Source organism: Anthonomus grandis, chromosome 22, assembly GCF_022605725.1.
Source record: "Anthonomus grandis grandis chromosome 22, icAntGran1.3, whole genome shotgun sequence".
NCBI lineage: Eukaryota > Metazoa > Arthropoda > Insecta > Coleoptera > Curculionidae > Anthonomus > Anthonomus grandis.
Window position 1 is genome coordinate 36,038,268 of NC_065567.1, and position 144,179 is coordinate 36,182,446.

The 144,179-nt window shown below is 33.3% G+C and overlaps 5 protein-coding genes across 11 annotated transcripts; 4 read left to right on the forward strand and 1 right to left on the reverse strand.

Annotated features, from left to right (window-relative positions):
* The first annotated feature begins 10,930 nt into the window (after positions 1-10,930).
* On the forward strand, positions 10,931-11,787 carry LOC126748304 (uncharacterized). Of its 2 annotated transcripts, none has more exons than XR_007664690.1 (2): positions 10,931-11,403; positions 11,472-11,787. XR_007664690.1 is itself a non-coding variant. In XM_050457439.1 (2 exons), the coding sequence occupies exons 1-2, from the start codon at positions 11,071-11,073 to the stop codon at positions 11,707-11,709; spliced, it is 585 nt and encodes a 194-aa protein (XP_050313396.1). In that variant the 5' UTR covers positions 10,943-11,070; the 3' UTR covers positions 11,710-11,787. The 2 variants fall into 2 exon arrangements, 1 of the variants encoding a protein (XP_050313396.1); XM_050457439.1 differs by having other exon boundaries at positions 10,943-11,417.
* Positions 11,788-12,871: 1,084 nt separating this feature from the next.
* LOC126748298 (protein no-on-transient A-like) lies at positions 12,872-72,940 on the reverse strand. Of its 5 annotated transcripts, none has more exons than XR_007664689.1 (7): positions 72,552-72,940; positions 71,951-72,112; positions 59,171-60,425; positions 59,008-59,027; positions 18,331-18,377; positions 16,264-16,383; positions 12,872-13,944 (listed from the first exon to the last, which is right to left on the reverse strand). XR_007664689.1 is itself a non-coding variant. In XM_050457428.1 (5 exons), the coding sequence occupies exons 1-5, from the start codon at positions 72,699-72,701 to the stop codon at positions 55,060-55,062; spliced, it is 1,749 nt and encodes a 582-aa protein (XP_050313385.1). In that variant the 5' UTR covers positions 72,702-72,940; the 3' UTR covers positions 54,477-55,059. The 5 variants fall into 5 exon arrangements, 3 of the variants coding, with proteins under 3 accessions (XP_050313385.1, XP_050313384.1, XP_050313386.1); XR_007664688.1 differs by having other exon boundaries at positions 59,156-60,425; positions 72,552-72,939; XM_050457428.1 differs by lacking the exons at positions 12,872-13,944; positions 16,264-16,383; positions 18,331-18,377 and adding an exon at positions 54,477-55,221.
* Positions 72,941-88,107: 15,167 nt separating this feature from the next.
* LOC126748294 (FHIP family protein AGAP011705) lies at positions 88,108-117,053 on the forward strand. The gene is made up of 9 exons (XM_050457420.1): positions 88,108-88,485; positions 103,828-104,015; positions 104,296-104,547; positions 104,609-104,820; positions 105,887-106,335; positions 110,718-111,000; positions 111,402-111,760; positions 111,817-111,941; positions 116,418-117,053. Exons 1-9 carry the CDS (start codon positions 88,345-88,347, stop codon positions 116,734-116,736), a joined length of 2,328 nt encoding a protein of 775 aa, XP_050313377.1. The 5' UTR covers positions 88,108-88,344; the 3' UTR covers positions 116,737-117,053.
* LOC126748303 (brachyurin-like) lies at positions 101,475-102,449 on the forward strand. The gene has a single exon (XM_050457438.1). The coding sequence runs from the start codon at positions 101,527-101,529 to the stop codon at positions 102,349-102,351; it is 825 nt and encodes a 274-aa protein (XP_050313395.1). The 5' UTR covers positions 101,475-101,526; the 3' UTR covers positions 102,352-102,449.
* A 15,087-nt stretch (positions 117,054-132,140) lies between the features above and the next one.
* On the forward strand, positions 132,141-138,636 carry LOC126748302 (tol-Pal system protein TolA-like). 2 transcript variants are annotated; one of them, XM_050457437.1, is made up of 5 exons: positions 132,141-136,930; positions 136,991-137,039; positions 137,218-137,492; positions 137,570-138,110; positions 138,408-138,636. In XM_050457437.1, the coding sequence occupies exons 2-5, from the start codon at positions 137,003-137,005 to the stop codon at positions 138,461-138,463; spliced, it is 909 nt and encodes a 302-aa protein (XP_050313394.1). In that variant the 5' UTR covers positions 132,141-136,930; positions 136,991-137,002; the 3' UTR covers positions 138,464-138,636. The 2 variants fall into 2 exon arrangements, with proteins under 2 accessions (XP_050313394.1, XP_050313392.1); XM_050457435.1 differs by having other exon boundaries at positions 132,142-136,930; positions 137,570-138,636.
* Positions 138,637-144,179: the final 5,543 nt, after the last annotated feature.

Here is a 144,179-nt window from a genome sequence, read left to right on the forward strand (position 1 = left end):
GGGTATTGGTTACGCTAATGGGTCTAGGAGAGCCACAAAGAAGACACAGAACACTTGATTTTTAACCTGCAACGCAAAAAATTGTAGTTGTACTGTCAAATAACCATCTAATTTTATATAACTTTATATAAATTAGTAATAAAATCCGTGTGTTGTTTTGAACTCCTTGTTATAATTATTTTACGTTTTACATTCTGTTACATGCTGTTTTGAGAGGTTTGGCATCCGCATCTACATCTATCATTAGTAACAATCTCGAGAATAAGTAAAGTTATACACAAATATTATTCATTTCATATGGAATATCGTTATTGTTAAATAAAAAAAATTACATCTGTTAAATTCTTTGCGATTATTAAGAAAAAATCTCAAAATCCATATGATCATCTAAAACACAATAATAACGTCTAATTAATAATGGACCTTGGGACACGCGCCAAAATATAAAAGTAAAAAGAATGTCTGTAGCGTTCACGGCAAAACTTTCTCCGGTGGATCCGGCGGTAGAAATGATACCAAAGTGGGTCACCACTTGACATTGAATAGAATACCCAGAAATAAAAGCACCAACACCGAGTGCGCGGGACTAATGAAATGACTAATTAAGTGGGCATTGTATGTATATTATTCGTTTGCAAGATGTCCTCAAATATAAGTATGTACCATTTAACTTATAATAAATATCCGCGTGTGAAAAAATCTCATTTGGTGGTGCCATTAACATACTATATTTATTATGGAAAAGAACATGTGAGTGTCGTTTACAAGCCAACTCTTCTGCATTTTTCACTCTATTGAAAAAAAATCATTTATATTGCTATGAAAGTAACATTGGCAACCCATTAAACAACATTATTAGATCGATTAATTAAATTTTTTAAAATTAATAATATCTTATAGGAACGCCAATTCGGGTGGCCTTAGTAGGGAAGCAAGGGGTAACTGCGAACACTAAAGGAAAAAAAAATTGTTACTTCAAAAGTATTCATGTTAGAGACATGTTATTTAATGTGAACAACCAAGAAACATATTAGAAAGAATACTATAGGAACGAAGGCATTAAAGGGTAAAAAAATAAGTCAAAATATCTTATCGAAAATATAATGCAAATTGGACATTACCCGAACATTGGGGGTAATACCGTACACATATGGAGTAATACAGAAACCTAAATTATCAAAAAATAGTTTAGTTTGAACAAAAGTCGCAAATATAGTTATTTGCTGTTTCTACACCACTGCAAAGCTTGTGAACTCGACCTCCACAACCAATACAGCGATACCAAACTTCTGATTTTTCAACATCTCCTCATATAAGACACTCTTCACCTTCATTTTGCTCAGTTCCCATAATTTCCATATCCATTTCGTCATCGTCGCATAGGTTTTTTGCGCTAACAGTATCTTCGTCTTCACTGTACGAGTCAAACACCTTTCTGATGATCGATTTTTTTGTGGCAGATTTAATTTTTTCTTCTCTTTTTCTTCTTTTATATTTTTTTTCTCAATTTTTCTTCCAATACTGGTTTTAAGGGGGGTGGACGTGAGAATCTCTGACTTTTGTTTTCGGCATCGTTTTGATTGTTTTGCATTTTTGGGGGCCGCCTTTTTTGGCAAAGGTATAATGTCAATAAATGAGCTCTTATGATTGTCGTCAGTTTCTTTATTATCTTTAGAAGTACTATCAATGGGTCCCACAGGATCGACATCAGGATCCTTTGAACAACCTGGCCTTGGTTCAAAGGAGCCTGAAAATATTTTGGATAGCATATTGTCATTTATTACAGTTGTAGTCGCCACTATCGATTCTTGGATTATTAGTGTAGCTTAATTTGAAACGTAAAATTCCTTCCTATTGAAAACACCTGGGTTTATAGGAAAGATTCCCTTTTATTGCTTTTTCTGCATTAGTGACTGCAATATGGGATTTGATGAATATACCGTTGACATCGGTCATCAAAATACGTTCATATGGTCTTGATTTTAGAAACAAGTCACACTCGTTATCATAGGCTTTTTTTAAGCGAAGAAAAAAAGATCCAATGGCTGAATAAAAAAATCCAATGGTGTATGTGGAGGAATTGACAACATATGAATTGCATTGCTCCTACAAAATTCATAGATTGGTAAAGATATGTGACTTGTATGATTGTCAAGCATCAAAAGAACGGGATCGTCAGTTGTTGCGTTATTTGTTTTAGAAAAATGTTTCAACCAAATCAGAAACACATCTTCTGTCATCCAACCGCTCTTAGTACATGTATAAATAGAACCCGAGGGATCATTTCGTTCCAATGCTGGTGCCATCCTAATCCTAGGATAAATAAATAAAGGGGGTGTAAATGAACCACTTGCGCTCATACAGCAGCACTGATATTTTTCCCCTTTCTCCACAAGTTATAGCACCGATTTGTTTTTGCCCTTTTTTGGCTATTATTCGAGGCTTAACTGTTAACTGTAGTTATTCCCGTTTCCTCAACATTAAAGATGCGAGTTGGAGAAAATTGAAATTGTTCTATTAAGTCCTGCAAATTCCTAAAAAATCTGTTAATTTCTCCTTCGTTGAAGGCTTTGATTCTGTTTATACTTGTCGCTTCTGGCTTTCTAAAGCTGAGTTCAGGATGTCTTCTCATAAATCCATATATCCAATCTTTTCCTGCCTCTTCTTTATCCCTATTAAATTTGTGAGGGATAGATACACTTTCAGCATACGAAAAAACAGCACTTCTGAACTGAATTGGTGTAAGACTATAAAACATCTGCGACAATCGCAACAAGTGATTAGAAATGTCCTGGTCTTGTTCTTCAGAAAATATTCTACGAACTCTCATTCTTGGTTTGTAATATACCCCCTTCTTCACTCTTTCATGAAGAGCTGTCACAGGTACCCCAAAACGTCGTGCAGAAGCTCTAAGCCCATTTCCATTTTGAACAGCCCTTATTGCAGACAGCATATTCTCTTCGGTCCAAGAGCATTTTTCAATTGTTCTTTTATATTTTCTCGGCATCTAAAACAATTTACCTAATTATGCAATGATTAGATAAATATATTAAATATTTATCTACATTAGAACGCTTTTATACAGCAAGAAAATACAGGTGGGGTGCCAAATACTATTTTTCAGGTGGAATAACGCCGAACACCTGTTCGCCATTACCCGAAATGCATCTTGGATTTGTTTAAATTGTAGTTTTAATAAAAAACCCAATATTTGTAAAAATTGCTACGTAAATAATTCTTAGACAATCATATTGGTTGCAAAAATCTTTAAAATAATTAATTTTAGTAATATATATTTACCTTAATTTTAAAGCACCAAAAACAATAACACAGCACATGAAAACCTAACTGTCGCCATAACTTTTGCAAATAGCCTCCCTGATTGATGTTCGGTTAATCTTTCAACTTCAAATACAGATTCGTAACATACTCCGTTATTCTTGTGAATAGATAGATGGCAGCATAAGCCATAATCGCCATTATCCGCTGTTCGCGATTACTCCCCGCTCCCCTATTATGGATGCAGTGTGATTTGTGTGAACAAATTACACATAAGTTAGATTATAGCAAAAAGGGTCTGCTGTCTTTTTGGATCTGGCTAGGGCATTTGACACAGTGCCTATGGAATTAGGGGTAGGACGCTACAAGTCTTTGCAGATTACCTTGATAACAGAGCACAGTCAGTTAAATTGGACCACACAATTGGCAACTCTCTTCAAATTATGAGTGGCATTCTTCAAGGCATTGTTCTAGGGCCAATTCTTATCATTGCCTATATACTGAGTCTGTAACTTGGAATAAATTCGATAATAAATATATGGAAGCGTGTTTGGAAAAATGCTCGGACACGTCAATTTAGATTGTAAGTTGCGCATTTTTTACAATAAATTTTTTTATACAGGGTATGCTATGGTGGCAGGGCCAATACTAACTTTCTTGTTTTAAATGGGACACCCTATATGTTATTATATTTTTGGATTCTGCACAAAATTCCAAACATTTTGATGTATCACATGCCATACCTTTATTCACCTATTTTTAAGTTTTGATTTTAAAAATGTTTTAAATTAAAAAATATGTGTTTTAGTAAACAGTTTTTCGTAATGTATTTTATGAATGTCCTATAAAAATGTGGCATTTTTATAATTTTGACATTGCTACAAGACGTGCCTTTACTTTTGGATAATCAGATTTAAGTTTCTTTTAATTTTTTTACGAAATGGGCTATTTAAGTAAAAAGTACAAGATTGGAATCTTGATGATTGAGTACGGAGATAGAACAAGAACTCAAAATGAAGTTTTATATTTATTCAGACAGAAGTATCCTGATTTACCACCCATATCTCAAAGTACTATAAGCAAGATTGAAAAACAGTTTCAGGAAAATGGTCAAGTAAGAACAATAACTAGTTCTCGTCGAAGGAAAATTCTCTCTGCGCTTAAGGAAAATTAATGTGTTATTAGCCTTTAAAGAAAATCCTAATATTCTCACTAGACAGGTAGCGCGCGAATTGGAAGTGAGCCAGTCTTCAGTAGTAAGGGTTTTTAAAGCAGAAAAATTTCATCCCTATAAACTAACAATTCTCCAGGAACTCAATAAGGAGGATGCAGATAGAAGAATTGAATTTTGTGAACAATTTATGGAATTAATGCAGAATAATAATCTTATTACAGAAAACATTATCTTTTCAGATGAGTCAACATCAATGCTGAACGGAGAAGTAAATCGTCAAAATTGCCGTTATTGGGCACAAGAAAATCCATGTTGGATGAGGCAAGGCTACACTCAACACCCAGAAAAAGTAAATGTTTGGGCAGGAATTCTAGGTCAGCAAGTTATAGGCCCAATTTTCTTTAAAGAAAATTTAAATGGAGCAAGGTACTTACAGTTTTTACAAGAAGAACTAATTCCAAATCTAGCTGTTCTATTCCCTGATCCAATAGAAGCTGATATGCCGAATAGAAACATCTCGTTTCAGCAAGATGGGGAGTCGCCTCCCCACCAAGATCGCCCGTTTTGACTCCGCTGGATTTTTTCCTATGGGGATATTTGAAATCCAAAGTTTATGTGACCAAGCCGCTAAATATTGAGGAGTTGAAAACTAGAATAAGGAAAGAGTTTTGAAACATTTCTCCAGAATGCATAAGAAACGTTCAAAATGATTTTGTAGTACGTTTAGGGCATTGCCAAATAGTAAATGGTTCACATTTTAAATACTTGAACCCTCTTTAAGTTTATGAAATACGTTTTCTTTAACGCCCTGTATCTTTAAAACAATTGAATAAAGGTATGGCATGTGATTTGCACGGTATGCATTGTGAAATTGGAATTTTGTGGACAATCCAAAAATATAATAACATAAAGGTCCCATTTAAAATAAGAAAGTTGGTATTAGCTTCGCCTACATGGTATAAATGGTACCCTGTATAAAGACTTTTGATTGTAAAAAATGCGCAACTTATAATCCCAATTAACGTGTCCAAGCGTTTTTCCGAACACGCTTCTTTATTTATTATCGAATTTATTCCAAGTTACAGACTCGCACTGTATTAATTCTCTCACAAATATCTCATCTCCAAATGACGCAGTAATCTCTAATACCTCCGATGACACAGTTTAAGGGTCAACTAAATTCCAACCTTTTTAAAACTTTTTTTTCTTTTAATGCCAACGTTCCTGCCTATATTAGGCGTTCTTCAGGACGAACAGAAAAATCAAAGCTTTTCGTTAGATTGTAAAAAGTGGAACATAGCTGTATTCTTTTAATGATTCCATTTTGTTATTTTTGTTGCTTACACACCAGCAGTTTGATATCCTCAAAAACGAGTAAACCACTGGGTCACTAAAACAACACACAGAAAAAGCAGTTATTTTTTTCTGAAGAAACTGGGAATAAGTAAAATAAAACACTGGTTGGACTTTCATTGAATGTCTCAAAATCCAATTATATTTAATAATAATTTATAAGCAAAACAAAAAGATTTCCTACTGGTCTGCTTTATTCTAGGCAGGTTTTTGATGTGCGTTCACTGTACTGTTTGTTTGCCTGCATACATGTTCACAAATCTAAAAAAATTAAGAAGTTTATCAGCCATAGCTATACGCCAAACTAGAATTAAATGTTGACAAACAACTTGAGTCGTAAGCTGTTTTCACAACATTAAGATCAATTTCATACCTGGATCCATAATTGTATCACTTGCTACCATCTCATATAAGACAATTAAAGAACTTGGTGTGTTTGTAGAACCTGTACAGGGTGTTGCACCGCCAGGCGGGACATAAGAAATCCCATGTCTTGTTTGTCTTTTCTGTGGCCCAGTAGTTACAGCTATCACTCAAGGTGAGGAAGTTAGCTAAGGGTAAACTGCCAAGTGAAGTTATCTATTAAATTATTATTGAAAAATCGTACAATCGTACACTTGCATACAAATTATTATAATATAAACCACGAAATATTTTTAAAAAACTTGTAAAGACTTTGTTACATTCCATCGAAATCAAATTTTTTAACTCTTTGAGATTTTGATAATTCTTATCCGTGTCAATTTTATTTTTTAAATGGCCCCACAGAAAATTATCCATCAGGAGACCATGGTGCCCATTTTATTACGTGTCGCAGGCCAATAACAGTCCCACTGAAAGCATTATTTAGATATAACCGAACAGCAAGCGTAGTAAGCGCCGGGCAACCATCCATTTGATACCAAACCTCTTGATTTTCCCTGGTAAGATCATTTAAACCCGGCAAAATGTATTCCGCAAGTAGTTCTAAATAATAAGTTGCATTTAAATTTCGATTGAGAAAGAATGGTTCTAAAACGTGGCGTCCCAGAATCCCCGCCCAAACATTAACTTTCTGTGGATACTGAGTTCGTGTTGTTACATATCTATACTGATTTTCTTTATCCCAATACCGATGATTTTGACCGTTATGTTCATTGTTTAAAGTAAAAGTGCATTCATCTGTGAAGCAAATATTTCTTATAAAATCCCTATCCATGTTTGCCCTTTCCATCATATCCAAACAGAACTCCTGCCGCCGTAATTCATCCCCATCTCTAAGCTCCTCATGTCTTCCATATTCGTAAGAGAAATATCTCTGTTTTTTTTAAAGCCCCAAGCTCAAATTTTGTAACAGTTCTATTAACTGTTGATTTTCCTGGTATCGGCCTATTTGGAAAAGAAGCTGCAACAAAGCCTTTCTCATAAAATGTGGTATGATTCTGATAATTGAAGGGACAAATCATTTGAATAGAGCAGGAACAATAATAATAGCCTCAAAACTGAACCCTGAGGTTTAACCTCTAAGAAATCAGATTTTTCACCATTGTTTTCAATTTTGTTGATAATTAAGTCAAGTTGATACCTTTTAGAAATATAAGCCTGTATAATTTGGTATGCATTTCCTCTTATTCCATATAGGAATCATATTTGCAGCAGAATATCATGACAGAGATATTCGAATCCCTTTGAGAGGTCACAGGTCACAGAGATCACATTCCTTATTCCTTTTAAGAATGCAAGTGCAATCATTTGGGATAGAACCTGAACAACTAATATTGGACTATACATAATTACATTTTAAAAAATTTTCTCGTTTTTTAAATATTGTATAAATCTTTGAAGTTTTGAGGGAAAATCACCTCTGGCAAAACAAGAATTGATAAGGATACTGCAGGTACCAAACCATGTCTTATTGTTTTTATGAATTTATTACTTTTGGCGAAATATATATATTTTACTGTTTGATACACTAGGTTAATCAACTAAAGAAGCAAAGGAAATAGACGAACAGCATTTTGTTTTTTGTGAAGCCATTTCTACAGCTTCTTTTTTATCAAAACTGTATGTCGAGAAACCCGCTTGCCATAAAATTAAAACAAAGGCAAAGAAGACTTTGAAGAAATACCTATTTTTACCCTCAAAACTGAGGAAATGGAAGAGTTCCAAAACCAAGACTCAAATCTGAACAATCTGGAGCAAAGGGAGCATTAAAGAACCGAACCTTAGACACTTTCGACCTGAAAAATTGAAGAACAAGTAACAGAAGTACACGTGAGCTTGAAATTAGCCAACAAAGCCATAGCCAATAGTAACGACACGTACATGTAAACTAGAGGATTCCTTAATTTTTAGAATAAAGGAATAATTTCCTCTGATGTAACAAATGTATAGAAATAGGATAAGTTAAAATAATAATAGGCAAAAATAACTCGAAATATATATTAACAATTAATAAACTACAATAATGACAGACCGCCTTGCCCGTATACGTCTGCAGACCTAGACAAGACGGTCTAAGACCATCCCTACTTTTAGAGTACGAATATATAATATATTCGTTGCGAAGGACATTTCTTCCCCTGCTTCCAGTGTACGGAAATAACGTCATAGGAAAGGTCCTAAGAGAAAAAATAAATAATTGGTTGATAATAAAACAAACCGTAAAATCATACTCACAGCGGTGAGACATGAGAAACGTGAAGATTACGCAAATTACTTCCTCTTGAAAAAGTGATGGTCTAGAATAGAGCTGCAGATATGACTGATAATGGTAGACCGTAGTATGGGCCAGTTCTGGATTATCCCACCTCTTCCTGATTTGGTAATAGATGGCGGATTTGATAACCATGTTGGTTAACTGATAACTTGACTGGATTTGAAACCTGTATTTCTAACCAGAAATTGCTTGTAGTTTTATTTGATTGTTTATGATTACACGGCTTCGTTCGTGCAAATGTTTATTCAATACTGGCAATGCAAATACGATGTAACGTACAAGTTATAATTTTGTTGACAATATTATTTACTCATAATCGGAATAGTACGATATATATGTTAATATAAATTATAAAGATACCCACATATAAGAAATTGATAAATAAAAAAATTCAGACATGTAAAAAAATTTATATTTATTTAAAAATCTTATTATAAAAAATAAAATTTTACAATTACGTCTGAATTTATAATGAGTGGGTTTACGTAAACTTCCATCATTGCATCAGAGTCCACATTCGCTGCTCTTCTCCAAGAACCTGACCTATTGCCCTTTTCCAATTTTAATAATAATAATAATAATAATAATAAATATTTTTTATTTGCAAACTCAACATAACTACATAAAAATAAGAGAAAGAAATACACATTTATTATTTTATGCAAATAAAAGGCCGACAAATTCAGAATTCTGCCAAGGCAGATTCTGGTCTTTAACATTGTGGCCAAAACTTAAAAAAACTAACTAGAAAAAAAAATGTAGAAACGCTTGTAACAGACTAAGTTTAATTATACACACCTACCAAAAAAATTTAGAACATTAACATTAACATAGTACCTCTCACAAAAAAAAAGAAAAACACGCACATTAGTTACCCACACTAAACACAAATTTCAGTCTCCACCCATATCCAAACTAACAATATTGACCCTTCAGTATTTTACGCAGACATCTGCTGACTCATCAGACGTACCATCATTCCCCTGCCGAAAAGTCTGAACAGACACCAAACCCAACTCAAAATGTATGCCCAAAGAGTTCATCTGATATGCAAAATTATAGGAAAAGGACCTTTTAAATAATTGAGTCTTATGTCTTGGAATATGAATTGTGTTTCTTCTTAAGCCCAAATGGTGAACATTATTTCTAAAAATAATCTTAAGGTATAGGTAAGGTTGCCTACGGTATTTAAGAATTTTATTAAAAAAAAGTAAGTGAATGAGCAACCCTACGATTTTGCATATTTAACCACCCCAGCTCAGAAAGTCAGAATACATGAGTTCTGAAGCTTTTGCAATCGGCACCTGTCATTATAGTCTAGGCACCAACCGTAAACAACATCGCAATAATTGCATTGTGACAGCACTAAAGTGTCACACAACATTTTTTTAATATCTGTAACATTATATTCAATAGTAACATTATATTTTAAAGCTTCGTCAAAGAGGGGTCTAAGGTCAGAAAATTTAAATGTAGTATTTTTTCTTGCGACTTAATTTTTTATCTGAAGTCATATCATCTCTATCGGATTAAGCTTGCAATGGTGAGGAGGAAGTCTTAAAATAGTCCGACCAGTGGATTTTGCAACTTCATCAACCACATACTTGTCCTGAGCACGATTAACTAAATTTAAAAGTTCGGCTTTTACCATATCCTGTTCGTACCGAAGATATTCTTTTATCTAACCAACTTTGCTTCTTGGTTGCATTCGTGGGAATTTTTTCAAGCTTTCTGTTATACTATAAGACATTATCTAAAACTATTATGCAATTTTTTTTGAAGAATTTTTCGTAACCATTCTTCAAAGGCTCTGCATTCATCTTCCTGATGGTAGTCGTCAGTTTTTCGAATACCAGTAAACCTTGCTAAACAAAACTCTTGTCGGATATGGAGGGCTATGAGGCGTTTTCCTTTTCCTATTATCAAGCCAGTAGATAATCCTTTAACAAAGGCTTCTCTTAAAGTAGTTACGGTCGTATCTTTCCACACTTTCTTGACCATATGACCTGCATTGATCCATGTTTCGTCCAAATAATAGATCGACTTTTTTTCTTTTCCCACTTTTTAATAGATCTCAGATAACGTCGTGTCCAAGAAATTATTTAATTTTCTCTTTTAGCATAGAATTCCGACTCCTGTTTGTAAAACTGAAATAAAAAAAATATACTGAGAGCTCTTTTAATTTACATTATACTATATGCGTAATTAAAAAAAATTAATGAACCTAAATCCTCATAGTTGCAACTGCAAAATTATAAACTGAAATAATAACCGATACCACAGATTTAACTAGCTAACGCAAGATTGCGTTATTTGCGTATGCAACATTGCGTTAGCTAGTTTAATCTGTGCCGATACCGTTTGACTAAATATATAATGATCCCAGGCCAAAATATCGGCCCCTTCCATATAAAGCAGTCGTAAACACTCCCGCTGTTCGGCGCCACGACTATAATAATTCAATTAAGTAACTCTTTTCTATTTTTAGTGATAAATGTTGACTCCTGGCCGAGTCTTATTAATTGTTATTCCCTACCCAAGTATACAATTGAAGAGTCATTTATAAATGAAGAGACTCTGTGATGAATGCTTGTGCTACTCCAGGCTGCGTGATAAGAATTTGCATCACATCCAAGGTTACACTATACGTTTTTATTTTTGCAGGTTGTTTTGCAGCATCATCCGAGAAGTATGGAGAGCTGATGATTGCCATTACACCACCCGGGAAGAAGACGTGGGCCGCAATGGTATCCCGGTCGCAGAAATCTGGGATTGTTGCCAAGAGGTAGTTCGATTACTTTACCAGTGGTTATACCCAGTCCAGACTCGACGTTTATTGGAGTTCCATGGTTCTTGGATCAGAGCGAGGTCGAATTTGGTTTCATCGAACATTCTTGCGGTACTTTATTATTTGTAATACTTTAAAACGTGGTGCAGTTTTTTTTTTTAATTTTGTTTTTATTTAAGGAATCGGTTCACCCCACTGCCACCTGGCTTGAGCCCTTTAGGTCCGCCCCCTCTGGGCGGTGAACGTGGTGGTTACTTTAGAAGGCGGCTGTTATCGCATATCCTCAGCTTTTTGCTCTTGGGACGCCTTAGTCTTCTCGGACGAAACCGCACCTTACGGAAGTCAAAGAACAGTTTGAAGTTCATTGACCTCAGCGTCTCCATAGATGCCTCGTCGACAGAAAAGACCGGGGTTTGAACCGGTCCCGAACACTCACGATGTAGTACGATCCGATATGTATCCGATCGATCCTAATGAATTGGATATTGATATTGTATTCCAGCAAGATGGAGCTCCACCACACTACTCCAGAATAAATAACAATTTCCCCGGTCGTTGGATTGGCCGAGGACCTGTGGAATGGCCAGTTCGCTCGCTAAATTTGACACCTCTAGACTTTTTTTTATAGGGCTATTTGAAGCAAAATATGTACGAAACTGAACCTGCTTCAGTATTGGATTTACGACGACAACGAATATTTGTAGAAATATTGATGTTAGTGTATTTGAAAATGTTCGGGGTAAAATTTCGGACCGACTGTTCTTGTGTCAAGAAGTTCAAGGCAACCATTTCCAGCATCTTCTCAATTGAACTCAATGTATTTATTCGATATATCAAGTTAAATGTTAATGTATTTAGATAATTATTAAATGTACCACCATTTTGTAGTAGGTAAAGATATTGAATTTATAATCTAGGGTTATAAAGTACTCGTCAGAAGCTTCAAAATGATGTGCCACAAGACCACCCTTTCCATTTAATTTCTTTCCCAACCCAACAGCCATCTTGAAATTTTCATCTGTCAATTTTGCTTTAAAACAATATCACATAGTATTATTATAATTATTGTTTTTCATGTAGCTATCACAGATATGTAATGTTAGAGTCTGATGATGATGAGTGAACTCGTCGAAATGCATAACTCTTGACAAAAAGATTGGCATTTTCATTTGTGGAGAAAAGTCTTCCCGCCCTTCCCAACCTTTATTTTCGCCATGTTCAAATTAAAATAAATGCATATACAATGACTTGAAGAATTCCGGTTCAGTTTGTGATATTTCTAAAAAATTGCCATTTTTTAAACATAATTTTAGGATATTCTTTTTAGTCATTCAAAATCTTTAATACTCCGAAGGGGCATCAAAAATGAGATGTTAATATGCAACTATAATATCAGTAATATTCGTTGTGCAAGATGTTTCCCTATTCAGTGGTCATTAGAGGTATGATCAGCTAAGCCGTCATAATAGGCGCGTTGTTTTCAATTTCGCCTATTATGGGGATCGCCTATTTGGGGCTTATCAACTTTGTTAATTTTATGGTATTAATTCATCTTATATGTTGGTAATAAAAAATACAATAATTTTATAAATACTTTATTATGAACGGGAATCAATTTTATATAAAATTATTAAACGAGTTTAATAAAATAAAATTATTTTATTAGCGTGGGCCCTTTTTGAGCTTATACACGACATACAGGGTGGCTAAACAAAAACGAAAGGGCAGCCATGTCGGGCTCGTAAAGATTTTAAGAAGAAAAGGCTCGGACAGGTCATTTTAGATTACCAGGGAGAAATATTTTCAGAGTATAATACCACCCCCATCAATCATCCCTTAGCCAGGGTGGAACCAATCTCAAAAATTTTGAATTAATAATTGTTTGACAAAGAATTGCGATTATTTTCCAAAAAACTATTAAATATTAAAATAGTCAATATTTTGAGAACCACTGAAGTAAAATCCTTTAAACTAGGTATAGGCAAAAAGAAAATCGAAAGACCTTTCAAACAAGGTATAACTCGACCCACTTATTCCATTAAAAATGATTAGGGATGACAGATGGGGGTGATATTCCGAAAAATTTTCCCCCTGATAATCTAAATTGACGTGACCGAGCGTTTTCTTTTTAAAATCTTTACGAGCCCGACATTTCGTTTAGCCACTATGTATAAATGCTTATAAGATCAAGTTTAACAATAGTACAGTTTTTTAATAATGTTATACAACGTGCTATATAATAATTTTAAGCATATTTGTATTGCGTGTTGAATGACAAGAATTCAGATGGCTTGCTATGTTGCAAATGAGCCCTTTAGAATTATTTTGAATATGAGTGATTTGTAATTCAAATTAAAATTGTTGTTTACTGAAGTCACTCATAACTTGATAAACCCATTTTTAAAAAATAATACGATTTTTTCCCATCATGCACGTCGGCTTTTGATATGCCACGCCCAGGTGCCTCTTCCGCCGTATTCTCCAGAATTCGCTCGGTGTAACTTATTTTTGGTTCCAAACTTACAAGTCACTTCCCCCCCGGGATCAAAGTCGAATGAGGAGGCTCGAAGGCCGCCACAAAGGCCGACTTGTAGACCTCCAAAAAACGTATTTTCCATTTGGGTTAATGACGTTGGAGCATCGCTGGGTCAACTGTATCAGGCAAAAATAAGACAGTGTTGAGAAATAAATTGACAAATTTCTAAGAAATTGTTTAGAAATAAATCTTTTTCTTTTGTAGTCTAAGTACTTATCGAACCGCCGAACTAAGAAAGGCAGAACATTGCAAAATCAATTGAAATAAAATTAAATATAATTTATATTGATGCTGATTAGTTATACTGGAATATTGGTGTGAGTATGAGTCTCTTAAGGTAACTACCATTAGCGATTATGGACGAGTTAAAAAATGGTACAAATGGTCTATGTAGAATTATACCAAACTTTTAAAATGGTAAGGGATACGAGATTATAGTACATGACTTATGATTTAAACTTATTGTATGGGTTAGATAACATACAAGCTGTCAATTTTAAAACTTTTAATGCAAATATCTCTGAAACTATAAAAAAGTTAGAAAAGCGCATTTTGGTACAAATGTTATACAACTATCATATTTTGGTTATAAGGTGAGTCACCCCTTGAGCCCGAGGCACCCTAACCCCAAATTTTGAAATGGCACCCCTTTTGTGTTACCTTAAATTAAAGGCCTTTTGGGGTAGTATTCACGTGCACCAGAATTTTTCCTACATTTTACAGGCTCAAAAAAACGTATAAGTTAAATAAAATAAACTCTCTTTTTGCGAAGTGTTATTGTATTCATCTTATTTTGGGCTAAACAGAAGTATCATCTATTTTCAAACTCATTTCTCACAATTTGAAATACTTCTCTTGGGATAAATGCACATTCTGTAATAATCTGTTGCCGAAGATCATCGTGTAAAGCTGATTGCGTTTTCACCGGCCATTCCGTAGGACCTCTTCTCCCAATCTACTGATCTAGAAACGCATCATATAAAAATTTGCCCACAGGAAGAACATAATGGGATGGCTGGTTCCACCTTGTTGAAAATGGAATAAATCTTCGTTTAGATTCATACCACCATGAATATCCAACTGATTTTCTATTTCTTTAACAATTTTAGGTTGAATGGAGGTTTCCAACATTTCCAAGTAAGTTTCGCCATTAAAGTTACCATTAATAAATAGAAGTCCGACATTTCTATCACCCAATATTCCCGCCCACGCATTGATTTTTTCTGAATACTGTGTGTGTTCTCTGAAAGTAAGCGGATTTTCATTACTCCAGTATCTACACAGTTTTTTTACAAAGTGTTTATTTACAGAACCATTAAAAAAAAAACGTGCATTCGTCGCTAAAGCAATAAAATATTTTTTAGCAACTAAGGAGTAATACATAATTTTTCCTTCCAAAATTCTATTCTTCGGTCAGGGTCGTCTTCACGCAATTGCTGAAGAATTTGCATTTTGTATAGATGGAAATGACTTTATTTGAGTACCTGACGTATAGATTCATGAGCTTAACGTAGGGACAATGTAGGATTCATAGCAAAATGTCCTAATCCTTCTACTTTTGCCGCTTCATCAAGTATTCCACGCTGAACTCTTTTTTTGTTTTCCACCGATCTTGTTTCTTCAAATTTAAGAATTAGTTACCTCACGTAAATATGACTTGGATTTCTATCGTTAAATAATGCAGCAGTCCTTAAAGCACAAAGATTTTAAGAACCATACATGTATATCATTTTAATTCTTTAAGCCACACTTCCCATAAACCATTGTGTGAAGTATTTGGGCGAGTCGGTGAAAACTCACAAGACGATATACAATGTAAAATATTTTTTTAAACTAGGTCTAAACATCTACTTTCTTGTACGACCTAAAACCTGCATTCCAACTTAGTAAACAAACTTTTTTATCGGATTAAAAAAATTATTGTTACTCTTTACTTTTTTGACTGTGAAGTATAACCTGACACACTCGACAAATTGGGCAATGATCAGTAGCAAACAAGAAAAAACAGTTCACCGTAGAGTACTTGATAAGGTATCACGAAAGGGTTGGCACCAAAAATTTTGGGGTTGGGGTGCATCGGTTCCAAGGGGTGACTCATCCTATAATCAAACTATGGTGATTGTAGTTCCCTCTACCTGTATAAGATTTGCACCAAATTGCGCCTTTCTAACTTTTTGAGTTTCAGAGATATTTGCATTAAAAGTTGATTGACTTTCATTAAGTTTTACAAAATTTTACACAATAGGAAAATTGACCAACTAGTTTGATTCGATCTTAACATTTAATTTAGGAGAGGGTCTCAAATATATTGTAGTGACGGATTTCACATGTAATACATGGGTTTACCAAAAACCCATACCATCCATATGCTCCGTTATACACTCTATATAATTTACATTTAAAAATAGTGCAGGGATTAAAATTAATATACTTACAAGGATAGACGCGGAAACCCAAAGACAGTTAATTCGTTCAAGCTCAACCAGCTATCAACTCTTTCCGGTAGGATTCACTTCTACACATTTTGCTGTCCCAAATGTAATATATCCAATATCCTGAAATGAGAACAAATAATTATTAAGGTTATACTAGTAACTAGAGATATTTATTACAATATCTACCATTAATACGAAAAATGTTTGAAATTACACTACAGTTCATACATCAGTAACCAAAGAAATTCAATGATTTCGAATAAAAAATCACTAAAATATATATAAAGGAGAAAGTTGGTTGGTGAAGAAAATACAATAAAACGTGTAGGCATACTTGTGATTCACCCGAAGCATTATTCAGATAAAGAGGTGTTATCGACATTAGAAAACGATTTAAAAGAACAGAAAATACATATTGTAAATACAGAAGATTTTGCCGATATTAAAAAAGGCGATTATATTATATTTTCACAACTTTTATACCGTATACTTTTCACATCGTACCTACTTTATAATCGGTGTCTGCAAATTTTTACTTAGTATATGCACTCCAACAAGTAAGAAAAGTTTATGGGAGTTCATGGACACAATATATGCCAGCTAAATGTACAGGGTGTCCCAAATTCGAGCGTGATTATTGGAATCTCGGAAACCGTAAGAGTTACAGGATCGGTTAAATGGCGGCAAAGTTGCGCAATTTGGAGCTTAAAAAATGACGTTTAAATTTTTTTTTTAATTCCGGAGTTATCCGAATAAAATCGAAAATTGTCAAAATCGTTTTTACCTTCTACCGACTTTATTTAGGGGACTAAATAAAGTCGGACTTTATTTACTAGGGACATCGGAGAACTAAAAACAGTTTTTCATTTCCACTTTTTATGTCCTATAACAAGACGCAAAAAAAAATTAATCCGACGTTTCGTTTTCATTCGATCATCATCAACTTTATTTTTTCTTATGGGCGCCATATTGGATTTTCTCATTTTTAAAAAGTATTTTTAATTGTCTTAAAAATGAGGTATCGCACTTACATGTCCGATTATTCCTTCTAGTATTTCCCATAAGAACTCTATGAGTGCAAGAGAGAAAGATATATCAATGATATTTCCAAATAAATTGATTTTATATAAATTGAAGCTATAAAATGCTCTGTATTTGATATATTTTTTTTTTTAAACCAATTCAATGAAAATGTATCCTAGTAAGTTTGATACCTCATTTTAAAGGCAATTAAAAATACTTCTTTAAAATGAGAAAATCAATATGGCGCCCATAAGAAAAAATAAAGTTGATGATGGTCGAAAAAAACGAAACGGCGGAATTTTTTTTTGCGTCATGTTGTAGGACATAAAAAAAGGCAATGAAAAACTGTTTTCAACTGTTCTTAGTTTTCCGATGTCTCTTTAAATAAAGTCGGTAGAAGGTAAAAACGATTTTGACAATTTTCGATTTTTTTCGGATAACTCCGGAAGTATCCGGAATATTAAATTTTTTCAAGCGTCATTTTGTTAAGCTCGAAATTGCGCAACTTTGCCTCTATTTAACCGACCCTGTAACTCTTACGGTTTCCGAGATTCCAATGGTCACCCTCGAATTTGGGACACCCTGTACAAATTAATTTATATTTCTAATGCATATCAAAAGCAATTTTTTAAAAAGGAAAGCTAGTGATATTATCAAGGGCTATTTTTAATTTATTCATTTCCCACTGTGCAAAAAACTGAATTTATTGTACGAATTTAAACATTGTCGAACATAAAAGGCTTTTACATCCCTAACCATTTCCCTGTCTTCATTTTTAACAAAACCTACTAGACAAAGATGGTTAAAATTAGACGTTAGTATTATTCAAACAAATATTCATTTTATAATTAGACAAAACTATAAAAGTCTGTAGTGTTAAAGCAAACGCTCTTTACAATTTATGAATAATTAAAAGAGAAAACATCAGAAACTACTGCATAGTTTGAACCTTGAAAATTTCTGGTATTTCGAGAAATGAGGCTTTGAACAGCCAGCTTCAAAAAGCGATACAACCTAAACAAAATACGTATAGTATGTACTTACCAGGTTAAAGTACGCTGATCACATTAGTACGCCAAAACAACCATTACCTGGGAAATTAAAATAAAATTTAATACAAACGAATAATATGTTCAGTCAAATATTCAGTCAAAGATACTATAACTTTAGTTTAAAATTATGCAAGAAATCATTTAATAAAAAAATATGTATGTATATTTTGCATTAGAAAATATATTGCAGGTTCAAAAATAGTTAATATTTTGATCTTCTTACAGAAAAGGAGAATTACAGGGCAAGAGCCTAACTAAATAATTTCTTTAAAATTAAACTAAAGTTTCATTATATTATTTCTAATTCTTTTGCTTTTTTGATAGTTTTTTGCATTCAAACTGAAAAGACGTGCCTATTAAATTCCAAATTTAGGATTCCTTATTATTCTACTAAAATTTCAAATTCCGACATACCGTTTTCGAGTTAAAATTCAGATGTAGTGATTAGTTGTTTCACATTAATCTGATAATGCCATACATTTTTTGTGTTATTACATCTTGTGAACATTCAAATTATTGTACATTGATAATTTAAGCAATAATCGAGTATTTTTTAGTGTTTTTGTGGTAGATAGATCTGCTTTTCTATATATACTTATAATTAGGACCGGATTTCTAAAAATTATGGCATAAGGGATATTTACTATGTACTCCCTAGTGACTATATATACATTCATTTGGAATATTATTAACATATACTCTAAATATTCTAATACTTTTAATCTCATATGACTTATATTTTGTCCTATAAATATTCGTACCTGTAAATTTAAATGCCAAATAATGATATTAATTTCCGACCCATAACTCGTATCGCAGTATCAAATCAAAATTTAATTATTTGCTTGGCTAAAACTACTTTTTAAGGATTTTAAAACGAATTTAAACCGTTATATGCATGTCTCGATTTCTTGTTAAAAATTAAGAAAACTAAGATTACATAAACTTTCAATAACGATACTAAATTATACATTTTAAGATATTCCAATTTCATGTTGCCAACGTAAGACTAATATTATTGTTTATACTATTTGGTTTTTATTTGAACAAAAGATTGCGTGCTTCTGTAAAAGCTTATTTTAGTAAGTACTATCAAAATGTCCGATTTTACATGATACTACTTTATCATTATATGAAAATCGATTATTTATTAATTTGATATAATATCATGATTTGATGAATATCATGTATTCCTCAATAGCACCAAGCCATTGGTAACAGTATTTGTCCATATTTTATAAGCTGAACGTAGTTGTTGTAAAAATATATGTAATTAAAGCATCAAAGAAGCTATGCAAACTATATTATGAAATAACGATCTCAATATAAAATGCTATTAAGAGTTTTCATAAGAATACGACGCGCTTAGTATATTCAATAAAACTCTCCATTGTTCCTTGGACTAAAATAGTTCAATCTAAGACTTCTTAGTTCTATTAAGTCCTCGAACGAATAAGAAAAAGTTCGGAACGGAGGGAGTCACAAAATCGGAAGTTGTATATGTAAGACTTTGAGATCTAACGCATGCGTACTGGAGTGTTTAAAAAAATTTTCCCCTAATTTATGTGAAAATATTTATCCCACCCCTAAGGCAACTCTATTTATTTGTTTAACGTAAATTAGCAATCATTAGACTTGAACAAAAAAAAAACTACTACCATGAAGTCGAACGCACTATACCATTAGACTACAAGACACAACATTCACTACAGCATTAAAACATACTTTGATAGATGGCGTTTGATCTCAAAGCCCCTTAAGGTCGAAAAACCTTAATTAACTTTTCAAGTTTTACCTGAAGTTCGTCACTTGAGATTATTAATAACTATGATATTTTAAAAGCATAGAAGAGGTTAGTGTAAATATAAGACTGTAAAACAAAAAGGGATATTACTAGAGTTCTCAATTTTCTGTTTTCCGTTTCAGCATTTTCATGAACGACCGCTTTATGTAGCAAGATTCCATCCGGTTACATCCACTACAGTACATATGGATGAAGAACTGGATCAGCTTCCACATCTAGTCTGCCAGTCGTGGCGACTGACAGTCAATGAACATACATGCAAAGAAATTTGGTATGGTCCTCGACAGAGATTCACCTAAATCCATAAGGTTCTTGGACCTCACGCTCAATTCTTCCAGCTCCACCCTCCAACAGGACTCCGTACTTAGGATTTTCTGTAAATACATCCAACTCACTGCCACCTCCCACTTAGGCTACCCCCGCCACTGCAAAAGACGGCAAACCACCAAGAACAAGGCTCTCTACATTTCCAGAGTTCATTGGAAATGCCCTCATCCAGAATATCCTGCAGGTCTAATTAAATTCCTCTGCAAGACTAGTGACATATCGAGAAAGCCCTTGCCCTTAACCACGTCAACTCACTAATCAATAAATGTTACTAAATAATTACTGCATTATTTCTGAGATTTTTTTTCTAAAAAAATAATTCTGTAAAAAAAAACGAAGAGTTTCAATAATAAACTTCCACCGTAAGCATAGTCAACCACGTCTTGTAACAACATGAAAATATGTACTAATCGGACCATTTTCCATAATTTAGCTACACTTGCGTCTTACAAGTTTAGACGTTTTAATATATTTATGTAATATGTTGGATCTAAACTGTTTATAATTATTCTAATAATAATCTGCAAACTACCTTTATTGTACCGTTTCACACATAAATGTTGAAAATTTTTGTAAGAAAGTGAATGTTTTCTCCAACTGGTACTCTCTCTTGCTAATATTGGCTGCTTGAATGAAATACTATTAAGGGAAGCGGCTGGTCCACTTGTATGCGTCATTGAATACATTAAGACTCCTTTCATTGGAATGGGCTGCTCCGGTTGCATTAATATTTCAATGAAAACTCCGATATAACAATCAAAACGTCGACTCCAATAGAAATTAATGTTTTCCTATAACTTCAAAAACTGAAAACAAATTATGGTTATAAATAAGAGTTTAAATTAAATTCAATTGATGCTTAATGCCAAGTCGAATTGCGTATAACAACAAAATCTTGACAATAATTTTTCACACAACAATGAAAGGTCAACACTACTGTGACAGACAACAAAAATGGTGCCGCGAAATTTTAACAATAATCTACTAAACATTATAATAATTTTTTTTCAAAAACTGAACAATTTATACCATGATCATTCGTGTTAGGGTTATTACCGCTAAAATAATTCGCTTGAGAACAATAAAGTTCCTTTTCCTATCAAGAAGTAAAGAACAAACTACGCCACCACCAAGTCCCGCAATAAATTATACTATTGAAAAAAATTTGATTTGTACATCTGAAAAATAAACCCAAGGGCCTTGGCGGAATGATGTATAGTGCTCAAAGCCATATCAAAATGTCAGGCGCCAAGTTGTTAAAAGAAGGAAGGGCCGAATGCAATGGAGGAATGGTGAGCGGTGCCGGTGGTCAAATCAATATCAAGATAGAAGAGACAAGAAAGTGCTGAATGAGATGGCGGAGTGGTGAGCGCCAGTGTTTAAATCCAGGCCAATAATATGTTGAAGTTGCAGGCCGAAATGTTAAAAGGAGTGCTGAATCCGACGACGGAATGCTGAGAAGTATATAAAAGCAGGTGAGAATGTTACCATCCATGTGACAGATGATGTCTAAGGTATTTGATCTATGAGGTTATTGGGTAGAAATGACTAACACAATTAGTTTATTATCAAGTAACTATATGAAAGAGAAAAACTTATTTTGTCTATGCCGACCCGGCCAATGAAGGGCAGTTATATATAGTATCAACTTGAAATGACAAGTCAAAAGTTAAAAAGATAACGAAAGCGTTTCTCCTACTCCTCCGAACCAAATTGAACGTAGATTGCATATTTCCACACTCAGTGGTAAGCGTAACTGGAGAATTCATAAAGCATTCGATGTCGTCTCTCTTTAATATTAATGAGTCGGTATTTTGGCATCCAAGAAACAAATTTGCTGGACCAATATATAGTACTATCCCTAATCCAACCAAGGTATATACCTGCTCCTCACTTAATAATAAAACACCTCTCAACCTTATAATATTATTCAATAGCCGTATTTTCTATAGTGCTATTCGCCTTTAAATTATTTTAATGTGCTTACCAGATGAAGCAAGGATTATCTTGAAACTAATTACCAAGGCGTTACGGATCTGAAAACACTTGTCGATTATAGTCATTTTTGTTAACTTTCTGCATTTATACATTTTGAAGGTTTCTTAACACAAACTCAGGATAGATTCAACACATTGGGCTGGAGGAAGGATGCACTGTTACATAAGTTACTGTATCATAAACGTGATACTATGGAAAATGAATGAGATTGCTTAATTTAGTGCCAATCTTTCATGATGTACTCAACCTATTACTAGTACAATGATAACTTCTAAAGAAAAAGAAGACATAAGATGTAATAAATCCTGCATAAAAATACAACATACCAAGTGACATGATGCTAAGAGCGCATTTTATGCAAGTTAGTAGCCTATGTGAAAAAATAAGGCCATAAAATGTAGCAACAATGCTGCACTAGCCTCTCGTAGTACATTAGCAAACGCCGTCGATACATATTGCTGATTGTTTTATATATATTGAAATACAATATTCTTGGTTCAGCACCTACTTTTTAACACAATTCACTTTAAATATATACATATTGCACTATTCCAACAAATTAGATTAAGGGCGACAAATATGGAACAGTTGTAAACCAGAAAAAGTAGCAAGCGCCTTCTATTAATTGCACGTTGAAAGTGTCGAAGTGCATTCATCTAAGGTTTTTTTTTTTGGATCGGTCCGTCTCTAGTTTGTTTTGTTGGCTCACCATGGACAGTCGTTCTTTTTGCGGCATCATAAAAGTTTTGCAGATGTTTTGCAGATGCTGTTTCCGTGTGTTATTTATGTGTTTGTGTTATAAAATACTTATTTTTTATTCAAACTGTTGTGCATTTGGGACAGTTCAAACATCATAGTTTACAATAGTTTTTAGGTAAGTTTGTTTTTTAACATAGAAATATTTTTTTAGAATATTATAAGATTAGGTTATGAGGGTCACTAATATGGAATTTTTTGAGCCACAAATATGGAATAGTATTCCATATTAGTATCCCATTAAGAATACTAAAATAGTGATATTTTGTTGCTATAAAAGCATTTCTAAATTTGCTTTTATACTAAATAATATATCAATAACAATTATTGTAACTAAAAAAGCAAATAAAAGTCATAATCAGAAGAGAGGCCATTGTAAACCTATTAAATCTTGTGCTTGTACTCTGCGTTAGAAACCTCAATTTTTATATGATGAAATAGAACTATGTGATTTTTTTTATTTCAGTATGGCTTCAAAAGGTAGTCGAAAAAGAAAATGTTACAAAAAAAATGATATGATACAAGCAATTCGTGCTGTTAAGGAACAGAAAATGGGCTACCTGCAGGCAGCCAAAACTTACAATGTTCCCAGAACAACCCTTTTTAGACACTGTCAGAAAAACGAAGATCCAGATATCTCTCCTGAAACAAAACTAGGTCGACCAACAGTGCTTACAAAACAACTAGAAGATGAACTTGTAAGGCACTTACTTCATATGGAAAGTAAGTATTTTGGTTTAACCAGAAACGACATAAGGAATATGGCATATCAGCTTGCTGTTAAAAATAATCTGCCAAATCCATTTGGCAAAGAAACAGCTGGAAAAGGCTGGCTTAGGCTGTTTATGAGACGGCACTCAGATACATTGTCATTTAGAAGACCTACAGGCATCTTTTGCTAGAGCCAAGGGCTTTTCCAGAGAAAACGTTCAGTAATTTTTTACTATCTTAAAGAATGAATATGAAAAACATAACTATTCAGCAGACCGCGTTTTTAACGGTAAACGACACATTGGTAGCATGACTTCCGCAGAACGAGGCTCACTAATTACAGTAGAATTTTTTTGTATGAGTGCATACAAAAGGCAATTTTGTTCCACCCTTAGTTATATTCCCCAGAAAAAACTTAAGCCCGCAGCTTACAAAGGGGGCTCCACCTGGGACAAAGTTCGAATGTCATCCATTAGATGGGTAGATACAAAATAACATTTTTACAAAATGGTTTGAACACTTTGTAGCGACAGTAAAGCCTACACCTGAATCTCCAGTTATGCTCGTATTAGACGGTCATAACTCGCATACTCGCAATATTGATGTCATTAATATGGCCAGAGAAAATAATGTTACGATTGTGTGCTTACTGCCACATTCAACACATAAACTTCAGCCCCTTGACAAATCTTTTATGAGACCATTCAAAGTTCATTACAGTGAGGAGATAAGAACGTGGGTATGACAAAATGCCAGACCAGTAACTGCATTTGATGTGATGGAAAATTTCGGCAAGGCCTATTTAAGAGTTCAGCGTGGTGAGATTGCTGTTAATGGTTTTAAATCCATCGGAATTTTTCCCCTTAATCCAAATGTCTTTCGTGAATCTGACTTTCTTGCCTTCGAATCTATCGAAAAAGATGAAGTTGATGCTGTTGTCCCTCTTCCAGTACCTCAAGATACTGAAAATCCGACGCCACCAACAAATATTGTAACTCCTGAGATGGTCTCGCCTGTCCCAATCATTTGTAAAAAAACCAGCAACCAAGGACGAAAAGCAGGGAAAGCTGCCGTAATAACTGCGTCACCTTACAAAACAGAATTGGAATCATCCGCAAAAGCATCTGTTTCAACTACATCAAAACTTCAAGTTAAAAAACAAGTTGGGCAGAGTAAAACAAGATTGACTGATTCCGATACTCCCAGCACGTCAACAGCCATCTCATCAAGAAATCAAGCTAAGCGTAAGACAAAAAATTTGAGATACAGTTCAGAAAAATCAAGTAGCTCTTCTGAAGAAGACTTTGTGGCAGATGATGACTCAGATGATTCATTATGTACTGGCAAAAATGATGAAAAAGTTCCGGATGTTTCTGATAATCCAGAGTGCTTGTTTTGTGGTGGAAAGTTTTTGGAAAGCAAAAAATCCGAGAAACAGTGGATACAGTGCAAATCCTGCAACTCATGGTGTCATTTGCAATGTACCTCATATGTATCTGGCATTTATATTTGCGATTTCTGCCCATATATTTAGTATTTAGTTTAGTTTTGTAAGTATTCCATATTTGTGACCCTATTTTTATATACCCTTACTCTATATTCTTCGTAAAACGTATTTATACTAGTTTTATTTGTAAGTTCGTGCTTAATTATTTGGTTTCCTTCCCAATAATTTTGTGATAGTGCTAATATACGTTCGGGAATAGTATATCTTTTAGAAACGTATTTATTTTAAGGTTAAGTTATAAGCATATATGTTCATCTAACCCATTAAATCTTTTTTAAAGTATTAACGATGAGAAATGCTTTTACTTATTACTTTTAGACAATTACTAGTCCTTTTCGTACATTCTTAGAAGATCTTTTCTCGCTTTAGTATTTGTCTCTCGCGACATAGAGTATTTTGCAATACTTCCATGTTTTTGAGAGTATTTTGAATAATCTACTTTAGACCCTTTTATTCCTTTTTGGTCCAAGCTTCCAAACTTTTTATACTTCTGACGTTAATCTGTTCACTTTTGTTCTTACGTTTTTTTCCTACCTCATTGATTATTGTTGACATAGGAGAAATCTAAGAGAGAACTTAACACTTTTGAATTTTTCTGTCACACTAAATAAATATAATTATTTTGATATGATAAAAGTGGTCGACAATGCTGGTTCCAGCTGCTGGAAAGTTCCAGTTGTAGTTTGCTTTAACATTTTCTCTCAAATCGAGTTTCCATTATTTTAAAGTAGTTTTCATCAAAACTTATCTAGTCTTGGGTTTGAAACTATGTCAGCCAATTTCACAAGCTTCGACATTATTACCTGAAACTAATAAAAATCAATTCCTGTTATAAATGAAATGTTAAAACTGTTACAAATGAAAGTATGAATTTGTCATCAATTAAGTGTAGTAAAGAAATATAGCGTGTCTCTCCACGATATTCTAATATTTTAGGTTTTGATTTTCTTGGGTATTTCATCAATTCCTTCAGATTGTAGTCGGAAACTGAAGAACTTTGTCGTGCAGGCTGAAGCTGTTGCTAATCCAAATATACTCCGCGATTCTCCATCATCTGCAGTGAAGGACATTCTCATTTGACACCAAACTTCAGGAAATAGTTGAGGTATTTCTGACATAATATCCCAATTATTCTACATACTACTATATGAATATAAACAGCTTCAGTTTCCGACTATGTTCTACGAGTAGCAGTGGGCCTTTAAAAGGAATCCCCTCATTTCTAGAGCAAAAAAATTGGAAGATAATTAATACTAACTATAAAAGCATCATTATAAGCAATAATGATGCTACGAAACAACATGATTTTTCTGGGAATTCTATATACACTACTCAAAACGATTATCGCATATTTTGGAAAACCCTGTATAAAGCCTTTTAATCTCAAAATTGTGAAATGATGTTTCAGTACTCAATATTATCCTTTTTTTTTAATTAAACAGACCTGGTATATGAAAAATGCTCTGCATGCTCTTATTAGCGTTTACAGATTTTTTCTTTTTCACTGCAAAATGTTATACATTCTAAGACGGTATAGACCAGACGTGTCCAGATCAAGGCCGTCCAAGGAAAACAGCGGCCCAGGATCGATTTTTGTACTTGCAAACTTTGAGAAATCGTGCAACGACGGCTAGAAAGTTACAAGATCAGCTGACATGAGCTCATCTAATCAATTTAAGACCAAGAAGAGCAGAAACTGGTCCATGGCCACACCAGGCAATACTGTGCTGCCAGATATCATTTGCCAGAAAACATATCGGCTGCACCGTTGATGACTGGAAGGCTGTATTATTCTCTGACGAGTCAAGATTTACTCTATCGGCTAATGATAGTATATAGAAAACCTGGAAGCAGATTCAAACAAATTAATATTCGTCAATTAGATGCTTTTGGTGAAGGAGGAGTTATGGTTTGGGAAGAAATGAACTTGGTGCTCGTATTGACCTCCATGTCTTGCAACAAGGTACTTGAAATGCTGAAAGGTATATTACAGACATTTTGCAAAAGTATGTTATCGCTTTTGTCCCATTTGTATATTAATGCATAATGATGAACCACACAACCCGCATAGTAAGGAACTTGTAAGATACGGATATTGATGTAGTGGATTGGCCAACTAGGTCGCCAGACCTTAATCCACTAGAACACATGGGGATCCTGCACTCAGAAGGACAGAGTAAATACACCAGAAACCCTGGAACAGCGCTACAGAAGAATTAAATGGTATTTCTGTATGTTTAGAATCTAATTATCAGTACGCTAAGACGTTGCAGAGAAGTTATAAGAGCAAGAGATGAAAATTCTAAATATTAACTTATTTTTTAGTAAATTTAGTTTTTCAAAATAATGTTTATTTTTTCTCACAAATTATAGGACAAAGAATTCAAATTAAAATTTGTTTTTTATGCAAACAAAAATATACGATAATTCTTTTGAGTAGTGTAATTTCAAATACAAAATTTTGAAATACAAAAATTTTGTTCAAAACAAATTATTTTCTTTTCAATTTCAAAACAATACTGCCCTGCTAAGGCAAGTTATCCTAACTACAAAGAAATCGTTTTTAAAATTAAGACAATTTTGCACGTAAATGATGACATTATTTCTTTTATGCTTTTCTTTTGGCCAAGAGATGTGATTTGGTTGAACAATTATTGTTCCATCCAAAATAAAAATTGATCTAAAATCTGTTTTTATATACGTTATTAATTGTGAAAAACTAGAGTTAAAATATTTCGAACCGAGTCATAAGTTCATATGAGCAGAATCATTTGATCACCAAGTTGAATCATGCTTTAAGAAAAAGAAAAAAGTTTATGATTTTATTGATTTTAAATACCGCGTTTAAAATACACAGTTAAATTTTTCATTTAACGGCCTCAATGACTGTATTTATTTAAAAAATATAGTTCAAATAAATTTTGAGAAAGTTTGTAATTTTTTTATTATAAATAAAATTTTCTTTTATGAACCTAAGCAGTTGGACAATATATTTTCGGCTAAGTTTAGTACACTAGCCTAAGGGGATTAATTTAATACGAAAAAAAAACAATTTAACCAGTAAATTAAAGGATCATATACCACAAATATGCTTTTATTTTGGTAAAATCTACCGATTTCAATTGATGATTCTGATGACATAACTGAAAATGAATAGTTTTTAAAATTACAGGATGTTTGGTGCATCGTTTGCCAAATTGAATTGGCCAAAAGAAGAGTTAGCAAATGGTCCCTGCTTTCCAACCAATTAATGTACCAAACTCCCCGTATCTTGTCATTTATTAACACGCTTTTATTAGCTCGGGTTGTATACAGGGTGTTTCGGGAGGAAAGGGAAATATTTTAAAAACATGTTCAGAAGGTCAAAATAAGATAAATTAACCCATATGTTTTAATCAGATTCTCAACCGTTTCTGAAATAATCGGTTCTGAAGTTTTTTTGTAAGATTTTTATTTTAAAAGCAACACAAACAAATACTAGTAAGAAAAACAAAATTCCACTAATTTAAAATGTTTTCGAAAATACCACCACCAACTTCAAGGCAAGCTGCAGCACGTTTAATTGGATATGGATTGTTTTTAATAATATTTGAAGCATTCAAAATTTGATTGTGGAGTCCTTCTACGGTTTCTACTGGTGTTTCGTACACGAGAGCTTTCATCCACCCCCAGAGGCCAGTGGATTTAAGTCTGGTGACCTCGGTGGCCAAACTTGAGGTCCTCCTCTGCCAATCCAACAATCAGGAAAACGATTGTCTAAGAAATTACGCACTCTGCAACTAAAATGAGGCAGGGCTCCATCGTATTGAAAATACATTCGGTGTCGAACAATTAGCGGAACATCATCCAACATGTGTATTAAATGGTCTTCCAAAAAGTGTAAATATCCTTCTCCAGTAAGACGCTCATCTAATGCAAACGGACCAAACAACTGGTCGTTCAGCATTCCACACCACACGTTAACACTGAATCGATGTTGAAAGTTTCGTTCAAACGTGGCATGATTTTCATCTGACCACCGATGTTCATTGTGTCGGTTATTAATTCCATTGCCAGTAAAATGAGCTTCATTGCTAAATAAAATGTATATATGTCGGCATCGATTTTGTTGGATCTATTCCCAAAATTGAACCTTTAAGCCATAATCGCCCTCTTGAAGATGTTGAACCGGTTGAATATGGAAAGGCTTAAAACCGTTTTTCCTAAGTGTCTTTCAAACGTCCAAATGTGATGCTAATCGAAGCTTCAGAACATTTTCTTCATTTTCCACCTTTAGTCCCGCCTCTCGTTCAGAATTAATTCCAAGCGTGAGACTTGGAAACATTCCTGTTTCCTGAGCATTTGCAGAAACTGTCTGAAAAACTTTTCGATTTGGAAAACGACGTGGGTACTCATCAACAGCACGTAATGCGCTATACCATTACAGAAACCATACACGAATATCATGTCAGCAGGGAGTATGGGTGAATTTGTGAGGCATTACGTAATGGAAACTTTGCTCTTTTCAAATTAAAACGCTCAGAATTAATCAAACTGACAACCATGCTTATCATAACTACCAGTCAATTAAAATAAGTATTAACAAAAAATGATGAAATACCTGCAACGTGAGTTAGAAATACAGAGAACGTAATTATTACAAAAATTTACAAAAAAAAACTTTAGAGCCGATCATTTCAGAAACGGTTAAGAATCGGATTAAAACGTATGGGTTAATTTTAGTTCGATTAGCAATAAAAGCGTGTTCTTTTAGTTTTTTTAAACTATTATTTATTTTTAGTTCAAGATCTTTTAAGATTCTAAAGGTGCTATTATTTGTTTTTCACTTGAGATATTTGAGCTTCTAAAATTAATCTATTTTTTTATGTTTATGTTAAACTACAAATAATAATTGGAGAATAAAAAGAGTTAATAAACATGACTATAATTGACGTATACTGTTAATTTTTCCATGTATTTCAGCAAACAATTGTTTTCGCATTAAATTAGAAAAAAACAGTCTCGAATGAATTTCTCAAAACCACTATTTAGCAGTTAGGATAACTTGCCTTAGCAGGGCAGAATAGTCGTTCTACTTTAAGAACAATGTCTCAAAGGCACACACAAGAGAAACACTCTTCCGGCAAGATGTATTTATGTTATTAAGTCATACAAACTCTCGAAGTCAATGTTCACCGACCAAACATTTTTTTAAACAAATTTAAAATATTGACAGTAAATAAATCTTATTTATTCAAAAAATTGCCAATGTTTCGGCCCTATAGGTCTCTCTCGGGTCAGTTTTCTAAACCTCTGCTGGCGTTATTTCCCTATAAGATTGTTTTTTGTTTGTCGTTTTATTGTAAGTGTATAACTGTACAAAAAAAACTCAGTCCAAAGTCCAAAACCTCGCCCAATATTTGAGTAAAGCAGATTTATTTACTGTCCTACGCCTTACAATCTGCATAATTTTAAAGTAAGGGCGTTAAGATCTAAAAACTATAGTAATGATAAACCTTACCTTATCGTTTTGTCCTTGCTGGTTTTTATTATAAGCATGGTGTGAAAATACATGTTAATCTAGATATAAAACCTGATAATTAAGACCAATGGTTTAAGGAAAGTGCGGATTGAAACAATTAAAGCAAACAGCGCAACAATGTTGTTAATTTCTTTAAATAGGAATTTCTGATTTCATAGATGTAAGTTTAAAGAAGTTTGGTTTTTTGAATTAAGAGATTTGATATTGAAGCATCTACAAATTATATAATGAACAGCTATATATTGACAAAATGGGTAGATTTTTTAAGCTATTAGCCAGCTTAATTCTAAATAACAAACTACATATTAGAAAATCATTCAATATATCAATAGATCAAACGAAGTATTTTTCACTAAAATGAGATATACTAATAAGGTTTCATGCATTGATCAAACACCACCCAGTATAAACACCAATATCTTATTTTGCATGCATATAATTTTATATGAATGTTATGCATGCTCCACACGAATTTGAAGTATTATTCCTTTTATTAATCGCAAATTTTAGCTTCTAACCAAAAATGTACAAAACCTTCATGAACTTTTGAACGAAATTACAACTAATCTATGTGGGAACAAATTAATTTTCATGTGAGACTATTGAATATAAAGGGTGATTCATTAAGAATGGGCAAACTCTGAACTGGAGATACTACACACCAAAATATGGGGATTAAGCTTAACATGTCTTATACAAATGTTGCAGGTTTACGAGATACAGGGTATTTAAAGTTGGAATTTTAATTTGAAATTTCTTAATAATTTTGTGATTTTAAGCAGTATCGTCTTGAAAATTGGCGACTTTATGTGTTTTAACATGAAAATTACGAATTTTGTGGTGAATTTCGCATTATTTATACAGGGCGTCAATTACACCTTGTTACTTAGGTAAATTACAACATATCTTTTTTGTCTACTACTACTCTTTTTTGCCATAACTGATATGGCTAAAACGACTAGAAAATCTTTAAGTTATAAGATTTTAAGTTTTTAGGTTAAGTTTTTAAGTTAATTTCATTTTAAATAGTCAGCGTAAAGAATCCTAAGCCACCGTTATTACATTGACTTTTTTTCAGTTTTTCGTGTATAGAAATTATATGACAATTTTACTGTCACTAAGTGTATTATTTAGAGTAAGAGTGTATTATTTGAAGTAAAAATTCTAAAATAAGAAAATGCCACGTCATAATGAATATTCCAGCAGTGAAATGCGTGATATGAATTGCGTTTTTGCTCAGTAAAATGATAAATAAATAAATAAATAAATAAATATGTCTTTATTTGGTTTCAAATGCACATTACATTACATTTGCCCAAAAAGGCGAAGATTAGCTAAAGCTACTTTTATCTCTTAACCCTAATAATAATAATTACAAATGTTTTGACAAACAAGCAGTAATAGTGATATAAAAATTAACTAAAGAACAAATTGAGAGAAAAAAAATTAATTAAATACATTTGTAAATCCGCAGAGAACAAAATTAATTGTGCAATTGTTCCTCCAAGAACAAAGTTTTATAATAATTTTTAAAGCGAGATATTGGAATTGAAAAATTAGGTCTAAATCGATTATAAATTGTTACGGCAATGTAAGTATAACTACGTGAGAAAAGAGCTGTGCTATTGGTGTGGCAATGTCAGAATATTATGCCTTATATCTCTGTCACGAATCGCATTTCTTGGAATTAATTTAAAGATACTTTGTAAAATAGATATTTCGTGTGTGATAGTGATAAACAGATATTTTGGCTTTTAGTTTTTATAGAGCCGATACATAAATGATCAAATTTTCAAAATTTTAACAACACAATCAAATTTTCTTAAATTACACACAAATCGACAACACGTATTTTGTACACGTTGCAGTTTCTGCTGGGTTATTTTATCAAGACAGGGATAGTAAACGACAAAACTGAGATATATGATACTGAGAGTTGTCTTAAAATTTAAAATATGTTTGTTACCATAGAGCAAACGCATACGCAAATAGCACCTCTGCAAGACAGCACGAATATGTCGTCCTTGGAATCTTAAAGAAGAATCAATAATTAAACCTAGAATATTGACGCTCTTAGCAAGGTGTTATTATCATATTGAATGTATATATTTTTTTCAACGTTAGCACGACGATTTTTGTTAGCAAAAAGTAAAACGTTAGTCTTATTGGCATTAATATTAAGATTGTGTTCTTTCGAGTAGCGCAAGATTAAGCTTAGGTCTCTATTTATACTTTCAGAAGCTCGTTCTATGTTATCTGGATCGAAATAATGAATTAACTGAGTATCGTCAGCGTACTGGTACACCTCAGAGCTCTTTACGACTAAAGGAAGATGCGAAGTATATAGCAAGAATAAAAGAGGTCCTAGAATCGATCCTTGAGGAACTCCAGAAATTATGTATTTCGAATCGGAGTAATTGTTATTGACACGTACTCGTTGAGTACGATTCCAGAGATAGGACTTAAAAAAAGAAAGAACAACTTCATTGCAACCGTAAAATTTTAACTTGGCGACTAACAAGTCGAAAAGCTTGAATCAAAAGCTTGAAATTACGATTACGAAGCTCGATTTAAATTAAAGTGGACTTGGTGCAGCCAGAAGATATTTAGAATTATACCCAAATCTAAGACAACCCAACCACAAACTGTTCAGACGTATTTATACCCGCCTAGGCGAAACAGGGTGTTTTCGTCCTAAAACCTTAAATGGTGCTTCATGATATTTTTATATTAATGTCAATGATGAAAAAGAGGTTTTAGCTCGTATTTTGGAAAATTCAGATATCAGTACTCGTTGGTTAAGTACGGCAACAGGAATAAGCCAATCGTCTATCTGGAGAATTTAAGAAAAAGAGAATCTCCGTCCATATCACTATACTCCCTTCCAAAATCTGCAAGATTTACCAGTTCGCCTACAGTTTGCTCAATTTATGCTAAATAAACAATCCGAAAACCAGGAATTTCTTAATGAGCCTCTTTTCACCGATGAGGCGACGTTTACTAGACGAGGTGTTTTTAATTGGAAAAACAATAATTTGTGGTCCACATGCTCTAAAGAAACGACATTTTCAGCATGTATTCAAGGTAAATATTTGATGTGGTGTGATATCTGGTTTTTTTTATTGGTCCTTTTGAACTTCCTCCTAAACTGTACGGGCCTCTCTATTTAAACTTCCTTGAACCACAGTTAAACCCACTCCTAGAAGATGTACCACTAGCCATAAGGCGGAACATGTGGTTTATGCAAGACGGGGCGCCGCCACATTTTTCTCTGCCAGTACGGCGATACCTGAATGAACATTTTCCTCATCGGTGGATAAGGCGTGGCATTTTCTAGTCGTTTTAGCCATAACTGATTAGGCAAAAAAGATGTGTTGTAATTTACCTAAGTAACAGGGTGTATGTATGTATGTGCTCGGTATAAATAATGCTAAATTCAACGCAAAATTCGAAATTTTCATATCAAAACATCTAAAGTCGCCAATTTTCAAGACGATACTGCTTAAAATCACAAAATTATTAAGAAATTTCAAATTAAAATTCCAACTTGAAATACCCCGTATCTCGTAAACCTGCAACATTTGTATAAGACATGTGAAGCTCAATCGCCATATTTTGGTGTGTAGTATCTCCAGTTCAGAGATTGCCCATTCTTAATGAATCATCCTGTATAGTGTATAGGAACTAATGAACTATAAACTACGAAGAAACTGACAAAAGAAAAATGTAGAAAAAAAGAGTTCTCTATATTACCAAGAAAATAAACTTATATTATACTTATAAGTGAGAAATTAAATTCAACTTCTACTATGGTTATAAGAAAATCTTATTTGGTAACATATACCGGCCCGGACAATGAAGGTCTTGAGTGCGGAAATCAATACCCGATTTCCAGCGTGGAATGATTGCTGGTTGGTATTTACCAATTCGTTTCTGTTTTTAGCCAATGTAGGGGAAAACGTGACGTCACGAATCAGCTGTTTGGTATTTACCCATTGTTAGTCTGCTTTGGACTTGGGTTACCTTTTGGTTATACAGTCGAAGAAGGTTATGTTTAAATTGTTAAAAAGTTATTGAGGATTGCGGTATGATGTGCGCTTTTTATAAATTCAGAACACCAATTAGCTTTAAAATATCAAGAAGACGTGGTAGTTGAGGAGCTGGAAGCGGCAAGCACTTTGTTTGACAGTACCACAGCCGACTTTACTCAAGTCACGAAATAACAGTTGGCAACGTCGCACTACGTGGGAGATTCGGATCTGTTTGCGCTTTGAAAGCGCGGCTCTGCCGAGATGGACGTTCAATTTTGATTTTGCTTTATTTACAAATGAGAATATTTTATTTAGGTGATTGATTTATTGTTTTAAATATGCATAGGCGCCGTTAATAATTATATAAATGCATTATTAGACTTTTTCCCCTATAGTCTAGTCTTTTAGTTATATATATTTCATCAATTAACAACTTTCTCAGTCGGTGCTAAAGAAGTGCATACAATGTTTAAATAATTAGTGATGTTATCATTATCAATAGTTTTATTTAAGTCAGAATTTGGTGACACATTAAAGCTAGAAGATACTATAGGTAACTCTTGGTGGGTAGATTAAAATAATCTCTAAGCAATTCATATGCGCAAGGGGATATAATATATAACATAAAACACATTACTATAGTTGATGGGCAATAACGTTTTTGCTTTAAAATAAGTAAAATTATTTGGTCTATTAAAAGTATTACTCGATTACAAATGTCACTATCTTTTTCATCTTCTAAGTATGTGAATCAAAACTTTCCAATAAATTTAACGCCTGTTTTAAGAAATCTGAACTTTGGTTAATAAAGTTATGAAACTTCTCTAGAGATGAAGAGTATGGTTTATTAAGCTTACAATAATCAGAAGACTTATACCTAGTTAAAAGATTTTCGAGCTGAAACCACCTACTTAATTTCAATTCGAAAGGTAAAATCCATTATTTGGGACAACTTATTGTTTTTTAAAAAGACTTTAACATGTAGGTCGCTATCTATTGATATTTGATTAATAATATTTATACAAGCATCATTCAAGTTTAAAGTATAGAAATATAGTTTTGTATCCCTAACAACTTTTACATTCCACAGGTCAGATATTAGAATTTTTTGGGAATAATTAATTACCCATAAGATCTTGAAAATTTGTTATGAAATCAAGTTGCTCAAAGGCTTCATTGGCAAGTTCATTACGTTTTTGTTGTTCTCTATTTCACTCGTCTGGACTTTTTATAGGAAGAGGCACTGCTTTTGTTAAATATGCAGGTAAATTTGGAAAAATTTGGGGCACTGCTGAGCAAACTAATCTTGCTTTAACTCTAATCTTAGTGAGTGTGCCAACAGGTAAAAGACAATCATCTTCATGGATAATATCATTTGGGCCAAAATGTTTGGCATAAACCACAGAATATTAAGTAGGAGCCCAATTATCTCTAGGTATGGTTTTTAGCCATTTAATTTTAAGTTGTTCATCTTTGGGGAAACCAAAAACAGAAATACTTGCCTCCCTTGCTCTTAAACTACTTTTGTAAATAGATTTATATCAGGGAACACAGGGACTTGGGCATGTTTCAAAAGGCAAAAAAAATCTTCAATGAATTCCTATATTATACAAATAAAGCTAATAGATTTACCTATACTTACTAATACTATGGGTATTCCTTACCAGATTTCCTCCAAATATGTTTATAAATAAAACAAAACCTACATTTTTTGATGTGAATAAAGCATTAACCTTGGCTCTTAGGCATAAGTTTCTAGTTTTAGTGGAATACAAGATATTCACAAAAAATCCCAAATGACACAGATACGAGCACAAGACAAAAATCTTAAAATTGATATGTAAAATAAACTTGAAAATCAATAAATAGCACAATGATCCACTTAAGAAGCCGGCCGGCTCCGCCTGTTCCTGTTTACAAAGTGTTTGTCTTTATAAAAAATTATCACTGTTTTCATAGTATATAACACACCGACACTGGCTGGGAGATGTTACTAAGACTTAGTAAGTTCTTAATAATAACTACATTCACTTTCCTTTCCGAAATTTCACTTAAAACCTCAAATTTAAAAGAGGAATTCAAACGATCTCCATTAAATCCCGTGAAAATTGAAATGAAAACGGATCTGAAAGCCATGTTGCCGATGTTATCATTTCGCGGCTTGTGTAAAGTCGGCTGTGACAGTACCTATGTTAGAAAATTTTATATGGTGTTATATTTGATACACATACATATTTTATTATACGCTTTTCAATTATTGCAAGGTACGTTACTTCAATTGATTTCAGCCACTGTTTGTTTAGATAATTTTTAAGTGGTGGGAGAACAAATCGTCGCACTTATCTGTCAAAGTTGACAACCAATTCCAACTCCACGCTGAAAATCGGATAATGTATTAACTTGCAATGACAATTGACGAAAACAAAAAAACACAGTCACGGTCTCACAACGTATAATAAATACACGTGTTTCGTTCTAACTAGAGCATCATCGGGCTCGTCGTTTTCTTTCCTTACCGGCTAGGATGATAAAATATTTTATTTGAGCATTGTAGATGTATAGACTCGGAAATGATAAAATACTCTCAGCAGTGAAAGATTCGTTATATTTATCTCAGCAGTGATTCTTTGTCGACGCGGAATCAATGAAAAATTATATTTTCTTTTCTCGGCTTAGAATTAATAGCTTTGTTCGCGGTGACAGTTCTGAACGCATGCCGGATCAGTAAGGATCTCTTCATCCTTTAAGAATATGCGCATGCGTGATTCATAACCGGTTCGGAATTTATATCAGCCGCGAACCATCCACGGACTGTCAATATCTAAATTTGTTCGAGTTAGTATAGCTTATATTTGTGTTTTGTGTAGTATACGTTATGTTTTTCAATTGTTTTGTTTAGGAAGAAGTTTTTTTTTCTTTAAACAAGAGTCTTCTTTCTGTTTTTTATAACATGGGGATGCAGCAATACGATCTGCCAGTTCATCAGTCAGTGCTGAGCCCATTCCAAAATGTTGAAAATACAGGTTATCATCAAATTGTAGGACAATGTTTTTCAAATATCCAACATTTTTGGGAACTTTGGTAACTTTATCATGGACAACTAACCTAGAACAAAATCAATTTAAGGTAAAATGAAAATCCTTCAGTCTCCCTCCACTTATTTATTAAAAATTTAGTTAACTTAAAATTCCCTACATGTTTCATCATCAGGAGGTAAAAGGTTTAAAATTGGTATCAGGCACACGCCCCAGGGTTCGATTACATATCAAAAACCCTCTATGTATTATTATAATACATACATTATGGGCCTGATACTAGAAGCCTGATACCAATTTTAAACCTTTTACCCCCTGATGATGGACACCACTGTGTCAGAAACATATAGGGAATTTTAAGTTAACTAAATGTTTAATAAATAAGTGGAGGGAGATTGAAGGATTTTTATTTTACCTTAACCTACGACTCCACTGCAAGTATGGACTATTTCTTCACTAAAATCAATTTAATTAAAGCAGGAATTGCTACTTAAGCAACAAACTATCCGTAAAACTGTTTAATTATTATTTGTGACAGAAACTATTATTGGTTTTAAATTTAAAATTGAAATAAAATAAGCACCACTTATCAGAAAACACAAAAAGAATAAATAGTCGCCATACATCAGATATGTCATTAAAAATCTACTGCCGAAGTCTAGAACTCAAATTTCTAATAAGAGTCCAAAGATCGATTGAACTAGTTACAGATCGATCCGCATGAGAAGTAACTCTGAACTTGTCCAGGACTCTCACCGCGAACAAAGCTAATATATCGACCTGGAACTAGTAAAACAATGTTTTTCCTTTCCAGTTTAGAAATCATAACATATTTATCTCAGCAGCGAAGTTTTGCTGAAATCAGGACAAAAAAATGTTTTCTTTATGGTTTTAAAATGATGAAATAAATAAGCAGTGATTTTAAAGGTTTGACGTCCTGTAAGCGGTTAAAAAAATACTGCTCATCCTTATCAGCTTGAAAATTATAAAATGTTTATCTTAACAATGATTTTTAAACCGTTATCAACTTGTCACGGGTGGAAAATGACCGATAAATGAGAATAATTATCTCAGCAGTGATTGTTAATTTTTTTCTTATAGAGCTCGGAAATAATAAAATAAGCATCTTGGACATCGAAAGGATGGAATATTCTAGCAGTGATTGTAGACCTCGATCCGATAACATACTTATCTCAACAGTGATTTTTTTTAGGTTTATTATTCCAGTTTTATTTGGTATCAATTCATTAGTTTTTTCAGTTATCCAGCCTAATGGCACCCTTGATGATTTTTCGCTCTACAATCTTTTTTTCTACCTGTATGTGAAGTAAATCTTGAACTTTCCTAGCTCTCCAGATTTTGTATTATTCCATTCATTGATAAGTTATTTACAATATGTAAAGCCAGGTATAATGCAAAAAACCGGCATATGTTCGTGTTAATAAGAATAGGTATATGACACATACCGGGTTACTCAAAAGTCCGGCATAAAGTGCATATTTCTTTAACGGTTTTATTTTGTGCAAAATGGTGAAACACGGTAAATACAGGGTACAGCACTGGATGGTGATACATTTTAATGCGTCACTGCCTGTGAGTTTTACAGTGGATATTTAAAATCCATGATTTTCAAAAAATAATTAACTATTGAAAACAGATTTTTACTTCTTTTTACAGCAAAATTTCTAATCACCACAGTGTATCGAAAAACGTCAAATTCCACTGCGGTACCCTGTAATTTTAAAGTTTTCCGACCTTGTAAGTCTATTTTGGACCTTGCTGCTTCAACCCCTTGAGCTGTGTGAAATTGACCCCTAAAAACTTAAATGGAACAACGGTTCGAGTGATACCTCACATGAGAGGTATTAAATCCCCAACGCCACCTCCTTTTTTAAATTTCGATCAGTTGATTTTGAGAAAAATATGTCGAAGTAATTTCGACAGTATATTTCCTAAAAATTGAATTTAATAAAGTATTCAGTAGATAATGTTTATTGCAGGTTGATATTGTTTGATGCCTTAAGTTCGCTTTTCCTGACGACCTTGAAGCTAGTGAACGCAAAACAGGTATACTTCCATATTTTATCAATAATGTGTTCAAAATGACCATCTCCTTCAACTTGGCAAGCCGCAAGGCGATGATAAGAGCCGTTGACGGAGTTCTGAATCGCTTCAATTGATCTATTACTGGATCCCTTCATAATTTTCTCTAGTAGTGCGTCAATGTTGTCCGGCCTATTTTATATATCCCCAAAGAAAATAATCCAGCCGTGTTAAATCAGGAGATCTAGGTGGCCATTTAATAGCACTTCGCCGACCAATCCAACGATCCGGAAAAATGAGATCAAGATACCTGCGAATATTAACATCAAAATGTGAAGGAGCACTTTTCTTGCTGAAACCAGATTCGGTCATAGGGTATATCTTGATTTGGAATTCGCATTTGGAAAAATTAGGGCTAAAGAAATAAAATCGAACGACAAAAAATTGTTTGGCTGTAAGATTATTTCCGAAAAAATATGGCTCTAAAATTCTATTGTTGATAATGCCATTCACTTTTTTAGAATACTGAGTATGTACTTCATGTATTCAGTGTGGAGTTTGTTGAGCCCAAAATCGATCATCTTGTCTATTAATAAACACATTGTTGCTTTGTCAGAAAATAGAATATTGTATGTAAAGGCATTGTTTTCATCATCAGGAATCAACTGCAGTCTCATATCAAAATATAGTAGTATAAAGTAGGCCTAGTACAAGAATCTACAGCTATTCTTGTACTAGGCCTACTTTATGTGGGTAATACTTTTCATTTTTTATAAACCTGTGAATAGTAAGTTCTGGAACATCGTTATCTTGGCCTAATTAAACATTTGAGGTATGTGGATTCTCATGAATAGACAATATAATTTTTTTTATCTTCGATCAACCCAGAAGGTCGACCACTTCTTGGTTAATCACTCACTAAACCAGGTTTTTCGAACTTGTGGAATATTATACGAACAGTTGATTGTGAAATATGATTTTCGGGATATTTTGCATTAAATAACGCACAAACTTCTGCTTGATTTTTAATTGTATCACTATATGCAAGCATCATTAACATTTGTATATCATGCAACGTATTCTCAGTGGATGTATGTTCTAGTCTAAGGCCTTTCTCATTCATGTTATGCGTAGGCTTAGCATGAAGTAACGGTTTGTATAATCAGAGGTAGTCCTATTATTAGTAGTAATGTAATAAAAATAAATATTTTGTTAATTTATATTGTAATATGGATTGTGACAAAACTATTTTGAATTTGAATATATACAAATAATTACACTTACCTTAGTCAAATGATTTAAAAAGCGTAGCATTTAATAAAAGGAAAATGTTAACGTCCACCTGGAAACAGTTGTAATAACGTTAACAGCTTAGGCTGGATTCAAAATGACTTTGCAGGTCATTATGTACAATAGTGGAAAAAAGTATGGAAACTTTTTAAAATGATGAGTATATTTGGTTTCTGCCTATTATTGCAGCCTACACACATTTGGAATTAAGGTTAATTGGAGTTAAGGTTCTATTTAATTACTGTTTATTTTTAGTATCAGAATGGGTTCGAATCCAGCGATCTAAGACGTCCCAAAGATGTTCAATGGAATATTAGTTTAGGGATTGAGATGGCCATTAAAGTAGTTATGGTTTTTTTTGTGAAACCAATCTGTTACAACCTTGGAAGAATGTTTCGGACGATTGTCCAGTTGAAAAATCCACCGCAATGGCATATCCTCTTCTACAAATGGAAGAGCATTATATTTTCTAATATTACTTTGTATTGAAAGCGGCCCATTTTACCTTGCACTTAAATGATTGGCCCTGTCCCAGATGGAAAAAAACATCTTCAGACCATAATGTATTCCCTTCTTCATGCTTCACAGTAGGAATTTGGTACTTGGTTTTAAATCTTGCCAATCTAAACAGTGAAAACTGCTTTCATCATTTCACAGAACGGTATTCAATTTTTCTTGAGACAAATCAGGATGATCTCCAGCAAACTCCATTCGGGTCTTAAAATAAAAGCGGCTCTTCCATAAAGATCTCCATTAAGTAAGTACGTTAACACCAAATTACTCCGAGATTTCGCTTGTAATTTGTCTGGAAGTTTTTCTGGAGTCAACCCTTAAAATAGTTTTGTCAATTCGAGAAATAGTTTTAGGTCTTCTGGAATTAAACGCAATAATCTGTAAATCAGTGGCATTCCTACATTTTAGCACTCTTGAAAAGGTTCCTGACAAAATAATTGTTTATTCACACGAACATTATTGAAAGTTTCCATACTTTTTTCCACTACTGTACTTCATGAAAAGTACTTAAAATTACACTTTAATGAGTTAAAATGCGCTAAATGGTATAAATCTACCTAAATGGCTTATAGAAATTGCGACATTTTTCTGGAAAACTTGAAGGTCAAGAACCATTGGTAAATGTTTTTGTGAAGATACTAGGGAAAAATCAAGACACTGGGTTTCAAATAAATATTTAGAGATTTTACTGATGCTGAAGTGCATATTACCTTTAAGTTTTAATAGAGAAAACAAACTCTTCTTCCATCAATGTTGAAAACTTAAAGTGATTCATCCAAATCAAATTGAAAATTTCACTTTAGAAACTAGTAGAATAAGCAAATGAACGCTAGAAATGAAGAAATAGCCCTCAATTATGGTTTGCTATAAACTCAAGAAATATAATTGAAGTGGCTTCATTATTTGATTTAACAGATGGAAACATTAACAGAAATCAATAGAACATCCTATTTTTTGATTTTAATTAAATAAGATCTTAACTAAAAAACATACATTGCTTTTTCATTAATACCAACTAAGGGGTTGTACAGTGAATTTAAAAATATCGGTGCCGTCAAAATGACAATAAGCAAAATGAGCAATAAAATTTTTCTTTTCTTGACATGCCAATCAGAAAGTGTAATTGTTTTTTATTTAGTGAACTGATTCTTATTATTGCCACATTTGAAACATTATCTCCTGCAGTAACTATCCGATCTCCTGAAAATGAAAAGGTAATAGAAAATACACATCACTTGTTCTCTCAAATTTATTTGATGCAAATATGTGAAAGCGTTTGTATGGAATAATGTATAGTTTGGACAATTGCAACTGGTTTGGTACGTATAGATAGGTATAATTAGAATATCAATGCCATTTATTATGCAATGATATGGAAAAGAGCAAACCATTACCCATGTTACCTAAGAGACAACAACAAAAACATTCAAACATATATGTACAAAAGGGGTTCGAAAGTTAATGTACAACAAACAATGCACAATAATAAAACTGTAGGGAGGACAGCATCATGTGTTGTAGAATCCCTGAGTAAAAGCTTTTAAACCGAGACTACCTAAGGTTAAAATTATGTAGGGTACTTCGTGGTACCAGGCACTCTATCAAATAGGGTAGAGAGCTATTCCTAAGAATGCGATGCAAATATAAGCCAAAATGAAGTAAAATTTATATTTTGCCATTTTACGAGGTCTGGCTATTAAATAACGAGACTGGTTACGAAAAAGGGTTTTATTATAAAAATTATTATACAATATACTCCCCTCCCCTCGCCACACATCTTTCCATACGTTTTTTCCATTGATCGAAACAGTGCTGGAAGTCTTCTTTGGTGAGGGCCTTTAGGAGCTCTGCCGTTTTTTGCTTTACCGCTTCCATCGACTCAAATCGGGTCCCTTTCAAAGCAGATTTTATCTTCGCAAACAAAAAATAGTCGCACGGGGCCAAATCTGGCGAATAAGGCGTGTGTTCGAGCACTAGAGTGCGCTTACCGGCCAAATACTGCTTCGCAGATAACGCGTTATGGGCAGGTGCGTTGTCCTGGTGCAAAATCTACGAGTTGTTTTTCCACAACTCGGGCCGTTTCTTACGAACTCGTTCTCGCAGTGTTGCCAAAACTGACAAATAGTAAGTCTGGTTGACAGTCTGACCCTCTGGAACCCATTCAGTCATCACGATACCCTTAATGTCGAAAAAAACGATCAACATTGCCTTGAATTTTCATTTGGACATACTTGCTTTTTTTATTCTGGGCGATTCAGGCGTCTTCCAATGCATCGATTGCCGCTTGGTTTCAACATCGTATTGAAAAATCCACGTTTCGTCGCAAGTAATAATGTTTTTCATCAGTCCGGGATGTTTTTCTAACCTTTCAAGGAAATATGAGCAGACCTGTTGCCGCAAGAGCTTTTGGTCAGGAGTCAGGTTTTTTGGCACCAACTTCGCACAGACTTTTGTCATGTGTAATTCCCCGTGTAAAATTTTTCTAACCGTTTCTTTATCGGCGTTTTACAGCCTCGGCAATCATCCGGGTGCTCATTCGACGATCTGCACGCACAATTTAGTTGATTTTGGTCACTGTTTCCGGAGTTGAAACAGTGACAGGGCGACAACCGCTCAAACCGCTACTGCACGAATACCTGCACGAATACTATAATAGTGACAAAAACGTGTTTTGGTACGTGCAAAGACAAGATCTCTAGATACCCAACGCACTACTCGTTTTTTTCCCCACCCCTCTAGGCACGCAGTCTCGTTATTTAATAGGCAGACCTCGTATGTGTTCACTCCCACATATGTAGGAGTTAAATGATCAAACTTTCGTCCTCCGTATACAAGCGCATGCAAGAATTTTGGGCCAGTTAACTTTTTTCTACTAAACTCGGCTTTAAGGAAGTTGTAGTATACAACATCGCAATACTCAAGCTGACCTAAAGTATGACCTAGCTACGAATGAGAGATTCAACCAATAAATATTTGATGTATTGGGGAAGTATGTTTTTAAACGCGTATAGAAATTTTAGTTCATTTCTCAAAAGAGGTCAATTTCGAAATTTAAGCAAACATCAAAAATAAACCCCAAATTTCTAGCTTGTTCCACAGATGAAATAATTTATCCATTTATATGAAAGCAGGAAAGAATAAAAAGATTAAATTTGGCTTCGAGGGACTCGGATCCCATCCTTAAATGAATACTTTACTACCTTGAATTAAGCCATGATCGATCTGAAATAGCTGCCAGTTCTCTATTCACAAGTCAGTCCCAGCTCCGCATCTTCCGGCTTAAATGCAAACAGAAGTTGAGTGTCATCAGCATAAAAGTGAAGGGAGCCAGAGCGAATCTGTTATAGCAGATCTGACGTGTAAATAATAAAAAGATTTTACAAAAATGGAACCCCAAGGAACTCCATGCAGAAGCAATCGATAATCTGATTGCAATCCACCACTTACGCAACCTTATTTCTAAACCTGAGATATGCCAAAAACTACCTGCAGACAGCAAAGAACCCAAAGTAATTCAGATTAGCCAACAGCATCTCATGATTGACGAGTTCAAATGCCTTGCTTTAGTCTAGCAATACAAGACAGGAGATAAGTGAGGCATTCGTGCCTATGATATCACTAGTAACCTTGCAATAGCAGTTGATGCACTCCGATAAGCCCTGAATTGTAGGCGATATGTGTCTAGGTGCAACATAGTAATTGATGAACTCTAGCATTTTCCCAAGTATTGGTAGAATGCTTATAGGTCTAAACTCATCAAATGAGGTAACCCTTGCTGCTTTGGGAAGAGGTTTCACCACTGCAGTCTTCGATATGGCTGGATATTTCCCCGTTTCCAAACAAAGATTAAAAATCTTAGCCAACACGGGTGCAATGAAGTTTATAAAGATTATATTCAGATATTACTTTAAAGAGAAAAGTATCACCAGAGGCTAAGGGAGTGTTAGAAAGGTAATAATTTATAAGAGCCGTATCAACAGGAATAGCCATATTACCTATGTTGGCAAGGTGATCACTTATAGCAGTGACATCCGTTAAATAATTTGGTATGTCAAAAGACTGCTTGTAATCTCCAATCATTTAAATCACTCCAATCATTTAATTTTGACCAAGTTTTATTCGAATTATTTTTAACTTTGTTCTACTCAAAAGTCATATATTTAAGCTTTTTTCTCCGCTAGTATTGCAGATGAAAGATAATTCTTAAGATCTGGGTAGTAATTCTTATCTGAGTAAGTGTGCGCTTGTATTTATTAAATTTTGCCTCTTTTTCAATTTTATATTATCTTTTAAATTATCAGTTATATAGGGTTTGCACAGTCTACGTGATCTAATTGGTTTTAAAGTAAATTGGTCAAAGACCTCAGTCAGTTCAAGATTAAGCTGGTCAATGGTCTTGTCAATACATGCCTGTCCTAATACTGAGTTGAAGTCTATATACCTTATAGAAGAATCAAACAACTCCCTATTGAAGTTACGAAAATCTCTATAAGTAAAAAACGATGAGTTTAGGTTATTTAAGTATAACATTTAAATGTAAATATAAGTAAACAAGACTATGGTCAATCGTACCATATAAATCCATGAAACCCAATCGAATCAGCTCCAAACTACGATCCACACAAATGACGCCAAGCTTACTAAGTTCTGAGTCACTCAAATTGGCTAATTACCAGGCATAGATTATGCACCAGTAAAATTAAAAAACCGCATATCTCCACTACCAACAAAATCACCCATTAAAATAACAATGGCACACATAGGAGACAGTGCTGATAGCAACGTATCAATTATCCTCAGCTGCTTATAACAGCAAGAAGGAGGCCTATACACAATACCCACCAAACAATGGTCTAAGTCAGAGGGATCATCAAAAAATGTTGTAGCACAGCATTGCACGAGAAATCACTTGCCATATTTGACAAGCACAGAACCCTCCACCTCTTGTCAAATAATCAATACGAAATTGTTGAAAACCAGGGATACCAATCATATGATCATGGTAGTGGTCACTTAACTAGGTCTCAGTTAAAACAAGCAAATGATACTTTTCATTAATTACTAATTCTTTTATTTCACTAAAAGAAGAAATTAAAGATCTTATGTTTACCTGTGAACTGTAAAAATATTTAAAATTATGTCTGCTAACTCTTTTTCCAGTATTCTGTTTTGAAGTGTTTAACGGTTCATGTGCCTTGGGTTGGAGATGCCCAAAGACGAAAAGGAACAGAGGGAGATGGACATATATTAGTATTATTTTGAGGAGTATCTGGAATTATTTTATAATAATTATTTATAGAATCTGGCAGAAACACGTCCCTGTAGAGCTTAAACCAATCTCATATTGAGCTATCCTCTATATGAAAGTCGGCGTTGGTTGTAGTATTAAATATAAAATTCGTATTACTAGTTCTATCATCTTTCACCATATCTATTAAGTCATTCACAAAATTGGTCCTATTAAAATCTACATATGAAATTTTCCTGGGAGTAGATTTGCTAAATTTAAAAATATATTCGTAAGAATGGCGTATTAAGTTTCAAGTCTCAAGTATGCTTTAAAAAAATATTTGAGCCGAAACATAAAATTATCATTTAGGATTAGTTTTTCTGTCAAACAGCACAAGCCTTCTATAACCTGTTCACTAGTTGCATATGACTTAATAGTAGTTTGGAAATCGAATATATAACGTTTAAATTTGTTAGTAACATTATTCATAAACCTGTTAACAGATTGTTCACCCAAAATTACAATTTGTTTCTTATGTTCGTTATTGCCCATCCCTTGCCTCACTTAGTTTCTGGAATAAACTTACTGGGATCTACGTATTGTACCGTATTTATGTACTGGGATGGCACGGCACAGTGTTATTTACGGTATAAACGTCTGTAGCGAAACGGCTTTCTGTATCAGCAGCATTAATACATGTATCTGGATGTATGCATCTCGTCCTTGTTGAAATTATGAATTTCCTCCGATTTTGAAATAATGTCTCGTTCCAGGAGGTTGTTTTGATGTTGCAAGTCACATAAGCTTTGTCGCAGATCAGAAGTTTCTTGCGTTTTCTGGATTGGAACCTCAACCATTTTTTTTCACTTGCCTTAACTTCTCCCTTTAAAGTAATGGTCATGAGTTGTTGCCTTAGACATGCCAGATTTAATCTATTAATTTTTAACTCTTGGGAGTAAATTTGGCTCTCAACGTTTTGAATAATAGTGTTCTTGCCCTCAAGTGCACTCATAAGCTCTTCGGCTTTACGGTCTACTTCTCTTTTCAAACCGAAGTATAACTGTTTCTCCAAATCCAGTTTTTCAGTCAGTTCAAATAACTTTGAATTTTTATCCAATTCTATAATGTGAACAAGAATAAAGTGAACAATTGGTTTTTTGCTTTTACTGTTCGTCTTGGTGCCTAGAGGTTGAATTATGACAACCTATCCAACATAACGCCCTCAAAAAGATGTAAATCCCGGTATGAAAACCATTTTTTTTTCATTTCAAAACAAAATATCAGAAAATGAAAAAATACAAGAACGAAGTGACGCGTGTAAATCTGTAAAAAAGTTGTTACTTTCAAGCAGCTTGTTAGTATGGTAAATTATAGTAGACAGGGATCGAAATAAAAATTCAGAGATTGGAGGGACACAAAATCAATGATTATAGAAGTCAAAGACTATAATCTGAGAAAATTGACTTTGTGTCCCTCCAATCTCTGAATTTTTATTATTAAGAGGTCTCTTTGAGAAAAATGGACTACTTTTTTGAATAGGAGTGGAAATGTTAATAAAGGTTGTACCTTTGCTAGCACTGATGTAAACCGACATCAATATATAAAGTTAAACAACTAATAGAATTATTGACCAAGAACTTCTACTTAAAAACTTATTGCAGTCATATTGTTTCTGGGCAAGCCCTGCTGCTATCAATCCTCAGTTCGACAAAAACGTGTATTGTTTTAGCTTAACCTGTATAACAATTTACCAATACTATACATACTGGATGTATAATTAACTAATGTCTAAAATATAATAAAATGTCATCACGTAATGATGCTTGTATTGGGACCTATTATGATTATAATCGTATGATTGATTTTAACATAACAATTTAAAAAAAAACTACTTTTCAGCAAAATATCTCAAAACCGCATTTAATCATTGTTCCATCTTTCATTGTTTCTAAGATCCCAATACAAGTATCACTATTGACAAGAATATGTATTTCTTGGAAACAAAAGGGGTAGAGATTCTTGGTCACTGACTTGATAATAGAGTAATTTATATAGTTATGAAGCTAATATACAATAGCATTTGAGAGGCGGATTAAATCTCATCAAGCTTTTTGGAATATTCAAAGTAATGATGAAAATGAGTGTTATCATTTTCCGAATAATCCTGTCGTTGATGAGCAAACCATCACTGACAACACAAAAAAAACCTCAAAGTGATTTTGCTTTCACTTCTTTTTCTGGGGTTCTCCCAGAATGTTTTTAGTAAATACATCAGGAAATTGGCAAGATGACTTAATATATAAAACCATCTTTCAGAAACTTGGGATACAAATCATGTAAGGTGAGTATACTATTTCCTAATGTAAGATATATACTTGGCCTAAGATTTCATACACTCGTGCTGATATAAACATCAATTTACAATATCATAGCGCCTGATTTTTTTTCCTCTGGTTTTAAATCCTATTTAAATGTACAATATTTTTCCTTTTTACAAACAAATTAAAAATAAAGGGAAAAAATAAGAAATAATTATGTTTATACTGTCTTACTCATCTTCCATACTCTTGACAAACATGCTTCTGGTAAATGATCTACCATTTTTATTTTTTAATCTGGGGCAAATATTGCATCTTTTCTTCCTTTTTGGACCATTTGAGAAAATCGAACTTTTTGCATTTCTTCTTTAAAATGGTTTTAAAATGAATTTCTGATTTTTCTCTGAATCTTCCTTTCTTTGCTCTCTAGCCAATTTTAGAAGAGTTATAGATCACATGGGGCATTTATAGCAAAAACAGTACTATATATATAAACATAAAATAATAATATATAAACAGTATATATATATATATATATATATATATATATATATATATATTTTTTTTTTTTTTTTTTTTTTTGAAAACATCACTAGAGGAATAGTTGAATACTAATTTTTCTTTTTCATAAACATTTGAGTTTAATTTAGCGCCATGCAACTACTTAAAGGTTAATAACTTATACAGGGTGATTTTTAAGTTGATACTTTTTTTTTAACTGTGTATAGAACTCGGTAAAATAAACATTTTTTTCAAATACCTTTATTCAAAAAACCGAAAAATAAAAAATTGCATTGCCAAAATGTTATAAAATGAGTCTAATACGGTCCTCTCTAATTTAAATAAGTTGTTCAAAGTTGTCACCATTAACTTCAACACAACGATTTGCTCGACATAACCACTGTTCCGTAACGGCACGCAATAGAGAAATCGGTTTTTGTCTAACTGTTGCCGCAGCCTGCTCAATACGTGCTATTAGTTCTTCTTGTGTGTCGATAGGCGTCTTGAAAACTTTTCATATACCCCCACAAAAAAAAGGGGGACATGGATTTCGGTCTGGCGACCTTGGTGGCCATGCAACTGGTGCATTTCGGCCAATCCACCGATTTGGGTAACTTATATCCAAAAATTCGCTCACTTCTCGTCTAAAATGGGCAGGTGCTCCATCCTGCAGGAGCCACATAGCTTGCCTGATATTCAGTGGCACATCTTCTAACAGAACAGGCAGATTAGTTTGCAAAAAATCCAAATAAACATCGCTCGTCAAACGGTCTGGTAAGATAAATGGTCCAACAAGTATCCCATTCACAATTCCTGCCCACACATTAGCAGAAAAGCGGTGTTGAAAATTGGTTCTGCGAATTGCATGGGGATTATCAACAGACCAAACATGCGTATTTCGAAAATTGTTAATTCCGTTTCGGGTGAATGTTGCCTCGTCCATGGCTAAAATTTTGATGTTGATCATTTTCATGTTGTTGTAGGAACCATTCACAAAACTGAACTCTGCGGGGGGAGTCTTCAGGCAGTAGCGCTTGGACACGTTGAACGTGAAAGGGATTAAACTGATTCTCGCGCAATGTTGTCCATACTTTTGTTTGACTTAATCCGACCTGCCCTGCAACAACTCGAGTACTTGTTGTTGGATCTTCTTCGATGAGATTTAAAATTTGTTCTTCCCTATGAACATTTTCAGGTCTCCTTCCTCTTCCTGCATGCCCTCCACGATGTTCCCGTAAATCGCCAGTAGCCCTAGCCCGTTGAATAAGATTTATGAAACTTCTGGGTGTAGGATGATTCCGCAAAGGAAAGCGGTCTGCGTATATCACCGAAGCAGCAGCAGCACTTTGAAGACACTCTCCATAAATAAGCAACATATCCACAAGTTCGTTGTTTTCATAACGATGTGCAATTTTTAGGATTTGCAAATTTAAAATTACCAACAATAAACCAAAAGTGTCTAAGACTAACTGATCGGTACAATGCGTGATCGATAATACAAAAATTCGAGCAAAACTAAACATAAACAGACGATGAAAAACAAACCAATATTAACTTTTTTTATTCTGTATGTCCCTTGTTTTTGAGTGTATCGAAAAAAGCTATTAAATACTATAAAAGGGTTAAATTATGACGAAAAGTTCCTATAAACATATGTCCGAAAGTGCTTTGTTTCCGAGATACAGGGTGTTCAAATTTTCTTAAAAAATCGATTTTTTATTAATATCTAAGAAATGCCTTTGCTGTTTGCAATGTCATTCACACCATTTCTGGATATCTTAATGATGTATCTTTTTGACATATGACAGTTGATTTGTTATTCCAGGGACGTGCCCACGGGGTAAGCGGGTTAGGTTTTTTGTACAAAAAATAGCACCTAGTAGATTTTTTGAACCTCCTGTACATTTTTTGGATGACGCAACTAAAGATGGAATTGTTTCAACTCTTGGGTGTTTTTCGTATCTCCCTCCGTTTTCGATAAAAAAATTAAGAATTGCTTTTTTGCATCCCTCTGTAAAAATACAAGTAAATGCTTTTAAATCACGCGAAAGCAAAGAAATAATTTTCTTCCTAAAATGTAATACTTACCTATTCATAGTGTCGAATATCAAGTACAGCATTAACAACTGCTGATCTAAAAAATACTGCGGAATGTTGAAATTGTAAATACGTATTAAACAAAATTTAGTAAATACTATTATCGTTTTAGTTTTTGTCGCATTTATTTCGTTGCTTTGAAAATGCAATAAATAAAATACCAGTTCATTTAACATTACTAGGTGTGGCTCAGTGATAAGGTGTTGTTTTTTTCCTGTCAAGTAGACAATTTCCTCATTTTTGTCTAAAATGGAGTACACTTATAGTGAAATGTGCGATATGCACTTTGTGTATGGTCTTGCTAATGGTAATTCACAAGCAGCGAGGCGTATTTACGCGGACAAATACCCTAACCGAGTACTTCCTCATAGTCAAATGTTTACTCGCCTCCATCAACGTCTCAGAGAAAGTGGAAGTTTTAAAAAACTTACAGTCGACAATGGACGACCCCGCACAGTTGCAACCGCAGAAGCTGAAGAAGCAGTGCTCCACGAAATCGAGGATAATCCTTCAACGAGTACAAGACAGATTGCTGCCACTTTAAACATTAGTCAGCCAACAGTGTTTAGAATACTGAAAAATCAGCTTTTGTACCCGTATCACATCCAGCGGGTACAAGCACTTTTGCCAGACGACTATCCTCATAGAGTGGCTTTCTGTCGATGGTTACAACAAAACATTGTAGAAAATCCTCCTTTTTTATCAAAAATACTTTTCACGGACGAAGCTAATTTCTCCAGGAATTCGATAATGAATTTCCATAATAATCACATTTGGGCAGATGAAAATCCACATGGAATAAGTGAAAGTCGCCATCAACACCAATTTTCACTGAATGTTTGGGTTGGAATCATTGAAGACCACTTAATTGGTCCTTTCTTTTTGCAACAAAGGTTAAGTGGAGAAGTGTATCGGCGTTTTCTTCAAGAGGAGTTGCCAACACTATTAGAAAACGTCCCGCTTGACTTAAGGTACCAAATGTTTTTCATGCATGATGGCGCTCCGGCGCATTTCAGCTTAATTGCTCGACAGTATTTAGATAGAGTATATCCCAATCGTTGGATAGGTCGTGGAGGTATACAACCCTGGCCTGCGCGATCTCCCGATCTAAATCCAATAGACTTTTTCCTCTGGGGCCACCTCAAGCAATTAGTTTATACCACCCCCATCGAAAATGTTGAAGAATTAAGAAATCGTATTATTGCAAATTGCGATATTATTCGAAACACGCCAGGGATCTTTGAACGTGTTCGCCAGTCAATGCGTCGCAGGACAGACGCATGCATTGCAGTTGGAGGAACTCATTTTGAACAACTCTTATAGCGTACGTTTCTTAGTCCATAGCTTTTCATTACCTTCATCAATTTACTAATGTTTATTCTAAGAATTTATTTAATGTACCTAAGTTTAATTAAAACTATTTTTCAACAGGTAGTACAGTTAATGTCATGTCAAAATTCCAAATTACCGTATTTACTATTCTTCACCCTGTAAATCGATAAGTAGGCATTTTATTATGTTTATTCAAGTTTTTTCAAACGTTTGCATTAAACTAATTTTTTTATCGAAAACGGAGGGAGATACGAAAAACACCCAAGAGTTGAAACAATTCCATCTTTAGTTGCGTCATCCAAAAAATGTACAGGAGGTTCAAAAAATCTACTAGGTGCTATTTTTTGTACAAAAAACCTAACTCGCTTACCCCGTGGGCACGTCCCTGGAATAACAAATCAACTGTCATATGTCAAAAAGATACATCATTAAGATATCCAGAAATGGTGTGAATGACATTGCAAACAGCAAAGGCATTTCTTAGATATTAATAAAAAATCGATTTTTTAAGAAAATTTGAACACCCTGTATCTCGGAAACGAAGCACTTTCGGACATATGTTTATAGGAACTTTTCGTCATAATTTAACCCAAAAAACCGGCATTTCATTTTCGTGCAATATTAATGAATCACCCTGTATAATATTAACGGTTTGTTTTGTTTCATTCTTATTAACTTTTAGTCTTGTTTTCTAATAAGTTTCACCAAATAAATTATATGCTATAAAATTATATTTACTTTAAGACTTTAATACACTGTATCCAAATGTTCTTAACATTTCTTTAGTTTTCTTTTTTTAAATTTCAAAGTTTCAAATCATAAAATTGATGCATGTAAAATAAATAAAAATAGATGATTAAAAGAAACACATTTGGAACGAATTGTTTTTGCACTCAATTAATCCTAAAGGAAATTTTGAAATTTAGATGTTTATAGGAGAACTCAATTAAATTCAAAATGCGTACTAAACAAAAATTTCAATTTGCTGTTTCCTTTTTAATTAGACTATAACTTGAGAAAAGCAAATCCAAAAAACATAACTCATTTAATATTGCAATTCTTCATTGAAACTCACTTAGGCCAAATAGTCGTTTTCTTCTTAAAGACAAATAAAACGATTTAAATATTTAAGGATTCTAAATTATTTACTCATACCATCATAAATATTAAATATACATTGAATATTACGATACACAACTCTAAAATTTTAATGTTTCTTTCTTACAAACTTGAAGACATGTCGCAAAACATTTAAACTATTATATTCAACGGAATTTCTTTAGGACATTTAAAAATAAGCAGTAAAGTACGCGTATTTAAATACGGTGTTAATTAGTCTAAACAACAAGATTAGCCTAAAATACAATAGAATTATAAAAATTGTTTGTTTATTTTGTCAAACAATCGGGACGCCCAGTTTCTAATATGTTTAAATAGCAATTATTTTATATTACAAATATGGAATCACAATTTAAGTTCCACATTCATTAGGTTTGTTTAATATATGAATATAAAAAAAACTTCAGAATCCCAAATAAAACTTTCTAACCGGAATTTTAAGTTAACTGTTCCCATAACTTTACCCAGAGATTTAGAAATGGCAATTACGAACTCAAAAGAACCTAGCATAAAACTAATAGCAACATCGTTTTCTGGGCGTCCGACAAGCATGAAACAAAACCTAGTTCATGCTTTTGTGCATAATATTTAGAATCTGCGACGTTTATTCTGAAAATCGTCGTTTCCGCCTCCGCGTCTATCGCTGACCCAGTGGCCTCTGTTGCCACCATGAGATCCGCCTCTTGACTGGTTATCACGTCCTTCAAAACGGTTGTGACGCTCATAAGAGCTCATGAACTGTTTCTGCTCCTGTTGTGATATCACAATAAAACTCTATTATAGTGGCCTGATTTCCAGGTCATAACAAATTTAACTTTAAAAAAAAATTAAGCCTTCCCTTACTGAACTTTCGATTTTTAGATATACTTTGTTAGATTTAATATAGACTTTTCCAGAGCAAGTCGTTGATCAGTGACTATTTTTAAATGGAAATTTCTAATGATGAGACCAGTTTAGCATGGTCAGACCCTATATGTAACACCAGACTATAACTCAATTCACCAGGAATATATTACAACGAATTCCTATAGAGAATTAAAAAACTCATTGCACTTCTACTCATCTGTCTGCTGATATCACAAACATTTCGATATAGCCATTTGGAATGCTTATAGGTCTAATAACTAACCTATAAAGTAATTTGCTTTTTCTATTTCAAACAATATTGGTTTTAAAAATAAGAATAAGAAGTATTATAAGTAAGAATAATGTAATTATGTCTGCCTATAGTTTTTGTTTTAACATGGGAAAAATATTGAGAAGAAACATTATTGTTTCCACATTTACAGATTACTTCTCCAGATGTGAATCCCTTGAAATCAAAAGGAGACTAAAAATATATATACTTTGATTGGAATTTACCCAAATGATTGTTTATGGTATTGGCATTTGTATATAAAACCTAAAACCAAACATTTTAAGTGTTGCTCTTTCACAGATTGTGGCTTTAAGAAGAAATGAAATGCATTAATAAAATATTGTATGCACCTAAAGCAGAAGATAAGAATAATGGGAGCCCATTCTAAAAATATAAAGTAAATACAAACAGGTCAAATAAAAAAGCTTTCCTGCATGTAAATGTGATGTTAGTTTGATTTTTGTATTTGTTATAATATGCTGATGCAATAATATGCAACTTGGAAAGTAGGAGTCTCTAATTTTTCGATGTATTTAAACATAGTATATTACTGTTGTCAATGAAATAAAATACATATTGTAGAATAAAAACATTTTACCAAATAATGGAAAATTTGCTCACTATATAGAATACTATTTCTTGTCAATTATGAGGTTGTAAAATATATTTGGCATTAAAATCAGCATTTATTATTTATCAGGAAAAGTATGGCATATGTGCACATTTTATTATATCCAAACTGCATTGAAAGGAAACATAATCAACTTTTCCAACAATGATTTGAAGCAATAATTTAATTTTTTTTTTGCAACAACTGTTCTTAATAGTCAATGCAAAATATAATTGAACCAACGGGGCCGAATTTGCTAGTGAATAATAGTCCAAATATAACTGATTCACATCTGGCAAAAGTTATATGCCAATAAATAAAGAACGACTAAATTACAATTATGAAAATGTATAAAAAAGAAATCCACAAGCTTTTCCATATCAAATGTGTATAGTAAAGATTTAAAATATGTTTTTAATCTTTGAGTAACATGGATGGTAAGAGTATAAAAATGTAATAACTAGTACTGCAAGCAGTAAGGTGAGTAAATTTTCTTACTCAAACTATTCAATTTTTTTAAATAAAATTTTTAATCACATATTGTATCCAAGCAATTCAATATATCAAATAGATTACAAATTATTTTAAAATCTGTATTCTTAATAACATGTTAATAATTTTTCTAGTTAGATGGGTCTGATCTGTTTGTTCTGATACCCAGCTTCCAATATTTCCTTATTCTCATCTGTTGACGAGAAGACTGATAAAATTATTTAGTACAAGTTTTTTTTTTAATTTCTAAAAATCAAAAGGACCTAAGGATATGACAATTATTTGCCCCCCTCCCACCCTTCAATACGTTTTTATATAGTGTACTTCATATTTCTTAGAGATACCTCATATGTGTTTTTATTGGTCTGCTCAAACAAGGTACTTTCTTATGTTGCTGCTAAATAAATTGCTGTATTAAGTTTTAAGTAGTTATTAAGTATTAAGTCTTAATAAAATGGAATTTATATAGTAAAAACTTACTACCTAAAAACCATTTCTTCTTCGTCTCAGGTGCATGTAAGCTTAGTTCACCTTTTCATCCTCCATCATTTTCACAATTTTAAATTAATTTTGACACCACTACTGCTTCCACAGATATTGAGGGATAGTAAGTGGCTCAAAATATTTTATGGTTTCACCACTATTCACCAATGAGGTGAAGGTATTTAGTAGTCTCAAACATGCATATTTTATACAAGTCTAAGAAAAACTTATTTAAAAATAATTAGCCAAGGCACATTATTATGGTTTTATTGTATACTGGTGCTAGAATATGTTATTTGCTTAATCTTGACATGTTAAGATTATTTATTAAAGTGTTAGGAAACCTGTGACCAGGCCACCAATTTTTCCTTAACTGATGACTTCTTAGTACATAAAGTCTGTATTGTTGTGACAAATTTATATGCTCAATTATTAAAAATTTCTTCTTCTTTTCAATAATTAAGCTTATAAAATAGTATTTTATAATGATATTCACTGAAATAGTGATGTTATGCCCAATAAAATGTTTAATAAATGTCTAAACATCCATGCAAATCAACGCATTATCCAGTGAAATAGTATTTAGTATCCTGTTGCTCGCCAGCAGTGCTCCTAAATTTCTAATATTTAAGGTTGAAGTAAAAATTTATGAAATATACATCGAAGACTGCAAAGATCAAATTTCTATAATAATTCATTCATTTAATCATTATTTTGTAAGATTTTTAATAGCTATTTTATGAATACCAAAATATAGACATAAACACTTTTTTTAATTTTATTCAAATTTTTACCTAAAAAATTAATGGAATTTTTTTTAAATTTTGAAAGCAAGAGATTCAAAGATTATTTGATGAGTTTCATTCATATGAAAAGTTGAGTTTTATTTAGGTTATTAAGGTATGATTCATTTAAACCTGACAAATGATGTCAGGTCCTGTTTATCATAAGGTCATATTTTATAACATTTAACACTCATTATATAAGTGTTTTATAAACATTTATAGGGTAGCAATCCCTTTTACAGACACTGTTCAATTATATGTCATATAACATTGATATTTACCAAAAGGTGATATATTTTTATTGTGTAAATAGTAGTAATTTCTCAGGGAATATTCTTGTTATTTTAATAGTTCAATGTAAAGGTATACAATTATTGTCATTTAATAGTTAAAGTAAATATAATAATATAACCTTGTTAATGGGCAGACCTATTAAAAACCAGGGTATCATAAAAAAATATGATAGCAACTTGTTTCACTTATACATTGTAGACCTTACTAAAAGAGAGGTAACTTTTATTTTAACAGCTCAACATATATTCACAGTAAAATAAAATATATTTTGTAGAGGGTAGTATATCATATTACTTTAAAATTTACAAATATGTTTTTAAAGGATTCAGGTATTATAATGGATTTCACATATAAATCAAGCAGATGTCATATTTATTGCTCTGACCTACTGAGCTCTAGTTATATTAAAAAGTAGTAATTATTTTTTAAATCTGTGATGATACGTCATTTTATTGTGTATTCTATTTTGTATAGTAGCATTCAATGCATATTTTACAGAAATATATGCCAAATTGTCAAAACTGGCTACCAACTAATAGTAAAGCAGATTTATTACTAAAAATTATAATTTTTTCTCTCAAGACTTTTAATGTAGTGGTTTACTTTAAAACTGGCAGCAAAACTTTTTTATTAATTATACCAAAAATATGTTAAAGCCTAATTGGTAGGGAAAAGCTATCAGTTTTAAGGTAAATACTTTTTAATAATAAAATCATAAGGATATTGACACTTACCCCATCAGCTCCTCCAGATGCTAAAAAAAAGAAAAGAATTGAGTTAGATATATGGCCAATGTTGCTAATTATTGAAAAAGCATATTTCTTTTTTTTTTATCAAAAAAAGATTTAACGGAATTCAAGATTAAAAAACTTATATAATTACCATAAGAACCCTGACCTCCAAAGTTAGGTTGATCAAATACTTGTTCTTGCTGTTCCAAAAGTGAATCAAGATTATGTGCCTGCATGAAGAGATTGTTTTCCTGTTGTCTCCTCCTCATATCTTCTTGAGAAGCCAGCATTCTTGCTTCCATTTCTTCCTGACGTGTGCGCATAGTCTCTTCTTGCCTTTGACGTTCTTCTTCCGCCATTCGTTCCTTCATTTCCCATTCCCTCTTCTGGCGTTCCTTGTCCATTTCTCTTGCCCTTAGTTGGTTCCTGAGCATCTCGGTTTCATGTTCATATTTGGCATATTCCATCTGAGCAACCAATTTTTCTTTTTCAAGAGCTAGTTCCTTCTTCAAAGCTTCTTCCTTCTGCTGGTGGAGTTCATACAAGACTTTCCATCTTTGACCATATTCAAATTCAAAGCTGTTTGTATGAGCCATTCTTGGAGGTTGTTCTCTCTCCCTCATAAAGTCAGGGTGCTTCTTGTTAATGCTCTTGTCGGCAAATCCGTCTATATCGTCGACAATTTCATAAGGTTCCACAATAACAGGCTGTAGAGATGTTGTCAAAAAGTAGCAGCCTTCAGAACACTTTTTGATTGCCAAAGTGGCAGAAAATTTCCTAGCAAAGTGGATATAGCCTTCACCAGTTGGCTTGCCCCTCTCATCAACACTTACATGAGCTTTCTCAATTTCACCAAATGGACTGAATGCATAGAATAGCAGTTCATTAGATACATAAGGGCACAAGTTCTTAACTTTAATAGTTGCACTTGTAGGAGCAAATCTAATTTTTAGATTTCTGCCTTTCAAAACAGTTCCATCAAGTTCTCTTTTTGCTTTTTCAGCATTGGCATGGTAGTCCAACTTAATGAACCCAAAGTTCTTGTCTTTATTGAGGAAAACTTCAGACGTTTCTCCAAATACTTTAAAATGTTCAACCAAGTCCTCCTCAGTGACATCAGATCCAATGTTACCAACATACAATCTATTTCTACCATTAAATTTCTTTTCAGTCATGTCCATAGGAGGTAATTCAAAGGTTGGTCCTTGGAATCCCATGATTTTCTCAGCAATTTTGTCAACATGTCCTCTAGGCCTAAAGCTTGTGTCTCCATCCATACCTTCTTCACCTCCGCCTCCTCCACGAGGTCCGTCACGACCTCCTCTAAATCCACCACGTCCGCGACCTCTACCTCTGCCACGTTCGCCATCTCCTCCTTTGAAATCGTTTCTGTCATTTTTGTCACCATCTGGACCTCCTCTCTGCAAAGAAAATAGTTAAAGTGTTCTTTAAATAAAATTAAATTAAATCAGGATTAAATGAAGTCATAGTAATAGCCAAGTCAAAGATAGGACATGGAGGATAGTGAAATATCCAGATTTTTATGATATTTTGGTATCTGGGCCGCCGAGAGAAAAACCGGGCCCGGATCTAAAAATTTACGGGCATCAAACAATACAAACATCCATAATTTCTTCAAGTGAATGAAACTAATCATGAAATATATGTGTTAATTATGTATACTGGGTGTTGCGTAATTTAGTCGACACAGAGCAACGGCATATTATTCGCTTAAAAATATTACAATTTGACCAAATTCTTCTGGTCCGAAAAAACAATAACCAAGGGTGTTAAAGTTTGAATTTTATTTTCATGATTTTTTAATAAGTCCTTCAAAAAGTAGCATATCAGCGCAAAATTGGTGGTTTTTTGAGGTGAGAAATTCGAATTTAACGATCATTTTTGTGTACATCCTAGAGGGCACTGTGAGCAACATTCCGAGGTGACAAACACATGTACAACTTTGTTGTGCCTCAGTGTTTTTTTTTATAAAAATCACTCATCTTTTCAATTAATATTACTCTAAAAAGTTATATCTTTGTCGAGTCGCTCAGATCGACTGATCGGCCTAAATTAAAAAAATTTTGATTTGCATTTCTTTCGAAATTCAGTTTTTCATTTATCGAGGGGTAAATTATTCGAAAATACATACTGAGCTAAGCAGTACTAATTGAAATTAACCCATATAACAAAATAAAAAAGCGCAACATTCTGCATTATTGAAACTGTGACTTTTGGATACACATAAATTTTTCAATATTTTTATATCAGGCTCTGACAGAAGTAAATTAATGTAGAGACTGCATTATGGTGATACCAAATAATATTTCTGTCAAAAGTTTGGTGCTTAATTAGAACCATTAGAGCCCTTAAAACAATTTCTAAACCAAAATTTCTTTTGAAACATGAAAATGCCACGATACCACAATAACCTAGAAATGCGAGAAATATGCGCATGATATGCGTTTACGCCCAAAAAAATTTTAACGCATGAAGTACACGCCGATATGTGGATATGTTTCCAAATAGAAGGCATCCTAAATTCAAAGACTTAAAAAAAATATTTGGTGTGCTATTATTGGTAATTACTTTCTGGGACCAACAAAGTTACCACATTAAACATATGATTTGAAAAAAGAATTCTCCCCCCTCTCCGTAGACCTTTAAACTCAAAAGTTTCAACCACATCGCTAAAAGACGAGACTAGACAAGAAATCGTAGACAGTGAAACCATGGCAGAAATGTTTGCAGAACAGTTTGATAGATCATTTTCTCAGTCAAATATCGACCCCCCACCTTCATTGCCAGCAGTTAGTAGGGTCCATAATTCCATAACTACCATAAACTTTATAAAAGATATAATAATAATAATATCCTTTATTTGCCAACAAAATCATATACAGGACAACAAAGCAACATCATACAAAGGAGGATCTAGCTCCCATAGGATACATTAATTTTTCTTATCTAGAATTCATAGCGAATTCATGCGGAGATCGTTTCTATGTCGTGTTATCATAGTCACGTCCTCAGCGTACATTGCCCTCTGCCCAACAAACAAATGATGCTGTTAAATAAAGCACTCCAAAACATGAAGAAGGAATCAAGTCCAAGCCCAGATGAATACCTACAGTCTTCCTTCAGGAATGTAGTGAAGCACTCAGTTTAAGAATGCAAGAATGCATTGAGTTAGGCAAGATCTCTGAAGAATGGACACTTTTTATACTCTATCTATAGTAACGCCATTATTTAAGATTAAAGGAGACAGACACAAACCAGAAAACTATCATCCTATCAGCCTACATTGCAATCCTCTCAAATGCATGGAAAAGATTATTGTTTACACTGTATCTCTTTGACCCCACCAGCCCTCATAGAAAAAAAATCAAAAACTTTGCTGATGATGGAAATGATGATGAAAATTGGAAAAAAGGTCATTCATTTCATTTATTTTCCTTATAAAACAAGTATTTAGAGACCACTCAATTGAAATAATAATGAAGCTCTATAAAAGACCAAAACTTAAATATGCATTTACAGTGTGAAATCCTTATTACATCAAGGATATTGAGATATTGGAGCAGGTACAAAGAAGAGTTACAAAAATACCAACAAAGCTACAAGACTTACCAGGAGAGGCTGCAGAGGTTAAAACTGTCAACATTAAAGAAAAGAAGACTTAGGGGGGACTTTATAGAGACATATAAAATCATATTGCAGCAAAATCAAAACTTGAATCTTCATGGACACTCTAACTGGGACACTCTGACTGGAAACAGAAGTTTCACCTCATATCTACTAACACCATACACAAAACCAGTTTATAACTCATGTTTACAAGCTTTATTAAAAAAAACACATTTAATATTATATATAACAAAATAGCTTAATTAATCAAATGACTATCATGTTGCCAAATTTCATTTGCTTTATATATACTTACTTTATGATGCATAGTTGAAACTATAATATAAGTTTCAAGTTGATATAATTTATTACTACTTTAGTTATATAAAGTTTAAGAAAAATAATTAAAACTTATTAAAAAAGGGAACAACAGTATCCAAGATGAAAAATAGGTTTTAATGTCTGCCTTTTACCACTAGAAAAATATCAACAGCAATCTCTGAGAAAACTTAAAACTACCATACACTGTCCAAAATAAATAAACCAACCAAGCATAGTCACAGAATGAAAGGCAAAATGAAAGAATTACCGACACAGTATTGGTTAAATTTGTTGGTCATTACTAGTGTTGTGAGCAATGGAACGTTCCCGTTTATTCTCGAAGAACGTTCGCGAACGTTCACGACTTTTTTTGTAACGTTTATTCTCAAGAGCACAAATGAGCATGAATCCGAACTTAAGTATAAGCTCAAATACCAGCCAGCCAAACACCTCTACCAATTTAATGGAACCAAAATCAAAAAAAATAAAACTCACTACCAAATCTGGGGCTGAAATTAATACCATTGAAGATGATTCTTCTGAGTCTGAATTTGGTTTAACGGAAATTCTGAGTGATTTAAAATCAAGCGAGCGCGAGGAGGGAGAGGATAGTTCGGAGGAGAGTTCCTAAATAGGTTGTTTGAAAGTTTAACTTAATAAATAGAACATAAATAAACACAAACATTTTTAATTTCAGATATTTTCCTAATATGTTTCCTTTGTTTTTTTTTTTTCATTTATGCTCGTATGTGCTGAAAATTCTCGTTCGTGCTCGTTCATGCTCGAGGAACGTTCTCGAAAAATAAATTCTCGAGCATTTTACAAACCCTAGTCATTACGTATAAGTTCTTATAGCTGAGATAATATTTAAAAAAATTAATTGTACCATTAATGAAAAAAAATGATGCTGGTGTAAAATTCGTTACAAAAAATGAATACATCTAACAAAGCTTTTATTACAAAAATATAGATTATATCTTGTTTTTGTAATAATGATTTGGTGGCAAACTAACAGCTTAATCATTGTGTGTAGGATAAGTTGTCCCGAGCAATTGTGCCAACCAGCTTGCACATATGATATGTGACAATTTGTAGGATCTGCAAATTGTAGCCTGAAGATTGAACTTGAGCCTTAAGCTCACAGTCTCTTAGCAGATAGATCTTTTTGTTTTGGTCAATTATATTTAGATTAATTAAGATTCATCTAATACAGTCTGTTTTTGTTTTACACAGGAGGCTGTGGTTCTAGTCAACTTTAGGTATCTCCAATTTTTGGATATGAAATAGTAAGCTTCATTGGTCTATTTTAAGCAAAAAAAAATTGTGGATGAATAATTTCTACTTCAAAAAAAAAAGAAAAAATCATGACAATGTGTATGGAACAATTATTTAATTTTAATTAAATGACATAAAAAAATTACTAAAAAGAGGTATGTTTCCTCTATTTTACCATTTTCTTGTAAAAAACATACCAAGACATGTGTGTGTTTTCAGTATGCTTTTAAAAATAATAATAACATAAAATAAGAGTTTTTTTTTATTTAAAATTAACTCTAAAAAAAAATTTGCCATACATGTTCCTTGATTAAATAATTGTTTATTCCTTCTGTATTAATACTTTTTAGTTCATCGAGTTGGATTGGGATTAATTGAGTTGAGTTGGGATGCAAAGGGAGCTCTATATATCTTGTGGACAATAATATGAATAGAATCTTAAAATGTCAAAAATTATGATGGCTGCAAAAACCTCTGCATAAGGTATGAATTTTTCATGATTATAATGTAACAACACTGCTATCATTTTGACAGATAGATTTATATGTTTTCTCTTCTCCTATTAGTTACATTTTTAGACCTGTTTGTTTCAAATTCAAATTTTAGCATTCTATGAGAATAATCTGCAAATTTGTTTCATCTATTGTCTTCAAAGTTCTTTTTCTACTCAAATTTTAAAATACTGCAAAATCAGAGATATTTTAAGTTGGCAAAATTCTAGAAAATTAGATAAATATAGATTCTAGTTAATGCTGATCAAATTCCAGAAATTACCACTTTTTATTTCAAAAAGAGTAACCTAAAACATCTGAAACAGGTTATAATTTATGATAAGAACATTGACTTGTATTTTCATCCCTAAGACCATAAGACTTGGATGCATTTACATATACAAGAATAAACAGTACCAATTAAAGCATCTGCATTCTTTGGAACACTTAACAAACCACTATTATAAGTATATGAGATTAAGAGTATTAAGACAAAATTATTCACCTTTAAAATGGAAAATTATAAATAGTGATAAGCAATTTGACTGATCATTAAGGACATTTTAATTGATAAAGTATTCTATTACATTAAAGAATTTTATGTAGATATTTTATAACTGTGACTAACTGAACTGAAATGCTCATATTTGTGGTCTAGTTGTCTACAGTTTATTTTATAGTTTTAAATCTATGACTAATGACTCTATATATTGTTGCCTCATTTAGTTGTTTTTAAATAACACACCTTTTTTCTTGTCAATATAAGCAACACCTGTGTCAAAAAATGAGTACACAAATTTGAGCCTTCCTAGATAGTGTGGTTTAAATATCATTAGTGGTAAACACTTGTGGGTTTTATGGGGGGACTAGATTTGAAATAGGCACCACAATTTTTTGATATTTCACTTGGTTTAATTGACCTCACAAATAATTTTTCTTGGTTTTTTTCTACAAAATTTTGCACTTTGATGCTGCCATACTGCCATTAGCACATATAAGAATTTATAACATAATAAATACACTATCAGCCAAAAGTGAAGAAACATTTACAAATTTAACAATAACATCTTAACATACAAGATATTATTTTACATTTTAAGTAGAAAATATTTAGCTCTATTATTGCAGCATAAAAACACATCCCTCTTGTTTGTATTTACCTTATCAGTTGTCAAAAAATTATTTATGCTATTTTATGCAGACAAAAGTGAATAAACATTCCAAACAAATCTTATTTGGTATTTAAAGTGATTATTTATCATTAGTTTGATCTTAATGTTAAGTGTTAAACTGTTATATACGATTTGTGCAAAATGCCTCGCGGAATAGATCTGAGTATTGATCTCCGAAAATTAATTGTTTCAAAATTTCAAGCTGGTGTAAAACAAAGTGAAATTGCTAGGCAAATTAATCGTAATAGATCCGTAGTTTCAAAAACTATCGCTGCTTTTAAAAAATATAATAGTGTGACTACCCATCCAAGGTATGGATGGCCAACGAAAATGAATAAAGTTATTGAGAGAAAAATAAAAATGTTGGCAACAGAACATCCCTTTATGTCCGCCACAGAAATTTATAATGAAATACCTGGGGTTTCGGTATCTGTGCGTACTATTCGTCGTCGTTTGACTGAATTTGGACTTTATAGCCGTCGTCAAGCCAAAAAACCATTCACTTCTAAAAAGAATAGATTGGCTAGACTCCAATTTGCACAGGAACATCTTGATTGGACAACCCAAAAGTGGAAAATGGTTTTATTTTCTGATGAAAGTAAGTTTTACCTATTCGGATCTGATGGAATGAAATGGGTTTGTCATCCTGCCAATACTAGACTTAATCTAAAGTACACCAGGGCAACTGTGAAACATGGAGGAGGCAATATCATGGTTTGAGGTTGCTTTTCCGGATCAGGAGTAGGACCATTAAGAAAATTTGACGGAAAAATGGACAGATTTTTCAATTTTTAAGAATTCTTCAGGATCATATACCATAAGCAGAAGTAAATATGCCGCTTCGATGGTCGTTTCAGCAGGATAACGATCCGAAGCATACCGCAAAAGTAGTAAAGAAATGGTTTGAAGACAACAATGTGCCCCTTATGAAATGGCCCGCACAAAGTCCGGATTTAAACCCGATAGAAAACCTATGGGACCATTTAGATAGGAAAATCAGACAAAAAAATAAAGATAAATTTAGAAACCAGGATGATTGGTTCACAGCTCTTCAAGAGGAGTGGAATTCCATTTCAGCAGATTATATTGACCACCTAATGAACTCTATGCGAAGTCGGTGTGCTGAAGTTATAAAAAATAAGGGGTTTGCTACACATTATTAGTCTTTGTATGTACAACTAACTAATACATTGTGTATAAAAAATAAATAAAAATAGTGTTTCTCCACTTTTGTCCCCTGTAAAAACAAGAATAAAATATATTAGTTGTCACTTGTTTTTTTTTTTAATTTTTTTATTGAGGTACTGAAGACTAGAAACAAAATTATATTTAAAAAAAATAAAAAATTAATGATCAAATACACTAATATAAAAATAAATACAAAAGACACTTTGTTTCTCCACTTTTGTCCGGTAGTGTATATGGGTGAAAAGCAGGCCTTTAAATAATGAAAGTTAATAGCACTATAGATTACAACAAGTCAGACCACTTCCTATACCAAGTCAGACCACTTCCTATACCGCCTGTGTTAAAGCAAAATTGACCTTGAATCCCGCTGTTTGCTGTACGAGCGTTTACCAGGGTTTATCGTAAATATCGATGAAAGCAAATTCTGAGGAGCGCTGATTATTTTTATACGAGGAGTATTCATAAGAAGTATTTTAAGTCATAAAATAAGAACTTTTTTTATAGGACTGGAATAGAATGTGTTTATATGACAATGTTTCTTAATTATTAATGTTTTTACACATTTTTTATATTAGCTTCACTTCTTTACCTTTATGTAACAATGTTTGTATGTATGTATATAACAAATCTAAGAATTCTATTTAAACTATAACTTCTACTTGTCAGATTGTTTTCAAATTTTGTAGGTGCTTGGCTTTCGATAAGAAGGACAGTTTTTAAAATGTTTTTGAGTTTCCCTTTTCTAAAATTGGTGTATCTAGAAGTTTTCATCATCAGTTCAATAAATTTGAACTTTTAAATAAATTTGAAGCGTTTAATATGGCGAATTCAAAATGGCTGCCTTTTAAGTCAAATATAATATATAAAAAGTGAATTTGAAAAAAACCTTACTTGTTGAATTGTTTTACTTGTTGAATTATCATAATAAGCGCTAAATAAGTAGTTTTGTAAATTATATACTTTGTATTCATTTGTGGATATAGTAAATATATATAAAATATGTTAAAATATCAAAATTTACCGGGTCTTAAACGCCGACATTGGTGGCCGACAAAAAGAAGTGGGGTGTGTTGGTTTGGGATAATAGGTTGTAAAATCGGCTAAAACTATTCCAGTGATATTAGGGGGAGAAAATAAATAATAAACTATTTTTTAAGATTGTAATGCTTTTATGTAAAACACAAAATACAGAACAAAATATTTAACATATAGGGATGAAATACATACTACTTTATTATTGGGTAATTATATTTATACAAGTAGCATGTAACCAAATTATTGTCTAAAACGCTACAAGCAAAAACTCTCTCGCGAAACGGATGCACACAAGTTATTTGCGAAAACTAAACCTGGGTTCAGTGGTGAGGTGAGGAACGGGGGGTGGGGCAATCGATTTTAGGGCCGCTCGAGTGGTCTGACTTGTTGTAATCTATAGACGGTGATAATAGTGCCGATAAAATAGGCATCCAATATAAAAATTATTAAATTGATTCCATACAATTGTTGATGGCTCATTACCCTCTGATTCATTCCAAATATTTCTGGGACTGGAGACTGTTAAAAAGCTTGCTGAGATTGCTACTTTATTCATATAATTGACCACATTGTTTAATATTATTCAACTAAGAGATATATTATTTCTCCTTGCTGTACTAATTTTATTGCTTTGTAGATTGTTTTTGAAAATACAATCTACAATAAGCGCAAGACACTCATCCATGTTGTTAAACATTATTTAATTCTGAATGGTATTTAAAAAAAAATAATAAAAAATGTGTGTATACAAGACTTTAATAAACAATATAATAAAATTTCAAGTCAGCTGTCACTTTGATCCTAGGTTTAAATTTCCTAAATAAATTTCTTAAAACCATCATAAGTTTCTTGGCGTAAACCACTAGGGAGGGAACTAAATAAAATTAACCTGCAATGTGATGCTAGGTCTAAATTAGTCCTTCCAATGTAAACTAAGCTACTGTTAATTTTGCAGTTTAGAGGCTTTGGGAAAATGCACTAAAAATAGTTACCTATTTTACCTATCATTAGAATATGTTTTTGATTAGTTTTATCAATAAGCAAATAACAACTGAGATGAGGGTAAATTGGCTTCTTCATAATTACCAAAAACTATTATTATGCAAAATACACCTTCTGTAACTTTTATAATTTTTTTTATGTAAAATTAAGCCATTTACAAATAAACTTGGTGAAAATATGCTAAATTTGACAAAAGCTGCTAAACTGCGAAATTACTTTAACTTTAAAGCTTCGTTAACAAATCCTCTAATTTTTAGGTTTCTATTTTTTTTCTTTCAGCTTTGTAAAAATTAAAAAAAAATTTCAATGTCATGATACCAAAAGAGAAGTGACATTACCTACATTTACAAGGGAGGTACCAAACATTTAATACTTGGATCAAATGACATCACAAGGACTATTTTTTCAGTGTAAATGGCAGCGCACTAAAATTTGATACAGGAATTTGATGCTTCCCAAACAAGGTAGATTAAATTTGATGTAGATTTGATGTAGATTAAAACTATGAAGAAATCAACCACTTCACTCAACTACAACCAGCGCATGCGAACAAATCAATCTTCGAAAACTTTCAAAATGTTGTGAATGGTGCTGAATGGAATGAAAAGGGACTCAAGCCCAGGACCAGGTAAAATCCAAACAGTTTTCCTTCAAAACTGCAGAAATTCCCTCAGTCCCTTGCTTTCGGGGGCAATGCAGGAATGCTTAGAACAAGGAAAGATACCAGAAGAATGGAAACATTCAATTGTGACACCACTGTTCAAAAAGGGAGACCGGAAAACTACAGACCTATCAGTCTCACATGCAACCCACTGAAATGTATGAAGAAAGAAATAGTTAAGGAGCTCATAGCATTCTTTCTGGAGAATGGTTTGATACCTGCCTCTCAGCATGGATTTTTGCCTAAACGTTCAACAACAACAAACCTTTTAGAGTGTTTGAATGACTGGTCAAAAGATCATGACAATGGCCAGCCAACAGACATAATATATCTTGACTATGAAAAGGCATTTGATAAAGTCCCGCATGAGCTCTTAATGGCAAAGCTGGAGCATTTTGGAGTCAGAGGAAAGCTGCTTGATCTGATCAAGGCATTACTGAATGAGAGATTCTACCACGTTATAGTCAATGGGGAGCTGTCCAGTTCACATCGAGTGAGCAGCGGCATTATCCAGGGATCTGTAGTTGGCCCAGTGCTTTTTACATCATATTTGTTTGATTTAGTTGGACTTATAAAGATGGACACAAGTCTGTTTGCAGATGACTGCAAAATATATGCTAATCCTCTAACCAGTGCAGCGCTGCTCCGGGCAGACCTGCAAAATGTTGAGATGTGGTCAAGGCAATGGGGTATGAAACTAAACACATCCGAATGCACAGTGTTGAGGATCGGTCCAGATAATCCTGATAATGAATATTTTCTGGATGGATGTGCCTTAAAATCAGTGAATGAACAAAATGATCTAGGAGTCCTAATAACATCAGACCTAAAATGGGAACATCATATAACCAGAATTTGTAAAAAAACAAACTCGCTGGTATATCTGATAAAACAAGCTTTTAGGGACCATTCTATTGAAATGACATCCACTCTATACAAAAGTTACATAAGACAAAAATAGAATATGCCTTTGTTGTATGGAACCCATATTATATTAAAGATATAGACCAATTGGAGAAATTACAGCACAAAGTAACAAAAATCCCTTACGAATTAAGTGAGGTGCCATATCCAGAAAGATTAATCAAGTTTGGTTTGACCACTCTCAGAGAGCGAAGACATAGAGGCAATCTCATTGAAACCTACAAGATTACCAGTGCTTATTACCAGTGCAATTTGGCGAACCTTTTCCACTATAGCCAAAACCATCATCTCCGAGGACATACAAGGAAGCTTGAAAAAGAAAGAACGGCAAAACTTTGAGAAACCAGAAAAAACTTTGTAACAAATCGTGCAGTGCACTTGTGGAACTCGTTGGATCAGGAAACGGTGACGGACCGAAATACAAATATCTTCAAGAATCGCGTTGATGTTGAGCTGGGACAAAATTCGGAGAGAATGATCCACTACTGCATGTGAGCAGGTCCAGCTACTCAATCCTGAAACATACGGAAGAAACAATAGCTTCATCAGTCTCACTGCCTGCTATTGTCAACATAATAAAAATATAAAAAAAAAAAAATTAGTTTTTTTTGGTGTAAACACTTAGGACCTATTTTGAAGTACCAAAATGACAAGTTTGACATTTTATTGGATGTTAGCTTATGAGGTTTTTATTTTTGTACACAAAAATGAAGAAGAAAAAACAGAGGCCAAGCTTAATCCTTGAAAAAGAAATTATTAGTTTATTTTTATTAACTTTAAACAATAACATTTTTAAAGACTTAGAGGTTATGTCCTATAATTCTTCGTCTAAACTCAGTTCAACTGACATTTTGATCCTAGAGATAATCCTGGACTAATTTAACTCTCGAAACCAATCCATGTAAACAAGGCTGTATTAAATAAAAATAGTCTATCATTTGATCTATGGTCCTAATAGATTCGCGCGTTGTAAACGTAGCTATTGCTCCACATACATCTAAAGGCAACAATTTAAATGGCGATCTGTAAGGCTGCCTGAATAGTGCCAATTGATCTACATACAATACAGGCTGCCATTAAAATTGAGTCCAATGTAGCTGCCATAAATTTTCATTCAAGATAAATAATTTTAAATTGTTATATTTCTATTTTGAGTATCTTAAAATAAAAGAGAACCCCAATTGTGCACTATCAAGTCTAACCTTAGGGAAGACCACATGGAAAAGAACTAATTTTAAATTAACACTTACATTATGAAAGCCTCCTCTACCAGGTCCACTGCTAAATCGGCTGCCTCCACGGCCGCCACGTCTATTATTTTGATGGTTACCAGCATTTTGATCAGAATTTTCTTGCTTGACTTGCATGCTGTCCCCATCTCCTTGCTGATTTTGATTTTCACTCATCCTGTCCTATAAAATTTAAGCAACATTAACAAAAAGAAGAATAGATTATGCTTAAAATAAATATTACCTTTTAAACTATAAACGTTTAATGGAAAACAGGAAACTAAGGACTCACAATATTACAGACATAAAACAAGAAATAAAATGGCTGACAAGTCACCGGCAAATGAACCAAATGATAATCTGCAAGTGACGCGACAAATGTCGATATCGATATCGACCGAAGCTGTGGTGCGCATGTGCATGCAGAATTATATCAAACATCGGAAAAAACTCCATGGCTTAAAAACTTGAAAACGAATTATGCCTCGAAATGAAAATGACTCAATAAACATAAAATGCCGTATATCGATATCAAATATTAGAAAATAAATTCTACCCCTATACATGGCCAACGCCATTTTGACTACAAATCTCAAGTCAATTAGGAATGCATATAACTTACTTGAGTTTGATTGGCTCCTCCTCTTGGAGGTCCACTACTAAACCTGCTGCCTCCTCTAGACCTCCTCTGAAAATTATTCGAATCTCTCGTTTGATCAGCGGATTCCGGTTTAACGGCAGGAGAGTTTTCAGCTTGTGTTTGGTCCGCCATAGTTTATACCTTGGTATTGCACTTAGTAATCTATTTAAATATTACAAAAACAGATTTGATTCAATTTATAAGTGAAGGCGATAATTTTTTAGTTTATTAGAACTTTATCCCCCCAGCAGAAAGCAAAAATGAAAGATTCACAACCCAAAAAATGCCGGCAACGAATTAAACAAACCACGGCACATAGACACAAGCGTGAACTCCCTAAAAATCGAAATCGTAATGAAATGAAGACTTGCGTTTGCGCTCTATGCTGCTCACATGGACATTTCTGCGTTGAGACGCAGGAAATGGGAGTTTGCGTATTACAAAATTCAAATATTGATTTGAGTAATCCGGCATTGCCAAGTGTGCAAAGTGACGCTTTTTACTGATTGCAGTGTTTCGCTACTGCGCTTAAGCCCGGTCCAGACGCTAGGTTTTATACAACGTTTTGACTGCGCGATCTTAAACCGGAATGAAAACGTTACAGAAGAAGAGCGTCCACACTGTTCGTTTTTGTGTTTATTTTCGCTTAGTTTAGTGCATCGATCATGAATAAAATGAAGCTATGAGTGCAATATCGGACCTACCCACAAAAATTGAAAATCGGCTTTATTGTAGAATATTATCCGTCAAGTTAAAATCTATTTACTGCACAGTGGACCAAACGACCTATTCCTTTTCGTTACGAGATGGCAGCATTAAACTAGTTATTGAACTTTCTTATTGATAAAAGTTTAAAGAAGCAAAGTGGACTATCCTCAGTTAGTCTACTGTGCTCCTAAAAGTAAGAAGTTTATGTGCTGTTTGTGATCGATAGTGAACTTTTTTTGTGGATCTTCAGTTTCGGTTATTGTAAGCAAGCTATTTATACAGTGACCGCCTAAAGTTTCGCATAAATTCGATAAAAATTATAGACATGATTTTTTGAGAAAACTCTCGGACCCGTCGATTTTTATTTTAAGTTGCGCATTATTTCACATAAATTTTTGTATACAGGGTGGAACAAAAAAAAAGATATGATGTCATCGGTCATTTTTTTAAATGGAATGTTATATTTTTTATTGCATTTATGAAATATAGGCGAAATTCCAAGCAAGTTTCGTATAACACACCTTATCTCAAAACTCAACTGTTTCAGAAATATTTAAATTTAATTAACAAGAAAACAAATAAGTACATACTTCTATTTACAAATTAAGGTAAAATCGAGGATAAAAATAATGTTATAAACACTGCCAATTGTTTCTATCAATTTTTCTGTCAAATTGTTTCTTCAATTTTTTTATGACAATAACATTAATTTGGGTTAGTAAAAAAATGTGTAATTTGGGTCTGCCTACAGGTTTTTAAATTTTTTATCACTGCTGTTTCTCTCAGCCTCCTTAAGGTGACAAGTTCTGGCAGTTCCACGTCATTTTCTTCCGCCCATTGCAGACACACATTGAAACTCTTAACTGCATCCTGATGCTTCACAGTATTTTTAAGTTCAGGAACAATTTCCACCTCTTCTTCTGAATTCTCACCACTTGCTAAGTCTGGAACTAGCTCCTCATTTGCATCAATCCACTGATTTACATCCAAATGTGTAAATGAAGTTTCTTTTCCTCCTAGTTGATTAAGCATGCCAGATATATTATCTTGAATGTTATCGGTTAAGTTTTGTTGGCCAATTTTTTCCTTCAATACACTTAGTGGCATCAAATCGTCGGAATCATACTCTGTATCAGATGAAACAGCTTGGGTGGTTTTTGATAAAATATTGCGCCAGCATTTTTCTATGGTCTTTGAAGGAATTTTGCTCCACGCATCATTTAAAATAAACATAGCATCTTTAAGAGTCACTGACTAAGCTTTTGGTAATGTCTTGTTCGTCTGAAGAAATAATGGTAGCCAAAATACTATTGCGGTAATGCATCTTTGTTAAACGGATAACATTTTGATCCATTGGTTGGATTAATGATGTGCAGTTGGGAGGCAAAAACATTGTCACTATATTTCCATCTTCACTAACTAATTCTTCTTTTGTTGCATGAGAAGGCGCATTATCAACAATCAACAAAGTCCTTTCTTCCAGGTTTCGACTTCTTAGAAAAGTTTTCACTTGCTTTACAAACGATTCGTGAAACCATTGTTTAAATAAAGCAGATGTCATCCAAGAGTTCTTAGTTGACTTGTATTCAAGTGGAATCTGAACATTCTTAAATGATCTAGGGTTCTTAGCCTTTCCAATAACTAACAAGTTTAGTTTGTGGCTACCATCTCCATTGGTACATACCAAAAAAGTTATTCTTTCTTTACAAATTTTTCGGCCTGGGGCAGATTTTTCTTTAATATGTGCCAACGTTCGGTCAGGCAACATTTTCCAAAATAGTGCTGATTCATCAGCATTGTAAATTTGCCGGGGCGATAAATTAAGTTCTTTAATCTTATCTTGGAGCTCTACTAAAAATGGCTCAACGGCTTCTGGGTTATTGTTTAGTTTTTCGCCACTCACTTTTAGACAACGCAAGCCATGTCGCTTTTTAAAATTTGTTAGCCACCCTCTACTTGCAAGAAATTTGTTATCACCATAATGTTTTTGATAAAGCTGTTTAGCCTTTTCGGATAGTATATCTGAGGTTATAACAGCATGCCTTTGAATTAAAAACCAATTCCGTAAATACACCTCCATTTCGGGATATTCCGCTTTGCGTAAGCTTTTCTTGGTGCCTGTTCCAGTAACACAATGTCCAATAAACCTAGAAACAATAAAAACAACTTGAGAAACCCCCCACATATAAACATGCATGCAATTTATCTTTTATCATGAAAACTCGTCCATGCAAGTCAAAACTTTTAAAATAAAATGTCATGCGTCCACATTTTTATCTGTCACACAACTTTATCTCTCAGAAAAAAAAACAATAAAAACTTACTCTTCTATCTTATCAGAATGCTTCTTGACGTCTGATATTGTCGATGTTCCAACGTTATATTCCATAGCTAAATCTTTAGCCATATATCCTTTCTTTAACTTTTGAACTATATCATATTTCTGCTGAATAGTTAAAGCCACGTGTTTCCGTTTTGGAGCCATCCCTACACTGTCCTACACACGTAATGGTCAAGCGACTAATAACAAGTAATAAGCTGGAATAAAGCGTTCTTTGCTACAATCATACGAGCAAAATCATCCAATCACAGCCGCTGAAAAAGCATCGTTCGCGATCCGGATAACCAAATCATATAAAATCCGGATTACAAAGTACATAATTGGAAAAATTCTTGATTCGGATAACCGAGGAATCCGGATTATCGCAATTCGGTTTATCGAAACCTCACTGTACTTCTATTTACAAATTAAGGTAAAATCGAGGATAAAAATAATGTTATAAACACTGCCAATGGGCTTGGAAAATTAAGAAAAATATATATATATTTTCCCAAAAATAAATACAACATAAGTTTATAAGAACAAGGACGTTTATTTCAAGTTGTTAGGGTAAGTATTTGCAAAGTTATAAGGCTTCTAGTCTGGGGTTTTTTATACCTCCCGAGATTCCGTCCCAATTACGCGCTACGTCATAGACGCCGACGCGACGCGACGGTGTATTATAGAGCGCTCGCTAGCCAGCCAGCCACAGCCTAGTGCCCAGGCCTTATTTTGACAAAGCAGCGTGCGCGGTCGACATGCTAGCGTCGGTCGTTGCGTCAACTTGGGCGCCTGTGACGTATGACGCCGGCCGCGCTGGTACAAGGAAAAAATTAAACATGGCGTATTTATTCGAACTTTGAAAATTAATTGTGAAGTAACTATAAATGCTAGAGAACTGAAATAAATTGCTAAATTTAAGTTGGAGCCTGCTCTTTTTTGCTAAAAAATAATCAAATTGTCGTTTCCAAGCTCATTGTTTCTATTTCCATGGTTGCACTTGTAAAGAATCTCCATTTTCGAATGTCACTGTCAGTTCGAAAATTAATAGTTTTTATCAGAATAAATTATAGCTAATTTAACGGAAACCCAGAATTGAAATTTTGATGATGCTAGGGTACGGGGATCGAGTGCGCACGCAAAAAGAAGTAAGTGAACTGTTTAATGCCAAATACCCAAACGATCCTATTTATCAGTCAATAGTTAGTAGAATAGAGCACAAATTCATATGTTTAGGTCATGTTATTCGGATTTGCCAAGATCAGGTCGTCCAAAAATTTCTGAAAAAAAAAATTAAACGTTCTGCTCTCCGTCGAAGAAAATCCAAACAATGCAACTTCACAAATTTCAGTTGATAATGATATAGCCGGAACGTCAGTAAGACGCATCTTAACAGCAAATGAATACCACCCTTATAAAATTAGACTAATACACGAATTAAATGAGGACGATCCTGATCGAAGAAACCAAATTTGCGAGTAAATGATGAACATTTGCAATAATAACCGTCAGTTTGTGTTACGAGTTTTGTTTTCGGATGAAGCAACTTTTTGTTTAAACGGTGTCGTAAATCGGCAAAATTGTCGGTACTGGTCAGTGTCAAATCCACACTGGGCAACTGAGGGTCATACACAGTATCGTAAATATATTAATGTTTGGGCTGGTATCGTAGAAAATAAAGTAATAGGGTCATACTTTTTCGAAGAAAACTTAACAGGACAACGCTATTGGCATTTTCTTTAAGAAGAACTTATCCCTACTTTGGCTGCCCTATACCCAGACGAACAAGACCCTGCTGTCCCGACAGATTTGTGGTTTCAGCAACACGGCGCACCGCCACATTTCTTTCGAGATGTCCGTAATTACTTGGATACAGTGTTCCCAGGAAGATGGATAGGACGAAGAGAGCCAATAGAGTGGCCGGCCAGGTCACCAGACCTAAATCCCTGCAACTATTTTCTATAGGGGGGTACCTAAAAAGTAAAGTTTATATTGAGAAGCCAAACAACGTAGAATATTTGAAAAATAGAATTAGATATGAAATTAGGCGTATATCACCCGAACCCGAAATAATTGATAGTGTTTTACATGAGTTTGTAAACCGTCTTGCTTTCTGCCAAGAAATAAATGGGGATCAGTTTGAACACTTGATACATTAATAAGTGTTTTCACAGTTTATAATATTTTATCCTCCATTTTATCTTAATTTGTAAATAGACGTACTTACTTGCCTCCTTGTTGGTTAAATGTAAATATTTCTGAAACAGTTGAGTTTTAAGATAAGGTGTGTTATACGAAACTTGCTTGGAATTTTGCCTATATTTCATAAATGCAATAAAAAATATAGCATTCCATTTAAAAAAACCCGAATGACATCATATCTTTTTTTTGTTCCACCCTGAATACAAAAATTAATGTGAATAAATGCGCAACTTAAAATAAAAATCGACGGGTTCGAGCGTTTTCTTAGAAAATCATGTCTCTAATTTTTATCGAATTTATGCGGAACTTTAGGCGGTCACTGTATAGTATGAATATCCAGGACGACATTACAACTGAAAGTAACTTGTTTTATTTTTGTATTTGCATTAAAAACCCATAAAAGTAGAACACACGTTTTTTTAGGTTAGGTTATGTTTTTATTTTAAATTAATTTTTAAACTGTTTTCGTGACATACTTATTTTATAGTTTATCATTGCTTATTGGCTTTACTGTTATGCCTTGCAATATAGTATTTGTGATTAAAAGAAAATAATATAAGTAATCCGCATTATTTTGTTGTAGTGGCTTAGTCCACTTTTGCTAAAAAATTTCAAATTCAAGTTGTTATTCTTAAAAAGAAGAATTTGTTTATTTTCTTTTTTTTGCAGACATCTCAACCTCTGAATCGGACCCTTTTGCGGATTCTGGGTCGGAGTACTTGCCCTCGGATGAAGATCAATAAGCATCTAATAGGCATGGGGAAGAAGCCGAAGGTAGCACAGAAATGAATTTTAATGAAGCCGAACCAGCGCCAGCAGGAGTATTACCCCATACTTCTAAACCCAAAAAAGCGTGTACGTAGTCCTGAAAAATGGAAAAGAAACTTAAACAAAAAGAGAACATGTGCTGGACGAGAGTATATAACCAAATCTGGCAAAATTGTTCCATCAAAACCTTTCAAACCTTTTGAATGCACGTGTAAAGCTAGATGCTCAGTTTTGATTCCAGTAGAACGACAAATGGAACTGCATAAGAATTTTTATGCCGCCTTAGAATCCTTTGACTTGCAAACTGCCTACTTCTGCTGGGAGATTGGATACACTTCTAAAATTTAAATCTGTAGGAACACCACCACCATGTGACAAGCGCGGCAAATATCCATCACATAACAAAACAGCCGTAGCAAAAAAAGATGAGTTAAAGAAATTTATTGAAAAATTTCCTTGTTATGAATTTCATTATGCTCATCTCAGAAAATATAGAAAGAAAGAAGACAGAAAATGTGCTATATTACGTAAGACAACAAAATCTTGTGTACAAGCATCCTAAAAACTAAAATATTCCAAATTCACTTTAAATTTATACATTTCAAACAAACATAACATCTAAAACACTTTACCATAAAATTTGCACACATTACCAAAATTAATTATAACAAAACAGATTGAAAAAAAAAGCATCTTTTTGTAATATGCCCTGGATAATAAAAGTGATTTTAAATTCTTTCTGAATTTCTTAACTTCTAAAATTTGTCTGATACATAGAGGAACATGATTGTAAATTTTTTTGCTAAGGTATATAAGTGAGTTCTTGGTGAGGGAGGATGTAGGGATTGGTAAGGGAAAATCGTTAACCTGGCGAGTCATATGACCAGTGTTAGAGGGAGGTTTAGGACATTTATGAATAAGAGTAGCTGTTTCTAAGATAAAAAGAGAAAAAAGAGTTAGGATTTTTTGAGATATAAAGAGAGGTTTACAAAAATCTCTTAATCCAGTGGAACATAGGTATCTAACTGCCTTTTTTTGAATCACAAAAATTATGTTTAATAATCCCTTGTTGCTTAAACCCCAAAAAGGCAAGCCATAACGAAGATGGGACTCCATAAGAGAAAAGTACACTGAACGTGCAACTACCCCTCCCAGCTCATGCCCCGCCATTCTTACTGCAAAGCATCCAAAGGATAATTTTGATGCAAGATTTAGGATATGATCTTCGAAGCGAAGGCGACCATCAATGGTAATACCAAGGAACTTACAGCTTTCTTTGTTTTGCAAGGGGGAGTTTTCACTAAACATAAGGCCCTGAACGTCACACTTAAATCCCATAATAAAGGTTTTGCCCACATTAAATACAAGCCTGTTTGCAGCACACCACTCCGATAAAATCTTAAGATCCTTAAAAACCTGGGCTCTAACACTATCAGAATCTTTATGATTCCATAAAATGGTGGTATCATCAGCAACCTGAACCACTTTGCCCTGCAGTTTTAGTGAACCCAAATCATTTACATAGAGCAAAAATAATAGTGGTCCTAACACTGAACCCTGAGGTACTCCAGTATATATCTCCAGATTTGGGCCTTGGTAAAATGTACCAGTTATACAAAGATGACGAGAATCCTCTGTCCTATTTTGTTTTTCGAGAGGCTTTTAATAAAGAATTCATCCTACACTTTCATCCGCCGATACCTGACTTTTGCAAAAAATGCGATTTATTTAAGATTAGAATTAAAGCACCGACGATGAAGTGAAGCAACAACTAGAAGTTGAGACGGAAATTCACCGAAGGAAGGCTCAATGCCTAAGAAAAGACACTGAACTGACAAAAAGTGGAAACGCAGCGGTCATATGTTTTGATCTAATTAAGACTCTTCCTACACCTGTACTTACCACAGGCATTTGTTACTATTAAAGGCAGTTATGGACTTACTGCTTTAATATACATGAAATGGGAACCAATAATTCGTTTATGTTTGTATGGGATGAAAGTATTGCTTCCAGAGAGCCGCAAGAGGTGGGATCTTCTATTTTATATTACATAGAAAACTTTGTTTCATGGAAAAGACTTATTATGTATTCTGACCAATGTGGTGGTCAAAATCGTAATATAAAAATGTCATTGATATGTAACTATATTACTGCATCTCCATTGTTTATTGTGGAAGAAATAGATCATAAGTTCCTTGTAAGTGGTCATTCCTATTTACCATGCGACCAAGATTTCAGAATCATAGAAAAAGAAAAGAAATTCCATCCACATATCTTTATTCCTCAAGACTGGCATACAGTCATATAAGACATGCTAGAAAAAAAGTCAAGATTTTTTCTACAAAGGAACTTGAAAGTGGAGTGGCTTAAAATTCAATGTTTAAGGTTTAGAAAAGATTTTCCCAATACTATTCAATATACGAATACTTATACTCGAATAATGAAGAGGTTTATTTTAACACAGTAGATCTTAATAAAAGGAAATCTATTTCCAAGGAAATTCTTCTGGAGGAGATCCTTCAAGGAAAGGATCTGCTCCTTTTATACCCAAATGGTAATGCCATTAATAAAGCTAAAAAGAAAGATCTTCTTGAGTTAATGGAATTCATCCCTCCTATATACCAAGATTTTTATAAAAATCTGAGGTCATCCGCTCAAGCAAATGGAGGTTAAGTAATTGGCTCAATTGAGCAAGAAGAAACTTTAGCTATTTAATACCTACCTAATTAATAAAAAAATAAAGTTTCTATTTTTTTTAATTTATTCCCGTGACAATACGAGTAATAAAGTTTTTGACGTAATACATAATTAATATGACGTAATATAATTGTTGTACTCATAGCCTCAAATACAACTTTGGTAAATTTCAGAATATATTTTATATAAGGAGGGTAAAGTTACAAAATCATGATATTTTTGCAATGTGTAAAAGATTTAGACGTGATAAAAAGATCTAAGAGCCTCCCTTGGTTATTTTTAACTATATTTATTTGCTCCCAGTCGAAAAGTTCTAATAGATTAATCAGACCATTCACCCTATAGGACGGGTGTGTAAAGTTCAGTGCAACGATATATTAGAATGGTCACCCATCAAAACACCAGCATTTTACTTCTCAAACAATGTAAATAGAAGGTGGATGACATTGTTTGGCAGGTGGAATGCTGGTGTTATAGCTACAGAATGTTGGGTTTTATAATACGCAACTCTCAGAATGTCAGAGGTATTCTTAGTTTAAACGTTTATATTTTTCTTAATCTGTACTCGAATATGCTTCCCAAGTCTGGTCTCCCCATTACCAAAACCATATAAATGATATTGAAAATATCCAAAGAAGATTTCTCAAATTTTCTCAAAAAGTGCGATGGAGATCCAGAAACTGGTTTTCCACACACACACCACTGTCTGAAAAAGCGGAAATTTTCTGATTTGCAGTTTTTACATAAATTGATAAATGACATGATTGATTTGCCTGAAATGTTGGAAAAGCTTAATTTTTATTTGTCTCGCATATTAGCCAGAAACCCACAAACGTTTTTTGAAGACCTAAAACAATAATAATAAGAATAATATAATGATAATATATATTCATACATTATAACATTACAAAATAACAACTGCTTAATCGCTAAGAATACCGAATGCACAATGGTATTTTAAAAATACTGTGTGTGCATTTCCTGTCTATCCAAATTAATTAATTAAAATAAAAGCAATTTTTAAGAAAATAATATATAAACAAAAGTGATTCAAAAAATAAAATAGAATTAAATTAAATTAAATTAGGGGAAAGAAAGGGAAAAAAACAGGAAGAAAAATAAACAGTACTATGTGTATCATACTAACCAAGTGACGTTATCATCTAATATCTAGTCGTGGATTCTACTTTTAATTTTGTTATAGGATTTATTTCTGAGTTCTACGGGAAGTTGATTATAGATTTTTGCTGAGGTATATGTTTTTTGACATTTAGTTTTTGTGGTCTTTGGGATAGTTACATTCTTATTTAAAGCTTTTCTAGTGTTCTGATTGTGAGATATGAAATGCAAGTATTGTGGATTCTTACACAGAAGCCTAAACACTGCTTTCAAGTAAATTTGATTTACTTGCAACAATCTAGCTTCTCTTATTAAAATATCCGATGAATACAATTTTGGTTTGTTAAACATTACCTTCAGAACATATTTTTGAGTAATCATAAGAGGTTTCAGGATGGTCTTACTTGTTCCGCCCCATGCTGTTATGCAATAGTTTATAATTTTATTGATTCAACCAGAGCTTGATAAATGGTCGTAAGGGTCTTTTTTTGGATAAATTGTCTTAATTGACGAAATTTATAAATAAGTTTCCGAACTCGAGTGAAAATATACTCAACATGGTGGTGCCACTTTAGATTTTCATCCAAAATAACACCTAAATATTTAACCTTGGTCTGCCTTTTTATTTGCTGGGTGCAAGAACATTCAGTTATTCCATAGTCGTTTTCGTGTAATGTGATCTCTTTTAATATGCTAGATGTTCTTGAATCTACAGAAAAGCATAAAAAGCTTGACTTTTCTGAGCTTAGTGTTAAATAATTTAAACCAAGGCAAGTTTTAATTTTTTTCATGGAAGACTCCGCAACAGTATTTACATCCTTCCAAGACTTTTCCTTAATCATTATTGCGGTATCATCTGCAAAACACACCATACCGACATTAGGTAACAACTGCAACAACTCATGAACATATATAGAAAATAATACCGGTCCAAGGACAGTTCCCTGTGGCACACCATATTCTACCAACCTAGGCAAACTGACACATGCATTTATTTTGGTGCTTTGTGTTCTTTGGTTAATGTAACTTTCAAACAGGCTGTAAGGGATCCCTCGAATCCCAATATTTTCCAGTTTTTTTTAGAAGAATATCATGTGTCACAGTGTCGAACGCTTTGCTGAGGTCCAGAAATATTGCTATGCACCTCTCGTCACAGTCGAAACACTTTCCTATCTGTTCTGTAATACAATTCACCGCATCTTCTGTACTTTTATTTTGTTTAAATCCAAATTGAAATTATGACAAAAAATCATTTTTTTCTAAAAACTCGTGAAGTCTAAGTTTTATGCATTTCTCTATGATTTTTGAAAGATTACTGGTTAAAGCTATAGGTCTATAATTACTAATAATTTTTTTATCTCCCGATTTATGCAACGGGGTTACAGTGGCATGTTTGAAAATTGAGGGAAAAATACCAGTCTCAAATACTAAATTTACAAGATGTAGAATTTTAATATATATGTTGTAAGTATTGTAAGATTTATTATAGGAAAACAAATTCCTCGGAGACCATAAGAATTACCTGAATTTCTCAGGTAGAAAACTTAATGCAAGGTTAATGTAATCTGAAAGCAAATACATACATGTAAAAACATAACTCTTTGCTAATTTTTATGGATCCTAGTGGCTTTTTGGATATATATCGGAATTGTAATTTTAGTTATTGTGACGGTCTTGTAAATTTTGAATACTTACCAAGTGATCTAAAACTCATACATGTTAATATATGTAGCTTAAACAAAAATTTTAATAACTTGCTAACATTTTTATCTACGGGAAACATGATCTTTGATGTCATTGCAATTTCAGAAACAAATAAAATAAAATCTTTAGAAAACTTTAACATTATTGGTTACAATATAATTTACAATAAAAGTCAAATAAATCAGAGCGATGGGTTTATTCTATACGTCAAAAACGATTTACTGCAAGAATATAGCATCATTAATGTCGGTAGTAATAAATTTCTAAGAATACTAATTAGCAAATCAAAAGCGACTATAGGTTTAATTGGTATTTATAGACTACCCTCAACAGATAAACAAGATTTTTTGCAGGACTTAAACTCACTCTATTCTGAAAAAATCACGAGTAAAAAACTAGAAATTTTTGTAGGAGACATAAACTTCAATATTTTGAACTTGCATGATACAAATGTGGTGAATTATTTAAATATTATGCATCAGAATGGCTTTAACTCCATGATTGATAAACCGACGAGGGAAAGAAATGGACAAATATCTTCATGCTTGGACCATTTCTTTGTCAAGAACACTGAGTGGACCAACATGAGCTCCAAAGTTATATATAGCGGTTTATCAGATCATTACCCAATTTTACTTAGTATAAAATTACAAAGAGAACCTATATGTAGTAAAAATACAAGGGTGAAAAAAATCGACTATGATCAAGTAGAAAGGGCTTTGGAGAATGAAACGTGGAAACAAATATTTAATTCCAATGATTCTGATGAATGTGCTACTAATTTCGTAACATCAATTAAAGTAATTTTCGAAAACGCCAGCAGCAACGCAAAGCATATATTAAATGTAAAGATCGTAAATTAAAACCCTGGATTACTCTCGGTATAATTAATTCTATTAGAACGAGAGACAAATTAAAAAAGAAAAGTGATATACTTAAGACTAATGAAACTAATAAAACCTTTAAAAACTATCGTAATAGCCTGTCAAGATTAATTAACATTACAAAAAATAATTATTTCTCTAATAAGCTCGCGACAAATAAACATAACATAAAACAGGTCTAGAAGTTGGTCAAAGAAGCAACAAACGAGAGAACAAGATCGGTCTGCGAATATGCAGCTGTAATTGACAACAGCTACGGTGGTGAAATTGCGGGAAATGATAATATTGCAGATGCTTTTAATTCCTATTTCAGTACAATTGGAAAAAATATGGCGGGTAAAATTAAAAATCCAAGACAGGCCAGCTTAAACCCAAAAAATAATCCAAGTGAAAACTCTATGTATCTTAAACCTATAACGGAAAATGAATTAATTCAATTAATAAGCAGTCTTAAGATTAATGCAGCATCCGGGGCTGACGAAATACCTGCACTATTTTTAAAAAAGTATCATAAACACCTTATTAAACCAATATTTATAGTTTAAATTACTTTAAGTTTATCCTTTGATAGATTTTCGTCTATATAAATGCTTCTTATAGGGCCTTCTAGTCCATTGGTTGAAGAGTTTACATGTCTTAACCTTTTCCTCTTTTCAATAGCTAGCTCCCTCAGTTTTGAAGATTTAAATGTGACAAGGGTTGTTTTGTTGGTTGATTGACTTGGAATGGTTTTTACCTCCTGGTAGTCGTTTTCTGTGGTATCAACGCCTATTGCAGTTAGCACTTTTTTAACACCATTTTTAAGCGTTTCATTATCACCATTGAGCCCCACTATCATTACATTATTTTCTCTTAGTTTTACATCTTCATGCTTCTTTAACTTCATGATTTCATTCTCCAATACTGTCACCTTGTTCTTTAACTCTTCATGTTCCTTCCTAATTCTTTTGCTTTGTTTGATTTCTTCTTTCAGAGTATCCTTTAGTTCTTCAATCAATTTATTTCGAAACTCCAGAGACTCCTCTATTGAATTAAGTCTCTTAATTAATGCATCCAAGACCTCGAAATTCGAAATATCCTTACTTTTTGTCTGGTCTATGTTTGTACTTAGCCGTGATTATTGTTTCATTTGATCGCCATCATACATTGTTTTTCGCCGATTTCCTTGTTTATATAACGAGGTTGTTTCAGTAGACTCGGTAGATTGGCTTTCAACACTATCAAGAGCAGAAAGATGTTTCCTTCCATCACTATTGCAGTTTTTACAGTACCACACAAACTCCTTTGACTTGTTCCTTACTTCCTCTTTAGTTAATGATGTTCAGGAGAGGTGAAACCATTCTCCACATTGTCCGTTACATCTACCTAGTAGTAGTAGTAGTAAGAGTGGGGGAGCTAGAGCTGGGCAAGTAGGCCTGGATAGTCCCTTTTCGCCAACCCCTTCGCCTCCACTCCCAATGCGCGCGGTCTTCACTGAGTCGGCCCGTCCTTTTGATAAAGGCTTGCACGTTGTCCCAGTCCAGATCTTTAAGATCTTCCCGTTGGAGTGTCGTTGCTCCGAAAATTTTTCTTCTCAGGCGACTCCACCTATCACAGATACCTAGTATGTGGGCTTTCTCTTATACCAAGAAGGTGTAGATACCTGTTTAGACTGTTGTGCCCGGTCAGGATTCCCGCCAGGATTTGATACTTTGTCGGGTCTTTGTTAGCAGTCGCCTTGCTTTAGAGTCGTCATTGTCTGGTATCATTTCCTTGGCCTGTCTACATCCTTCTGTCCTTCTCCAATTCTTCCTTGTTCTTTTCCTTCCAGGCCCAATTATTAAGTGCCTGGGAGATTTGTTTTTTGCTAAGACCGAGACAAGGTTCGGGGCCTACGAAGGGGTTAGCGGAACCTTGTCTTGCTAGTTTGTCGGCCCGCTCATTGCCCTCGACACCTTGGTGTTCTGGAACCCACCTCAGTCTCACTTCCCTATGTGCTGCAAGCCTTTCCAATGCGTCTCTGCATTTCTGGACTAGCGCTGAGCTGGCCCTGAGTCTCTAAATCGGCTTGAGGGCAGCTTGACTATCGGAGTAGATGCAAATCCCCCCGTTACCTTCCAATGCCTCTCGTTTGTTTGCTACTTCGAGTATTGCAAACACTTCCGCTTGGTTCGTTTCCATCCTGTACACTCCGACTCTGGCTGAATTGGTGCTTTTCATCCATGATCCATCTGTGTACCAGGCTGGAAACCACTTGGCTTCTTAATTTGGTTCGTCGACCATTCTTCCGTATTTTATTTATAAATAGTGAAACAATATGCACTAGGGAGAAGAGGAACTCCCTCCAAACCGCAGCCAAAAGAAAAATTTCTTCTTTAATATTCATCTGATTAGTGCAAACAAACTAGTTTTAATAATATTTAGAGACAGGAGATTAGAATCACACCATTGCTTAACCCTTCCTAAAATCTTTCACTACAATTTTCATTATTGACTAATGACCCTAGGGGACTCCAGGACTTACGTCAGATAAGCCATCCATTGACTCAACAATTTGTCTTTTCTTTGCGGGGACGTCACCAATATTCAACTTTAAAATAAATAAAAGTCGTCCAGAAAGACAAATATCAAATATCATCATTCTTGCTTAAACCCTTCCAAAAGCCAAACTGATGTTTGCTTAAAATATTCTTTGCTTAAGCAACATATCGATCTTAAATAGACATATTCAATTTTTAGATTATATTATGTTCGAATCATACACGATTAAATGTGAAATATTCAAAATTGCGTTATTTAGGATCTGGTTAAATACCATAACAAAATACATAATTTTTTTTAATGAAATTTTTTTCCCAATATAATATTTTTTGTTTCTAATTTATAAAACATAATTCTTGGGAATTTATCGGATGAGTTTAACAGTCACATGCTGTATGTTAAGAATTATCAACGTCAACGCTTCCACCAATCTTTTTCGTCACCAAAGAATAAAATTATGGGATCACTTAGCTACAAGACTCGATACGCACCTTACAAGCTTCTTTCTTACCTAGTCTAAGGACAACACGCTGTGTTCTAATCTTCCTGCCCTTTGGTGGCGTGTGGTTTCCCCCACCCTCTTAATGTCAAAGTCAAAATCAGCTGACAGCTGCCCTTTACCCTTCAGACCTATTTATATTTACTATTTTTATTATTAATTTGGTCACCTATAATTTTCTGCAGTTTTTCTCGTTTCAAAATGAAAATAACTCCGTAATTTAAATTCTAGTGATCATGTTTTATTTTTACACCAAACCTTTAGTAGTTGCTTTTGAGTTATATAGTGTAAAATGTGAAAAAGTTTTTTGATTTGTAATTTCAGATAAGTTCCCCCATATTCTTTATTGTTATTATGGAATGGATTAGGAATAACACATTTTTCCAAAAAAACAACAGAACATCCATAAATTCAGAAGATTGGGATCCGCAGGCCTGTTTCGATAGCTTCAAAGGGCACTGGGACCAGGCTCAAAAAATATTTCTACGAGTCCAGGTAATTACTAACATATCATTGTTGTAAATAAGTTGTAAAGCTTTGCAAATCTAAATTGGAAACGAAAAATCAGTTGTCTCTATCTAGCTATCTTTCAATGTGCATCAAATTAAATATTTCTTAGTTTAAGGTTATAATGGAAAATGTATCATTTCTTTTCTTTATTAGTTAAGGTCTAGTTTAGCAACTTTTTTGAAAATCTCACCTAAAATTATTGGAAAAGGCTTAAAGTTATGGGAGTATATATTGATACTTTACAAAATTAATAAATTTATCTTCTTCTTATGAACATGGTATTTTCCTGAAGTCTTTAAAAAAAAAAACATTAATTATACCCATTTATGAAAAAGGTGCTAAAAGAAAGAAAGAAAATGTGCTATATTATGTAAGACAAAACAAAATCTTGTGTACAAGCATCCTAAAAACTACCAAATTCCAAATTCACTTTAAATTTCAAATTTCAAACAAACATAACATCTAAAACACTTTACCATAAAATTTACACACATTCAATTATCCATTTATACACATACCAAAATTACCTAATTATAACAAAACAGATTGAAAAAAAAAGCATCTTTTTGATAAATTTGATAAAAAAATAAGTAAAGCTGTCAATAAAACAGAATTTAGAGGAAGTAAACTAATATATTTAATAGGAAATAAAACTAAAACACTAAAATGATGTCAGAGCACAGGTCAAAATGTATCATTAAAAAAATCTTCAAGGCTATAATATGCCCTGGATAATAAAAGTGATTTTAATTTTTTTGAATTTCTTAACTTCTAAAGTTTGTCTGATACATAGAGGAACATGGTTGTAAATTTTTTTGCTATGGTATATAAGTGAGTTCTTGGTAAGGGAAAATCGTTAACCTGGCGAGTCATATGACCAGTGTTAGAGGGAGGTTTAGGTCATTTATGAATAAGAGTAGCTGTTTCTAAGATAAAAAGAGAAAAAAGAGTTAGGATTTTTTGAGATATAAAGAGAGGTTTACAAGAATCTCTTAACCCAGCGGAACATAAGTATCTAACTGCCTTTTTTTGAATCACAAAAATTATGTTTAATAATCCCTTCTTGCTTAAACCCCAAAAAGGCAAGCCATAACAAAGATGGGACTCAATAAGAGAAAAGTACATTGAATGTGCAACTACCCCTACCAGCTGATACACTACCATTCTTACTGCAAAGCATCCAGAGGATAATTTTGATGCAAGATTTAGGATATGATCTTCAAAGCGAAGGCGACCATCAATGGTAATACCAAGGAACTTACAGCTTTCTTTGTATTGCAAGGAGGAGTTTTCACTAAACATAAGGCCCTGAACGTCACACTTAAATCCCATAATAAAGGTTTTGCCCACATTAAATACAAGCCTGTTTGCAGCACACCACTCCAATAAAATCTTAGATCCTTAAAAACCTGGGAATCTCTATGATTCCATAAAATGGTGGTATCATCAGCAAACTGAACCACTTTGCCCTGCAGATTTAATGAACCCAAATCATTTACATATAGAGCAAAAATAATAGTAGTCCTAACACTGAACCCTGAGGTACTCCAGTTTTAAGGGATCTGGAATCGGATAAACATCCAGATACTGTAACTCTTTGGGTACGATTAGACAGATAGGATTCCAGCCATTGCAATGCCACACCTCTAAAGCCATAATTCTTGCATGTAGACAGCAGTATTCCATGATCTACACAATCAAATGCCTTGGAAATCGCAAAACTCTGCCGCCGCGGACTCTCCAGAATTTAAGGACATATAGACACTCTCCAAAAAGCCGAAAACAGCTTCATGAGTCCCTTTTCCCGTTTGAAATCCAAACTGATTTGCAGATTAAATGCAATTATGTTGCAAAAAAGACAAAATTCTGATTTTTGCAAGTTTTTTAACTATCTTGGAGAGGGTAGATAATATAGAAATTGGACAGAAATTACAAGGCTCACTCGAATCTCTACCCTTATAAAGAGGGATAACCTCTGCCTCTTTCAAACATGCTGGAAAGATGCCATTATAAAAGGAATTGTTTATGGTAGAAGCTAAGGCATTTAATGCTGAGTCAGGCAAAAGGAGTAGTAATTTTGATGATATTCCAGCAGCTCCAGCTGATTTATAGTTTTTTAAGCTTTTAATTGCATCTTTAATGTCAGTAAGCCTAACAGGATAAAAGAAAAAAGAATATTGAACTGACACTTGTTGAATATAATGCAAAGAATCAATATTAGTATTCACATCCTTGAGCAATAAATGAGGAATATTACAGTAATAATCATTTAAACGATTTGGTCTTACTTCTGGTTCTGAAACTTTCTTGTGAGAATGCCTGAAGTCATTTGATCAACATTCTCTCTGCCTATTTGAGGACACATTCAAGTGGTCACTATAATATTTAACCTTTGCTGCTTTTATCGTCTTTCTGTATAGACTACGATATTTCTGATGATAAAGAATAATGTTTGCATTAGTTGTTTACTTGCACAAATTTGCCAAAAAACGGAGGTTTTTAGCTGAAGTTCTGAGGCCTGCTGTGACCCATGGTTTTCTATTTTTCATTTTAAGCTTCTTTTTAGGAAAACACTGATTGATCTTGTCACATAGCACATGAAATAACAAAGTAAATGGATCAGGAGCCATTTCAACTGCATTCCAATTAACCAAAGCTGTAGAAGAAGAAAAAGCATTAAAATTTGCTCTGCTGAAAATTCTTCCTGTATAATGAGATGAAGGAAATACAGTGTTGCATGGAACCCTAGCGAGAATGGCTTCATGGTCAGAAATACCAGATGAGAGTACTCTACATTACACATCATTTAAATTTGTACACAAATAATCAATAGTAGTTGCAGATGAGGATGTTATACGTGTGGGTGAAAGAACATGCATCTTTAAGTCATAAGATTCCAATATACTTAAAAGGGATGTATGATATGATAGCAAGCTTACATCAGTGAAGTTAATATTAAAGTCACCAGCCAATATAACTATGGAGTGTAGAGACAATTGGGATAATAGAGAATCAAGTTTGTCCAGGAACATACCAATATCTGCTGTAGGTGGTCTATAAACACAAAGAACATATAAATTAAATCGCTTACAAAAACAAAGGGAGATTTCAAAAACCTTCTCCAACAGAAAGCTATCATACTTATTAATTTTACAGAAAATTGTTTGTTTAACTAAAATAGCTGTTCCTCCATGTAATAAAACTACTGAAACTTTTCGCATGCTTATTTTCAATGTTATTTATAGAATGTGAGTGAGCCTCATCTTCTGTGTATTTATCTATAAAAAAGAATCCCTATCACAGTCAGTATCTAGAAGTCCAGGTTGATTACTTGGTTTTATTGTGGACACATTTTTTGATGAAATGCTACTTTTGAAATGGTTTAAAATATGGGTATACAGTAATGATGCCAAATCTGACCCAAAGTTGCTGGCATGATTAGACTCTAAAATTCTATTTAGATTAATAATATTTGCATGAAATATTCTATAGAGAGCCTTATTGCTATTATAAATTACATTATGGTTTGGATACATGTAAGGGCTCGTCATCGCTAAACTATTGCTATGTAAATCTATAATTTTTTTTAAAATATCGAATGATGAGCAAATACCATTTAACATTAAAATTAACATATCATTTTCTGTAAATTCCTTCACCATAGATGATGCTGTATAAATCAGTTCATTGTTTGTACTTCCTGGCTTCAGGAAACATTGGACTTTGTAGTTTGCTTCAAACTTCAGACGCAATTTCTTCAGGAACACTCTACTACAATTTCCACCCACAATCAAATCCAATAGCCAATAGCACTACTGTCTATTTTCTTAAATATTCGGAAATGCTTTTAAGAACTGTCTGCTTTAATTCTTCTCAAGTTGCAAATCAAAAACAATCCCGAGATCCCACATCTCACCAACTTAAGACAGAATCTCTCCATTAATCTTATAATCAAAAATATTCTTAATTTTTGGTCCTGTAAAGCTGATTACATTACATTTGCTAATATTAAAGCATAGACCATATCTTAGTGACCCATAATTCAATAATATAGCATGCATGTATTTTTCTACACACGTTAAGTCGCGCTAGTACTTTTTTTGACCTTGTATAGGTTTATTTTGACATAAACGAAAAAATTTTAGTACCATTTTGTGCAATTTCACAGTGGCAATCTCTTGTGATATGATATATGGTGGTTGCAGCCTCCAGGAACTGTTAAAAGGGTGAACATCCAAAATCTATTATTCAGGTTTATTGGACTATAAAGAATAACAACAGAATTCCAAGGGGTCGTTCTCCAAAGCAAGTTGGGTCTCACCATAATATAATTCATAACCTTAACCATAATTCAAATATTAGAAAATATTTAACAAGAATTCAAATTATTTAAAAATATGGTAGAAAAAAAACAAAAAACCAAAGTGGAAATAGTTGAGGAAACAGTAAGAGATCTCACTGCAAAAAATAATGAATTAATCATAAAAAGACTAGAAAGAAATAAGAATCAAGAATATAATCCCCAAATGCAGAAACACTAAATAAACCAAAGAATGACCCTACAACCAAACCAATTAAAAATATACCTAACTTAATCATAAAGCCTAAAAAGGCACAACTATCAAGAAACCAAAGAAGAAATACAAGAAAATCAGAAAAGTTGAAAGTCAGTGTAAAAGATATAAGAGAAGCAAAAGCAGGTAGTGTCAAACAAAGTAAGATATTGAAAAATTGAAAGAAGAAGCTTAAAAACACTAGATAATAAATATGAAGTATTCATCACCAAATTATGAAAACCAAGAATTAAAATTGTAGGTGTTGAGGGAGATATGTCCAAGGATGAGATAGAGAAAGCATTGAGGGAGCAAAACAAATTTATTGAAATAAATGATGAACTAACAATACATTATGGAATTTAAAAACAACAAAAATAAAACAATCTTTGCTGAATGCTCGACTGAGCTTTTTCTACAGTGGCAATGATACAGAATCTATGAAGACATTAGTGTACAGCGGTGTTTTAAATGCCAAGAATTGTACAATAAAAATACAGAGTGCAAAAATTTAACTATATGTGAATATTGCAGAGGTCCACATGACTCTTGTGAGTGTCTAAAGTCAATAAAAAATGTTTAGACTGTGCTAAAGCCAACAAAAAGTTTAAAAGAAACCTTGCCCCCTTTATTTGCAGATGACCTAAAATTATTTTGTAATATAGAAAACAACAACCACTGCATTCAACAGCAAACAGACATAGACACCTTATCATCATGGTGCTCAATAAATAAACTGCATCTTAACATTAAAAAGTGCAAAATTATGTCAATCTCCAACCTTCACAATGAATTTAATTTTAACTACAACCTGAGTAATTTTGCTCTTGAACGAGTTAGCTCTACCAGGGACTTGAGGGGTGGAAATTGACAACAGACTCACATTCAGTAAATACATAGATGAAGTTGTAAAAGCATTATTAAAAACTCTTGGTTTTATCATTAGGTCCACAAAAGATTTTCTAAATTTGGAAAGCCTTATTGCTTCATATAATAGCTTGATAAAATCTAAATTGCTTTATGCTGCAATGGTATGGTTCCCTAACTATGATACTAACTATGGTACATGTTGACAGGGTGGAGAATGTACAACATTATTTTTATATTATTTAAGCTTCAAAGCTGATGGTTTTTACCCCCCCAGAGGCTGTGATCATAGCTTGTTTTTTCAGAGATTTAACTTTTTATCCCTTAAATACTGTGTCAAACTAAGCAGCCAACTTTTTCTATTTAAACTGTGCTGCAATAAAATTGATGCTCCAGACCTTTTGGGTGAATTAAATTTTTTGTACCTCCTATACACACAAGAAGGCCAGTTCAATTTTATCTTGAGAATACCCGTACCAACTTGAGCAGAAATGCTCCTTTATACCAAGCCTGTTCGTGGTGTAACACACTAAATAGTGAGAATAACATTGACCTTTTTAATGGCTCTACAATTGCTTTTAAAAATAAGGTGATGGAAGCATTATCTTCTGCAGCATAAATTATTGGTTCTCAATTGATTACTGTTATTTCGTTAGAATTCTTGATTTGATCAGTATTAGGTGGGCGGAGATGTTTTGGGTGCTTTGGGTCAGTTTTTTTTCTTTCTATTGTACTACTCATAATTGCTTTTGGGTGGGTTTACTCTTGTTATATGCATAGTTTGTTTAATTTTTTTAGTTAAGTTGTATTTTTTGTTGTTACCATATTAGTCATAATTGTCTTTTGCATTGGGATTTTCCTGTTGGACAATAAATGAATAAATAAAATAAAATAAATAAATAATTTAAAGAGTGACATTGATAATATCTTTATTGGTGATACAAATTTTGATATTTCTGATGGTCGTAACAATCAAGTTAATTTGTATTAATCAACATTGAACAAATATGGATTTCTGTCCTATATTAATTGTCCTACAAGGGTGACATCTTTGTCTGCTAGTTGTATTGATCATTTATTTGTGGGAAAGAAATTAAAAACAAATAAATTAAATTTTAACTCATTTGTATTAAATTCTGACTTAACTGATCACTATTCAATCATACTAAATATAACAAATCAGAAAAATGATACCATTAATAAAAGAAATGAAATAAAACAAATAGAGAAAAAACAGAGAAAATTGATGACATTAATTTCAGTGAGAAATTATAAATAGAAAATTGGCAATCAGTTCTAAATTCTAATGATTCACAAGAAGCCACTGACAGATTCTGTAATATATTTATGAAACTTTACAATGAATTATTATCCTCAAAAATAATCACTATACAAAACTATAATAAGGTAAAAACCATGGATTACAAATGATATCATAGAGTCAATAAAAAAAGAGACAAACTTTTAAAAAAAATTGTTAAAAAATTAAGAAAATAATTTAATGGAAGATCAGTACAAGACTTATCTATACACCTTGTACAATATTAAAATAAATGAAGACAAAAATAATATTAAAAAAATGTATAAGTTAGTATCTGAAGCTACAAATGAACAAACAAATAAAAGCAATGATAAATATTTTAAATAACAATGGACAAGGTTTTGAAAATGACAAAAATATAGCAGATTATTGCAATGATTATTTTATTAATGTTGGAGTACATAGGGTAGACAAAATTGTAAATAGCGAAGTCAATATGGATAGTAAAATTAATAACTGATCAATTTTCTATATCCAGTACAAATCAATGAACTAATCAAAAATATAAATTCTTTAAAAAAATAATAGCTCCCCAGGAATTGACATAAATAACAAAAAATATTCATATTTATATATTAAAACTACTTATATATTTTATAAATTTAATTTTTAAGACCAGTATTATACATATCCAATTTAAAACAACTATTGTTACACCAATTTTTAAATCAGGCAATAAACGATGTTGTTATGTTAACCGAGACGTGGCTAAACAATAATTTATCTGTTGATGCACTGAATATCCCTGGGTACTGTTTTTATCACAAGGATCGATCTGGTAGAGGTGGGGAAGTTGGTGCCTATGTAAAATGTAATCTAAAACATACAACTATTGATTTTAATTTTCAAACATCTGATCAACTAGAATACATATTTTTAAAAATTACACTTCCAAATAAAAATATAATAATTGGAGCTTTTTATCGCCCACCTAACACATAAATAATATGATAATTGATTAATATAAACAATATGATAAATGATTTTGAAAACATAATATCTGAGACATTTCTTCAAGCGGATATACTTTTGTACTTGGAAGATTTTAACATCAACTTTTTTAATTTATCTAATCCTATACTGGATAATTTTTGAGTCTTATGGTCTGCAACAGCTTATAAATGAGCCTACTAGAGTGACGGAGACCTCAAGCACTCTTATTGATCCTATATTTATTAATAATTTTGACATAGTAAAACAATGTGGAACGATATCTTCAAACGGAATTTCTGAACATAATTTAGTATATGTTAATATGTCTCTTAATATTAAAAAAGCACCTCCTAGAATATTCTCTTTTAGATCATTTAGAAATTTTAATCAACTAAATTTTGAAAATGATCTTTTAAACTAGAACTTTTCAACCATTTCATTATAGAACTTTTTGATAAGCATGCTCCCATAATAGAGGTCCGAGCAACAAAACCAAAAGCTCCTTGGTTAAATGATGAAATTCGTCACCTAAAAGTATTGAGAGATAAAAGTTGGCAAAGGTATAGAAAAACTAGATCGGACGCTGACCATTTACTCTATAAAAATATTCGTAACCAGACATTATCTGCCACTAGAGCTGCAAAAAAGAGATATATTATAAATACTTCTCATTAAACAATACAGCTAAACTCTGGAAAACTCTTCAAGCTTTAAATGTTCGCTCACAAAAAAAAACCACTCAAATCCTAATGAAATTAATAGTTATTTTACATCCTTTTTGCAATCCATATCAAATCCCTCAAATAATCACATTTTATATTATAACACCCATATATTCAACCCAGAAATAAACTTCAAATTTTCTTTAGCTACAATAGATGAAATACACTCCGAACTAACGCTGTTGGTACAGATCAAATTAATGCAAAAATGCTAAAAATATGTAGCCCTTTAATAGATCATATAATTTTACACATTATTAACACGGCCATAGAGAAGAAACAAGTCCCAACAATCTGGAAAACTGCTCTGGGATTCCCACCACCCTGTCAAAAATTTTTGAGCGAATCCTTTATAACCAAATATTCACTTATTTTACTGTTAATAAAATCCTGCCTGATAATCAATGTGGATTTCGTGAGAATTTTAGTACAGTATCTGCTTTAGCATCTGTGCTTGATGATATATTCAGGGCCTGCGATGAAGGCTACATAAATATTTTGGTACTTCTAGACTTCTCCAAGGCCTTTGATACTCTGGATCACCGTCTCCTATTAGCTAAGCTAAGATATTATGGGTTCGACGCGGACTCTGTTCAATTAATTAATTCATTTCTAAGCAAACGGTCGCAAAAGTGGGTTATAACAATATTACGTCGAATGCATTGGATGTTCTGTCGGGTGTGCCACAAGGAGAAAAACAAACCACCGAGAAGCGACAAAACCCGCATTTACCGTTGATTTTCTGGGGTCCAATTTTGGTGCCCTTGAGCGGGCTTAAATGACTGGCGCTACATATAAAGTAACGGAGAAAAATCGTTTTGGCAATTTAATAGTTCCGTACACGGAGAGAAATATGACAATTAATAGATTAAAAATTTTATTGGGAATTTGAAATCAAAACTATTACATTATTTTACTGTTGGTATAGTTAAGTTATAGGTATACCTAAACTATACCGGGTGACACAGGAAAAAGGGAACACGCAACAACTTTTTTATTTTTTAAGATAAACAAATGTATGAAAAATAAACTGGGTGTCCAAAACCATTGATATAATTCTCGCACCTAAATCCTGTAAAACACAAGCATACGCGGATGACACACAAATCTATGTCTCTTTTGATTATAACAAATCGCAAGAAATGGCCGATAAAATAAACGCTGATCTTCAGGTAATTAAAGAATTATCTGCTGAATTTAACCTAAACTTAAATTCTGACAAAACTAAACTATTATGTATTGGCAGCAAAATCAAAAGAAACTCAAAAACAACTTAAAATTAAAAATAAATGATACTACATTAAAATTTGTATCCAGCGCAAAAAATCTTGGCTTAACTATCGACGAAGATCTCAGATTTAGTGCACACGTTTAGAATATAACAAGAAAAAGCTTCTGTGCGCTGAAATTATTATATAATAATCGGCACATTCTTAACTACTCGTTGAAAAAAAGTTTATGCCACACATTAGTACTCTCACATTTTAACTATGATGACTTTATATACGGTCCATGTCTTACAGCTCTCGATAAACAAAAAATACAAAGGGTACAGAACGCATGCTGTCGATTGATATATGGAATCAGGAAGCATGACCACATTACTCATAAAATTGTAGAATCTAACTGGCTAAATATGGAAAGCCGTAGAAAACTACATCTTTCAAATTTTGTGCATAAGCTTCTCAATACCACTAACACAATACCACTAACCTCGAATACTCTTAAGAATAAATTTCTGCCAAGGACAAGCATGCATGGACAAAATATTAGAAACAAAAACAAATTCTCCATCCCGTTACATAAAACATCTATGTATAAAAGATCCTTTTCATATAATGCAATCACCTTATATAATTCCATACCTGATAATTCTAAAATATTTAATATTAATAAATTTAAATATAAAATGCGTTTGTTTTTATTTAATCAACAAACTCACCATAATTAAGAAAGGATTTTTTTTTCATTCTTATTAAAGACAAAAAGACACTTAAAATGAGCATGTTGAGGCAATTAAAAAAAATGAAAAAATGGGAGAATAACCAGGAAAAGTGTATCTAACTTGTGTAATAAACCAACCTTATAATATATTTGAAGAATTTATAAACAGGTATTGGCATTGTATGCTGAGCTGGACTAGGCTTTGAAATTATTTCAAAATAAAACTATCTACTTTTTAAAGAAAATCTCTACCTGCTACTGGATAAAGCTATATTACGGTTTTTTGTATCGCACAGTTTGTCGTTGTGTATAAAATTCTTTAAGTAACTTTTTTTTTCTACAATGTGTGCGTACATTTAAAGAGCTATTCGCTAATAAGTTGCATGATATTGTTTTATTTTCACTTCAGAGGGATTAGGTAGGTTAAGTAAGAGTAGCCACATGGATAGACTTCGCCTCTCTTATATCCCTATAGAAATGTATGTATGATAATCACAACTGTAAATTATTTGTTTGTTAAATAAAAGACGTTTATTATTATTATTATTATTATTAAACATGACATTAACAATTTTAGACCTGTAAGTGTTATGAATAACTTTGGTAAGGTTAAAGATAGACTTCTTTCTTTCTTTGAGGAAAACCACATTATTTCAACTTTTTGTTAGAGAATTATGGATTTAGAGGCAATGTGTTACAACTGTTTGAATCATATCTTAGTGACCGCAAGCAAATAGTGAAAATTACATACAGTTTCAGTGAGCCAATGAGCATAAAAATTGGTGTTCCTCAAGGTACAGTTCTTGGTCCCATATTATTTATCTCGTATCTAAATTCCTTGACAGATCTGGATGTTGATGCTGTTACAATATCCTATGCTGATGACACTGTTGTGCTTTTCTCGGGAGAGACTTGGGAGAATGTGAAAGAAAAGGCACAGAGGGGTTTAATAAAAATAAAACATTGGCTGGACCATCATAAATTAACACATAATTTAAACAAATCTAATTACGTAGCTATCTCTGCCTCCGCAGCCAATCGCCTTAGATATTCGCGTATCTCGGTAAAAAATTTTGATTATTCAAATTAAAAATTCAAATAAAAAGTTTTTGTTATTCAAATTCAAAATTTAAATAACAAAAACCTCTTCTTAAAACAGTTTTGTAAACACAGGTCAAAGCGGTTTTACTGTAATTCGCATTAACCGCTCATTCGCATTAATGTCACCCGTAAAAAATTGTTGTCAGGTTTTTAATTATTGCGAAATCCGTAAAAATTACATAATTTTAATTTAAAAACCACAGTCAAAAATGACAAGTGACAGGAAATTATCAAAGGATTTAAAGCCTAAAAGTTTTACATTAGAATTACATATTTGAGAAATCATTATTTAGAAATTCTTGTCTTGAGTAAAAACATTTTTTCAATAGATATTGTTTTATAGTTATTTTATATTGTCTGGTAGGTAACAGTTTAATGGCAGCAGGGAGAGCATTAGAGAGTTTGGTACCATAGAAGGATACCTTACACTTAACTTTGTGTATCCTATGAAAATCTGTATTTTCAGTATCTCTATTTCCGGTAAAATAATCTTGTACATTTTTGTGTGTGGAGTAATCGCTAATATGTTGTTTAACATGTACCAAACTGTGTAATATATAAATACTAGGTACATTTAAAATTTTAACAGTTGTACATGTTTTTACAATCTTCTCTGTAATGCAATCGATCCATCACTCTCACAGCTTTTTGTTGTATACTAAAAATTCTTTTCATATGTGGAGAATGCCTCCAAGCTAGTATTGCATATGAGATCCTAGACTCCACAAAAGCATAATAGACGGGTTAAAGAACATTGTCAGAAACAATATCCACCAGGCACCAGGCACAAAGCTTTTCTATGTGATTGGTCCAAGTTAGCCTACTATCTATATGCACGCCAAGAAAACGAACACATTCAGAATTATTTAGAACCAAATCTCTCATTGAAAAACTAAATTTTTCTGTTTTAGACTCGTTTAATGTCATTTAGTTACAATTAAACCATTTAGTGATTAAAGATAGGGTCTTCTCCATAGCATCTACAATGTGTATTTTTGATAAGGTCCTCTTTAATATTGTAGTGTCATCCGCAAAAATTACAAAACTTTGATCTGGATCAGAACTAGGGTTACAGCTCTCCAGATCGTTTATATAAATTTTAAAGAACCATGGCATATGATCCATCAAATTCCTTAGAATTTCACGTAGATGTTCCATTAAAAAAAGTTTTAAAGGGTGTACCTGTTTTGAATACCCTATATGTCTCTAGAATTTCAAATAATTCAATGAGTTTCAATTGTGTGCCCTATTTACATGTATACAAAATATTTATTTTTAGACCCATCACTTCTCAGTTAATCTGCCATTAATTAAGAATTTGCTACTGGAATCAATTATCCCATCATAATCCCCATAATCCCCGATATATTTTTTTAAAGTAAATTATAAATCAATCTATAAAAAAACAACAGTAAACCTTATCTACCTAAACAACATTAATCCTAAGCTGACGTGAAGATTAAAAAAATTTATGTTTTCCGACAGTTGCATCCCTTATCGTAGTACCGAAATTCGTATATAAAGCCATTTGTTTGGCAAAATTAGTACAGTGGTTAGCTGGAATCCAGAATTACCACAATTCAACATGAAATTCGCCGTAATTGCTTTGGTGTGCTTCGCCAGCACCTTTGTGGCAGCCGACGAAGAGTTCCTTGACTGGGGAAGAATTACTCCTCGTCATGTGACCGTCGAGCCAATTGGACCTCCAGAACCGGTCGTTCCCGATAGTAGGATCGTAAATGGACAAGTCGCCGCCCGCCACCAGTTTCCTTATCAAGTAGCCCTCATCATAAACAACGGCGGATTTTGCGGTGGATCCATTATCAGTCAAAGATGCGTCTTGACCGCCGCTCATTGTATCGACGGGACAATCTCCTCAATCCAAGTGATCGCCGGTGCACATCAACCGATGGTAAACGAGGTCTCCCAAGTGAGACTTGCCGCCTCAGGTCGTTCCCTTCACACCGGCTGGAACAGCCGCACCATGCAAAACGACATCGCCATCGTCAGGGTTACCAACATTCCGTTGAGGGCGGGTACCATCAGCATCGTCAACTTGGCCCCCGCCAATTCCGGAACGTTCGCCGGCAGTACCGCCACCCTTTCCGGTTGGGGCAGGACCAGTGACGCGAGTAACGCGATCGCCAACCAACTGATGACCGTTCAACTGCCGATTTTGACCAACGCCGTGTGCCAACAATCCTTCGGTTCGATGATCGTCGCCCAACACATCTGTACGTCAGGACAAAATGGCCGTGGGGCTTGCAACGGTGACTCCGGCGGTCCCATTGTCGTTAACGGACTACAAGTCGGCATTGTTTCCTTCGGAAACAGGGTCTGCTCCGCTGGATTCCCCACTGTTTACGCTAGAGTATCGCACTTCATGAGCTGGATCCAGAGTAACTGTTAATATATTTTTTAAATTTTGACTTATTGGCTGAAATGATATAATGTATTATAATAATAAATAATATATTAATAAACTGTAATAAATCCTGGTCAAATCATCTTGAAGGTTTTTGCAGTCTTGTATATTTTTGATTTTTTTATGCTATTCGCAAGTAATAAATATTCTGAATTATTAATCCCTTTGGTCAAATCAATGATAAACAAACTTCTTCCTCTAACTAAAAGAGCACTGTATGAGACTCTTTTAAAAGCCTTTGTAAAATCCATGTAGATAACATCTACGTTGAAATTCTTATCCAGATTATTTTCTATACCTATATTATGTAAGGTTATATAAATTTGTAGACAATGATTTATTTTTAAGAAATGCATGTTGTCTCTCTGTTAGTTTAACTCGAAAAATTCATCCATTATCCCAAAGATGCTGGTCATACACTTTTATAAAAGGTAAAAAACACGAAATCTACAGCATCACAAATGTTAGTTTGTTATGAACATAAATGTAAATGCAGTTGTATACAATTGACTCGAAAACTTCGCAGGACATAATAAAATAAAGCTATTCAAGAAAAATCTTACCTTCTTTCCATTTTTTTGCAAAAGTTTTAGTATTTAAAGACATGCTAAATATTATCCTCAGTTGTTCAGCAAAAAATCCCTATCATACCCTTTATTATATAGGTTGCAGAATAAGATGCTGATCTTTAAGGGGTTAATTCTTAGGTGATTTTAAGAAGAAAAGTTCAAATTAAGTTATGTCCGAAACTCCTTAACTTATAAGCCACATAATGTTAGAGTGTTATGGTGGTCAGTTTCAATAGCTAATTTAAACTAATTTCGTTTCTAAGAATGTCCTACCAATTTTAATTCTTAACTATTTCAACTTGCCTGTAAAATAAATAGTATAAAACAGGACTTATATTACCTTCAGAAAGGAATTAATAATAAAATTCCAGGAAAATGTGTCTGTAGTATACAATAATGACTATATTAACCAAATTAAGTATATGGAAAAAAGGTATGGCCAAGTGATGAAGATTATTTCTAATATCTTTAATCAAGACTAGGAACAGAAGAAGTGCTTAGTGAAATATGGACAGCATGTGTTTTTCTCATTTCTCTTGTTTATAGTTTATATACTATTAGATAAAACCAATACTATCTTGGTTAACCAATCCAATACTTGGTTACATAATACAATAAAAACATACTAAATAAGTTCTTAATTATCTGTTTTTGAAATAACCTATATATTGTATTTCAAACATTACGCAGCCTTAGCTTTATAAACTTAATACTTCTAACTGAATTGTAGAATTTGTTAACAGTGCTTGAGATTTAGTTGCTTCCTGGCTAAAATAAAATAATTTAAATATACTCATATTAATATTTGCAAAGTTTTACCCCTTTAATACCAATATAATACCCTTTTTTAATTTTCAACGTACTAACATGCTTTAAATGTTGTTTTTTTCAGCAATTGCCAAGTCACGATGATGTTTTGGGCGTTGTTAACCACCTAGAGCAAATGGTTACCTTGCTTCTTTATGATTTAAAAAAGCTAGATAGGATTCGCATGACTGTTAACTCATCCAAATGCGTAGAACACCTTCTAAATAATAATATACTGGATAAAATTTTTGAATGGGGTACAAGATCCGGAAAGTAAGAGCTTGCTTATGTTTCATTTCTAATTATAATTTATGTAAATTTTTTAATTATGTATGCAATATTTTGTATAACTCTATCTCTATAAATTAGTGTTCTAAGTACAATTTGAATAATAACATATATGAATGTTCATGGTATAATATGTAAAAAGGAATCATCTCGGAGAGGCTATAAGCTTTGGAAAATGCCAAGGGATTTTGCTCTTTAATTGTTTCAACTATTAATTAATACAGAGATACACTTATTTGCTTAAAATATACTAAATCAATTGTAGGTATACAAATGCTGTCAAGTGTGAACAAATCAAGCTATATGATACTCTAATTGGACAATCCAGGAATTTACTATTTGAGCAGGATGCGTTTCTAAAGCCTTTATTAAAATTACTGCTTTCTTGCCATGGAGAAGCATATTCAAAAGAAATCAGCAGGCTCCTCATTGACCTTTTGAATCAAATCAGTGCCTTATTAGTTCAGCACCCAGAATTAGTAAAACTATTTATTGTATGTGATAAAAATGTTAATAGGTGAGTTATTAGATAATAAACTGTTTTAAATTGAACACTTTATTAATATACAATTTTTTAGGTTTATAGTTTTTTCGTTACTGATACCATTTATGCATAAAGAGGATGGAATAGGCATGAGGGCTAGGGATGCCTTATTGTTATGCATGTCTTTATCAAAGAAAAATGAAGAAGTAGCCTTGTATATATTAGAGCACTCCAATTTTTCTGTGTTAGTTGCATCAGGTCTGGGTGGGCTATATTCTGTGTTACCTAACATCATTAGTGATATAAGTAAGAAAAAATAATTAATATATTCTAGACTAAAATAGGCACAATATATGGCTTGAATTTTTGTTGTTTTGTGGATGGATTTTCAATCAAAATGCTTAAACTCAGATTAATCCACCCACGTTCATAACTACAATTTCTGTCTTATCAAGTGAATTCATTAAAAAGTGCCTTAAATATTATTATCTGGATAGATTATGCTTATTTGGTTGGTTTTCGTATAATTGATTACAGTCGTGTCCCTTAAATATAACTAAGAACGTATGCTACGCACTAATACAATATTTCTTGCTAATCTGTGACTAATTTTACTATTCTGTGTCAAAATCAATTTTTTAAGGGCTTTTTTGTAGAACCTATTGTGAATGTTGAAGTTGAATTGTACGCAAATAATTTTTCACTTTACCGGGAGAGAGGAAGAAATATAGATATTACATCCATTCAGGATATTTCCTTACAACATGAGTAATAAATATTTGTAAGTAGGAGTCCATTCTTGAAGTGGAGTGGCTATAATATAGCGGGTTGAGAAGGGGGAGAAGACTTTTCTCCACAAATGAAAATGTCAATCTTTTGTCAAGAGTTATGCATTTCGATGAGTTTACTCATCATCATTGGACTCTTGCACTACATAGCAGTGATGTTTACATGAGTGTGGTTTAAGAGTCTGATGATGATGAGTGAACTCATCGAAATGCATGACTTGACAAAAGATTGGCATTTACATTTGTAAAGAAAAATCTTCCCGCCCTTCTCAACCCGCTATAATAATAAATATTTCCAAACAATTTTTCATTCGCTGGAAATGGAGTTGTAAGGAAATGTCAATGTATTTTGGGTTGTTTTTTTTATTAAAAAATATGTATTTCGCATTACTTCAGTCAAAAATATGTCTTGAACAAATCATAGATACATATTTGCTTATTCTCATTTTTTTTACTAGTTCTATTGTATAGCTGTTGTACTGTATTACATAGGGCAATTTTTAACTCTTAATATCTCAGAAAGCTGTGAATAAATTATTTATTATTATTGTTACAATTTGGGTAATTTTTCACTTCTCTTTTAGGTGTCCCAGATTGGCATAGATTCACCCCAGACGATGTCAGCGAAATAAAAGGGTTACTGCACTTCGTAACTTCTTTAGAATTTAGTAATGCCATAGCCCAAGTCGCACACCCTTCGATACGACGGGAATTACAAGAATTTTTGTATAGAGGATTTTTAATCCCAGTGCTCGGAGCCGCCTTACTGCAAAGCAATGTACAAGAACAAGTGGCAGCTACATCCTATTTAGAATTAATAATAAGAACCGTGACAGAGCCAGGGCTGCTACATTCTGTTTTACGATTTTTAATTAAAGTCGAATACGACGGGGAGAGACTGCTCAATATTTTAATACAACGCATACAATCTAACAATTCACAACTATGTTTAGTTTCTTTAGCTGTATTTGAAAGTATGGTCGATTTGGACTGTGAAGATCTTCTTTTAGAGCTGGTTTTTAAATATTTGCAGGTATGTATATATTTATAAAAAATCGCACATACATAGCTTGTCTCACTCGAAATAAAGTCAATATTTGAGGATAGATTATTAGCCAATTTTCCTGATCTTAAGATTTTAATAAGAAGATTTTTTCCAGTTTCCTAACACTTTGACTTGAATATTGATTGTGTATGTGTATTCAATGCGTATGTATATTCAAAAATTAAATGTGAATTATATAATGCAAAAATTAGTAAGGGAATAAGAAGACAACTGTTGAACTTAAAAAAAGTTGACTAAACTGCAATATTTTAACATATAAGTAGTTAAAATATAGGATCAACGTAAGTACATCTTCTTCCGGGGCAGTACGCATCTCAGCGCGTTGGCCTTGTGTTCACTGGCAACATAAATGGCAATCACATGACAACAACATGTTGTGCAACACTGGCACAACATTCCTAGATAGGATGTTTTAAGATGTCTAACAGTATTTGTTCTCAGTAAGACTTGCTTAATAGTTACATGTTCTATCCAGAGTAGTCGTCTCAGGCTCCACATTTCGAAGGCCTCTATCCTTTGAAGGGATTTGACCTTTAGTGACCAGGTTTCTACTACATATAACAGTAGGCTATATGTTTCTCGATCTGTTTTTTGTCGATATAGAGATCTGTGCTGTGTTGGGGGATTGGTTGTCTGCTCGCTATCATCAGTTTGGTTTTGTTTATCTTGATATTAAGACTAAACTTTCCTTTTGCGTTTATGGCATTTACGATGGCTTGTAGATTTTCAATATTATCTGCTAAGACCGCCGTTTCGTCGGCGTGTCTTAAATTTTTGATGGGAATACTATTTACCTTTATTCCTCTTGGATTATCCTCTGGTGCTCGATATATCGTTTCCGTGTATATGTTGAATAGAATGACAATACGAATCCCTGTCAAATAAAAAATCATGAGTTCGTAGTTTTGCTGTTGGGTTCCAGTATAGGTTGGGCATTATTTGAATATCTTTTTCATCGATGGATGCGTATTAAAAGATCGTGTTTCACGTTGTCATAAGTCTTTTGGTAGTCCGTGAAGCGTATAAAAACATACTTTATTTGGTCATAGCATTTCTTGTGTAAGCAGCAGCATGGAGTACAGGGCCTCTCGCGTGAAAGAAACTGTGTTTTGCCAGACCTTTTTTCGCACTTTTGGTATTTTCTTTTGTGAATTATTATGAAAAATGCGCTTAGTGCACCACTTACAAGGCTAATAAGTCGGTGATCTTCGCATGTTTTTGCATTTGATTGTTTGCGGATAGCGACAGAATGGGGACAGAGCTGGAATGATGGAGTTCCAGACTATTTTGAGCGGCCGTGAATTCTTTAATTATTTCCTTGGTAAATCAGTATTCAAATCTGTTTTTCAAGTCTTCACGCGGTAATCCTTCATTTCAACTAAACTTGATATTTTGATAAGAACAAACCATAGAAAGAGAATTTCAAAATTGTTCCGTCACTTTTATCCTGAATATCTGATAACTGCTCTAATAAAGGATTTTTTGACTAAACGTTTTCCACGATTTAACATGTTATGAATCTTATGTATGTTAGAACTTGATCCTGAGCATAGGCTGAATTTATCTTGTAGTTTGTAAGGTAAATTTTTTTTTTAAAACGCGACATTTTTAATTTATACTTGCCTGATGTATTCGTGCAGGGCATCAAACTTAAGCGTTCTTTTTTGGCGAAACCATATACCAAATCTGGTTTTAGGTGTAGTCTTTTCTTTTAACATTTCTACTTCTAATAAGAGTATTCCTACTTCTTTGTTGTTAAAACCGGACATATCATGCTTTTTAAACTTTTGGGAATTCACCACTCTGATGGATTTATGACGGATTTCATAAATTTTTTTTTCTGCAATTTTTTCTTTATGCTTCACTTTGTCATATATAGTAACTCGTCCGATTATCATTTAGCGTAAGTGTAAGGGTGCTTACGTTTGTTTGGCGTCAATCCCATCACTAAAACAAAAAAAATAATGGCACGAAAAGACAAAGAAAAATAACAGTAAACAGAAAGTTCTGTGTTACCTGCTCTGCTTTTTAATTATTCTTTTGCTGTTCACCTGCTCTGTATTTTTTATATGAATCCCCTCTTTCCCTTAAAAAATGTGATGAATATTTTTATCTAGTTTTTTGCCTTTGAAACTAGCTTTGAAGGTCTCATCTAACAGTTCATTAACGTTTGTATATTCTGAGGAACACTATATACAATTCTATCATCTTGTTTGATTTTTAACTAAACTTCTGGAATAATGCGAAAAACTTCTTCTTATTGTGCGTATCTGTTCGGGATGTTGGTATTCCAACTTTGTTAAAAGCAGTGTTATGTTAAGTAGTTGATTGGTTGAACTACGTTCTTAAATTTATCAACCACGATATTCTCCTTCTGGCCACTCCTCTAGCTCCATATATTATAACATTAGCGGCTCTTCTGCAAAAGGACATCGTCTTTCATTACGCATTATATATCCAAGATATTTTAACTTTCGAGTCTGAACTGTATTCAGAACTTCTTTTTCCATCCTTCTCAGCACTTCCGTAGTGGTTATTCTCTAGGTCCAAGGTATTCGTTGGATTCTTCGGTACAGCCACATTTGCACATGCCTTAAGTTTTTTGGAGCGGGCCTCCGTAAGCGTCCATGATTTGACCCAATAAAAAAGGTTCTAAAGCACGTAGCATCGCAATAGGCAAATTTTCGTTGACAGCTGGTACAGTCTTTTCATTTCTGTTCTGACTTTTTCAATAAGTTCCTCGCATATTTTAAATATTCTACTGTGAATTATCTTCCGGAATATCTTTAGTAGATGATTCATTGAGCTTATTGTTCAAAACTTACTACATTTCTTAGCATTAGGCTTTTTAGGAAGTGTAACAAATTCAGATTTTAGCTATTTCGTGGATATGACGCCCGTATCACAAATTAGATATAACACTTTTCTAAGCCACCTACACGTAGATTCTTTCCTTCGATAAACTTCAATATTTCAGCAGGAATTCCACCGGAACCTAAGGCTTTTGATCTTTAGCTTTTTTAGGGCTGCCCGCACTTCTACCTCTAAGAATGGGGAGCCATCTATTTTATTAATATTGGGCAGCACGTCTTACTATAACTCCGCCCTGATTATCCTTAAGTACATTAAACGTTTTTTTTTTCACTGTATCCGCCATTTTCTTTACCTTCTTGTCAGATTAAAGTTATCAAATTTCATTTGACATTCTTCGAATTCCATACATTTTTCTACTTTCTCTATTTCTCTCTGTATGTTCTTATATTCTCTTATTTTATTTTTAACAATCTCGTTTTTTCCATCAGTTCCAAGATGTCGTCTGTCATCCAAGATTTCTTCCATTTGTTAGGCTTTAAGTACTTTTCTTTGACTTTATGTATACTTTCTTGAAACATTTTGAGGTCTTTTTCTATCTACATCCTGCTCTTCAGCCTCTGTCAAAAGTCACTTTTTACCAAATTGTTTGCGGCTGTTCTTCTAAAATCGTATCACCCTATATCTTTTTTTACTTTCTTCAGCTTGATTCCCATTGTTCCTATCAGCGGGTTGTGATTCCATTGTATATCTGCTCCTGGATGGGTGTTTATGATTCTGATACTCTCTTTTCTAAATATCGTATTAATGAGTACGATCTGTTTGATTCCTAGTTTTCCCATCATTCGATTTCTACGTGTCTCCAATGTTCCCCAGTTCTTCCTTTTCGAAGCTTGTCATTGAAACCACCCATAAGAATATTTATATTAAACTGTGGTCAAGTTTTGATGATAACTGATATTTGCTTGCAAAACTGGTCTACGTTCTCGTTGCTGTAGTTTGTAGAAGGCGCATGAAACTGGATGAGATTGATATTTACAGGCCTTGCATTAATTTGTAGAAGGACTATCCTTTCTGATATCGGCACAAAGTTGGTAACACATGTTATCAACATGATGGAAAGTGTTACTCTTGTATCCGACCATCTCACCTCGCTAATGCTTAAAATCTACAGTTTTCATCACTTGAGTTGTGTTTTGCAGCTTTCCTGTTGAACTACTCTGCCAAATTTCTAGAATAATGTCAAAAAGTGCTTTACTATTTTTTTTTATAATCATAATCACGAATTCAACGAATTCGCAAAAAATCTAAATGGCCTTCCTACATTATGCTATAATAAAAAAAATATAATAAAAAAAACTCATAAAGGCAGTTTAATATAAAATTTGTTACTACTTAGCAGTTTATAAATTTTCTGAGGTTGAAATTTAGACGGCGTCGGAAAAATATTATGACTGTCCAACATGGTATGAAAGTTGAAAATTATTCGAGTTAAAATAATATATGAATATTTATGATTAAAATATAATTTTTTTTAGCCATGTTTTCATGTAATCATATCACAACGAAAACTTCTACTGCCTCTAAACCTCCTGTGTCCAAGTTTTGACAGACTTCTGTCTTTGGCGCCAAACTGTTTGGAACTACTTAACGGTACTTTGAATTCTGATGACAACTCAATTAGCTGGAAGAATTTCAAACAAAAAAGGAGCCTTTATGGAACATATTATGCTTATCTATATGATGCCAGACATAAAATTGAACAGTGTCAGAGGTCGTGTTCTAATTGGAACAATACTTACAGTGGTGATAAGGATATAGGTATGTATCTGTAAAATAGTGTTAAACTTCTAATAACTTTAAATATTGTTACTATTGGCGTTCCTCTGCTTGAAAGGGGTAGAATTAAAAGCACTTATCCCTCAGGAATATCAGTTTTAATTAGACCATGCTTGCATAAACTCAGGAATGTTAAATAAAGTACGATTTTTAACATGTTTTTAGTTAAAATTGGTTAATTAATACAGGTGATATTTAAATTTTTGAAGCCCATTGTAAACTACAAATTTAGGTAAAATTAATTACAAATGTTTGCATGTAATGTTGGCTTGCTAACAAAGTTACTCTTAATTCTTTCAACCGTAACTCACAAACAAGCACTTTTAAAATGTATTGTTCATTGTTTATTTATTTGTCAACATAAACCAAATTATTATTTTTAGAAGAAAAATCAGACAGCTTTACATCTTTGGAACGTAGTAGCGGATATGAAAGTTTTAACACGTTTGATGATGACTGCAACGAAGACTCCGAGTCTTGGTTGATTTCGAACCAAAAGCAAAGGAAGCCAAATACGAGCTTAAACTTGAACAATCATATTCTGGAAGATGCACCAACAGCAGGACCATTTTTAACAATCATTTTTAACAAATTGAAAAACTTTTTATCCAACTCTATATATGTCAATTTGCACTTAACTGGACTTATAACTAGATTAGCGGTTTATCCTCAGACATTACTTAGAGCATATCTTTTAGACCATAACTTGGTTTTGCAGCCAAATGTACCTTCAATTTATGAGGTAAGTGGTGCATTGTTCTTCTTGGATCTATTATTACTTTATATGTTTTCTTGCAGATTATTGGTATCATAAAGCAACAAATAGATGAATATATGAATCGCCAACCAAACAAATGGAATTTGTTGAAATACGCACACGATGTTTTATTACAAAGGGAGATTATGTTATTAAACATTAGAAGGTATTTTGGCATAGTATTTCAAAGTAAAGTAATAAGAAATGAGTTAATCAACTGCCTGGCAGGAATATAAAAAACACTGAAATTGTCTCAAGAAGTCATACATTTTTGTGTAATTACATAAATTCCTTGAAAAACTAAATATATAAATGTTGTGCCTAGCACGCTAAGTATTTTACATTCAGATGTTAATTTATTTTTTTTTGGATAAGGAATACTTATCTTTTTAATAAAAATAACCATTGTACGACATTAAGTTGGACTTATCTTTGATTTGCTTGCAATTGCACAACTTTGAGTCGCATAGAAATTACTGAAATAAATAAATCTATAAGGAAGAAAGTAAGACTCGAAACAATAAAATATAAAAATCAACAACTTAAAGAGACGTTGCAAGATGGAAAGAGTTTAAAAATGCTAGAAAAAAAAGCAGTCGAGCCCACGTTATAAAACTTATAAACGAGAATAACATCGAAGTCGCAAGAACGGAAGAAATAAAAATAATAACAGAAGACTTCTATCGATCACTATAGGAAAGCAAAGTCACTCCACCGCGAGGTGTATCAAACGAAAAGCGAAAATAGATAAACCAGTGGAGAGGTTAAAATAGGTATATCAAAAATGCCAAAAGGAAAAGCAGCAGGAAAAGATGGGATCATATTGGAAATGCGGATATACGGAGGGGAGACAATAACCAATCTCCTAAAGATACTGTATAATAAGTACCTGCAAGAAGGTGATAACTGAGGACTGGAAATGTGCATTGGCAGTTTTACTTTTCAAGGACGAGAAAACAAAACTCAGTAATAACAGATCAATTAGTTTGCTATCTGTCGGGTATAAAGGGTTTACAAAAATAATAACATAAACACTACCCAAAAAACTCGATATACCTATCAGCCCAAGGAGCAAGCCGGTTTCAGGAAAGGATTTAGCACTTTGGATGATCTGCAATTTTTAACAACAATCATAGAAAAGGCAAATAATCGTTCTGTTCGCACAAAATTAGTAGGATTTGTAGGAAATGATAACAAAACTAAATCGGAATTCAAAGAACGTAAGTCTTAAAATAAACACCGAAAAAACTAATTACATGACAAACGAAAATAGCACACAGAATATAAATATCGAAGTAAAAAAATCAAAGTTAGAACGAACTGACTTATACATGTACGTAAGTCAAAAAATGGAATTAACAAAAGGTATTTTAAAACCAGATTTATCTCGAAGGATATCTTTGGCATGGTCAACTTTTGGAAGGCTTAGAGATGTCTTTTATTCAGATCTCTCAAAGCACGAACCTTTCATCAGTATGTTCTTCCAACTGTAACATACGGCACAGAGACATTAAACGATTAACAAAGAGATTATTTATAGATTACAAACTGCACAACGAGCAATGGAAAGAAGAATGATGTAGCTCGCTCAGACCGAATAAACAACAAAAAAAATCGGTGTAGATCTAAGTGTCGAATCTTGTGGAATGAACACAAATGAATGATCACAATTCTCGTTGAACACGTAGAGTAATAGAGTGGAGACCGTGGACTAGTAAGAGAAACAGAGAACGACTCCAGATTAGATGGACAGACGATGTCAAGAGACTGATTGGAAATAGCTAGATGAGGTGAGGTAAGACTGAGAAGAGTGGCAACTATTAGGGGAGGCGTATGTCCAACGATGAACGATAGCTGACAATGATGATGTGATGATCTTTGATTATTTAGCGTGGGGGTTATAAAATACAGTAATTCTGTAATTCACTTTTATGCAACTCAATTATTTAGGCATAGGGGACATAATTAGTCCAGAAATTTTAATAAACCCTATTGCGGCCAGTAAAAATCAAACAAATGCCAATGTCGAATGCTTCTGAAACAGCACCTGCTATTTGGTACAATCCGAATGTATGACCGCAGTGGGCTTTTAGCCACCACAAGTCGTAGGAAGTAATGAAAAATTTAAAATAACAAACATCTAACCGGTCATCTTATGTGCACAGTGCAGCGGTAGGCCTAATAAAATGACACGATGGTCCTGACAGAAATTTATAACGTTCAAACTTTTTTATGCATGTCCATCCAAAACAATCAGAATGGAATGCTCCTTCTACGGTCTGGTTTCTTCTACAAAATATTTCATAAACAGCAAAAATACATCACGGTCCGTCCATCCATTGTTTCTCCTGTGGGCACGATGGACTACCGTTAGGCGCATTATCCATCAGTTCCGGTTTTATACGTTTCCTGGGGAACATAAAAGCTGGTGCAAGAAAATGGCCACTTAAGAAGTCTACTCACAGAAGCAACTATAGTTACATTAACTCCTCTTTCCGCATATGTCAAACCTCTTACTTTATTAGAAAAGCTTTGAACTGCAGTCTGGTTGAACCCGGTGGCTCTTGCGTAAGAGATTGATTCTAGTTTTCTAAGAAAAATATTTTTATGACGCCGCAAAAAGCCCTAGATCTACTTCTTAGAGGCCCTTCTTATATCTTTATTAACAGTGTTGGGAATTTTATTGGTATGCGCAAAATCAAATGCCCTGATGAAGTTCTTTATAGGTTATTCCGAAAAATCGCTTTTCTATTTCAATAATATATTCCCTAATCTCGTTTTTTTCCTCATCAGTAAAAACCTTTCTAAACCTTCCAAAATGTATTATTGCAAGAAAATATGTAAATATAAGCAAACTGTCCTGGCCATCCTACAAGTGCATTAGCGGCGTGTCTTTGATGTGGAGAGCACGACGGATTAGAGAACTTTTAATGATCCAGTGTAGGTGTCGCTACCTAGCATAAATCTTTTAAAATAATCATCGCCCGGACTTGGGAACCGTCCCGTCTTGGGTTACTTTCCCCTACATACTAATAATGTAAGAAAAATGAAAAATGTTTAGCGTTGTATAATTTATATTAAATTATTGAAAAGGATGGTTTTAAAATACTTTTCTTTACTATGCTGATAATCTGAAACTATTTCTTAGCATTTGTTCAATGCTACATTGTGATATTTTTAAAGCTAATATTGATAATTTAATGAAGGTTTGTGATGGAAATTGATTACATTGAACAATGACAGATGTTCGGCACTATACTTTTCTGATAAATCTAATATTATTGATTTTAGCTATGCTCTCAATGAATGTAATAGAAACCTAGGGTTTTGTTAAAAGACAGTATGCTGACTTTCACAACCATATGATCATGATACCTCTATATTATTAATAAAGTTTAATTTCAGCACCAGTTATTTGGAGACTTAAAGGGGATATAAAAAAAATATTCAAAGACTTGAAAATTCAGAATAAATATTTGAGCGAGCTTTCTGCCGTCCCAAGCTTAAAAGCGGTTGACTAAAATTTTTGTCAAAATTGAGTTTTTTACATCAATTCGTTATCGAATTCTACATGTCACTATTCTTTTCCTTTTTTCAAAAACAGGTATTGTTTTTTAATAATATCTGCACAAAGTTTACTATGCATGAAAGAATCAATACAAAATGAAATAGTAAAACATAATTTTCTTGGATTTAACTTAAATGTAGTTAGCCACTTCTATGCTTAGTACGGCAGATTTGTTAAGACTTATTTTCGTACCGAAAATCATTCTGTTGCTTGTTCATGTTTTAAAATCTTAGGACTGGAAAATAGACAAACTACGTCTGATCTTTTTAAAATCGTTAATAATCTCTCCAACTATTATTTTTAATAAAATTTATTTTAATGTACCTGCTCGTTATTTTAGTAATCATGGCTTGTTGCGTGTTCTTTATTGTAGGACAAGTTATAATCAGAATCCATCTTTTTATGATTATGTCTGCTAATTTGCATTGTACTAATTATAACTTGTTTGTTTAAATAAATCCTAAACATCAGTTACAGGAATTCTCTTCCCTTTGTCAAAGATTATTGTCTGTCATTTTTAATTTAGGTCTTTGTTTACTAACTATCCTTACTACCTTCCGATTGTTGTTCAAAATGTTAGCTTGCCTCTGCCTTGTCTGCAATGCTACAGAATGGCTCGGGGTTTGTTCATTTGTAACTTGAGCTTTTCCTGGCTGTGTGCTTCTTTTGGCCCTCCTTATCTCTCGCTACTGTCTCTCTAAGGTACTTAAATAGTCTTACTAGCCTGGATTTTAACGTAAGGGAGCTGTTGACTTTGAACGCTGCTCATGGCATGACACAGTATTGAATGGCGGTCACTGCTGCCTGGAACACTTTGGCATGATTTTTCAAACTCATGGCAATTTTAATATATGCCGGCCCCTGCAGTGAACCTTGCGTTATTTCTTAAACATAGTTCATGCGTGCCCTGCTGCTATGAACAAGTCGTTTGCGAAGCCCAAACAATGCATTCTTCTTATTTATATTACTAATATACTTAATTTTGTATTACTAATGTGTTAGTACTCTAAACCTGAAATAAATAAATATTAATAACTTATTTATATCCGTTTTAATTTCTTTTTTTACTTTCAGTTACCATTTAGACAAATCACCATCAATGCAGCAGCATCAATACGAAAAAAATGAAATATTCCAACGAAACGACTCAAAAAGAAGAAGCCTTAATCTTCCGTCCTTAACAAGCATGTTTGGAAGAAGATCTAGCAATATAGAAAATACTTTACCCATGGCTCCTTCGCCTGACGAACTTCAATTAAATCTTATCTATCCTCAGTTTAATGAAGGACAACATGTGGCGGTCTGTGCTGTATTACTTGGCGAATGGGTTAAAGAATTAGCCGCATTAGCTCAAGAACACACCATTGCACAAATCGCAACCTTAATAGAATAGTACAAAAGCAACTTTATCAATTATTTATTATGAATAGCAATATTGTGCCACAATGTTTAACGTTCCCATTAGTTTAATAACTGTTTTCGACCGTATACTTTATATGGTGTTTTCTTCTTAGTGCAATTTTAACGACATTTTATTTATATTATTTTATTATTAATTATCATTTTAGCTTACCTGTTATAAAATGTTTAAAGAATTTTACATAATTTATTTTGTTTTTAACTTTATTGTAAGTAGACTGGTGATACTTGCATGTATGTATATATTTTTGGTGTTTACCTTTTTTGTGTAATAAAATGATTTTTAAATGACGTAGCAATTCAATGATAAATAAGTGGGAAATCATAAACCAATTATACTAACAAATAATAGGTTCTTTTAATGGCATTCAGTAAATAAATATATGCGTTCTGGGATGCGCATGGCTATTACCCTTATTTCTATTTTATATGAATGTATACACCCTTTGCAGATTAAATCTCAGTTTCCTTTGAAGCTGATTCACTCTTAGGGTCGCTCTGCACAGTCGATGCTTACGGAGTAATTTTGTGAGAACACTAAAGAAGCACCCCAAAAAAAAACTAATCTTATAGACACATCTCGCCGAGATGCATCTTGTCCCCTACCATCTTTCTGTTAGATATCAACGACCTTCTCGATAAAATTTCCAATCCAATTCACAGCTTTTGCTGATGACAGTATATTATTGTCTTCCTTTAAGTCGCCTAACCAAATAACATCAGCACTATTAATTAAGCCTACCTTGACATCATTTTGGAGTGGGTTGAATGTACTCTGATTGAGTTTAACGTATCATTAAGACTAAGGCTGCTGCATTTACAAAGAAGGTTGCCTCTGCCGCCCCAAGCCTTATTATGTCTGGACTTACTTTGCCGCTGTCTTCAGCTTGCTGTCTCATATTCGTCCATCTCTTGAGTACTGGTCTCACATATACCTCGCAGCTAAACACACTTTGACGGCGCATAGAAGGAAGGTGGCGGACCTGACTCTGTTCCGAACTGATCTCACCTAGATCTCCTCGATAGGTAGATGCGACTCATGAATATTGAATGCATCTTCACACGCCTAGAACGTTGCTATCTCGCGACCCCTTTTTATGGAGAAGTATAAGTCTGTGGCATCAACTCCCAACGCACGTCTTTCCTTTCCCAAACAACTTGCAGAACTTTAAGAGAAATATCCACAGACACTTTCGTAGCACTGACGATTCTCGATTACCATAGGATTTACTCTTTTGCGCTAGTCTTCTCCGTAAAAAAAAGAATATCTCTTTTCTCTCAGAGACAATGCAGAACCGTTAAAAGTGGAGCAAATGTTGACAATTTTATTATTTTTATCTTTCCATTCTACTTAATTCATTTTTTATCCGTGAGTTTGTCCTGATCAATTTTGAATGCCTAACTTAAAAAAAATCTGAATAAAAGTCGACATCTCCCCTTACATCACTAAGAAATCCATGATATAGTTATTCATATGGTTACAGATATTCTCTGACAACAGATTTCCCAAGTTGATCTTCGTAATTTTCTTTATTATTTCATATTATATTTATTTTTATTATTTTTGATTGAAAAAAAATACTTGGATTTATATCAAAACCAACCACTTTCAATAATTTATTTCCAATTATAAAGTCAGTATCTCCTTATTTAAAAGAGTATCCAGATTGTCTATCAATTATTTTTTATTGAAATGGATTTTATTTAAATAAAAAGGGAAAAATTAAACATCTTCTTGAAAGAATCTTGTAATTCATAATACTTATATGTCGTACCCAATTAAGCTATGCACGTGAGTCCATCATAGGGTGGATAATAAAAAGGTAGAGGAAATACAAAATAATAAGTATTAAGGACATTATGTTGCCTCGCCTTGGTAAAGCCAATACGGTTATATTTGTACTCATTAAATCTTCTTAATTAATACTAACTAGAATTGTAATATTAAACATTTGGTTGTGATATGTAGTTGAATTATACAGGTGAGCCGAGTATTAAGTGGATAATAAGAAATATTTGTTGTTGGAAGGATTTGGTCCCCTGCAAGAGTAGAAATACGTTAACATAAATACAACGTTATTTGGGGAAGTCCAGCACCACTGGATGTTGCAATATGCCATACGTTTCAAAGTTATAATTTTTATACTTGGACTTGGTTGATAAAGTTTCATTATAATTCACTTTCGTATAACACATTCGTATGTACTCAGAACACTAAAACATTTTTAGTCTTTTCAAATAATATGAAATATTCACCCAAGGTAAGAAACATATACCATATACAGAGTGAGACATTAATATTGCACGAAAGTTTAAGGACGTACATATCCTTTGGTCAAAATACTTTTAAAAAAAATCTTCTATAAACCTATTTCCAAAAATGCTTCCCTGCGGAGATACAGGGCATTGCAATTTTAATTTTAATTTTTCTTAATAATTTGAAAGTAAACGAGAATAACCATATGAAATTAGTGAAATTAAATACGGAGGTTTTTTAAGATGCTAAATTTTATATTTTTTGATCATTTTGATGTCACTAGTAGAGGGCGCCACGTATTATATTTAGAGATTTTAAATAAAACAATGAAAACAACCATTTCATTTATTTTATTTAAGTCTTATAAAATCAGAGGTTTTGACAAAAGGGAAAAGTGATTAACATGGCGTAAAACATAAACTAGGAGTAGAGATTATAAAAGTTGTTGAAAGTATTGCCCTCCATTTTGAAGCACCTCAATTGAAGCACCTACCCTACGAACCATTGATTCAAAATTGCCTGCTGTGTTTCAAATTGTTGCGCAACTTGCCACTATCCTATTTCTTAACTCTTCAACATTTTCAATTGGAGTAGTATAAACTAATTGTTTTAGGTAACCTCAGCGAAAAATGTGTACTGAATTTAAATCGGGAGATCGCGGTTTTGGACCTCCGTGGCCTATCTAGTGATTGTGATATTCTCTTTCTAAGTATTCTCGAGTAATTAAGCTAAAGTGCGCTGGGCACCATGGTGAATAAAAATACATTTGATATCTTAGCTCAAGGAGACTTCTTCTAATAATGCAGGCAGTTCCTTTTCGAGAAAATGCCGATAAACATCTCCCGTTAATCGTTGTAGCAAAAAAAATGAACCAATTAAGTTAATTCCAATAATTCTCACACATACTTAAACCGAAAATTGATGCTGATGCCGACTTTCAATAATTCCATGCGGATTTTCGTATGCCCATATGTGATTATTGTGAAAATTTATAACTGCGTTTTTTGACAAATTTGTTCATATCTGAATAGTATTCTTACCACGAACTGAGGATTTTCTCCTATTTTTTGTTCTAGCCATCAATAAAATGCGAGTGTTTGAGTGATTTTCCTCACCTGGTAAAAGTGCTTGCATTCGCTGTAAATGGTACGAATATAAGAGTTCTCTTTCCGCTATTCTGGAGACTGCCGATTGACTAATCTTTATTTAAATTTTGACCAAAAATCGACTTTTTCTTGCATTCTTTATGACACACGAGCGATGCATAGATATATTTTTCTTTGGCAATAAAAATTAAATAAAAGTTCACATATTTTTTTTTAAGTTTACTTTTTATTTTTGTTTTTTATTTTATTATCTTTGGCATTTTCGGACATAGGTTTATAGGAAGTTTTTTCAATATGTTGACCCAAGGAATACGCCTTTAAATTTTCGTGCAATATTAATGACTCACCCTGTATATATGGTCTCAATCAGTAGTAGCTCTTTGGCAGTACTTATCCTAAATGATCGATCGTAATAGGCGATCAGTAACGTCAAATTTATAAATCTATATTAAGCTTTGCAAGTTTGTACAGATAATGCGTTTTACTTTAGATCTATTATTTGGAAACGGCCCGCTAATTAAACCGCCAGTTAGAAGAAGGAAATAAACGCCAAAGCATGGCGCATCCATCAGCGCTAAGTAGGGAATAAACACCATATAAATCATAGAGATATTGAAGCGTGAAATATGCGAGACTTTTAAGAAGGAAATAAATCCCGGAATTATTTCTTGTTGTTCGAAGACGATCCAAAAAAGAAAATCCCAAAAGGCGTGAGAACACTTTTAGCTATTTTGTCCAAATAAACTCTATGAGAGTTGAGGTTTGCAGGCAAGCTTTTCCGATCTTGTATGCTATAAAAGCAAAGTAATTTTTCAATTGACATCTCTCATTGCCGAAGGAAAGTTACCCGTAGATCACTGTGGTAATCATTTAAGTCATGGCAACATTTTACCTAACGATGTAGTTTTTGCGATCGATCAACACATTCGATCATTTCCCTTAAAAGAATCACACTACAGCACCAAAATCATTCAATGTTTGGATGCCAGCCTTAATGTGAAAATCATGCATGAACTCTTTTGCAAAAAGTATCCGGAACATGCGAATACAGTTAAGTACGATTTTTTCAGAAAATACTATAATGATAACCATGGCTACAGATTTGGAAGACCACAGATTAATGTTTGTTCAACTTGTGAAGAACTTGAAGCTTAAATAAAAAGTCCAACGTTGACTGAAAACGCCAAAAAATGGTGCATCTGAGACGAGCTAAAAAGTGTTGACATTATGTCAAGAAAAAGGAAATGTCAGAGCTATTGTTTTTGACTACATGCAAAACCTTCCGCTTCCAAAAATACCAGTGCAGGAAATGTTCTATCTCAGGAAACTATGGCTTTACGTGTTTTGTGTCCACGATTTAAAAACAAACAGTGCAGAATTTTACACATACCATGAAGGAGTAGCGAAGAGAGGGCCTGAGGAAGTCTGCAGCCTACTTTGGAAAACAATCCAGCAGTTATTAAGGAACTTCACGTGTTCAGTGACGCTTGCGGCGGTCAGAACAGGAATAATACCCTGATACGCTTCATGGTCATATTGGTTTTAACTGGACGATTCGATAAAATATATACTTTCCTGTGCGTCGACATTCCTTTTTACAGTGCGATCGAAATTTCGGAATAGCGAAAAGACTTATTAGAAGGAAAGATAGGATTTACGTACCAGAGGAGTATAATATAACGATCTCTACTGCTAAAACAAGAGGATTTTCAGTAACAGAATTCACCTCAGAAGATATATTCGACTTTAAAAATATCTGGCGAGAAGTCGGTGGAAAAAAGTTGTACATTTATGATTTTCAAACATAAATATTTAGAGTATTGTTCCTCCCATAAAGGCTACGTAACAGCTTCAGAACAAGTAGATGGCATGCTGAAACATAGGTTTCTTCTTCAAAAAAATAGGGTGACCCCTGCATCCCCTGCATCGCCTACTACCAGAGGAAAAATAAATGTAAAAATAAAATTAAAATCATTAAATTTAGCACTGCAAAAATACCAATTAGCCAGAAAATCATTCAGTATATTCCAAAAGAAAAAAAACAATTTTATGGGAATATCCTTACATGGCCAACTACTACTGCCTCAGATGACACCATTGCGGAAGAAGGAATTTTTTGACTCAAGAGTCAACAATTTAATTTGATTATTTTTTATTATTAGTTATCTTGAAAAAAAAACAAGTTTTTTCATACATTTTTGTGTCTTTTTTTGTATACATTCCTTAAAAAAATTATAAGTTGTAAGAAAGAAATACATCCAAAACTTTCTTATCATTATTTCTAGATAACTAGAATCAATGAATGGTTTCTTTCAATCTTAATTAATCTAAATAAACTATACTTTATAGTAGATCTCATTATTACATAAGCACAGATTTACAGAATAATAATATTATAGCATAATATTCTGTAAATCTGTGACATAAGTAAAAAATAGAAGAGAAGGAATAAATAGTTTTTAGCGATTTCCCAAAAATCTATTTTTTGGATTCATTTCCTTCTTCTAACTGGTGGTTCAATTATTATTTTTAAATTATCACCTACTAGAGCAAAAGGTACAAAATTTAGCGAGATGGCTAAAAAACGTCCTATTTTATGTTTTTTGCGATGCCGAACACGATTTTAATAATTATTTTTTAATAATTTTAGTAATTTACAAAAAACTATAAACGGTTTCATTGTTTAATTGAAAATAACTTGAAAAGTGTTGGTCGTATCGCAAATATTTTTTATTAAAAAATTTTTTTCGTAAAATGTGTAATAAAAAAGGTCCTTAGCTATGTATCGAAATTTACAACGGATTTAAGTTATAAGCGCTTGAATGGAGTAAATAAGAAATAACTGCATTATATATTTTTAAAGTGTACGAGTGTAATGTTGTTACGTCATATAATTCTATTTTTACTATTTTAATTATTGACTAAGTAGCACAACTGAAGCATGCAAAAATGCCTTAATTTGTTCTTGGATTCGAAAGAAAATGGCTTCTGAACCATTGTCTAATGATGCAAAGTTACCGCAAATATAAGTAGTTGAACAATTAAATTGTTTCTAACTTTTTTATTAAAATCGTGTTCAGCAAAAAATATAAAATAGGATGATTTTTACTCATCCCGCTAAATTTTTTACCTTTTGCTTCCAGCGAATGGACTATACATATACAATAAGCTATTTACAACCGCTAATATTTTTCGCACTAAAATTAATTAATATCTGTGAAAAAGTTTTTGACCATTCAATAAAATACTCATTTATATTTGTAAAACCATCGTGGAGAATGGAGAATACGTGATTTGCCGTTGTAACGGTGATACTGGAATATGAATGGTAATGGAGCGTGTTGTCACCGAACATAAACTAGATCTTGTTCTTTATACTGTGCTATTGTCTAACGCATTAAAGCAATGCCTACGCAATATTCTGCAGGTGGTATTTACTAGTGTTTCTGTTTACTTGTCCGGCGAAAATCACGTTGTTTCTTAAAGATTTTGACTAGAAAGACTTGCTATAGGCCCTTAGGTCATATTTCCTTTAGTAGTAGGGGTAAGATACTTTCTTTAGTGTGTTTTACAACCAAAGAGATGTAGAAATATTGTAAAGATATTATGATATTTCTAGTTGAATTTTTTTAGCCGAAAACCTAACCTAAATCTCTGTGTCCTCAAATGAGGACACTGGGATATTACATATTTTTTTAATTATTTTTAGACTGGCAAAAAATGAATAGACATAGTTTTAAGAACTTAGACGATGCGGTGCAATATTTCTATTCTAAGCAAATAGATGCTGATATTGCGCTATTACCTCCCGAGGTGGATGAATTGACGGACGTTAATAGACCATCTCACAATTATCCACTTCGAAACGCAGAGTGCCAATCCCAAGGTCAGAATTAATAAAAAGCTCTATTTTTTACGGAGCTAAAAAAATGCACAATCAACTGCCTTTGGAAATTAAATCATTGACATCTTTTCCTCGATTTCGCAATGCTTTGAAATTATATTTAGTGGAGAGAGCTTTATATGCAGTAGATGATTTTTTTAAATATTAATTTTTGAGTATCATGCACGCACTGGCTAATTATTAAATTTTTTACGATGTAGAATAGCAATATTTTGTATTGCTAAATTTCTATAAATTTTTTTATGACTTTTTAAATATTGTATTAATGTTTTTGACTGTTTTTGTTACTTTTTTTACTTTTTTTTAAAATGTTTACTTTCCTGTTACTATTTTTATTTACTTTTCTATTTTCTTACGTTTTACATTTAGTATAAGAAATTTGACCAGGTACATTTATGTCTTTTGTACCCAGTTTTGTATATATTTATTTAGTACTTGTATTTTGATTTATATATTTGTGTGTTTTGCTTTTTATGTATAGCTTTGTCTACAAAATTTATTAAATTTTTTGACCATAAAGCATATTTGATTGATTGATTTATCAAATATTTATATTTCTTTAAAATTTTTCTACATCTCTTCTAGTCATTGTAAAGTTTTGATTAGTACTGATTATGTACTGTTTTTATTTTTTTATTAAGTTTTAAATTGTTACTAGCATATTAATTGCCCTTTATAAGATTTGATTACTAACTAGTCACTATTTTTTTTCAATTTCGAGTGGTTCATATATGTTGTAAATTACTACCTGTATGTTTTAATTTCTCGATATGAAGACAATTTTAATAATGGACGTTAATTCCATTAATTTAAGACGTCCTTAAATTAGTGGAATTAATGGACGGTTTTTGTTATTATTAGATGTTTATTTTCTAAATATAGTCATTGCAAGTTTTAGAGATATTTATGACACACTCTGGTATGTTGTTATTTTTTAATGACGAAAATTTTATTTCAATTACTGTTTTTTATTACTTGAATTTTCTGTTAAATGTCAATTTTAAATTATCCCCTTGTGACTCATGTTTGTTGTGATTTATCAGTATAATAAAAAATCTTTTTATTATTATTATATCAATGTTCTCTTCAAATAGTCATTGTAAGTTTTAAATATATTTATGGAAATAGTAGATCCGTTTATAAAGTAATAATTTGACTATTTAGCCAACGCATTTTTCGAATAAAATTTGTAACTTTTTTTTTTCAACTATTTTCGTTTTGCCGAATTTTTTTTCTTTTAATCTTTAAATTCTTATTTACTCTTTATGCTCAACACAAAACTGGAAAAACATTTTAAGTTTGAAAATTTGTCTAATTATTTTTGTTCTTTGATCTTTTTGTGGTAAATTTACATGCTCTTCTACTGTGGAATATAAATCTAAAATTTCTTTGTTTTTCAAGCATATCCTTCATGAAAAATAAATTTAATGAAAAAAGTAATGCATTTATAAACTGATGTATCTTGTTATTTTTTAATAAGACGTAGGGCGAAGTGGGGTAAATGTAATCATGGGGCAAATGTAATCAAGCCCTATGATTTTTTTTTATAACGTTTTGGAACATATTTTCTTCGAAATTCGAAAATATGACCCTTTTTATACCCATATTACTTTTTATAACCTCTTAGTTCCAGTTTCAAAGATTTCCCTTTTTTTTTTGTACTTTGACATTTATAATAATTTTGTGAGTGCCTTTTAGGAATTTTAATTCCCTATTACTACTGCTAATATTAGTATTTAGTTGTAATATTTGCTCCCTTAAGTAATTTTCGATAAGGATGTTGATTCTGCTATCAGATTTGATTTTTGATACCTAACAAAAAATGTATGCCAGCGATTACATTTACCCCACCGAAATACGCATATGGGGTAAGTGTAATCACTGACTACATTTGCTCCAGCCTCCTGCTTCTTGAGTTTTTAGGCTATAACCTATCATTTTCTCTATTGTTACAGGCTAAGACTAATATCGAAGAAATAGTGTAAATACTTACCAAAGACTTTAATTAATTGTAAAGACAGTGTGGAAATCTTTAAAATAAAACCGATCTAAGACTAGTTTATACAGTTCCTAGTGAGTTCCTTCAAAATGGTGAGAGTGTATAAAAAAAAAACTCTTCTTACAGTGCTGCACTTTTAAAAGATGCGATCAGATCCAAGAAAACCGTATCAGTATTCGTGGTGCTGCCCAGAGGTATCAAATCCCATTTTCCACTTTTCAAAAACACCTACGAGGAACCCGAGTATCAAAAAACACGTCCAAAGGAAGACCCACCGCAATACCTGCAGCTGATGAAGAAAAATTAGTGAATGCCATAAAAATCATGGAGAAGTGGGGTTGGGGGCTCAGCACAAAGAAAATCTTAGAATTGGTGGGAAAGTATGTCACGAAAAATAATATAAAAACGCCATTTAAAGATGGAATACCTGGCGAGGATTGGTTCTTATCCTTTAAAAAAACCACAAGGACTGGAGTATACCAGAAAAAAAGCCAATGATCCATTTGTGATTGAACAATATTTTGACATGTTAAAAGCAACCTTAGAAAATAACGACCTGCAAAATAAGCCTTCTCAGATTTATAACATCGACGAAACTAGTTTTACGCTCGATCCAAGTAAAACTAAAATTGTGGGTCAGAAAAAGAAGAAAGGAAGAGAGAGTACGACAGTTCTCATGGGTGGCAACGCAAATGGGGATAAACTGCCTCCATTAATTGTTTTTAAGGGAAAAAATCTATGGAGTACCCAAGGAATCTACCTTTCCAGGTACTTCTTATGCTGCGTCACCAAATGGTTGGATGGAAACCGAAATCTTTGTAAACTATTTTACAAAAACTTTTATTCGCAACGTTGTACCTGAAAGACCAATCCTGCTTTTGTATGATGGACATTCAACGCACTTAGACCCAAAACTTATCGAGGCGGCTGTCGAAAATGATATAATTATACTTAAATTACCTCCACACTCCAGCCACCTATTGCAATCCATAGACCTAGCTGTCTTTAAGAGCCTTAAGTCACGGTGGGATTCCAAATTAGCGGAGTACCAAAGAAAACATGCGGGTGTTAAAATACCAAAGAAAGATTTTTCGGTACTTGTGAGCACAATTTGGAAAGAGACAGATCCAGCTTTACTGACATCAGGCTTTCGTAGAGGAGGAATATGCCCATTTAATAGATCTGTCATCGACCGCTCTAAATATGATCCAGAAGCTCTACGAAGATATGAAGAACGTTTGAGAAATCTCCAACCCGCCACAGAACAACCTCTTAATGAACCCAGCACAAGCAGCCATGAAGAGCCATCGCGAGAGAAACCAACCACGCAGCAGCTAGCATCAGAACCGCGACCAGAACCAATAGCAGGGCCAAGTAGACCAATATCAATAGCAGCACCAAGTAGCGGTTCTGTATCATTTGAAGAATTGTTGCTGGAAACAGTGAGGCAATCGCCCCGCCCTAACGAAAAAGAAAGAAGAAAAAGGGTAGTTCCGGGAGCTGAAATTATAACAGCAAAAGAAAACATAAAAAAAAAGAAAATGGCTGAGCAAAAAAAAAGAAAATGAAAGAATAGCGAAAGATAAAGCAAAGAAAGCGAAAGAATTAGCAACGAAAACAAAGAAGGAATAAAAAAAAATAACAGCAAAACATATTAATGAGAGCTCTTCAGATGAAGACGAACCGCAAATTTTAAGTGACAGTGAATCCGACGACGTCACCTTTGAGACTTATGCAAAAAGGTTAGAGGAAGATGAAGAAGCATTAAAACAAGATGAATTGTTTCTCAAAGGGGTAGAAAACCTTAACATTGGAAACTGGGTTTTGGTCTCATTTAAAGCAAAGAAAAGTATACTTTTCTATGCTGGTCAAATAACAACGCTTGATGAAGAATCGCAACCTACCATTAAGTTTTTAAAAAATCAAACCGAAACGCGCATAGTTCAGTGTTTCACTGGCCTGAACAAAAGGACCATCACTTAGTGGCTGCATTAGATATAGAGCGAGTTTTACCAGAACCCACTTTAGGGCGAAGAGGAGAACTAACTTTTTCAGTATCCTTTACCTCATATAACGTTAAATACATTAAAAAAAAAACATGTCACAGCCTGTTTTGCTCAACTTACCTACGTAATATACTTTTCAGAAAATCTTCGAGTTTTATTCCCTATCATTGCTCCACGAAAAAAGTTCATAACTTCCTTATAAATTAAGATAAGTATCAAGCTATTTTTTTATTAACCCAGAATTTTTCATACTATAGTACACTTGCCCCAGATCCATCGGCAAAGTAAGCATATGACAGTTAGGAGTCATGAGAGCCTCATTCTCTGGGACAAGTGTAATCAGCCGACATGTTTTTTTATTTTAGTTTATGAAAAAACAAAAGCAGACAAAAAATAAATAAATATGACATTGATTTAATAAAGAAATAAGCTCTGTGCCTACTAAAAATGAACCCGATTTCTTTTTTGGTTTTTTTGTTATGAAATTTTAAAGTGCCACTATCATTTTTTTTATTACACTTACCCCACTTCACCCTACTGCAGTGCCTATTTTTGAGGTGGGCCCTAGGCCGTAAAACATACCCCCCTTTCTTCAACCTTTTTAACCAACACATTATAACCATAATTTTTTAGATAACATGATATTAGCAATAGTCACATTATTTTTAATAAATTAATTTAAAAAAAAAACTATAGAGTTTATAATTATACCGTTTATTTGCACAGATCAAACTTTAGTCTGTGCAAATTTATTAAATTACTGAGCTATGTAGTATGTGTTGCATATAATATATGCAACATACGTTCATTATAATTACTTAATTAATAAATAATTCAAAATTTTTTCACTTAAAAAATATACAGCAAAGGGACTGAATTCTTTTTTATATAAAGTGACTAATTAAACCAATAATTATCATATTTAAAAAAAAGTAGTTTTATTTTAACAAATTTCTATAAAAAGCTTAAGGAAAAAGAGCATTCCATGAAAACGTTGTCTATTAACAACAATCAAATATTCTTAATATACCTATACTCGTAAGTACATCAAACAAACAACAACAATTAAATTAAAATTCGGTTTAATTAAAAATATTGATTCTTGTCGATTTTATTACGAAAATTATTAAAAAGTAGCTGGAAAAAAGTTTTGACATTTTTAACTTTGCTGACCACTAATTTTAATCGACCCTGTTTACATTTTAGCATATAATGTTATAAAATCAGTTAGTAATAATACCAGTAGTATACGATAAAAATTTCGAGAAACAACGACCAGTTTCGAAGATATTAACAAAAACCTGGGAATTATAAAACACCCTATAACATGAAAACGATTCACTTTTCAAGATTCCTGTATATGAAGTTTTGGTAATATTTTTAGACAAAGATGCGGCTGGTAAAATATTGCGATGTAATTTCGGGACACCCTGTATAAGACTAGTGGCCAATACCATTTCCTTTCTCGAAATCTTGATCTATAAGCCGCAACAATACCATCTAATTTGTCCATACCACCCATATATTTATTATCGTTGGCTACTCTTTTCGGCTGAGGAACGGTCTTCTTGGATCGGGTGACCCTGTCCCGACGAAGTGTGTTAGTTACTTCAGTGGTTTTAAAATTGGATGCAATAGAAACAACTTTATTATCTTTCCATTGTACGAGCATGCTGGTGTCATTTCGATAATACTTATAGCTTCCCGTTTGCTGATTATTCCATTCCTTTTTAGTTTGTACCGGAGATTTCTCTAAACGACTATCTCTTATTGTGCCTGTGGCACAATAATTGTTTTTCGATAAATAGTCAAAGAGAGGAAGGCCTGTAAAGTAACTATCCATAAAAATGTTATAACCCTTACCTGAAGGTAATTTGATTTGCTCTAGTAAAGATAGTATTACATCTCCACCTAAACCAAATTTCTTTTCTTTTTCTTTGTTTTGATTTTTTCCGGTATAAATCTCAAAACCATACATGTATCCGCTACTCGAACAAATAGCCCAATTTTTGTAGCCAAATCTTATGGGCTTACCCCGAATGTATTGCTTGGCATAATGTTTTCCATAATATGGCACCATGCTCTCGTCAATGGATAAATGCTCATCAAAGCTATTGTGTGTTCTAAAATTCAGGATTAGACTATCTATCAAGGGTCTCAATTGACAAAGCCTGTCGTCTTGGGGTAATTGTCATTAAAGTGAATATACTTTAATAGAGTCTCAAACCGATTTCGACGCATGCTGTGTTGTAATATTTTTGGGATATCTTCTTCACTCGACCAATAGAGTCTTCTGTTTGGATATTTTCCATATCCCGATAAAAGAAACGCTTCAAGTACCACATGCAGTTTGTTCAAAGTAAAATTTAGTTCTACATTTTTCTGCCGTGCATACCTATTACTTTCTGAACCGGAGTTAAGACCTGACATTTTAAACGATTATTATTGTGATATACCTAATATCTTGCTCAAGGGCATTCGTAGTAACATTGTTCCCTTACACTATCTTCAACAAGTGTCTGTTGAGCATTTATTTTTCTTTAATCCTGTCGATCTTACCGAAGTAAAAAATGAAATCAAACGCCTAAAAAACCATAAATCATTTGGAGCTGATGGGATATCTTCGAGGTTGTTACTCTTTTTGCCTGATTCAGCCTTAAATGCTTTAGTTTCTGCCATAAACAATTCTTTACATATTGGCATTTTTCCTTCATGTTTTAAAGAGGCAATGGTTATCCCTCTTCATAAGGGTGGAGATTTGGATCAGCCTTGTAATTTCCGTCCCATTTCTATTTTGTCTACCCTCTCTAAGATAGTTGAAAAACTTGCAAAAAGCAGAATTTTGTCCTTTTTACATCATAATGGCATTTTGTCTGCAAATCAGTTTGGATTTCAAGCCGGTAAAGGGACTCATGATGCTGTTTTTAGCTTTTTGGAGAGCGTCTATGTGTCCTTGAATTCTGGAGAGTCATCGGCGGCAGTGTTTTGTGATCTATCCAAAGCATTTGACTGTGTGGATCATGGAATACTGTTATCTAAGCTCGATAAATATGGTTTTAGGGGCGTAGCGTTGCGATGGCTTGAGTCCTATCTATCAAATCGTACTCAGAAGGTTACAGTGTCTGGGCGTTTGTCTGCTTCTAGATCCCTAAAATGCGGCGTTCCCCAGGGTTCAGTGTTGGGACCACTTTTATTTTTACTGTATGTGGATGACTTAAGTTCATTGAAACTGCAGGGCAAGCAGCAAAGGTTCAGTTTGCTGATCATACTATGGAGCCATAAAAATTCTGATTATATTAAGACTTCCTTGAAGACCTTCAGATTTTATCAGGGTGGTGTGCTTCCAACAGGCTCGTGTTTAATGTAAGAAAGAGTACGTCTATTATGGGGTTTAAGTGCGATGTTCAGGGTCTGATGTTTGACGAAAATTCCCTCTTGCAGAATAAAAAGTGCTGCAAGTTCCTAGGAATTACTATTGATGGTCGACTTCGGTTTGAAGATCATATTTTACATTTAGCTAGGAAATTATCTTCTGGATGTTTTGCAGTAAGAATGGTAAAACAAGAGCTGGAAGGGGTGGTTGCACGTTCAGTGTACTTTTCACTTATTGAATCTCATATTCGGTATGGTTTGCCTTTTTGGGCTTTAACCAATAAAGCGCTACTTAACATTGTCTTTGTTATTCAAAAAAAAAGCAGTTTGATACCTGTGTTCTGCTAAGTTAAGAGATTCTTGCAAACCCCTCTTCATTTCTGAAAAAATCCTAACTCTTTTTTCACTATTTATCTTAGAAACAGCTGCTCTTATTCACAAAATTCCCAAACTATCCTCTGACACTGGCCATTTGACTCGTCGTGTAAATGATGTTCCCCTACCTATTCCTACGTCTTCCCTTACCAAAAACTCATTAATTTACATAAGTAAAAAAATTTACAATCATGTTCCTCTATGTGTTAGACATATATCGGATGTTGAGAAATTTAAAAGAGAATTAAAGTCGCTTTTATTGACTAAGGCATATTATAACCTGTATGACTTTTTTAATGATAGGTTTTAACCTTGGACATGTTGGAAATTTTTTTTTCCTTTTTTCTTCTCTAGTTTTGTCAACAAGTTTAGTAATTGATTGTTTTATTTAGTTATCTTTAATTCAAGTATGTTCAAAAAGTTTTGTCTTCTTGTTTTTAAATTTGTTCATTGTTTTGTCAATTTTTGAAATTGTATTTTTATTTTATTTTTTTAGCTTGTAGGATGCTTGTACACAAGATTATTCTTACGTAATATAGCACAGTTTCTTTCTTTCTTTCTTTCCGTAATAATCAACGTCAAAAGTTCTTCATTGAAAAACAATTTGAAAAAATCAACCCGGCTAATTGCATTTTTTGCATCCTGTGAGGGTTCACTAGGGCTACAGACAATCACAAGGTCACTATTATTTACTCGGCCAGTATCAGGATCAGGCTCCCGTCATCTTGATTTTTGGTACGCGTACTCTGTTTGTTGCTTTGTATTGTTATTGCCTTTTAGGTTTTTCTGACGGGCAGATAAGGGCAGTAAATCTTCAGGATCAGAATCGTCAGTCATTTACGTAAGCTATTTCACATTCCTGGGATAGGATTCCGCGAGGTAGGTGATTTATATTCGCTGTATGCTCGTCGTCAGATTCGTCGCTATCAACTTCGGTCTCATTTCCATCATCTGGAGGTAAAATATAGATGTTAGATTCCGGCAAGTCGTCGTCCTCCTTTAAACAGTCCATTGAGCTAAGGTCAATCTGCAATAAAGGAGACATAGCGCTTAGCGTCCCTTATACATATGTAGTAACGTATTTTACATGCGGTTCAAATCAGGGGTTCGATGACCTTTACTATTTTCTTTGAACATTATTTATAAAGATTCAATTAGTAATTAATGCGGAAAATGTTTATTTAGACATACATAAAATAAAACTTACCCTTGACCCCTAGTAGAGTACATAGAGGGATCCATTTTCAATAATAATTTCGCGAGAAATAGAAAACAAAAACACCTGACACGTCGAATCAAGTGTGCTAAATACGCTTTGCGACTATAAGTGCTCGATGAATCCCCACTTTTTTTATCGCAAGGAATTTGTTGGTCCTTTATAAGGGACGCTAGGTATTAATGGGTTAAGATACGGTATCATAGCCTGGGGAGGACTTTACAATAATGCTCTCAGTCAATTAAATGTAATTCAGAGTTACCTATTAAAGATTATTTCAGGAAATATTATCTATATCCAACAAATCAACTATACAATGAAAGCATTTTAAATGTTAGAGGTCTATACTTTTTAAGCAATTATATTTATTGTTTTAGAAATAAAAATCAACAGCATGTAGATCATGTTTATCCTACCAGGAATAATTATAATAATATGTTGATTGTCCCTTTTAGAAGGTTTGATGGTAACCAGAGATTTGCATCTGTAGTTGCACCAAAAATATATAATTTATTACCTAAAAGTATAAGAGAACTAAAAAATTATTATCAATATTTTAAACAGGCCAAAATATTTATCGCAAAATACGTGAATAATCTGTTAAAATGTTTGTAATTTATTGTGATGTTTTGTCAGATTGTTTAAGATCAAATGAGGAGCAGACTTGCAAAATGCGGTTTGTCTAAAATTGTAAATTTTCAGGAAACATCAAAAACTGTTGCTACGAATCGGTCTTACTTACCGAGTTAGGACTTAGGAAAAATTATGAAAATTTAGGATAAGTAAATACTAATTTGGAAAAAATTTTTGGGTAAATTACCACCAAAAAATTGTGATATAGTAACTCAGCTTTCAGCAAAATATTATGGGTGGAACTTTTTTTCTTTAACAAAAGTCTTCGACAAGAATGAATCCTAGTCACTTTTTTCAGATGCAGCAAAAGTTTTTTATGTCAAGTAAATGCCAGTCAGTTCCAAGTTTTTGTACGCCATCCACTTTGGTGTAGATATCCCAATATTGATCTGGAGTTTTTATAATACTAACCTTAAGCTTTTTTCAATGCGTCCAAAGATACGATCGGCGGGGAGATAAGAGTGACCTCTAATTGGAAATATGATTTCTATGTCCCTAATCTGCTCACATGAAAACGTTTGGAGCCAAAACATTAAAGCATGCACAACATGATTATTTTTATTTTGTCCTCCACACCCATCTGCAAAATAACGGATTTTTGTCGCATTGTCTAGAAATGTAAGTTTTTTCAAAAAATCGATAAGAGCGGAAGATATCTCAGTCGCCCCTCTACCTGCTTGGTGCTCCATCCACGTATAGAATACTGGGTCTTTACAATTAAGTTTGGTAATGCAAAAAAAGTATATTGACAGCTGTTGGGCGTAAAATGCCTCCTGAATAGGGACCTTCGATAATACCTGAACTTGTTGCAGATCAAAGCAATATGAAATGGTATTGGGATCTTCAACTTTCATTAATTTATGAAATTGTGATGCACGGAATTTATGCACTTTTAGTTTAGTACATAACTTTTGTTTTTGTGTAGCAATTTGAGACATACCAATTTTGGTTTGCGTTCTAACGCAGTAGCTACAGACGTCAGTAGCGGGACTACCGAATCCTATATTAAAGTATTTACTAAACACCCGGCTGAAATATTTGTAATTTACTTTCAGATTTTTTGGTGATTTTTTGTTATATAATTGCCAAAGTATAGAAATGCTGTATTCTGATAATACATAAATCCGTCGAGACTTTTTTCTTCTATAGTGGCTTTCCTTTCCTTGTAACTGACTAATAAAAGATCTTACAGCATTCAGTTTACCCACAAACTTAAAAGTGCGTCTATCCCCTCCCCTTTTTTATGTTAAAACTGTTTCCCCACTTTGCACTTTCCTGCAAATGGTATTCACCCTCCTCTGACCAACATTGACAGCCATTATAAACTTCTGACAAACCTGCAATTTTTGTTGCTTAACGAAAACCTAAATAAAATTTGGTGAAACATTCAAACTAAAAAAAAATTTAAAAATCCATATTTTTTTTAAATAAAAATACATGTATATAACAGCGTGGGGATTTGAGCACTTTTAGTTTAACTTACGCAATATTTTACTGCAAAAGAGTGAGGTTTTCCATCAGCCTTGCGACACCTTTTTCGTTTAGGTATATCTAAAGTAATGTAACTGGCTAAAATTCCATCTTGAACGGTTTTATTGGATTTTCTATAAAAAACTTGCCGAAGTTTAATTACATCTTCTCGACTCACTTGCTGACGTTTTAAATTTGAATTATTTTTATGGTTGCAAGCTATATTAAATTGCTCTAAATCGGGATCATGGTTTGAATACCTTAAAATAGTATAAAGTTGTAACAAAAATAAATAAGTCTTAAAAAATAAATTCAAACCTCACTTGTTTGTTTCTTTCTCTAGTTGTTAAATTAATTTGTCGCTTTCGGCTACCCCGGTCACTATCACCAAGAATGTGCTCACCATCTACAGACTCCATTGTGATTTAAACTTCACGAAAAAGTAATGAAACAAACACAAAATACTTGTACATAAATAAAACCACACCGACAGAAATTAGGTTATCAAACAAACATATTTACATCTGGACCAAACGCGATTTGTTTTTCTTGTGGACAAAATACTTTTTGTTTGTCTAAAGGTGATAAACTAAATGCTTTTTGCATGTCTAGGGGATTTTCGCAATATATTTTAAATGGTACAAAATTCGATTTGAACGTCCAAAATGACGTGAAATGATAGAAATTCGGTTAAATAATGTTGCGCCACCTTTAGTTCAAAATGTGAAAATTTGGACAAACTGCGTTTTGCAACTCTGCTCCTCAAATGGGTATTTCTTGGGGATTGTTAATGTAAAACTATCTCAATGATCATTGAATATAAATTTTGTTAATAATAATCAATATTGTTAGTAAGTTAAGGCTACAGGAATACATTATTTCACTTGTGTTATAATTTAATATTAGGAATAATGTATAATAAATTTCTGCACATACAGGTAAACACCTACATAGGTGCATGAAACAAATTTGTGAAACTCAGATCTAGAGATATGATTATACACATGTTTGTACTGTACATTTTCTAAATAAATAAATAAATAAAATAATTACATTTGAACTTTTTATCTTAAAATTATGCAAATAATTGCATGTCAAATTTATTGTGCATACTGAATTAAGACAGACCCTGTATATTTCCTTATAGTTAAATGTTTTAGTATAAAATGAACTGAACTTGTCAATAAATCAGTAAATAAATAAATATTATCAAAGTAAAATAAAAAAAATATAAATAAGGCGTGTCTAATATTTTTACCATAAAAATTCAATATATTTTTATACCGATAAATTACTTTGGCATAATTAATTTATGATGAACCAACATTTAAAAAAATTCGAACATTTTTATGGCACAGTTGTTGCATTTTAGCAAATATCTGCTGTTACCAAATAATTGTGTCAATAGTGGACAAAAAATTGGGGCGTTGCTAATTCCGAGCTTATATAAAACCTTTGGGTTAATGAATTGTAAATCGGCGTCGATCTTATTATTGAATAAGAATTATTTGAACGGCAAATATAAAGTGAAATTTTTAGATGAAACCGCACAGCTTCGATAAAAGTTATTAGTAAAAAAAAAATACGTCAATCAATTCGATTCTTAAATTGTTCCATTTCGTGCACTTCCTAAAAACCGAGTCATTTATAATGGTTGGTTTCTCTCTTTTTACGTTTTCTGTCTATTTCATAGACTTCTTAGATCTGTATCCCCTCCTTTAGCTAATAAGACGGTCTTACAACTTACTTGGTATAAAGCCTTGAGTTGGCAAATTTTCGTCAGTCCGCCAAATAGCAATAAACCCCATATTAGGATTATATGTTTCTTTGGTAGGTATTTAACATTTTGAGTCTAAAATACCTCTCTAAATAAAACATTTATTTTTTCAGCAAAATTATATAATGGTGTTCTGCTTTCTTCTTGTGGTAACATGCATCCGTAAGTACAAATTATCTTATTTATAATTTTAGTTTTTCCTATATTTTCATGAATATTCTCCCTCTAGCCATGAAAATATTATTTTGATTTTTGCACCTGAAGTATTAATCCACCACGCATTGAAACATAATATGATGAGTATAATTTTACAGTTATTTGAGGTTTATTTTTATTTTAGTGGTATCACCATTAAACGCACAAGAGTATGAAGAAATAAACGTCCTATCAAATTTTGACATACAATACCAAAGTGACACGGGAGGTGTGTCCGACCAGGGTGGTCAAGCTGTATCAGCAGGGGACAAAAAACAAGGTCTCAGTGTTGGTAGTAGTTTAAGAAGCATTGCAGAAGGATCTTCAAATACAGCAAAAGATGCTGTAAACAATCAGGACGCCGCTGGCTACCAGGCGGCCTATGTGGCCAAGAATACCCTAGCGCAATCTGCAGCCGGAGTAAGACATTATTATTACTAATCACTTACAATAATTCAGTAATAACATTTACTTAAAAATAATTATTTTCAATATAGGCATCCGCAACTGCCCAAGCTGCCCTAGCAGGGAAACAAATTATCCTTCAAGGACTCGAACAGCAATTCAGAGATGCTCAACAAGCACTTATGGGAGAACAGCAACAACTTATGCAAGCACAAAGAGCCGCAGACTCAACCAACCGTGCTGCGCAGGAAGCTCGCGCACACGTGAACGTTCTTCAGCAAACATTGAATGCTGCGCAAGCTGCTGCCGATCATGTTACTCAAGCAGCTTCAGAGGCAGCGGGGGAGCTAGCAGCTCAGCAATCAATGGTGGGTTCAGCAATGCAACGACTAGATCAAATCGGTCAGCAATTAAAGAGTGTCAGGATTGACTTCCAAGCGACGCAAGCAGCAGCTCAAAAGGCTCAGGTCGCTGCGCAGGTGGCAGCAGCTAATGCTGCTGCAGCCGCTGCTAAGGCGGCTGCTGGATTAGCGAAGGCGGCGCAATTGCCTCCACCTCCTCCTCCACCAGAGCAACCAAGTGGAAACGACAACGGAGGGAAATCAGGTGCGGGCGCCGGTAAAGCTGCTGGAGGTAAAGGAAAACTTACTGCTCCTTACAAGCGCGAATTTTATAATCATTTTGAATATGAAAGATAACTACAAATAAATGGCGTATTGCTACTTTTTTTATACTTTTCATTAAATAAACCAGGTCAAAATTAATAGTTTATTTTTCTGGACAATCGTCTGCGGCACCATCCTCTGTTAAATATTAGAACTTTTTAAAAGTTTTAGGAAAAGCTGGATTTTAACCAGTATTCTAGCTTCTTCTATTAAAATTTATTATTTCAAACTACCATCCTAGGATAATTCTAGTTTTATCCTTTAGGATGGCTACGTAGTATACCACTACTGGGCAACATAATTAACTTCTTCATGCCATAAAACACTTCTTAAAGCAAAAAATTGGCGTCAAAGACTGAAACAATACCTAGGGAATGGTAAGGAGAAATACATAATCACGTGTCTTAACTTATTCTGAGGTTGGTGATCTTTAACATCATTGTCACGAAGAGTATTATAGCGAGAATATATTTTGTAAATAAAGTTGTCATATTACGTAGTAAGTTTTATACCTCTAGGAAATTCCTTAACAAATGAAACAATTTGTTCATGAATTTAATAAAATTGTTTTAAAACTTTGTTGTGTACTACTTTACCTTATATTATCTTATATATAAACCACTGTTTTTTGAAATATAAACCTATTTGTAACAATTGCTATTAATTTTTTTAATAGACTCACCAATCCACTTAGCGGAATTATGACATCAGCATATTCTACGAATATCTCTCTCGGAATTTAGAAAGGAGTTGCAATGTGCCGAAATCTCATTGCACATATTCCTATTACGTAACAGCTCACCTTTCCTATAATGCCGACGCGATTGAAATGTAATCTGTTATGTTCTTAGAACATTCTATTCGTAAAAAAAGTGTTCTTTTCTACGAATATCTTCGGTAAAGAATGTTTCTACGTTCTTCAGTAAAGAATGAAGGCTGCGCAAGCTTCGGTCCATCATTGGTAATTCGGCAATCAATTCATCGACTCGATTTGGTCAGCAACTAAAGAGTATCAGGATTGACTCCCAAGAGACGCAACAGCAGCTTAAAAGGCTCAAAATTAAGGTGCGGGCGCTTGAGGTAAATGAGTAGTGAATACAACATAAATTTTAAAACATTTTGCAAGCATATTTATAACTTCGCTATTATTTTTATAAAGTCACCATTCCACTAAACATACATGACATCAACATGTTCCAAGAAGAATTCTCAGGGAATCTAGATAGCATTTTCAATGTAATTAAACATCATTGTAAATAATTGTACAATTGTGGTCCCATTTTTTTAATTTCTATTTTACATTTTGAACGTTCTGTTACTACAGACATTCTATTCCTACTCATAAGAAAAGAATCTATCTTAATGTAATCATTGTTATAATTGGTAGCATCTGCCTCAAATAGCTTGAAGTCATATTTTGGCCAAATTTCTTGCAATATTTGTATTTCATATATTTGTATTTAGCTTGTCACTGAGGCTGAGCCTTGATTGGTCATTGAGCCGTCTGTATACCAGACTAAGTCTGTTTTTATTAGATGGCCAGGGATTTTTCCAGAAATGCATATGTTGAAGTATTATTGAGGAATTATCTTATCTGATAGCATGTTATAGATTAACTCTACTTCTTGATTTTCTCTACTTTATAGATCCCTGCTTTTATTTGCCCTTCTATGGGGCTTTGACCTCGTTGAACCTGTCTTGGACCCTCTTTATTTCTGCTCCTATAAAAATATGGATTGGCGGTAGCTAAGCTAGGAACTAGCAGTACCTCCATCGTTGAATAGGGATTCTTATGGCTCCGGTACGAGCATTTGAACCGTCTACAGTTGCCTAATTGCTATGCTTCAACCTTCCTTACACCAGGCAATGATAAGTTGTAGAAATTAATAGGAGAAATTATTACATTATAATGATTTCTACAGTAAGTAGCTCTAGTTAGACTGCTCCAAGTTGCCTTATAATAAAAAGAAGGAAAAAGAGGAATTTGCAAATTATTAGCTTAATGATAGTTCTGTAAAGTTGTTTTCTCTTTGCAATAAAGCATTTATTATTTATTTTTAGTATTAATAAAGATTTTATGCCACACGGCAATTGCACTCCCCTCTGGAGAAGAGATATCAGATAACTCAGATATCAGAAAGATGAAGCTCTGATGGAGTCCTTTCTATGTTATCGGACTCTGTTATTTACCTTTATTTACAATTAATACACTTAAACTAAAACATGACGTGTTTTTTTAAACTAGTTGACGTTATCTCCGTTTCTAATAAACTTTCTGATGATTCGAGATGTGAATAATAGCGTTAAGGTAGTTAGCGTAAATAGCTTTCCTTAAGTTTGAGCAGTTTTATATTTTTGATCAGGCTCTTTGGCATTACTCCTGTTATTGATACAATAATTGAGATTGTCCGCACTTCTGTCATTTTCCATTGTCTTCTCTCTTCTCTCTCTTTTCATTATATTCCGCTCTTAGGTTGGTATTAGTAGAAATAGCTACATTAATAAGCGTTGTCTTCCAAGAAATTTCATCGATTAGAATTAGGTCAGTTCTATTATTACTTACTCGTTGGTCCGTAAGTACAATGCGATCCCAATATAATTTGTGTTGTTCATTTTCAAGTACTGGTTCGGCTTATAGTTATAATATGGTACCTTAGCTTCTGATAAGAGTTTCTCTGCGATCTTTGCAACTAGAGTATGCTGTTTTTTTATATTCCGTTGGTGCAAAAGTTTGACATCCATCAGTGACATGCTGAATGGACTCCGTTGTCTCACATCCATATCTGCATCTGTCACTTTGTACCGTCGAATCACCTATGATAAACTTTAAATAATTTCTTCTTGGTATTACTTGATCTTGGATAGCCACAAGAAACCCTTCAGTTTCGGGGAAAAGCTATCCCGAAGTCAACTAGTAGTTCGACGCCGCTATGTTGACATACTCTTGTTGAACTTCGTAATGTTTGAACTTCTTAATAATGTTCACAGTTCGGCATTTATCCAGTCCAAAGCTCATTCCTATATTATCGGAGAATTTTTCCACTATCTTAAGCATCTCTTTTAGTTCATTTTGTCTTGCTGCAAAAATTTTTAAATCATCCGTAGATGGTTTACTCTTATTAGTTCTCTATTATTCTTTTTTAGGCCAAATCTGCACCTAGCTGAATTGAGTTTTCTAAAGAGTGGGTTCCTCGCAAGGCAGATCGTTCACTTATCCCAGACTGGATAATAATCTAGCCACCGTGTTGGTTCTCTTAGATTTTTCCAAGGCTTTTGATTTAGTAAATCACAAAATTTTTTTAGCATTACTACATTATTTAAGCTTTTGCGAGTCGGCCGTTTTTTTAATATATTTTTATCTGTCTGGCCGGAAACAAAGGGTAACATTAAATGGCAAAATTTCGAAAGCCCTGGATATGATTGTTGGCGTTCCCCAAGGTAGTATTCCTGACCCATTGTATATGTACTTTATACACTTTATACATCACAGATTACAAAAATAATACAAAATTGTAAACACCATAACCGATTCCAAGCGATCTATCGGTTTTAACCGCGGTTAAGCCCTTGGTTCACCTTGAACAGTCCCTTTATAACATAACCAATCGTGTCCGCTTGGACGTGTTTGGTTGAAGTAACTTCGTAATTTGTCAGCTGTCACTATCATCATTTTGTTTGTTTTTAAATAATACCCCAGACGTCAGTAATATTATATGTAATTAGTTCTTAAACATGAATATCAAAAAAGAACACTTATTAGCTATAATAAATTTTGTGTCATTTTTAAAAAGGATATAATTTGTTGTTTGTTTTTATTTTTTCCCGCACTTATTTCAATATCTTTGACATTTGACGTTTAGAAAACAGCTCCGGACGTGGGTAATTACTGTTCCAAATTGATGACGTATAAAGAGCTAATTGGTGACGTCATGTATCTCAAGCGGTTATAACTATAACCGCTTGGACGTGTTTGGTTAATACCATTTAGGAACGGTAATTACCGATAGACCGCTTGGAATCGGTTCATAACTACGCTGATGACACTCAAATTTATTTTCGTATAAACACACTGATGTTGCTCAAGCCAATCAAAAACTTAATACTGATCTTAGCAACTTACTGGCGGACATTCAAAAGCTACATTTAAAAATAAATCTGCTAAATCAACAGCTATTCTTTTCTGTAGCGATAGACACAGACAAACCTTTTGAGTAATTTAAATATTCAACTTAATAACGATGAAATTATTTTTAAAAACAGTGCCAAGAATCTTGGTCTGGTAATCGATCATAAATTAACATTTAAAGAGCATTTTATAATTAAAAATTGGTTATTCTGCTTTAAGATGTATTTTTTCCTAGAGACACTTTTTAAGTGCCAACATTAAAAAAAATGCTTTGCGATTCCCCTGTATTATTACCAACAAACTTCTGCGATACCATCTATGAAGATATATGAAGACAGAGCTCTTCATTATTATGACTCATATATACGGGACCAATGATTCTTCACCGTATGCGAGCGAGATTTCATAGGTGATTTTGGCAGGTATAGAGTCATATATTTCAAACATCTTGAAAAGCTCTTTAGCCAGCAAACCGTGGTTCGACAAAAGTTAAACCCAGGCAGTCAACAACACAAATGCTGCGTATCGCAAATGGCGCCAAAACCCAAGCCTTGAAAATTGCGTCAACTTTGTTGCCTTGAGAAATGCGCTCAAGCAGACAGTCGACACCTGGAAACAATAATGTGAGAGTGAAGAATAAACCTCGCTCAATTGCCCAAATAGATCAAGATCATTATAGCCTATAGCAAAAGCAGTTAGTAAAGGTCTCTATAAGTCAAAAATTCCACCATAGACTGAGGAAGATGGTTGCTTTGCAATGACCGCAATAGAAAAAGCAAACTTGCTGTGTCAGATGTTCGCATCAAACTCTACCGTAGATCCACAAGGCAAAAAATCACCGACTTTGCCAAGAAATGGTGGTTTTCCATTAATCGCGGTGTGTGACGCAAACGCGCACAACATTGTACGGGGAAGTGCGGATAGCAACGCGAGGGGTACGGCATTATTAGAATATTTAGTATCGGAAAACCTTGAGGTAACAAACGTAAATGCGGAACCGACGTTTGTCATAGAGTTAGACAAGAGATTATCGACATAACGCTGGTAACACGATCATTTGCGGATAGGGTTGAAAACTGAAGGGTATCATAGGACATAACGATGCCTGACCATAGAATGATCCGGTTCGAAATCGGTTCGGATAAGAAGGAACAGCCCCTCAAGAGAAATCCGAGGGCTACCGACTGGACCAAATTTAAAGAGGGCCTTGTTCAGTCCATGGGTACCCTAGGTGGAGCCATATCCTCCAAAGAGGAACTAGATACAGAAGTAAAAACTAAAACAGTATACTCATCAGTTCTTACGAGGCAACATCTCCTCACAGGAGAGTTGGCAATAAGAGATTGCCCTAGTGGAATAACACTTTGGACCGTCTTAAAAAAGACGTAAGAATGTCGTACCACTACGCTCTCAAGGAAGGAACTCAAGAGAACTGGGATTTATACTTAACAGCTAGAAGGAAATTCAAAAACGAAGTCCGACGATGTCCGACGATGTAACAGACTGCTGGCGCAAGTTCTGAGGAGAGATGGAATCTGTCTCAGACACAGCCCATCTTCTGAAGCTACTGGGCTCTGACAGGAAAACCGAGATAGGATGCCTGAAGAAAGGTAAACTATAGACCTCAAACAAAGAAGAGGCCATTCAGCTTCTCCTTAAAACTTCATCACTTTCCTGGAAAAGGAAACGCTGCTTCTTGGTGCGACGAACCAGATCCGGAGCCGGACTGGAAAAACAATTCGGCAAAAACATAGTAACAAACGAAGCCATAGCTTGGGCAGTGGGTGAGTTTAGTCTATATAAGACTGCGGGACCTGATGGAATCATACCCATGATGTTGCAGGTAGGTCTCAAAATCACACTGCCTTACTTAAAGAGAGTTTTTGAGGCCAGCATTGCAATGGAGTATGT

Coding starts and splice junctions, on each gene's coding strand:
- LOC126748294 (XM_050457420.1), top strand. CDS start 88,345: ATGGAATGGATTAGGAATAACACATTTTTCCAAAAAAACAACAGAACA. Junction 88,486..103,827: donor AAATATTTCTACGAGTCCAG/GTAATTACTAAC, acceptor TGTTTTTTTCAG/CAATTGCCAAGTCACGATGA. Junction 104,821..105,886: donor TAACATCATTAGTGATATAA/GTAAGAAAAAAT, acceptor CTTCTCTTTTAG/GTGTCCCAGATTGGCATAGA.
- LOC126748302 (XM_050457435.1), top strand. CDS start 137,003: ATGGTGTTCTGCTTTCTTCTTGTGGTAACATGCATCC. Junction 137,040..137,217: donor TCTTGTGGTAACATGCATCC/GTAAGTACAAAT, acceptor TTTTTATTTTAG/TGGTATCACCATTAAACGCA. Junction 137,493..137,569: donor TAGCGCAATCTGCAGCCGGA/GTAAGACATTAT, acceptor TTTTCAATATAG/GCATCCGCAACTGCCCAAGC.
- LOC126748298 (XM_050457427.1), bottom strand. CDS start 72,701: ATGGCGGACCAAACACAAGCTGAAAACTCTCCTGCCGTTAAACCGGAA. Junction 59,028..59,155: donor TGGAGGTCAGGGTTCTTATG/GTAATTATATAA, acceptor TCTTTTTTTTAG/CATCTGGAGGAGCTGATGGG. Junction 55,222..59,007: donor CATCTGGAGGAGCTGATGGG/GTAAGTGTCAAT, acceptor ATATCACAACAG/GAGCAGAAACAGTTCATGAG.
- LOC126748304 (XM_050457439.1), top strand. CDS start 11,071: ATGAAGAGACTCTGTGATGAATGCTTGTGCTACTCCAGGCTGCGTGAT. Junction 11,418..11,471: donor CTTGCGGTACTTTATTATTT/GTAATACTTTAA, acceptor TTTTTATTTAAG/GAATCGGTTCACCCCACTGC.
- LOC126748303 (XM_050457438.1), top strand. CDS start 101,527: ATGAAATTCGCCGTAATTGCTTTGGTGTGCTTCGCCAGCACCTTTGTG.